The sequence below is a fragment of the Leucopleurus acutus genome (genome assembly GCF_964270905.1).
Source record: "Leucopleurus acutus genome assembly, chromosome: 7".
Classification (NCBI taxonomy): domain Eukaryota; kingdom Metazoa; phylum Chordata; class Mammalia; order Artiodactyla; family Delphinidae; genus Leucopleurus; species Leucopleurus acutus.
In genome coordinates, this window is record NC_139150.1 from 99,787,705 (window position 1) to 99,931,883 (window position 144,179).

The following is a 144,179-nucleotide window of genomic DNA, read 5'->3' on the forward strand; positions in this document are numbered from 1 at the left end:
ACCTAGTGGCCCCAGAGCTGACTTATCAAAGGCCCATTCAGGCCTCAAGAACACCTGCTACTCTTGAGAGCTAAGGGGATCCCATGCTCCTTAGCCTAGAAGGAGAAGCAGGGGGCACCTCACAGCCTTCCCACCCCCCTTAATGTACTATTTCTCCGCATGTGGGTCAAGTCCCACTGCTGACCCTTGGACGGGCATCCAATAGCATTGGCCACACGATGAAAAAGTTCTTTTTCGCTTCTATTTCAAAGACCCTGTTACGGGAAGAATTGTGCCTCCCGAAAAAGATACGCTGAAGTCCCAACCCTCAGGACCTCAGAATGTGGCCTGATTTGGAAATGGGGTTGTGGCAGATGTAGTTAGTTAAGATGAGGTCATACGGAAGTAGGGTGGACCCCGATCCAACATGACTGTTGTCCTTATCAGATGACGGCCGTGGGAGGTCAGAGACCCAGGGAGGAGACCATGTGGCAACAGAGGCAGAGATTGGAGGGATGCGGCTACAGACCAAGGAACGGCAGGGTTTGCCAGCCAACCGCCAGAAGATATAAGAAGCAAGGAAAGGGGCTTCCCTGGTGGCACAGTGGTTGAGTGTCCGCCTGCCGATGCAGGGGACGCGGGTTCGTGTCCCGGTCCGGGAAGATCCCACATGCCGCGGAGCGGCTGGGTCCGTGAGCCATGGCCGCTGAGCCTGCGGGTCCGGAGCCTGTGCTCCGCAGCGGGAGAGGCCACAACAGTGAGAGGTCCGCGTACCGCAAAAAAAAAAAAAAAAAAAAGAAGCAAGGAAGGATTCTCCCCTACAGTTTCAGAGAGAGCACGGCCCTGCCGACATCTTCATTTTGGACTTCTGGTCTCCAGAACTGTAAGATGACAAATTTCTGTTACTTTAAGCCACCCAGTTTGTGGCAGCCCTAGGCAACTAACACAGATCCTGATTACCTAGGAGACAGTCTCATCTGGGGGCTAGCAGGTTTTTAATGCCTTTCCAACACTTGCTAAATTTCCTTTTTACAAAAGGAAAAACAGTCCTCGGGCTAAGAGCTTCTGGCAGGAAAGGCAGCTAACTAAATTTTAATAACCTTGTTTTGATCTCGTTATATTTATTTTGATGATTACCATCTATTCTCTGGCAAGTGATAACTGGTTTTCATTGCACAATAGAAAAACAAAGTTTCATTTTTAAATAAATAAAGTTTAAAAAGAGTTCCTTTAAAGAAAAATAGTTATGTCATATTAATAAAAGTGGAATAAAATTATGGCAGAAGTAGCAAAGGTAGTGATGGTAAGTGAAGACAGTCTCAAGGAAAGCCAGGCCCAGCTATAGCCACTATAGAGCTGCCTGTGATGTCATGAATCATAAATGCAAAATGGATAAAATGAAAATGACAACACATACGATTAGAAAAAATATGACACAGTGAAACTGTTGTCACATTGGTCTTGCTTTTCTATACCTTTTCTCCGTCACACCCCATCCCCACCCACCTTCTTGGCCTTTCCTCCTTCAGGGGCCAGGGCCTACATATGGCCAGGCTCCCTCTTGTCACCAAAGAAGACTGATCTGATAAACTACAGCCCACTGAGCTTGGAGTCAGAGGATGTGGGTGACAGTCACATCGCTGCCACTAACGTGATAAGTGACCTTTGGGCAAATCCTTCAGTCTCCCCAGATTTCAGCTTCCTCTCTACAAGAGAAGATAAAACTATCTTCAGACTCTGAAATCTATGCCTCTGGGATGTTAGTGATTTAATGCATTTCCCTCTTAGGGACTCCTATCTCACTTTAAATTCATAGGAATGATTCCCCACTGGAGGAATTCCAGGTTCAGTGGCACATGAAGGAGAGAGATTTTCAGGGTGGTGATATGGGGCACTTCTAAAATCACACAGCAGGCACCCTCTGTCTCTGCAGGAGCCTGGCCCCAACCCCCAGATGATGTGCCTACCATCAACTCAGACCCCTCCTCCTCTCCCACCAAGCATGCCCCTGCCCCCAGGCTCTCTGCCTTCCACTCTATCAGGAGTCAAAAAGCCAAATGTCCAATAGGGCTGAATACCGCATGTTTAATTTTTAAAAGCAAAATATAGGTATTTATTTATATGCATGTTTGTACAAACACACACACACACACACACACACACACACACACACACACACAGAGAGTTGGGGGCAGGAAAGGGCCAAGGAGAAAAATCAGCTTTGACAACCTAATAAATGTCAATTTCTGAGGGGGGCTGATTTAGAAGATGAATCCTCACAACTTTAATTGGAGACATGATGGTCTCACTTTGCCCAGCAGCTCTGCCTCTCCCCCAGATCCCTCTACAGATAGCAAGGCCCTTGGCTCACTCTAATTGACAAAGAGGCCTCTGTCTGCTAGGATTTGTTTCTGGGATCTCAGAGATACAAGGGGAGGGGTGCTCAACTGCCCCTCTGAGAGGAGAGACAGAAGCAGCATGACATGGGACACAGCAGCCTCGGGATGGTGCCCACACTGTGCTGGCCCTAAATGAGATCCAGTAGAAACAAAGGAGTCCTCCCGCTGGTGATGCTTATCCCCACCTAACAAAAACTCAGGGGGTACCTTTCTGATCCAGCAATGGTGTCCTAATCCAAGGACAGAGGGAGGAGGGACAAAGAGGGCTGAGGGCGGTACTAGGAAGGAGACAAGGAAGCCAAGGGCCTTCTCCCGAGAGGTCGTGTCCCATAGTAGTCGGAAGGACGGCCCAACAGCCAGACTGCCTGGAATCACAGCCCAGCCCCACCACCGCTGCACCCTGGATACAGTGCTTGACTTTTCTGGGCCTCAGTTTCACCATCTGTAAAATGGAGATAATCACAGTACCCACCTCTGCTTCAAGAGGTGGGAGATGACCAGGGAGAAGGTTTAAAGGGCTAACACAGGACTTCCCTGGTGGTCCAGTGGTTAAGACTCCGCGCTTCCAATGCAAATGTTACAAATGTTACAATGTTACAAATGTTACAAATGTTACAAATGACTCCAACCCTTCCAAGGGATGAGGGTTCGATCCCTGGTCGGGGAGCTAAGATCCCACATGCCGCATGGCGCGGCCAAAAAAAAAAAAAAAATGTTAATCGTTAACCCAGGCAGTGCACTCACACCCATGTCCAGCACACGGTAAGAGCTCAACAGAGAGGAGCTTCTCCAGCCCAGCACGCCTCTCTCAGCCAGAGCTTTGGAGCCGGCACTCCTCAGACGACTGTGGAGCCTTGGCACCATCACCCAAATACGCTGCACGTCGTGCACGAGATAGCTCGGCTGTGACTGACAACAGCCAATGCGATCAATCTGGGAGGGAACTGCAGTCCTCACCACCAGTCCCAAGCCCGCCACGCCACACGAACCAACCACTTTCCAGTAAAACAAAGAGGAACACTTTTCTCTCAAGACCCCCCACTCCGGCTGCTCTGCCCTCTCCAGAACCTCCAGCCATGCTCCTTTGGCCACCCCTGCAGACCCCAGTCCTAGCCATGCAATTTAGGTCATTTGTACATTAGTAATAGCCCAAGTAACTAGCACGTGCACAGTGCTTTACAGTTTACAAAGCCACCTTTAATTTGCAGGTACACGTTGTTAACACACTCAAATGGTTCAAAAAATTAAAAATATATATTAAGAGGCAAACAGTGAAGACTCTCCGTTACCCATCTCCTGCCCTTCCAGAACCCAGACTCACCCCCAACACACACACACAGGTGACCACTGTTCTTAGTCTCTCAGAGATCCTTCTAGAATTTCATTACGTGGACACAAGCAAACACTCCTATTTCCTCCTTTTTTAAACACAAAATGTAACATACTGTACATACTGTTCTACATCTTGCTTTTCTTCACTTAACAGTTTGTCTTATTCATGGATACAAAGCTTTTTTCTCTTTCCTCTTCACAGCTGCATAATACTCCATCACATGGGCAAACCATAGTCTCTCAGAGAGATTCCTCCCGATGGACATTTACGTTGTTTCAAATCTTTTCCCATCGCAAACAACACTACAACAAATAGCCATACACATGGACCTGTTGTACTTACACAACTGTAGTTGTGGGATAAATTCCCCAAAGTGGAATTGCTGGCTCAGAAAATATGTGTCTTTACAATGCTGCTAGCTCCTGCCAAACTGACCTCCGTGCAGGTTCCACACACTTCCCTTCCCATGAGAAATACGACAGTGCCTGTTTCCTTACAACTTCACCATTCAGAGTGTGTTATCAAATTTCTGGACCCTTGCCAGTCTGATAGGAAAAATTATTTATTGGTGTAATTTTAATTTACATTTCTCTTATTTTGAGTGAGATCGAACATCACTGTATACGTTTAACAGCCATTTGTATTTCCTTCCCTTAGATGTACTTTGCTACCCATTTATATCCTTTGGTCTTCGCAACACCCCTGTGAGATACAGAGGGCAAGTATTAATAAGATCTATAGTTTTTAAATGATTAAAGCTCAGACTCAAAGCATTTAAGATACTGGCTCAAAGCCACAGGCTGGTGTGTGGCAAAGCCAAACTCCATCCTGCATTTTTCTCTCACCTGCCTTGCATCACCCCCCTGAAACTGGAACAGTGCTGAGATGTGTCACAAGGAAGAGCCAGGGGACAGGAGACCTGGCTTCCCACAGTGGTTTTGAGTTACCAGCTCTGTGCCTTTGGGCCAGAACCTCCACTCTTGGGCGGATTTTCCGTATCTCTAAAACCAAGATTTGAACTAAATCACCAAGGTCTCTTACAGGAAATAATTATAGTGAGGAGCACTCCATGAATCTTTTATTATTATTTGTTTTTGAGCGGAGGAAATAAAACCGTTTTCAAACCTCCCAAGATGAGAACTTTCAAAGCATACCCGATTATGTGAACCTAGTCTAAGTAGAGGTGTCGGGAACGAAGGGGGGCAGGGCGGGGGAGGTGTTGTTGCACTGGAGCTCTGGACTTGGCCAATACTGAGAGCTTATGGTGAGATTTTCGGGAGTTTTGCAGGCCGACTGATGTCAGAGTGATAGCTGAAAGCGGCCAGAGTGGGAATATGTACACCACGGAAATCAGCAAATGTTACAAATGACAGCATCCCCACCTCCTGTCCCCAGAGACGGTTGTTTCTACCACCTGACCTCTGCTGGAGGGTCTGCAGAAAATCACAGGCAAGGAGGAGACTGGGGAGTTGCGTTGAGAAGACTCGCCGGGAGTGTGGAGAGTTCCGGGATTGAGGCGAGCATGCGCAGTACCTGCACGATGCGCAGACAGGCAGCTGGTTCACACGCTCCACGTTACCTCCAGGGCTAAGAGCGTGGACCCTGAGGCAGACGTGGGGGTCAGATTCCTGCTCCCACATGCTAGCTGTGTGACTCTGAGTAACCATTCAGCCTCAGGTTCCTCGTCTGCAATAACCATGGTCCCTACCTCAAGGGGCTTTCTGCAGATGCATGAGTTAATCCACAGGAAGCCTTTAGAACACCTCCTGGCACGATCCTCCTTCAGTGATGGCTACTGTTGCTTTTACTGCAGCTGCAGGGCAAGCGCATCGGAGGAGCATCCTGGGAGGGGAACCTCCCCGTCTGTAACTGTGGGGCCTTGGGACCTCTAGAACATATCTGACATTCCTCCCCTTCTCTAGAGCCAGTGTCCCTTGATCCTGCTGGGTCTAACCGTGATGAACACAGAGGTCAGAGGAACGCCTGCTCTGGGCCTCCTCCCTGCCCCACCCACCAGGCCCAGGATGGCGTCTTCAGGATCCCTTCTTGAGAGGGGGTCCTTTCCGTTCTGAGACAGGACTTCCTTCGCTAATCACACTCATGTCGCTGTCTATCTAGTGACCAAACTCTCCGTCTCTCGGCCTGGAGGGCCCTTTTCACCTCCCCGGTATAGGGTGCTGCTGCTGCATAACCCCCCCCCCCCCCGGGAAGCCTTCCCTGATGCCTCCTTCCTCCTGTCGGGTGCCTGAACTCCAGTGCTATGTCTGTAGCCCCCACCTCACCTCCTGAGCACTTGGCCTTGAGCACCTGCCCCACGAAATTCCTTGAGGTGGGAATTTGTCATTTTCTTCTCTCCCCCATACCTGGCCAAAGGAGACCCTATGGGGGACTGATGGAATGAGGGAGGGAGGCAGGAAGGGACACACCCTCCCCTGCCCCCCACAACACCCTCCCCCCGCATAACACCCTCCCCTCCCCTCCACAACACCCTCCTCTCCCCACACACCATCCTCTCCCCCACACAACACCCTCCCCTCCCCCCACAACACCATCCCAAGCTTTGACTTTCTATTGCAGAGTGACCCTGTTACTCCACACTGCTGCACTGCTCCCTCCAAATCTTGGTGTGAAAAAAGAGAGAAATTGCTCAGATTAGGGCTGGGTAATGAGCCATGCCCGGTGAGCAAACACCATATTCCTCACTAATCTTGGCTGGTCCAGAGCTTGCCAGCTCCACAGGCTCCCTCCTCCTGCCAGCTCAGGGAACCTTTCCAGCTGGTGGTCCGCCAGGGGGCTATCTTCCCAGGGTCCCCTCCACTGGGACCTGAGAGCTCTGTGGCTCTTGGGATATTGGGCAGAGGAGGAAGCAGGCAAGCACAGAGAGCAGGCCCCAGGGCATTTGCGGGCCCCTGAGAGCAACAGCCTCCTTCTAAGTCCCAGAACCTGCAGAGGCCAAGAGGCTAGTCCTTCCCTCACAGCCAAGCCCCCTACGAAGAGGTTTGCACCTCCTCCAGCAATAATCCTCCCCCCTCCCCTGCTTTATTCTTCCCCATAGCACAGACTGCCATCTGACATCCCATAAATTGTATTCATTTTCTTTGGTTTGCTTATTGTCCCCCTTCCCCCCAAAGAATGTAAACTCCACAAGGGCAAATATATTCATCTCTCCGTCACTCTGCATCCCCAGGACCAAGAACACTGGCTCTTCACAGGTGCTTGATACATATTTGGACAAATGGAAAAATACATCTCCCACCCTCAACCCCAACACACACACACTCACCACACACACTGATACCTCTATCCAGACCAAATTTCTGGCTCTCATCTATTTCCTGCTAGAATAATAATGGAAGGTTTCTCTGATAATGAACTTAATGCATGACCACTTTGTAGAGGTTTTTGCATTTTATAAAGGAGGCCTTTAGAAATGATAAAATCTTTCATGAGCAAATGCAATGAAGCCATGATGGGTGAATTATACGGGGGAGATATTTGGGGGACCCCCTTCTGCCCCACTCAGAGTATCTCAAAGCAGATGAGCATATAGGGGAAAGTCGGGCCCCCAAAGCACACAGCCCACAGCTACGCCCCCTCTGAAGCCCACTTCAGCTCCCTCTGATTCCTGAGGAAGATGTATCAGCCATCCTGACCTCTCCCCGTCTTACACTGAGGCTTTATTTTGGCTTTTCCCAGCCTGCCAGGGCCTGGAGTTAGAGTGCAGGGGAGCATGGCTGTCTAGAGCAGCCGTCCCAAACCAGGCCAGGCCCCCTGGCATTTCAGCTAAGTATTACTAGGCCAGGAACCTCAGGTGCGCAGAAGAGCTGGCGGGCTGGCACTGTGGGCACGGCCCCCGAAACAAAGGCCAGGTGATTATGGATGAAGCAGAGAGCCCGCAGAGTGCAGGGGTCAGTGAGTCAATTGAGGAAATCCTCATGTGTGTAAAGCACATGTTTGGGCCCCAGGAAGAGGAACATGCCATGCCCCAGGCCACTGTCACCTGCCCCCAGGGCCCCCATCAGCTCTGATCTGACCAGGGCTAAGGCTGCTTTAGGGGAGCCAACCCAGAGCCTAGCCCGGGAGGACCCCTGAAGGAGTCCTTCAGATTTTCCCTTCATGTAGGAAGATCCCATGCAGCAGGAGTCTGAGCTTTCCCATCCCGGGACCCCAGCCGGCTGAGCCAATCAGATCACCTTTCCTGGGGGCTCTCTGTATGGGGGCCCATCCCAGGTCCAGACCTCCTGGAGGAGTAACTGATGGACTAACCTCCTACAGCCCCACCTTCTGGAGGCAGGAGGAGACCCCGAAGACCAAGCCAGCAGTGATCTAAGGGTGCCCACAGGCACCAGCAATGAAAAGCCTAGGACATTAGAATGTGACAACATCCAGATGCAACAATAGAAGTGCATTCTCTCCACCCCACCTGATCGGCGTTATCTGGGGCACCTTAAACTGCTAGCTCAGGTGGAGACCACAGCCCCACACAGACAGAGCCTAGCCTGGGGTGAGGTCAGCAGGGAGGACTTCTGGGCTGTCCTGGGGTGGGACGTGGGGGTGGGGAAGGGCACTGGGACTCCAGCCAGAACTACCCTCTTCTCTGGAGATGGGGCAGCATATAACAGGTTCCTGGGAACCTAGGCACTCACCGCCAGGGCCCTGAGTGCAGCCCCTTTATCCAGATGGTCTCCATTGATCTGCCGGAGATTTTGCCAACAGTTCAGTTCTCTATCCCAGTTCTTCTTGCAACTCCAATCTTTTCCTCCTCAGGCCATCCATCATCTGTCCACCTGCCTGGGGCAGCAGGAAGGGGCAGCCTCTTAAAGGAGCTGGGCCCAACCCTCAGGTGCCCTGCCAGCTGCCCACAGGTACCAAAGCCTCCCTATGCCCTGGAAGCTGGACACTGGGTCTGGCCATCTGTGCTGCCTCCAGTGAGCTTCAGAGAGAGACTGTGGAGCCGAGATCAGGTGATCCGAGAGTTCTCCACCCCTCATCTCCTCCACAGGGCCACCTTGTGTCCTCTTCCCACTGCTCTTAGTCTGATGCCTCCTGGAAGCTCAGATGACTCCTGAGACACGTGCTGATAAGAATTTAGGCATTTGTCTGCATAGGGGACCCTGGAAGATGATCATGACTCACCATTGAAAAGAAGCACACAATTCCCACTTGGCCCCTGTGATCTTATTTAAGCTGCCCAACAACCCCATGAGGTTAATGGGTATTACTAACCCTATCTTACAGATGAGAAAACCGAGGCCCAGAGAAGTGAAGTGATTTGCCCAACCAGGACCTAGTGCTCTTTCCACTCTGCCACACTGCCTCTTGGAAATCTTCAAGTCACGGAGGACTTTCCTGCAGGGACTGTAGTGAATCGCATCGGCAAGCAGCTGCCAGGCACTGCCACCCCACCACGCCAGGCGCTCTAGCAGGCTACAGAGGGCTTTGTTGAGCCCAACACGGTCATGTAGGAGCCTGGCGACCTTGGGCAAGGCATCAAGTCTCAAGTCTGAACTTCAGTTTTCTCATTTGTAAAATATAAAAAACACCCACTGCCTGGAGAGGAACAGAGAACATGGGATGCTCTGGGTTCTAGGAAGCCATGTGCCCAAGAGAGGGGCCGTGATCACCACACCCCCAGACGCAACCACACCCTCATGCTTGACACAATGTGACAAAGCAGCCTCCACGGCTGACTGACTTCTGTAAACAAAAGCTGCGTCTTCCTCTCATGATTCCCTTTGTGAAGGGAATCAAGAGTACCAGGCCCATCATCAAAAAATCTAGAAACAATAAATGCTGGAGAGGGTGTGGAGAAAAGGGAACACTCTTGCACTGCTGGTGGGAATGTGAATTGGTTCAGCCACTATGGAGAACAGTATGGAGGTTCCTTAAAAAGCTACAAATAGAACTACCATATGACCCAGCAATCCCACTACTGGGCATATACCCAGAGAAAACCGAAATTCAAAAAGAGTCATGTACCAAAATGTTCATTGCAGCTCTATTTACAATAGCCCGGAGATGGAAACAACCTAAGTGCCCATCATCGGATGAATGGATAAAGAAGATGTGGCACATATATACAATGGAATATTACTCAGCCATAAAAAGAAACAAAATTGAGCTATTTGTAATGAGGTGGATAGACCTAGAGTCTGTCATACAGAGTGAAGTAAGTCAGAAAGAAAAAGACAAATACCGTATGCTAACACATATATATGAAATTTAAGGAAAAAAAATGTCATGAAGAACCTAGAGGTAAGGCAGGAATAAAGACGCAGACCTCCTAGAGAACGGACTTGAGGTTAGGGGGAAGAGTGAGCTGTGACAGGGCGAGAGAGAGTCATGGACATATACACACTAACAAACGTAGTAAGGTAGATAGCTAGTTGGAAGCAGCCGCATGGCACAGGGATATTGGCTTGGTGCTTTGTGACAGCCTGGAGGGGTGGGATAGGGAGGGTGGGAGGGAGGGAGACGCAAGAGGGAAGAGATATGGGAACATATGTATATGTATAACTGATTCACTTTGTTATAAAGCAGAAACTAACACACCATTGTAAAGCAATTATACCCCAATAAAGATGTTAAAAAAAAAAAAAAAAAGAGTACCAGGCCCGTGGCTGAGAGAAGCAAGGAAGACGGCTACACAGAGCAGGGAAGGCCTCAGGTCAGGGATGGTTTGGACCTGGAGAAGGGTGTTCCTGGTACCTGAACAAGGGTGAGCCCAGCTTGGGACCACGGGAGGGAGAAGAGGTGGCTGGACTGAGGGACAGCTCTGAGGCCAGCTTCCAAGGAAGGAGAAGCAGGATTTTACAGCCCCTTGCAGGCATCTGCTCATAGAGGACCCCAGTCCATGAAAAGTGCCTCCCGGGTGTTGTTTATGGCTGTCCCCAGGTGCTGGCTCTCTGTCTTCCGTCACTGATACTGCACATATAAGTGATAACATACGGTATTTGTCTTTCTCTGTCTAACTTATTTCACTAAGCCTAGTACCCTCCAGGGCCACCCATGATGTTGTAAATGGCAAAAAAAAAAAAAACCCTTCAGGCACTGAGCCCTTGGATCTGTTAGCAATGCCTGTCAACCTGTAGCAAAGGAAGGAAACTCTCCGTTTCCTTTCCCTTCTCTGTATCAACCTCCACTATAAGAAGGCCCAAGTGTGCAGCCAGTGCTCTAAGTGAAAGCAGGGATGCTGAGAGACAGGTCTTAGAAATAGATACCCAGACATGGCTCCACTGTGGTCTGTGTGAATGGTACCCCCTGCACTTGTGCAGTGCACGGCCTGTGCCACTGTACCTGATGTCCCTGTAGACACTATACACTCCTCAAAGCACCCCATCTCTCTGACAACTTGTGCTTTATTCCTTGGTCAAGCATGTCAGGCTCACGTGAGCCCTCATTATGAATGGTGCCCCCTAGAGGTGTTCATTGCTCAACCTGCACGACCATGCCCAGAGCTCCTGCAATGCCATCTCCTCCTATAGGGTAAGTCCTCTCCCGGAGGCTCCTCTGTCCCTCACAGGATGGGACCCACCCCACCAATTCTCCAGACATTTCTGAATTCCAGCAGTGGGCCCCACTACATGTTTAACTTAAGACTTTGAAACCATATTTTCCACACTTCCTCTTTTGAAAGTCATTTCTGCTTCCTTGCTGTCCTGGCGATTTCCCCAAAACAAAGGATTGTACAGTTAAGGGGAACTTTGACAGTTCTTCTTGAAGAACTGTCAAGAAGTTCTTATCCAGCTCTGTCATTTTGCAGATGGCAGAATAAGCCCAGAGAGGATAAGAGACTTGCCCAGCATACCACAGTCCACAGCCAGTTAATGGCAGAGCAGGGATTAGGGCTCCTAGCTCAGTGCTCTGTCTAGCATCCCTCCTCATGAACAGATGGAGGTTAAGGACACAGAGATGCAGAACAAGCAAAGGTTCCCCAAGCACAGAGGCCTCGACACCACTGGTGGCCTCACTGCCTTCACCACCAAAGAAATCAAAAGGCTTTTTTTATTTTTTCTTTTTTTAAAGGAAGCAGTTCTGTTTTGTCCGCTGGGAGGAAGGATCCTGTGCCGGGCCAGCCAAACCAGAAGGTAGAACCAGGAGAGCTCAAGTTGGTTCTCAGGGTGTGACAAAGCCTGGAGGTTGGAATGTCCCACAGGAAGTTGGCCCAGTCTCTGCCTCAGGCTCAGGCCGGGTTTGGCTGGTCAGTTCTGTCCGCTGGCCCTGCGGGCCCCAGACACTGGCTGCCTGGCTATGAGCACCCATTCTTACCTCCCGCAGGCCCATCACCAGTCTCCCAGACTTTGCCGATGAAAGCCTGCTGAGTGCTGTACGTCCCTACTCAACAGCTGAGCCCATCTTGCCTGGCCGTGCTCCCCTGACCCCCTCAACCCCTGCCCCAGCACCACCTCCCTGCTGTCCAGAGCCAGCCAGGTTCCCACTCCTTCTCAGCCAACAGTCCTGGAGAGAACCAGGGCTTTTCTTACTGGTTCTCAGGAGTAACCCCAGGTTTGGACAAACCAACCTCTCAGGCCTCCCAGCAGCGCGGGAACCTGGCTTCACCAACCACTCTGCTTTCAAAAGCTGCAACTTCTTTTTTTATAAATTTATTTTATTTATTTATTTATTTTCGTTGCGTTGGGTCTGCGTGGCTGCACGCGGGATTTCTTTAGTTGCGTCGAACGGGGGCTACTCTTCGCTGGGTGTGCGGGCTTCTCATTGTGGTGGCTTCTCTTGTTGCAGAGCACAGGCTCTAGGCATGCAGGCTTCAGTAGTTGTGGCACGTGGGCTCAGTAGTTGTGGCTTGCGGGCTCTAGAGCGCAGGCTCAGTAGTTGTGGTTCACGGGCTTAGCTGCTCTGCAGCATGTGGGATCTCCCTGGACCAGGGCTCGAACCCGTGTCCCCTGCATTGGCAGGCAGATTCTTAACAACTGTGCCACGAGGGAAGCCCAAAAGCTGCAACCTCTTGATACTTCTCCTTCCTCTGTGAGCAGGCAGGGTGGTCTTATCCCAGTTGCTCTCCCGGAAGCTGCCCTAGATAACGCCTCCATCCTGACTCCTCCCAACCCACTGGAACCTCTGCTTCCCCACCCAGTCACCATCTCAGTCCTTTCCTTCTCTTATCCACACCTTCCCACCCAACCCAACTTCCTCTCCATCCTCCGTCTTCTCTCCATCAGCCTCTCCCCGCCCTCACCTCATACTCATGGACCAAGTCCTTCCTGTCTATAGATGGAAACAGGAGCCTGGGAGCCAGGAGCTGGCTGTTGTACCCTGCTTTGGAGTTGTCTGGGCAGGAAAGCTGCCCCTGAGGATCAGGGTCAAGGATAACGTGGGTGAGCGAGTTGGGGGTGGGGGGTGGGGGAGGGGTGGAGTATAGTTACTGGAGGAAACTAGAAAGGGAATAGGACCACATAGCATCCCTTCCCATACGGACCAGGGAGGTAACCAGCAGAAAATGAACAGCCTCGGTCTAAGCTACCCTTAATTAACCTGGGCCTCTGGCTCAGGGCATTTGCTTGGGGACTTGCCAGTGGTGACTTTGGAGAAGGGAAGAAAGCTTTGCTCAGAGATAGTGAAGTAGGGGAATCCAGAGTCCCCTCCCCTTTGTCCCTCCCCTATCTACCTAAAAGGCTACAAATGATCTCCCTGTGGATGTCACCAGTGTCAACATCAACGGTTTGTTCCTGCAGATTAAGCACAATGGTAAACAAATTCTAATAAAATGTAAATACATCTGAGAGGGATTAAAAATCAACTTGGCCTCAGTTTCTTTAAGTGGAAGATAAGGACTCCAGGCGAGAGGATTGCTAAGGCCTCTTGCTGGCTCAGACATTCTGCTCCCTGAAGTGTTAGGGTAGAGGGATTTCTCGGCCCCCAGGGCACCCCAGGGCCCCGGCTGTGGAGGAGCAGGGCTGTGACGTGGCATGGAAAGGGGCACAGGAAGACAGGCAGGCATCAACAGGGGGAAACCTGCCAATTCACGGTCCTGTTAAGAGTTTGGTGTGCCAAGAAGTGCATCCCATGCCGAGGGCCTGCCTGCACCTCCTGCACCTACAGGCCTGGCTGCCAGGTTTCCGGCTTCATCAGAGGCGCGGCACCAACCAACCATGCCTCCAGACCCGATCAGGGCCTCTCACCTTCAGCTCTCCTTCCTGCCACCACAGGGACCTCCTGCCTCCAGTCCCAAGACAACTCCTTTCATACTCCCTCTCCCAAGGATTGTTAGTGGTTCCGGGGATGCCCTGCCCCAGGACATTTGCATTTTAAAAGAGACCTGGGGGGGCTTCCCTGGTGGCACGGTGGTTGGGAGTCCACCTGCCGATGCAGGGGACACGGGTTCGTGCCCCGGTCCGGGAGGATCCCGCGTGCCGCGGAGCGGCTGGGCCCGTGGGCCATGGCCGCTAAGCCTGCGCGTCCGGAGCCTGTGCTCCGCAACAGGAGAGGCCACAACAGTGAGAGGCCCGCGTTCCGCCAAAAAAAAAAAAGAGAGACCTGGGGAGTTCCCTGGTGGCCTAGTGGTTAGGATTCTGGGCTTTGGGTCTTTCACTGCCATGTGGCCGGGTTCAATCCCTGGTCAGGGATCTGAGATCCTGCAAGCCACATGGCGTGGCCAAAATAAATAAATTTAAAAATAAAATAAAAATGAAAAATAAAATTTCCATAAAAATAAACAAATAAAAGAGGGCTGCTGGGAGAGGTTGGGTGGGTGGGGGGAAGGTGGGGTTGGACCAAAATGCTGAAGATGGGATTCCTGGAGCCGATGGGGGAAATGTTTCTGGATGTGGAATCCCCACAGGGCTCCACAAATCACCTGTGTCCACCCCACCGCAAGTAAAGTGGGCTTCATTTATTCTTTCCATCCTGAAATAGTTACCCGTGCCTACCTTGTGCCCAGCAGTGCGTTAAGTGCTAGGGGTACAAGGACGAATTAGGTTAAGAACAAATCCCACCCTTAGCACACTCGCAGTCTAGCGGAGGGACGGTAAACCTCCTTCCTGCCCAGCCTCCAGCTGCTGCTGCAGGGCAGCAGCCCCCGGGGGGTATGTGATCGCACCCGTTGGCAGGCCTTGACAACTGGACCCCCATGTGCTCCTATCTGGCAGAAACCTGCCCCCACGCCCAGACGTGCCAGCTGCCAGACCACGAGGGGATGCAGCAGCTCAGATGAAAGGAGGCAATCTCCCCTGTGGCTTCTGCTCTCTGGCCTTTCCTCAGGCCAAAGGCCTTCTAGTCTAGGAAGCAGCTTCCCTCCCAAGCTCTCCCATTTCTGGGCTTGGGAAAGTGCAGGCAAGCCCCACTCTGCCTAGGTGTACAGAGTCTGCCGGCCAGGAGTCACCCAGTCGGGGGCTGAAAGGCCTTTGACGTTGCTCCCTTCCCCTCTCCTCAAATGGTCATCTGGTTTTCTTCCTTCTTATCAGAATCCCAACCAGGTCCTCCCATTTCCACAAAGCCTGAGTTCACCCCAAAGCGAAAGGACTCTGCTTCTCTGGGCCTCTATCCCCTGGCTTATGAGACAGACATCTCTGCCTGCCCACCTGACGGAACCCCTGGGAGGTAAAGGGCAGTCGTGGGTAACACGGAGCTCTGTGGTCCAGGCACCGTTCTAGGAGCTATGCATTCATTCATTCACTCAGTCTTCACAACAAGCCTCTGAGAAACATATTATCTCCATTTTACAGATGTGGAAACAGAGGCACAGAGCAGATACCCAAAGACACACAGCTAGCAAGGAGCAGAGCCAGAATTTGAATGTGTGTGTGCGCCTAACCAACTCTACTCAGCTGCCCCCAGAGCGCTTTATAAGTAAGGGAAAGCTGTACAAATTCAAGAACACTATTATTACCCAAATGCTGTTGCCCCCTCAGGCACACCTCAGGCACCGCCTAGCCCTTTCTGATCAGACACCTGAAAGGACAAGCCTGAGACGGTCCTGGGCTGCAAGTCCCAGAATTACTTAACCCAGCTCTGGGACTCCAGCTCCCCAACAAATCCCTCAGACCCTGGTGCCCCCTTCCTGAACCCACCAGCCACCTCTGGCCCAGGGATCCGGGAGCTGGTGTCAAGAAGAGGGCTCTGTCATAAAAGGAAACGAAATTGAGTTATTTGTAGTGAGGTGGATGGACCTAGAGTCTGTCATACAGAGTGAAGTAAGTCAGAAAGAGAAAAACAAATACCATATGCTAACACACATATATGGAATCTAAGAAAAAAAAAAAAAAGGTCATGAAGAACCTAGGGGTAAGACGGGAATAAAGACACAGACCTACCAGAGCATGGACTTGAGGACATGGGGAGGGGGAAGGGTAAGCTGTGACAAAGTGAGAGAGTGGCATGGACAGATATACACTACCAAACGTAAAATAAATAGCTGGTGGGAAGCAGCCGCATAGCACAGGGAGATCAGCTCGGTGATCTGTGACCACCTAGAGGGGTGGGATAGGGAGGGTGGGAGGGAGGGAGACGCAAGAGGGAAGAGATATGGGAACATGTGTATATGTATAACTGATTCATTTTGTTATAAAGCAGAAACTAACACACCATTGTAAAGCAATTATACTCCAATAAAGATGTTTAAAAAATAATAATAATAAAATAAATACTTGTGATGGAGGGGAAAAAAAAGAAGAGGGCTCTGGAGGTGGGAGGGAGCAAGGAGGAAAGAGGCAGGCCTGGCCAGAGCCTGGAGATAGACGGGCCCTGCTCCACGCTGGCCAGTGTCAGGTGGGCCTGGGAGCTAAGGAGCGAAGCAGGTCAGTGATGTACAGCCCCGCCCGCCAGGGGGAAGCCAACCTGATGCCTAATCAGATCAGACACCCCTTCCCAGACCCCCTCATTCCTCCCCCTCCCCCTCCCAGCTCACTGACCTCCCTGCTCGCTTCCCAGCCGCACCCTCCCTGAGATCTCCAGCTGCTCCTGCTGATTTTATAAAGGGCTCTGGCAGGAGGCGGGCACCTTGGCTAATTGAATCAGCGCCCACGAGGCAGGAGGCAGGAGGCTGGTTAGCATCACGGCCGAAAGGTGGTGGCAGCAACAGCCTATGCGCAGCCATCAGGGAGGAGTCTGAGTGAGCAGAGAGGCCCAGGCAACCTGGGTCGTGGTTTATTCTGAAGCTCCAAGGTGGGAATTCACCAGGGGGCCCTGGCCGCCCCCACCACAGCCTGGGAGCAAGCTTATGGGATGGACCAGGGGCCAAGATGCACACACATGAACATACACACACCCACACCACACCACTGCTATGCTCTGGAAGAAAGAAAATGTTATACGAGGGGAGGCAGAGAGGGAAAAAAAGAAACATGAAGAATGATATAGCATGCTTGTGTGTGTGAACACACAGTTACACCAATCTGTGTACACATCTCTATGCTGGGCACCAGTCATGATGCCATTCTTATCTGCCCTGATGTCACCTCTGCATAATAATTAGCAAATAAAAGCAGTCCCTAAGTGCCCTGGTCACGGCAGAGGATCTCGTGGTATTAAGAGCTGCCAGGTAGCAGACCTGGAGCCAGGAGACCCTTTCTTGGTGGAGCTGTCTCTTGGTCTTACATTGCCCCCTCCCCTTCGAGACCAATCTGCTTTCTCCTGTATGAATTTGCCCCTTGACAGCAGGCTGCCAGAGAAACACCGTAAGAAGGGCTTCATCTCTGTGTTTCTGTTTGCGGAGATTCATGGCTGAGGCTCACGCCTGCATGAATCCATTTCTGTATAGCCACTCGGCACGGCACGCAGGCTCCACGCACATGGGGGGTGGGACTGGCCCAGGGAGGGAACTAAGGAATGATGCACATGTCCGAGGCGACGGTGCCATTGAGGATGGGCTGACCCAGCTCTCTGCAGGAAGACCCGCCCGCCCGCCCGGTCACATCTTCTGAGAGGGACCCTGCGGGCTTGGTCAGCATTCTCAGGACTCTCATGGCCCCTCCCACTTCCCCAAACGCTCCCTTCCCCTGCCCCCACCAGCCCTCCCCACCTTTCCCCAGGGCACCAATCTACCACTTTCCCTTTCGAGCAAAGCTAGCTTCAGGAGGAATAGCTCCGAATTCCTCGGATCCCAGCAGGGAGGAGAGAGGCCAGGAGAGGAGCGATTTTCAGCTGAGGGTCCCACACCTCTCGGAGGCAGGCTCCACAGTCCTCCAAGCGGGATTCTGAGGTTCTGAAGGGACAAGCCCTGAAATGCAGATTCTTCCAATGATCCCGCATTCTTTTGGGCAGTAAATCCTAAAGTTCCCTCCTTCGGGACCAAGCCCCCACGCCTGGCAGCAGCTAAGCCCCCAGTGGCCTTTTCCACAGGCTAACACTGCCCCCTGCTGGGATGCGCTGGGATGTCTGCCTCAAGTGCTCTGAAGGAAATTAGGGGGCATCCCTGCCTAAGAGCTCCCCAACTCCCACCTGGAGAGGGGAACTACTGAACCCCTTAGAGGCATTAGGCCTGCCTGCCTCCAGTGTATTCTAAAGCTGGGATTGGGTGGTGGCAACCGGAACAGTCCTTTGGCACAGACAAGAGTCAGGGCTCCTGGAAGGCTTCTCCCTCTGTCTCCAGCCTGCTCACCCATTGCCTCAAATTCCTTTAATAAGGAGCAAAGGCATGGTGTGACATAATACTCGATCATACCCCACGTGGGAGGCTGGGAAGCCCACAGGTCTCTGTCTTGTTTCCCTCCCCGGCTCCAGAGCCCCTTTCCAGCTGCTGCGGAGACTCCTCTAGCGGGATAGAGTAAGGCCATCTTAGCCTCAGTCAGAAACTAAGCTCACCTTCTTCCCCAGAACCGAATCTCTCCCGAAACCCTATTTCTCTGTGTTCCACATCCAGTGTGAATCTAAGATCTGCAGGCCCTATCTCTACAATGGCATTTGAATCCCCAGTCTTTCTGCATTTCCCCTCCCAATTAAGCTCACTCTGCCCCCAGACCATTTTCCAAGGGTTGTCGGGGTTATTGACCTAACACACAGCTCTACACAATGCCCTGCTCAAAAGCCTTGTCAATAAGATTGGCCATGTGTTGATAATTCTTGAAGCTAACTGATGGGTTCATGGGCATTGATTACACTACTCCTTCCGCTTTTGTGTATGTTTGAAATTTTCCATAATAAAAAAGTTAAAAAAAAAAAAGACTTTGTCATTCCTCCTTCCCCTTTAATTAGGTACAAATTCCTCCACATCACGGTTAGGATCTGCCTTCCCAACTAGATTGTCCCATGTCCCCTCCATTCTTAATGTAGAACTCTTTCCTGAGTGTATACGTACCTCCCCTGACACCTCCATTCACGTTCTTCTACCTGGGATGCTCTTTTCCCATTGCTTCCCACCCTTGAAGGTCCACCTTAAATGCCACCTTCGATATGAAAACTTTCTTGGTCCCCCAACAAACAGCTATGTCCCTTGATCCCCAAGGCCTTGATTCACACCTTGTGGCACTTACGTCCACCTTTTGTGATAGACATGTGTGCCCTCATCTCAGCCTCCTCTAGACTGTAAGTGTCATGAGGCCAGGGCAGGCCTTACACGCAGTGCCCCATAATATTGGCTGAGTTGGCCTGTAGCAGAAACATACTGACATCCCTTTCCATGGAAGCGGGTTTTGATGAGAGGAGACAGCACAGAGCCTGCCTGTGGGGAAATGGGATACAAGGGCCAATGGGGAAGTTCAGAGCAGGAAGGGTTCTCAGTGCCTACATGGAGGAACCCCCTCAGTTTACAGACAAAGAGGGCAAGTCTCAGGAAGGCAAGGGATTGAGTGGGAGTAGTTCCATTTCTAACGCTGAAGAGGCTCAACTCTTGCCTATCTTCCAGTCCAGGTTTACTCACACACACACACACACACACACACACACACAGCTTCCCCGCTATTTTTCTGGTGTTGACCCTACCCCAGCAAAGGGTTACAGATGCTTGAAGATCTTTCCTGGGGCGCCCTGACTTGCACAGACTTCTACCTCTGTGGGTAGATGACGCTTGGGATGGAGCTTAGGCCCAGAGAGGACTTTGCTGCTGGGAGAGGAGGTGTCAGTGGTGGCTGGTTGAAGCATTCACCCCCAGCAGGGCTGTGCCTGTCCCATCCCCGCCTCATACACTCATGCTGCACAGAAATATTTCAGAAACGTTTATGCCACAGAGAAGTCCAAAACCTGCAGGAAGCTGCAGCCATCCTCCAGGCTGCCCGGAGCCACGGCTGTCCCCTAAAGGGGACACCAGCAGGCAGGTGGCCTGCACGAGCCAAGGAGCCAGGGCGACTTGCTGACATCCTTTTGTCCTCTGCCCTAAATCTGGAGGTTCCATTTAGGCCGGTGGGGGGCGGGGGGAAGAGGAAGTGGAAAAGGGGTAGGAGAAGTGTGGGTCTCTTCAGGGTACTCTTCCTGCTTTGGGATGGTGACTCACCCAGCTGGCCCTGGGAGGGACAACTCCTCAGGCCAGACTAAGGCGGCCAAGACTAGGGTTCTGGAAGGAGCGGAGGGAGGTTCCTGGGATGCGATGGCCAGGAGGAGTCGCCGCAGAAGCTAGAAGGGAGGCCCACCTGCCCCACCGCCTTCTCACCAGCCTCTAAGCCCGGCCCAGCAGGCACAGGACCACTTCAGCCCTAGCAGCTGACGGAGTCCGCATCTCCTCCACCCTCCATCACTTTGGGCCTTTCTTAAGTACCATGACATTGTCATACTCAGTCCCCTGTGGCCAGCCAGAGGCAGCAAAGTCCTGTCCCGCTGGGTAGACATGCTGGAGGCCGCTGGGGTCCCTGTCAGCTGCGGCTTGCCCCCTCCAGGCCTCACCCCGGAGCTCCTGTGGGCTGTCATACAGGGACAGGGCGGCCACCCCCTCAGGCTCATCGTATATGTGGTCGTGTCGGGAGGGCGGGTGCTCCTCGATGCTCTCGTACAGAGGGTCGGCCGGGGCGTGGGGAGGGACGGCCAGGATGCCCCTCAAGCTCTTCCGCAGGTTCTGTACCACTGCATCGAAGGGCACTGCGTACTCCCCCTCTGGGCCCCGCTGCAGCCGGGGGGCAGGAACCCTGACGGTGGTGGGCGATAGTGGTGGGAGTGAGTCGTGGGGTCGGGAGTAGGGACTCTCCGGCCGGGGCAGCGCCGCAGGGTTGGGGACTGGCTGGGTCGGGGGCCCAGGAGGGGAGGCGTTCTTCTGGGCAGCGATGGCCTCTTCCAAGGCCAGGAAGATCTCATTGCCTTGCCGGGTTTCAAACTCAAAGTTGCCCTCCCCTGAGAGGCAGCGCCGGCCTGCCTCAAAGGAAAAGGTTGCCTGGGTGGAGAAGAAAGCCGATGACTCGCAGGCCACTGGGCGGGGCTGCTTGCCACTCCCGGACCCAGCTCCCAACCACAAGCCTGTCCCCCCAGCCTCTCCCCAAGCGGCTTCCCCTTCCCTCCCGCCATGCTTTTGCTTACAAGCAAAGCCCTCTCTCATCTTTTCTCCTTCTTCCTCCCATCCATCGAGTATGAAGCTCAATGCAGAGTTCATCCCCCACCACGCCAGCCACTCTCCACCCTCCCACCTCTCCCACCTCTTCCTCTCCTTTCCTTCTCCCCCACCTCGACCACCATTTCTCCCTGCCGTGGTTCTCTCCTCCAGCCCCTGGGCTGTGCTGTTTCTCTTCTGCCGGCCTTTATCTCGTCGTTTCTTCCTCCTCCATTCTCTCTTCCTCTGAGGGCCCCTTCGCCCTCTCCCTGACGCTCTCTTTTCTCTCACCGCTCATCCTTCCTCTCACCTGCCTGCGGCAGCCCCCCCCCCCCCCCCCCTCACCTTGTCCCGCCCAAAGCGCCGCAGGAACCTGTAGGGCCATTCATACAGCTGGGTGCCCAACTGAGGGCCGCCCCACAGCTCCAGGGCACTCTCCCCGGCCCGGAGGGTGTAGGATCCCCAGAGTCGGCACCTCTCACTGGCTTCTGTGGGTCTCACAGTCACAGCAAACTCCTTGCAGGGGGCCCCTGGAGAGAAGAGGGTAGACAAGGAGGCAGTTCATGGGAAGCAGCCGACCTGTCTCAACTCTGCCCTGCTTTACATAGCATGCCGGGTCTCCAGAAAAAGTATTACCCACGGCCCCATGACCCTGCAGCCTGCATCCTGAATGCTGAGCTGCCCTGCGCCAGGTCAGACTCCCTAAAATGCCAGGAACCTCCAGCCCTCCCTCAGGAGGCATCATGCCCTAGCCACACGCACCCCGACCCTGTACCCACATCCTTCCTGCCCCTCTCACCAGAGCCACAGCCTTATCTCCATCTCATCTCTCTCCCCAAGCCAGCTGCCTCCCCATTCCCGACTGTCGCAGCTGGAGATGCAGCTGACCCTGCCCTCCCAGCTCTCAGCCTACCCAGCCCCTGCCCATGCCATCAGGTGCCCTCCGAGAGGTGGAGCCTGGATGTCCCCCCCACCATGTCCACCTGCTCTCCCCACGCGCCCACCCCGAGGGCTAGACAGAGAGCAGGAGGAGCCTTGCCTGGTCAGCAAAAAGCTCCCTTGCCGCAGGACAGCTCAAATCCACAGAAAGAAAACCATTCTTTTCACAGACAATCGCTCGGGTGCCAACAAGGGAGAGTTCAAGAGCCCCACCTTCACCTGGACCCCTCAGCCGGGCCCTTTCCCACCAGCAGGGCCTGCACAAGAGGGAGTGGGCCAAGGGTGCAGGGCTGACATTTCAGGCAGGCCAGCCTCCCCGACCTTGGGCTGTGCCGGAAGCAGCGATGCGGAGAGACTGATAAGGGGGCTGGCCGGGGCCGGGGGCAGCCACAAGGCAGGAAGACTGAGCCGGCAGCCGGCCAGCCCTCACCTCCTCCCCACCACGCCCTGGAGAGAGCACCCGGGGAGCAAAGGCAGGGCCCTCACCTGTGGTCGCACTGCTGTACAATTCATTCTCCTCCATGCGGGGCCGGCCGCCCTTCCCCTTCAGCTCCTTCCTCTGGCCCTGGCGGGGAAGGCCCAAGACTCACCACCATCGCCAATCCCAAGCCCCACCACTGGCCACCGCAAGCTTTCTTTCAAAACACACTCAGCCTACTGCCCTGTCTTTATTCTGAACTGGGATCCCTCACCCCCACCAAGGAACCACCTCCAGCATCCTGACCTTGGCTCTCACGACATCTGCCCACGGCAAGCATCCAGTGCCCCGTGCCCTTTCTACAGCCCTGGGCGACTCACGGGGAAGGCCAGGAGGCAGATGGCCTGTATCCAGTCACCCCGCTCTGCAGTGGGGGCCGCCAGCGCGTACAGGCGCTCCGTAGTCTCCAGGAAGAAGGTGCTGGTATCCCGGGGGCTGCTGACCTCCCCTCCGGCCTCAGCCACCCGCAGGCAGTCACTGAGGCGGATGATCTTCCGGGGGGCCTCTCCCCGGCGAGGCTTCTCCGGGCCCTCCTGGAGCTCCAGCCGGGCCAGGGCGCAGCCCGACCCTCCATACAGCGCCGCCCCGAACCGGCGCCATTTCTGCCCGCAGATGCGTAGCAGGTGGGGAGATGGAGAGATGGTGCCCAGCGGGGAGAGAAGGACCCGGGGGAGACAGAGGTGAAGGTCGGGGGAGACCCAAGGAGGCAGAGAGCCTAACAGAGGCCTTAGGAGTTAGAAAGCATTGGAGATGCACCCCAAGCAACCCAATAAGAGGCCTACAATGACAGCAGAGAAGAAGCCAAAGGCAAGAAAGGCACAGGAGTGAGCCCCGTGGAGGCGACTGCAGGGAGGCCGGGCAGGCCCAACCCAGGGGATCCAAGTCAAGAGGCAGAAAACCTGCGAGTCCCGGAGCCCAGAGGGCTGAGGAGGGCAGCCCAAGGGCCCAGACTGGGGAGCACGCTTCTCATTCTCTGTGAGGCCCCATAGAAGGCCCTGTCCCCCGGAACCTCAGCTGACCCTCCTGAACCTTCCCGCCTCATCCTCTGACAAGTTAGGCCATGAAAGAGACAGAGAGAGGAACCCCGGGGTGTGTCCGCTGAGGGAAGGAAGACGTCCTCATTCAAGGAGGCCAAAGAAGGAAAAGGAGTTTGGGCACAATGGGGCCCTGGCTCCCAGAGACCCCAGTTCAAGTCCAATAGCAGCCAAACGTACCCCACTGGGGCAGGAAAGGAGGAAGGAACCTCCACGGCAGCCCTGAAGTATCCCCTCCACTGTGCCTTCCATTCCCTCCCAAGGTGTCCCGGTGAGAAGACGTCACCACAGAACAAGAAAGGCAAGAAAAGCAGAGTCAGAGCCTCTTTTTTCCCCTCCTCCCGGGGCAACGGCTGTCAGCAAAGAGCACAGTTTGAAGCCAGCTCGCAGAGGCGACAGCTGCTAAGGCAAGAGCCCTCCCAAGCTTGTACTCTGGGCCCAATGTGGTAGATGGCACAGTCTCCACCATCCCATAAGGGTTTGGGAACATTCCGGGCTTCCTCTCCTCCCCGGGGAAGTCTCTAGCAGCCCCCCAGCCCCTCGGCTCAGCCCCAGCCCAGCCGTGCTCTTCCTACCTTCCCAAAAGTCTGCTGCTGCTGAAGGTACAGGAAGCCCTGCTTCACCGCCACATCCTCCATCTTCCCACCATCCTGGGCCCCTGAGCTTCAGCTCTCTGCTTCCACTCCCGCCCTCTTTCTCTCCTCTCTGCTCTATGTTCCCCCTTCTCTCAAGTTCATTTCCTCTCTGCCTAGAGTTCTGCACTATTCTCGTCTGCTCGATGACGACAGGCTGATAAGCCCTGTGGTTTCTTGCTCTGTGTGTATGTGTGTGTGTGTTTTCTTTTTGATGAGTGAGTTTCACGCTCAAGCCTCCTGCATTTTCAGTGAGTAAGAGAGAATTTCCAGAAAGCCAGACTCCAGCGCTTTGGTGAGCAGCAACTCAGGTACAGAGACCCAGAAATGAAATTCGACAGTAAAACCAGTAGCCAAAGGCCCCCCATGCTCAAGCTGGATGCTTAGCGTGACAGAGCTAGGAGAGAACTTAGAAATCAATCAGCCCAAGTCTGTCATTTAAAAATGAGGAGACAGGCTCAGGAAGGTCTGAGGGATGGGTTCAAGGCCACCAAACCAGAACCCAGGTCTCTCAACTCAGTAGGAGCTGAGCCACACTCAACACACACTGGACACATGAGCCTCGCCACTTTCACACACTCCACTGCAACAGTTTCAGTCTGTGGGGAGCAGACTGTCCCCCACAATGACACACACTTACACCACCTCCTTGAGCTTCTAGAAACATGAACATTCCCACACTGAAACATGCTATGCTCCCTGAGCACATCTCAACTGTCGGAGTTCACCTTCTTTCCAGCCTTTGAGAGCTTTATAAAGACACTGGAGTTCCATCTGAAGGTTAGCTTTTTAAGTTACAGTAGCAATTCTTATATTTTAAAAAAAAAAGCTTTACAATTATCAAAAGTGCTTCACAGTTACCAAAGGTTCCAGGCACACACTGTCTCCAGGCACCCTATCTAACCCTGAAAGAAGGAAGGGCAAGTATGAACACACCTGTTTGCAACCCTCCTGAGGTCACAGGGGCAGAGAAGGAAGTACCGGAGCACCTGATCTTTAATTCAACAGTCTTTTTATTGCTGACCCCTAAGTGGGATCCAGACTCCATGCAAGAAGATACATTGCTTTGGGGAAATCTAAGCTCCCCAGAGAATATTTAACTTAGATCCAGATGGTTTAGAGAAGCAATCTGAAGGAGGTATGGTGCAGAAATGTTGGGGGAACCAGAGAACTAGACCAGCACTCTTGGGGTAACCCCATAATGGGCGCCTATGTAACTGAGCCATTTCCTCTACCACAGGGGTTCGGTTGCCTTAGGAAGGAGAGCAGAACAGTACACCGCTCAGACCTTCTGCTGTACATGCCATGTGCTTTACCAAAACAGCTCTAAAAGATAAATGTTATGAGTTCTGGGAGGAGAGGACTGAGTCACGTAAAGCTCACGGCACTCAGCCCAGCTGCCTGGATTTGAACAGGTGAATCCACAGACCAAGGGGGAACCAAGGATGTCGGTGCAGGAAAAGCTCCTTGGGAAGTGGTTAGGAGTATGGAAATGGGTGGCCTATTCCATTTCTCTAGTCCCTTAGGGGAGGCAACATTACCTGGGGGCTGCATGGTGTGTGGTGGACTCAGCATCTCCTTATGGAGTGAGAAAAGAAGAGCTTTTCTTTTTTTTTCTTAGGGCCATCCTGGGGGCTGCCAGAGCAGTGCCTTTCAAACTTCAATGTGCAAATCTTGTTAAGAGTGCAGATTCTGATGCAGTAGGTATGGAGTGAGACCTGAGACGCTGATGCTGCTGGTGGGTGGACCAGACCTGAGTTTGAGGAGCAAGACAACAGATGATGTTCCCCCCACCATGTTCTCTGATCACCTCCCCACGAAGTCGATTGGACACATTCCACTCAGAACCACAGGGGGGCACCCGAGCTTGCCAGATTACTTGGAAACTATTTAAACCTGGAGGCCTGAGCCCCAGGAATTTCAGACACCCCGCATGCCATCCCTTGCCCGTGGGAGCTAGAAAATTTCTCTTCCTGTGGCTGTTGTCTGCAGCAGGAGTGAACTCAGAGCAACACCCACTTTTCCTAGCAGGACTTGTGGGAACCCCACAGAGGAAGTACTAACCCCAGTAACTTTCTGTCTGGCCACAGGCAAATCCTGTGAGCAGGGACCCAGAAGAGATAGCTCCAAGACGCAGCAGAGGGGCAGAGAACCAGAGGCCCTTAGGTTACCCAGGCACCAATGATAGGGAGAGAAAGCAACAAAGAGGAAAGGGTCCCAGTGGTTTATATTGAGGTCTGGGTGGGGGTGGGGTGCCCCTTGGCTCCTCATGGCTCTTACTGGAAAGAAAGGGACACCCCCACACACCTCATTTGTGCCTCAGTATTCGCCACCAGGACGCTTTCCTTTACAAAGGTTTCTCTCAGCAGGAGTTAGGAACCATACAGATCAAGAGATCACAGCTGCAGGAACTTGGCAACTTTTTGTTACTATCCTCACCAGTGATTAGCAACTAAATCTTTAACACAAAAGGGCTTCTGGGCTTGTCTTTGGGGGCAAGAAAGGAAGGAGCAGAAGAGACTGATTCCTTGGACATGTCTGGAGATTAGGCAAACCCCACCCCACCCCGCGAGGATGAACGGGGAGGTGCAGCTACTCAAGGGGCAGCTCTGGACACACAACAGGAAAGAAGGTATAGAATGGGCAAGGAGCTGGGGGGGTCCTGAGAAGGATGGAGGACTGAGCACAGAAAAAACGTGAGCGGGGTTCATGAAAGATTCCATCCCTGCCTTCTCCCACCCCAGTGGCTGCTGATCATGGAGAGGAAGGACCAGTCTCTTGAGTTTCATCCCCAGTCCTCACCCTTTCTCCACTACGTATATCATTATTAACATAATAATAATGTTACTTAACATTGTGATAACACTTCAAACTCTTTATGTTCTCATAAGACCCCAAATGCACCCTAGAATGAGACTGAGATAGGAAGAATTTAATTAACTCAAAAGTTTTTTGGTTTTTGGTTTTTTGTGGTTTTTTTTAGCATCTACTCTGTGCAGAAGTAGGAGAGACAGAGCATAAATAAGACATATATAGAATCCCTGTTTTCATCGTGGTTCTTCTCTAGTTGAAGACTCAGACAATGAAAAGAATAAATATGTAACTAAATAGTTTTGTACAGACAGTGATCAATGCTGTAAGTATGACAGTGAAGGGGTCAGGGGCAACTTTCAATAGAGCCGGTGAGAAAAGCTTCTCTGAGGAGATAACAACTGAACTAAGACATCAGTGATAAGAGGGGACCAGCCACTTAAAGATCTGAGGGGAAAACATTCCAGGCAGAAGTTCCTTCAAGGGCAAAGGCCCAGAGGCAGGTACAGCTGGATGTGAGGAAGTGTAAGAAGGGCAGAATGACCAGAGCATTGTGAGCCAGAGGGGACACGGAGAGAGGGTCCCATCACATGGCCTCTTGGGCTATAGCAAAGATTTGGAATGTACTCTAAATGTAATGGGAGGCCACTTGAGGATTTTTAAGCAGGGCTGCGAACTGATTTATGATTTTAAAAGGATGTTCTGCAGCTATAGGGAAAATGGATTATCATGGGGCAAGACAGGAAGCAGGGAAAGAAAGGACTGCATTATCAGAGCCCAGGATAAATGTGATAGTGGCCTGGATCAGGGTGCCAGCAGTGGTGATGAAGAAGAGTGGCCAGATTTGGGTATGTACCGGATATAGATTCAACAGGACTTGCAATGGATATGGGGGGACTGTTGAAACACTAAGTAATCAGGGCAACTCCTGGGTTTTTAGTTTGAGCAACTGGGTGAATGACGGTATCATTTACTGAGAAAGGGAAGATAGAGGGAGAGAAACAGGTGTGGGGAAGGGTTTTGGTGGGGGGTGGATTTGGGCCTGGCCCACAGGGAGCTGCTATTTCTACGCAATCAAGCAAGTAGGGAATTCGAAGACTGCCACGGCAATCATCACGTCAAGAAGATACCAAGGAAGCACCTGACCCACCACCCCTGCTCTCTACCCTCAGGGAGCTAAGGATTGGACATTGGAAAGTTGTTGAAAAACAAAAACAGAAAAATCCCACATCTCAGGGTCTAGACCTGCCAAAAGCAACAGTCAAACGCTCTGCCTCCAAAGTCTTCTCTGAGTGAATCTAATTGGCGGAGCCGAACTTGCATACAGAACCCTAGCTGCAAGGAAGTCTGGGTAATGTAGTTTTTAGGTGTCCTACCTCTGCAAATCAGGAAGACACACTCGGAGGACGAAGCTTGAAATGAATGCTGAGTACCAGTCCTCTCGATCCACAACAGAAAGTGTGTGTCATTCACTACTATAATCAGTTCCATCGCACGTGGTGGCCCCTAGTCAATACAAACTTCAGACAACCAATACTCTCAGAATCCAGCTAAAATCTAATCTGGGGGCCATGATTGGAAGCCAGAGTGGAATCCAATTGAAAACGGGATCCGGCATTATCTGACACGGATCATTCCTAGTGGGAAAGGCTGGAATTGGCCTCAGCAGGCAGAGCCTTATCTGACCTGACCCAGAGGGATGGCTTCCCCACTCAGACTGAGCCAGGGGTCCTAAAACTCCTTTATCACTCCCCACCACCACCTCCCCCAGCTTCTGACCCCTCTCAGCAGGCAGCCTAGACTGCTGGTTAAGATAACAACCTATTGGGGAAGATCGGAACCGTGCCTTCTGCACGTTTCCAACATCACCACTCTTTGGCGGCTACTTCCATGAATGTTCATCGTGGAGAAAAGGATAGAAATGGAAACAAGGAGATTTGGATTGCTGGTAAAACCCAGGATCAGAGAGCAGTGGTTCCTGTCCACTGGAGCTGAAAGACACAAACAAATTCGGCCACCGTCGGCAGTGTTAAGTAAAGAATAATGTCGGCGCCCCAAGCGGGGGTTTTGGGCGGTGGGCGCACCGGAAGACCCCCCTGGGGGTGTGGTGTTACAGCAGTGGCGCGGCCGCAGAGCGCTAGGGAGCGTCCGGGGGCACGTCGTGAGGACACTCGGGAAGAGAGGAATCCGCCAGGTGCAGGGGTCTGGGCGGGGACAGGTCCTGGCCCCTCGAGGAGCCCTCGCGAAGCCGATGAGCTAAGGCAGCGCCAACTCCCGCTACCGCTCTCGCCCGCCCGCCGGAGCGAAGACGGCCCCTTTAAAATCCATGTAAACAAAGCTTTGTTCCCCCGGCCCCCTCCCCTCGCGCCCCTCGGTCCGCTCCTTCCTCCACCCGCCCGCAGCGTCTCCGGGCCGCTGACGTTGCCGCGCCTTTACGCCGTCCCAACGGCGCTGCGCATTCTCCAACCGCTGCCCCGGCCGCCCGGGCCTACGCAGCCGGGCGGTGCTACGCCGCGAGCACTGCGCGACGAGCCCCCAGCGCGCAGGCGCAGCGGCGACGGCGGCGGCGGCGGCGGCCCGGCCGAGGTGCGCGCTGGGGGGGAGGGGGGCCGGAGAGGAGCATGAATGGAGCAAAATGGCGGATCATGTGCAGGTGAGAGGAGCCGCGGGGGAGGGGGCGGCCGCGGAGAGTGGGGAGTGGGGTCGCACGCGGCCCAAGGGGCTCGGGCCGGCTCGAGGCTCACCGGGCCCGCGCCGCCGCCACTCGGGGCTCCGGAGCCGCCGCCCGTCCCGGAGCTCTGGGGCCTTTCCCGCCTCCTGGGCCGGGGGCCTCCTCCATCCCCTCCCACCCCGTCCCACGCCTCTCGCGCTGGGCTGGAGGTTCAGGGATCGGCGCCCCAGCTGGCACAGCCCACATCGCTTATCAGTGACTGCCCTCCCACTGGAGGGAGGCCTCTTGCAAGTCCTCAGTGCCCCCCAAGACGGGGAGGGGAGGGAGACCCCTTGCCGACTCTGTCCTGAGGGGAACTTCCCCATCACACCCGCCAGCCCTAAACAGATAACAAAAAGAATACCTCGCACTGACAAACCTCGCTCTACCGAGTCTTTCCCGCCGCCTTCCTCTTCACGCCCCCGAGTACAAGAGACCCCCCTCCGGCCTCCTCCCCCCTCCCACGGATGCGTCCTACACTCCCCCACTGCTGGTCGCACAGCCTGCAGGGCCGAGCTCCCCCGTCCTCCAAAATGGGTGCTCAGGCCTGGGCCCGCCCTCCCTCCGGTGCCCCTATCCCCAGTGAAGGAGTTGAGTGCCCACACCTCCTCTGAAACACGGGGTGGAGGGGGTGTGTCTGAAACGAGAGATGCAACGTTGGGTGCAGACGTTGCTCTGGAGGGTCCTGATCGGGCTCCAGGGCTGCCCCAGGCGTGCTTTGGGCCCAGGCCACTTTTCTTCAAAGACACGGCACAGGCCCTAGGAAGGGACAACCCATACCGAACCTAATAGTAGCTGTAGGACTCAGGGTTATTTCTTGCAAACTCGATAAAGTTTTTCCTCTCTGTGCTTTAGATCTGATATTTTTATGACAGTTATTGTTACAAATCTGTTGTCAGAAACCTTTGGATTTTCTAGCAGAGGTTTTGTATTGTGGGAAGTAGAAAGAAAAGAGGATAACAAGTGTCGCCTTATTTTGCATACTGTATAGTTATCATTCCTCGAGTAAAGAGGATGGTCTTATTCCTCACATTATGTCTACAAGGAGGTGGATGGTGTGACTTCTACCAATTTCTTTGGGAGAGAAGGGACTAAATAAATTCTCAGGCCAGGGATCAGTAGAGTAAATCTTAGAAGTGTGAGGTACAAGTTATCAGGACAGAATTATATCAAAAATTGTAATCACAGATGGAAGACCACAGGATTTGTGTTTCAAAGCCAGTATCATGGCCTAATTCAGAAGTAGCAGTAAAACTTGGTACAAGGTGATAGTAATAATAATAGTGAGCACCTTGAGTTTTATAGCAGCCATTTCTAAGAAGCGTGAAGGATTTTTTATGTGTTTTTTTTTTTAATTCTTCCATTCTAAAAGAGTAGATAGGCAAGAACTACTTCTGTCATTTTGAAGAAACAAACCAAAGCACAGAACTTATATGAGATTTGCTTAGGGTAAGGCTAAAGTGGATCAAAGGCTTTTGACTTTGGGTCCCGTGCTCTTATCTATTGGGGGGAAAAAAAGTAGTGTCTGTGAGCATTCCAGAACATGGTTTGAATAGATAGCCTTTCTGAATGATGCTTTGGAAGGCAGAGGAAGTCCGTGTACTTTTATGAATATACATCTGTTTTATCTCTTGCGAAGAAGTTTCTCTTAATGTGATCTCTCCTACCTTTTGAACAAAAAGGTTGTCATTCCTCACCAGAGGAAAGTCAAGATGGGTCAAAGCAGTCTTCATAGCAATTATGTCTCAAAGGAGGGTCTGCCTTATTTTTAGTAAGGGGATTTTTTTCCCCCACCCATCCCCAAATAAAAATCTACCAAAGTAAGAATTTATTAATTTTTCAAAACAAAGAGAACTATGCCAGTCCATTGTTTTATTTGACTTTGGAGAGTTGTAGTATGTTACTCTCTAAATTAGCGGTCTTTATGACAACAGGGTAAGTTTGCGAGAGCTTTTTCTCTTTAAATAGAATGGGGCATATTGCTTTTCTTCGTTAGACCACTAGATTACTTTTAGTATTGGATACTCGGAAAGTTTTAACGTGGTACCTTATTGTAGCAGAAAACCTTCCCAAGAAAAAGATAGATTCTCCCCTGTGTGGAAAGAGTAAATAAATGAAAAGATTAAAGACAAATCTGAAGTGCATTGAGGGGGAATATTTTTCTGAAAACACTATTGGAACATGAAGTTTAAAAAGGAGCCTATCAAAGGTTCAAGACTGATTATTTGAAAGTTTCATAGTAATACTAAATAGTTGACTTATTATGTATCTAGTGCTTGTCTGAACCACCAGGGTGAGCAGTTTTTTTTGTTTTGTTTTTTTTCTATTGACACTAAGCAAGTGTCATATGATTCTCAGGCTGGAGTCCTGAGCATCTCTTCTGATAAGTGTTTAATGGAAGTCACAAAATGGTAGTAATGGGAAAATTGTAATATTGGTGTCACAGTCAAGCCTCTTAAGAAGAGAGACTTGTAAGAAGGAATCTCCTTGTTGTGATGAGTTTCTTATTCTTGGTCTTAGATGACTCTAACACCCACCATAGAGGCAGTGATTAACTGTAAAAAAAAAAAAAATCAAACTCATTTGTGTTTATCTTCATAAAATGAACACTCCTCCTTCCTTTTTTTTTAATATCTAAAGTTAGATAAGATAATGAGGATTCAGTATTTCCACTTGCTGACTACTTATTGTAAGGAAATGAAGATGGCTTAGTGTACAGTGGTAATGAAAAAATTAAGGATCAGATGTTAGCTTTAATAGTGCTAGCTATATTCAGGCTCTTGAGAGGAAAAGGAAAGCGTATATAATAATTGTATATTAAGTATATTTAACATATAATTATATGTAAATATATTAAATGAAGGATAACTCTGGAGTTCGTTGGATTTATTATGTTGTTATGCTGGGCCTTACCCACAGTCTTACAGTATTATTTACTGGGCTCTATATTATGACTGTGTAGTAACAGAAAATACGATTTTCAGATAGTCATATTTGTTTAAATATTGACCACCAGTGTAACTCTAGAGAGTCAAGAAGAATCATTTAAACTGGCAGGTTAAAATTTAACAGAGTGCAAAAGTTTAGCCTGATTAGAGCAAAAGATAGTTGTCTTTTTAGCTTTTAAAAATATGCAAGGAAACATCAGAGGATCTACCCGTGGTTCATTTTGAGAAGAGAATTCTGTACAACTTTCGAACATTTTTAATGGGAAAAAAAGAAAAAACAGTTACTTTTCTAACTTTCTTTCAGTTAAGCTAATACCATAAAGTTTAATGTGTGCAAGGCCCTTTGCTGTGCTGGGCACTGCAAAGGATTCCAGGCTGAGAAAGATACTGGAGCCAGACTGCTGAAGTGTCAAATTCTAATGCTGTGTTGGGCAGGCTTCAGAAGGCAAATGGATACAAGAACTTAATACATTGATTTCAAAGCATGCTACGTTTGTGTTGGATGATATGAAATAGCTACGTCCCCTCACTCACCCCAGCTACCTCTTCTGTGGATTTGTATAAATAATATGTCTGTATTTTAAAAGAACATATTTATATGTACTTGATAATTCTGATTTAGTTTTACTTCCTCTCGTGAGAAAAACCTTCAGAAAAATTAAGGGTTGTATATATGCATGTAGTATCATTCAAACAGTTATGCAATAAAACAAAATATATTACTGTAATGGAATCTCTATTTAGATGGAGCTAGGAGAAAGGAGCATTAAGAAGATCCCTGGTCTGTATCTTACAGATAAATTAACTTCCATTTGATCCAGAAATTGATATTCATAGCCACCAGCTGTATTTTCTTTTTTCTTAGTTGGGTTTTGAAACCAATATTGTACCACAGCCCTTCGAGAAGGGAAAGTTGCCAGTTTAAACCGATAAGCTGATGTCTCTGTAGGTACAACTACTGAGGCCACTTTGCTCACTTTAGTATACTAAGGAAGATAGTATTTAGATGTTGCATCATTTTTTTTTTTTTTTAACACCAAACATATATTATCTCACAGGTATTCTGAGTCAGGAATCCGGGAGTGGCTTAACTAGATGGTTCTAGTTCAGGGTCTTTGATTTGCCCTCAAGCTGTGAGCCAGGCCTGCAGTCCTTCTCAAGGCTTGACTGAGGATGGAGGACCTGTTTCCAAGCTCACCCACATGCTCACTGGCAGGCATCATCAGTTAGTTACTTGCAGGCAGATGGGCTAGGGGCCACAGCGCCTCACTGGCTGTTGTCTGGGGGTTTCAGCTCTTTACCACATGGACCCTTCCTAGAACATAAATTTTAAGAACTTCTGTTTTACATTATGTAATGATGTCTGCTATGTATAAGTGACCCATCTTTGTTACTGTTTTTTTTTTTAACCTCTTACTGAAATATACCTTCGGACAGGTGCAAAACTCGTAACTGTTCAGCTTGATGAATTTTCACAAAGTGAACACTCTTGGGAATTCCTGGTGGTCCAGTGGTTAAGACGCCACACTTTTCCTGCCTAGGGACCAGGTTCGATCCCTGGTCAGGAAACTAAGATCCCACAAATCGCACAGTGCCGCCAAAAAAAAAAAAAAAAAAAAAACACCAAACCAAAGTGAACACTCTTCTAACCAACACCGAAATCCACAATATTTTCAATGCCTCAGAAGTCCCTCTGGTGCCCCCCCCCAACAACTACCCATAGATCCTTCTGCCTGAGGGTAACTATTGTACTATCCTGCCATTTAATTTTTAAGTATGCTTTTAGGAGTCCAGCTGAGGAAGGCCTGTCCATGAGAGCTTAAACTTCAGAGCCAGGGGAGAAGCTGTATAGAGCAGTGGTCCTTCAGCTTTGGGGGGAGTTGGTTTGTTTTTTTATTTTTTTAGAATGTAATGACAGCTGTGTGCTCTCTAAGGAGGGAAAGTATACCTACACAAAGATTTGCATACAGTTTCAGGCCATTCATGAACTTCAGAACTCGAGTTTAAAGATACATTCCTTTTTAGATGAAATGCTTACCACATTTTATTGAGAAACTGATTTACAAGTCTTTTTCTTTTGACCTGTGTGAAAGGCTAGTTCTCGGTCTCACTATGTATTCCTGGAGAGTTACATGCAGGCTGAATTTTTAAATATTGAATTCTTGAGGATGATTAAAAACAATCAATGACTATTAAGCATCTGATGGCCTGTTCTTAGACACATGCAAGAAAGTACAAGATGTAATGCCCTATTTTCGGGGGCGTTGCATGTTAATTGGAGAGATAACGAGCCTGGGTTGAGTTGTGAATTTGCAGTGAGACATTGGTTTTTGTCAGCATGTCTCTGAATGAAGGGACTATTGCTCCCATCACCTTTTTCCTCCATTCCAGTACATCTGAGTTCACGCCCCACACTTATAGTGACTCACTGGGACAGGGAATTCTCAATGGAATGAGATTGGTACCCAGGCGTCATATCAAAATCTTGCGGAAAGGAGGGGAATTGTCAAAAATTGGGTCTTAAGTATATCTGATATTTGCATCCCTCGCTTTTCACTCCTTCATACATGTTTGTGCGCACGCACACGAAAACACACATACACACATGCTCCTACCGTCATAAATGGAAAAGATGTGTTTGAGAGAAGGCAGCATTGGAAACTTCATGCTAGCATTTATTGGACTTTTAGCTGCTTGCCATTTTACATGATCTCATTTAATGCTCACAGCCAGTCTATAAGGTAGGTATCATAGAGATAATAGTAATGGAATGTTCCTTGAAATAGGTTGATGAAAGGACTTTGTGTCTCCAGAAGACCAGAGAACTGTTGGAAGATTTAGGTGACAGTTGTGGTGGCGGTTATTGTACAACTTACTGGTGGGGGACCTTGGTTGGGGGTAGATGAAAGGGTGACAGCAACATTTATGGAACATCTGTTATGTGCCAGCACCATGCTAAGCCCCTTTATTTGTATTATGCCATTTAACTGGGCAATTCATTTAGTCTCCTTGAACCTGGATTAGGTGATCTCTTAAGTCCCTTATACGTCCAGCATTGTGGCTGGCATTTCCAGTTGTCATTCCTTACCGTTCTCTCCCAAGTAAACTACATGTTCTCAATTCATATGTACATTGTCATAAATTTTCCTAAAATATTTATGCTCATACTAGTATTTCCATTTCTTCTATCTTAAATATGCCTTCCTCTACCCCACCTCCCAATTTCTTAACTCTCAGAGGTGGTGTTTTTTGGGGGTGGGGGTACTAATAGTCTGTAGCACATCTCACAAACTGAGCTCTGATATACCCCAAATAATAAGTAAAGAGCCCTCTTAGTTGGACAGTAAGTAGTGAAGGACATTTTCTGTGGGCCAAGAAAGTAACGTTATTAGTCAGATGTTGTTGCTTGTAGACTGAAAAATGATTCTCACTTAAAAGTCCCTGGGTTTAAGCCTCTCTTCGAGAGAAACTAGTTAGATGAAAAGCAGTCAAAATGCTTTCCTATAAATACCTTGGAAAACAATTAGATTAATAGAATATCCCTTGTACTACATCAGGAAGTTGTGATCCTACAGCTCTGGTGGCCTTTTAGAAGTTTTAAGTGTATGAATGTATGTTGGTCACAAAAGCTGATCTCATTTCTATTTTGTATGATAAGAAATTATGGTATTTGAAGTGTGTAGTCTCAGAAAGAATTGAGAGCTATGCTAGACATAATGCCCTAAAATTTGAGTCAAGTTTATTATTAAATGGGGTGTATTTAAGGTCAGAAATGGGAAAAGCAGGGTTTTTTGAAGGATTTTTTCCAAGTGTATTTAGTATTGTTTGCAGAGTTTTGAAAGCTTGTGTCCTAAGTTTGGCAAATCATTTCAAATCTCTTTTTTTTTTTTAACTGAGTCACCTCCACTAACTCCTGAATTTTGGTATTTTATTTCTCTCTTCCAAAAGGACATTGTCTAAAGTCAAGCATGACATTTAATTTGACTCTAGGAACCTGTAACACCATTTGCTCTGAAAAGAATCTGGGAAGCCATATTTGCATTTCACATATCTGTACTCAGTTAAAAAAATAAAACTCCATCCCAGTTTTGCCCAATGTATAGCCATAAATTATTTAAAATATTATTTATTTTGTGTTAGTGGGTGATTTTTTTTTTATCATTAACTTGTCATTGACCCATCTGACAAGTCGCTGTAAGGTCTTGTCAAAAACTAGTCTAGAATTTAAAAGAATGAATAAAACTTGCTAGAAAATGGGACCTTGTTTTCTTTCCTTTTAATATTTTTGAATTGATAACGTCATTCCAGAGTTGAGCAAGTTTCATCAGGCCTTCGTAAGCATATAACAAATGTTTTTAAACAAATTGAATCTGAGCAACAGGTTTGTTGTTGTTTTGTTTTGTTGTTGTTGTTTTTGAATAAGGACAGTATCTCAGAGGCGTTACAAATGAAAGCTTGTTTTAACATAAAGCATTATTTACTAATTCTTGGAATCTTACATTTTAGTCTAACTTAAAATACATGTTCCAAACAGGGAGATCAGAATGTTGTGAACAGGAAAGATTTCAATTCACAGAATTCTTAAAACCTGTCCCTTCAAAGCTCTTTGATATAGGTTACTATTAATGTGCCCTGCAGATCCCATCCGCTGTGATAGTGTGAGACTTCAGAGTAACTTATCTATCCCTCCCTTACCCATCTCCTCAAATTTAAACAGCACTTACAAAAGTGAATATATCAGTTCACAGAGATTGCTGTGAGTAAATCTGATGCCAGTGGAATCAAGACTTTCTTTAAATCACCTTTATGTGTACAGTAAACAGCATCCATTTAAAGTGTACAATTTGACAAATATATGCCTGTGACTGTTTCACCACAATCAAAATACAGAACATTTCCTCCTAACTGCAGTCTACCCCTCCCTGAACCCTCAGCCCCCAGCAATCCTGATCTGCTTTTTGTCATTGAAAATTAGTTTGTATATCCTAGAATTTTATGTAATGAACTTACTATGTACTCTGGTTTTTTACTTGTTTCGCTCAGTGCAGTGATTTGGAGATTCATTCAGGTTGTTGCATAGTATTAGTAGTTGGTTACTTTTTATTGCTGAGTAGTATTCCATGGTATGAAGTACCACCCTTTATGTATCCTTTCACCCCTTGGAGGGGGGGGTTGGTGTCCAGTTTTTAGTCCCTGTGAGCAAAGGGACTATGAGTATTCATATGGAAGTCTTTGTGTAGACACAGATTTTCTTTTCTCTTGAGTTAAGTACTTGGAGTAGGATGACTGGGTCCTATGGTATGGTTAACTTTTTAAAGAAACTGTCAATTTTCCAAAGTGATTGTACCATTTTACTTTCTCACCAGCAGTGTAGAATAGTTACAAGGAATCCATATCTTCACCAGCCTTTGGTATTGCCATTCTTGTGGGACCTTACTGCGGTTTTAGCTGGCATTTCCTTGATGACTAACAGTGTTGACTGTCTCTTCCTGTGCTCACTGACCTTTCTTGTATCTCAGAGGTTCGCGAACCAGGCTGGTGGTTTGGCCCTACAAACTGTTTTTGTATGGCCTAAAAACTAAGAACAGTTTTTACATTTTTAAATGGTTGAAAAAATCTAAAAGAGAATAATATTCCATAACACATGATAATTACATGAAATTCTGATTTTTTTAATTCATAAATAATAGTTGTAATGGAACACAACCATGCGAGCTCCTTTACACATTCATTGTGTATGGCTACTTCTGTGTTACAATGGCAGAGTTGAATAGTTGCAACAGAGACCGTTTGGCCTACTAGCCCACAAAGCCTAAAATATTTTCTATCTGGCCTTCGACAGAAAAAATTTGCAGACTCCTGGGGGTTGTCCCCTCAAATCTATTGCCTGACTTCTGAGTGGGGAGAGGGCTAGCCCAGTATGGTTCTAACCCAAGCCCAATTTGACAGGAACCAGATCAGACTTGATCCATTTTGTTGACTGTGGCATTTATACTGCACTGTCCAAAATGGTAACCAGTAGCCACATTTTGCTATTTTAATTTAAATTAAAAATTAAGTTCTTCACTCACATTTCAAGCGCCCAGTAGTCACATGGTGACTGCCATATTGCACAATGCAGGTATAACATCTTTCCATTATCATGGAAATTTCTTTTGGACAGTGCTACTCTAGAATAATAAAAATTTGCCACAAAACCAGAGATTGGACGCAGAGGTGGAGCATAGGTTATAGAATTGCTTTCCTGTGTGCCTGTAAAAATAAGCTAAATCCTCATTCTCCCAGGTATGTGAATGTAAACGGATATATTAAATAATTTACTTAAGATTACTTACTGTTTATGCTATGAACCTATGATATGTTTGTTCTCTTAGCCAAGGGAGTGAGAGGAAGCAGTCAAATCATAAAAGAAATTCAGAATTCTACTGATAGGAAGTAGTGTTTTAGGGACTTCTAAAAAGTACCCTAAATGTATTCTCCCTCAAAGCACTTTGCAAAAACAAACCTTCTGAAATCCCCGTGTATTTGTAACCATTTTACAGATAAGATGGAGGGAGAATATTGAGGAAGGTATTAAGCCATTACATCACTTATTCAAGGTGCTAAGTCTTGATATAGTAGCAATTCTGGTTCCCTTCAGCTACTAATTTTAAAATATTATTGACCTTAAAGTATCTCATAATTATAGCGTTAGCTTTGAAAATAACCCAGAAATATTCTAAATTAAAATGGTTGAGATGGCCTATTTTAAGGTTGTATTTAAAGGCTTTCCTTCACATCGGTGAAAACTGTTTTTTTTGGTTCGACTCTTGGAGGCAAGCATAACCAATTCTGAATACTGAAGTGATGGGTCAATAAATATATTATCAAATATAGTCACCCTCTTCTTTAGCAAAAAAGATGTAATTATTATAGTAGATGAATTATCTTGTTCTTAACATGAATAGAAGTGTTTATAAGTTTTTGTTGACTGTTCAGTCATGTCAATATGGTACAACCTAGAAATGTTTTGCTGAAGTAAGAAAATAAATACACCAGCTAACAGTAAGAAAGTAGCATGTTGGTATTCTAGTGATGTTCTTGTATGTAGATATAAGGAAATGTATAACGAGTGAGGTACAGCATCAATGCTCAAGGACCTGAATAACTAGAAATGTATACCAACAAGGACTATAGAGTGATATAGGTGATGTGACACATGTATGCATAGAACATAATGAGACATAAATGTTAGTCCTCCTTTGGAGAGCCAGGAAAGGCTTCTTAAAGTAGTAAATGCCTAAGCCAGATCTAAAAAGACATGGTATTCTTTCTCCCAGTTGGTAAGCGTATACCAGGCAGAGAGAATACCATAAGCAAAGCTATATATATGTTCATGGAACATTCCAGGAAAGTGAAAGCAATGAAATATTGCAGCTGTATAGGGAATAAAGCGGAGCAAGGTAAGAAATGAGACTCTAATGGTAGAAGAGAGCAGAACATGAAGACCCTGTTATATCTTAATAAGGAATTTGTACAGTAGATGTGTGGTTGAAGGTTTTTAAGTAGAAGTGACAGAATAATTACATCACTGGGGTGATGGTATAAAAGATTGATTGGATGTAGACAAAGTAGGAGATGAAGCAGTAGTCTGTGCAAGAAATAATTGGGACTTGAACTAACATAATTTAGCTGTAAGGATGGAGAATTAGGAGATTGATGTTAAGGAGGTTATACTATGGGGTTTGGTTAACAGTTGAATGTGTAAAGTGAGAAGGCAGGCTCCCACATTTCTGGGCAGCAAAGTTGAGAGCAAATGAATGAACAGGATGTTGAAAAGATAGTAAGGTCAGTCTTGAATATACAGATTTTGAGGTGCTGGTAAACATTTGAGTGGAGATGTCCAGTAGGCATTTGCTTACTTGTTGTCCACTTGGGTTGGAACTCATGTTTTCATAGTGAAAGTCCATTTCAGTAGCCTTTAGATATTGTAAATATGTAAAATGTTAGCTGCTCACAGTATACACCTATCATATTTCTTATTAAGTCTTACAGCAACTGTAAAACTTGAGTGAAACCCTGATGTTTTATTCTAGTTTGGTTTCTGAAACAGCCTCATATTATGTTACCAGCAGCAGGAGTAAAAGGCTTTTGACAATCAGCAGTGAAATTGGCATGCATGTAATGTGAAAAAGAGGTCATATTCCAAGGAGTTTGAGTAAACCTTACAATGTTGACAACTCTGGCCATCAATATGTCTTAAAGGTTTCTTTATTGTTAAGGCAGTTAAAACTAAATCTGCTTGATCTTGAAGTAAATCTATAGCCCTTGGTCTGTGTTGTCTCCCCATCCCATTTTTATCTTTTGGAAAACCAGATTAGTTTTTCTTTATTCCCCATCGGAACTAGTGTTTGAGGGGTATTCAGAAAAGGCTTCTTTTTTAAAAACTCGTAATTTCTTCTATTAGAGGATTCTCCTAAATCTTCTATTTCACAGCTTGCCTGGTCTTCCTTATTTGGTGACTTGATGAGTTATTGGAAAACATTTTTCATAGATCATATAATAGTGTAAACTTAAAGGCAAATAGATACTTTACAAAACTGTTAAGGGAAAAATTATTTAGAATTCCAGAAAATCAGAAAACTGGCATGTACGGGGTGTGTATGCCAAAACATCTTAGGAAACATTTACTCAAAAACTCTTTTTTACTTTTTTTATCAGAGGGTAAATATGGAACTCTAAATTCTTGCCTCTCTGAATCAGAGTTCAGGGTTCCAAGATTAAGTATTTGTGATTACCTTTATCTTTCTTCCTTTAATATTCTGTTTTGAGCTTCTTATACTTTTTTGTTGAGTCTTCTAAAGGAGTACATACGGTGTTTGGGGTTTTCTCATGGGAAGAGAGATAAGGAGAGTTGAGAAGCTTTCTTCTGAATATTTAGGCCAGTAAAAACTCTCTTTTCCCTTTATCCCTTTATTTCTTACATTTCTTTCATTCTTACTAACAAGCTTTTAAACATTTTTTAACAATAGTTAGACTGCTAGTCAATAGGCCAGAGGAGATGCTGTCTTAATATCTCAGAATATTAAATCTCACTGTGGCTCAGAAATTACAGGCTGTTCATTCTTGATACAAACAGACTGTTCATTCTTGATACCTGTAATACACAAGTATAAAGAAATAACATACAAATGGGAGAATTTAAGGAAAGTCGGCTTATACACATTGTATATTGTGTATTTGATATACCCATTGACTTAGAGAACCAAAGACACTTTTCTGTAGGGCAAGAAAGTATTAATTGGCATGTGATATACTGTACTACTTTACTGCTACAATTATAGGTGTATCTGACATTCTGAGGTATTAGAAAACTATTACAATGTCTCCTTATGATGTTATCATCATTACTGTTGTTTAATGGTTGATGTGCTGTTTTGAAAAATTCCTGTAATTCAAGGATTCAGGATTATATCAATCATGAGTTCCCCAATCACATGTACAGGTTTGTTTAAGATTGGAATACTGCCCTGACCCCTGTGTTTAAATAGACAGCTATTTTAATGATGTACAATAGTAGCTTGCTTCCTATTTAATATTACATTTTATTTAAGAAAGCGTTTTAAAGCCAGTTAACATGCCTCCACCAAGTATACTGGTTTTTTTGGTTTTGGGGGTTGTTTTTTTTTTTTTGCAGTACGTGGGCCTCTCACTGTTGTGGCCTCTCCCGTTGTTACGGAGCACAGGCTCCGGATGCGCAGGCCCAGCAGCCATGGCTCATGGGCCCAGCCGCTCTGCAGCATGTGGGATCTTCCCGGACCGGGGCACGAACCCGTGTGCCCTGCATCAGCAGACGGACTCTCAACCACTGCTCCACCAGGGAAGCCCAAGTATACTGTTTTTGTTTAGCTACAACTGAGTATTTAATGTTTCATTTATGAATGCTATAAATGTATGACATATCCATGGTAATGAGAATGATAGTGTTACCAGGTTAATGAAATGGGATTAGAATCACATAATTTTTAAGCTAAAAAGAATCTTAGAGTGTGATGATAAAATTTTTAAAAATTCATATGCCCTCTTTTTGGAGGATAGCTAGCTGTATATTATTGTTTTTTAGAGATAATGCAAGAATTTTAACTATCCCAACCATTAAAATCTTAATTTTGTTATACAATTAGCAGAATTAAAGAAAAATTACAAGTCATCATGCTTAAAGAAGGTTTATTAGACAAGAATAGGTTTAGACAAGAAAAATTTGTTTTAATTGTGTATTTCATTTCTGTGGGGCAGGCACTGTACTAAATACTAGAGATAAAGCAGTGAAGAAAATAGGCATGGTACTTGCTCAGAGATAGATACTCAGAAATTGTACCAATAAATATATATTTATAGTTTGTGATAAGTGATATGAAGGGAAAAGGTTGTATTGAAATCTTTTGAGAGTGATTTCTTATTTTTATTTTTGGGTGGGCATATTAAGGAAAGGAAGGGGACAGTGTACCAGACAAAAAGAAACGGCATGTTTAAAGGCCCTGAGGTCTGGAAGACCTCCCCTCACAGAACTGGAAGAGATCATCCTGGCTGCAGCTTAGTGAACCAGGAAAGATGACGCTACAGAGATTAGCAATCCCTAGCATATGATGGATTGCTTTTCAGGTATTCAGATCAGATTTTCAGAGATTTAAATGATTTATTAGAATGCTCATTCTATAAATTAAATGAAAAGAGCAAGGAGTGAAACTTTGTGTAGTGTTCCAGTTCTGATTTTTAGTTGCCAGGGTGGAAGTTGTAATGGCAAGAAGGAAGCACACCACAAAGGAGATCGTGATTATCTGTGTGATTTTTTTTTCCTTCCTATGTTTTCAGTTTGGCTATTTATTAGAGTTATGAGAAATGATATGACTAAAATAAGCATATTTGTGTTAGTAAATGGGGACTGTCTTTTGAATAAAATACCTTTTTCCCCAAGATAATTTGTTATCTCTAGAACTATAATAGTTGTATATACATTAAAAGTTGTGTTTTGGTATATCGTGTGTGTGTGTGTGTGTGTGTGTGTGTGTGTGTGTGTGTATGTATGTATATACCTTATTATGTTATACATATATAACCTTGTAACCTTAGTTCCAACTAGCTGGAACATTTATTCTGGTATTCATCAAAAATCAAACTGTTTTCTTCAAGAATATTTAATGCCCTTTGATTAAATCATTCTATTCTGAATATATTGCTATTTACATGAAAAAGTAAAAACTCACATTTTTATTATACTTTTCATTTTATCCATTGAAATTCATTTTGGGGTAGAGATCTAATTTCACTTTTTCCCATGTGGCTTTTCTCAACCTTGTTTATTGTGTAGTCCACTCAGCTTTTCTCCCATGATCTGTATTACCATGACTGTGATACAGGTTTTCTTTTGGTGTTCTGTCTGTTCCATTGATCTGTTTCTCTGTCCCTCTGCCTATACCATACTCTTAATCGATGTAGCTTTATAATAAATTTGGGTCTCTGGTAAGGCAAGTTCTCCCAAACTTGATCTTCTTCAAAATATTCTCCATTATTCTTGGCCCTTTTTCTCTTCCACATGAATTTTAGGATCAGCTGGTCAAATTTATTATATTCAGTTTGGGTTGCTAATATTTTATTTAGGATTTTTGTAACTGTTCATAAATGAAAATTGGCCTATAATTTTCTTTTGTCATACTTTGCTGTCCCATTATCTGGTTTTGGTATCAAGATTATACTAGCCTTAGACTCAGGTGAGGAGCTTTCCTATTTTTCTTTCATCCCTCCCTCCTCCCTCCCTTTCTTTCTTTTGTAGAGCAATTTAAATAAGATTGGTATTAGTACTTAAATGTTTGGTAGCATTTACATAAATGTTTTTTGCAGTGGGGCAGTAGATCTTTTCAGTTAAGTTGTAATTTTCTAAAATTTTTCATTTTATCAAAGTTTTCTAATTAATTCACATAATGTCCATAGAATTGTTATTTTTTTTAATTTCTGTGCTGTCTTTCTAAGTGAATTTCCTTCTTTCTGCTATGTGCATCTTTTAGTAATTATTTCAGCAATTTGAATAAGAAACTCAGTCTGCTTTTGTCTGAAAGTGTTTTTATTTTGCTAACTCACTTTTGAAAGATAGTGTAGCTAGAAATAGAAGTATAGAAATACAATACTGTCACTTTCTCTCACCCATTGAAGAGATTATTCCATTGTCTTCCATCTTTTGTTGTAAGGTATTCTGTCAGTCTCCTTATCGTTTCTTTAGTAAAATTACTGTATGCCTTGGCTGGGATATATAGTCTGGAACAGTCCCAATTTTTTACTCCTATTGTCTTGGGATCCCATCTGGTTTAACATTTGTCTCAGAAAAAAAAAGTGTCCCAGTTTGGAAAATAAATTATGTGCTCACTCTATTTAAGATCTAAGATCTTCTCCTCTTTGTTTTACTGCAAAGTGGGATGGGTTGGTATTTATTGATTCTGTTTGATACATGTTATATTTGTTGAAATTGGGGATTTCTAGTTTTCATCAGTTCAGGAAAATTCTCTGAATATTGCCTTTTGCATTCTCTACCTTCCCTTCTGGAAACCTTTTTAGACATATGTTGGATCTTCTTGTTCTGTCTCCTGTATGTCTTAACCACTCATATTTCATGTCTTTTTTCTTGTCTAGTCTGCATAATTTCCACAGATTTCTCTTTTAGTTCACTAACTCATTCTTCAGCTGTGATTATTCAGCTGTTTAACTCATCTTCTGAACTTTTTGATTTAATTGGCTTATATTTTCCAAAGTTTTATTTCGTATTTATTCAAATCTGCCTCTTCTTTTTTTCAAGTGTCTTGTTCTCTTAAGGTTTTGATTATTTCAACATCTGTACTCATCTCTGTCATGTTATCTTATGTGAATTTCTTACAGGTTTAATTCTTCTGTTGGTCTGCTGATTCTTGCTCTCTTCATGTTTTCAATCTTAGATTATGAGATAAACTGGAATAGAGAGTTGTCTGTGGAAATCTTGTGTGGCCTGGATCAGATGTGCCCTCTAGTGGAGAGGTTTTATATTTAACTCCACCCGTCAAGAAGTACCATTGGCTCAAGGTCAATTTATATGTTACTTTCTTACCTGCGATATCCTGAACCAGAGTTTGACACCAATCCTTGGTTACAGATTCTCAGGAGATTTTTTTCCTTTTACCCGGAGTCCAGATTAAGATAGACACGCTTCCTTATTGTCCCTATACAGTGGGCAGATTTTAAACTTATATTTTATATCTTTTATTTTTTTTAGTCTACCTTCTCTCTGAGATATTTTATTTACTAGTATGAATCAGGAATACTTGGGGACTCATTTCCAACTTGGACCCAATGCAGGCCCAGAGCATCTCTTTTCCTTGCACAGATGTCAAAACGTAAGCCCCTAGATTACCAAGACCGAAAACCAACACCCCACCCTCCATCTGCACCAGGACAGTCACAGGTTATCTTTCATGCTTACTTCTCTGGTTTTTAGTTCTCTCTTAGTTTTTGGCCCTCATTGATTCCCCCTACTCTTTAGTTACCACAGCCACGCATTTAAAATGATTTTTGTCTTATTTAAGTAGCAGCTCTAGATGTTTGTGTCAGGAAGGTTTGAAGCTAACTAGTTGACCATATTGCCGGAACCAGAAGTATGAACCTCATTTACAAAGTATTTTTAGATGCACTATTTCTTTTGATTTCCATATCAAGGTGCAAGCTTCCTCAGGGCAAGCAAAATAATTGGAAATTGAGCTTTTTGCCCAAATCAGTGAGAGCCAGGATTAAAATTCTAGTATTATGCTCCAAGTCTAGGTCTCTTGCCAAAACTCCCTCTTTTCTACTAAATACAGGTAGTAGAAACTCATGTATTTATTGGAATGTATATTTGTTTTTACTAAATAGCTTGGTCTTTTGCTTCTTTAGGATTTAAAAGGAATTTATTTTTTCAGGAAGTATGGTTTAGTGGAAAGAGCATTGGATTTGAAGCAACACCTAAATTTTAATTTATTTAATGGCAGCATAACCTTGGGCAAATAATTTTAATCATCGGGGCTTTAGTTTTCTTACATGTAGGTGTTGTCTGGGGTATTGAGACTTCCTTCTAAATAAATCCGGGGCCCCTCTCGTGCCCCCTGCAGTCCCTATGAAGAGTATGTATGGGCAGGATTTTTCTCTCTCCAGTTTCTGCAAACCCCGGGGACTCAGTCTGCTTTCATTTTTGTTATTTCATTTTCATGTTTCATGTTGCCCCCATCTTTTCTGTCCATTAGGGTTTTCTTTTCCCAAACATTTTTATGGCTTATATCCCCCTGAAACAGTGTCATAGGGCCCTTTTTTCTAACAGTTTTACTCCTAATCACTACTTGAAGACTGACCAAGAGTAACTATAATAACAGTATATATTGAGCTCTTATCATATATCAGGCACTTTGCTAAGTGCTTTTATATATTATCTGACTTAAACCTCACGACACAATCAGGTATATGTTGTTATTTTCATTTTATAGATGAGGAAGCAGGCAGAGAGGTTAAATAACTTGCCCAGTTTCACACACTTAGGTGAAACCCAAATCTGAGTAGGAACCCAGATCTGAACTATTCCAAGTCATAGAATCCTGCAATATACACTGTACAGTAAAGCTCCAAAGGTTACCAAGTTCTAATGGTCATGGTCCATGACCTAATGTTTCTTGATTTCCTTCTGAGGTGGCAGCTGGAGGCATCTCCCCTTCTATTCTGTCCTCTTGAAAGCCAAGCTCGCTAATCTCTTCCCTCTGTTTTCTAACACTACCTTTATTAGAATCACCTGGGACCCCACTTCAACCTGCTGAATCAAAATCTTGATTGTGGCAGTTTAATTTTTTTAATAGCCCCCCCAAGTGATTCTGATTAGCAGTCATTTAGGGATCACTGGTACTTATTTCTTCCCCATGACTTCCCTTTAAGCCCAGAAGATACAATCAACAGAGTAGTTGATTTTTGCCCTTTTGTTTCACAGAGGCTGTTTGAATCTCAGAATCTACAATCCTTCATAACATCCAGGTCACTAGATTTCGGTTCTGTAGAGAATGATTGTGAATGATTCCTGTCCAAACCAACAATACTATAGTGATTGAATCATACATATTCTGTGATAGTCTCAAAAGCTTAATTCCCAAACTTCCATGAATCGTCAGATTTTGTGAGACCACAGTAGCAGCATGTCTTAAGTTATTTCATGGCTCGTTGGTCTGTCACCTGTTCTACACACCCAAAAGGTTTATGTGGCCTTAGAAGTTACGAAGCTTACATATTTCTCTCTTAGAAATTCATGGTATACATTTGCATACTGAAGTACTCTTACAAGTTTTTCAGTTAAAAAATTCTTTTTGTTTTGTTTAACTTGGCAGTTCACAAACTGGAATGTCTTTTATTCGTGTCTTTTATCCGTGTAATTCTGTTAAGTAGCCAGTGTGAAACACTCACTGCTCTGTAGGTAGAATTTTCTGTTTTTCATTCGAAAGGGGGAATAATATCTACTTCATATAGGGTGGTTTTGAGGATGAAATGGGAGTTAATAGGTCAGTGTTGAGCAGTTAACTTGGCTACTTGCTACCTACGTAAGTGCCTTGCTACTATATACCAGCCTCAGCAAAACAGAAAACTTACTCTGTCATCAACCTTTGAGTCACTCTTGATAGACACAGGCTTTGACTAATCAAATCTATGAGTTTCCAGTCATAAAAAAGAATGATATACTGCCATTTGCAGCAACATGGGTGGACCTAGAGAATATTGTGCTTAGAGAAATAAGTCAGACAGAGAAAGACAAATACTATATGATATCACTTATATGTGGAATCTAAAATATAATACAAATGAATGTATATGCAAAACAGAAACAGACTCACGGAAACAAACTTGTGGCTACCAGAGGGGAATGGGGAGGGACAGTTAGGGGTATGGGATGAACAAATACAAACTACTGTATATAAAATAGATAAGCTTAAAAAAATTTTTTTAATAAATAAAATAAAATAGATAAGCAACAAGGGTATACTGTATAGCACAGGGAATTGTAGCCATTATCTTGTAATAACCTGTAATATAATGTAACCTGCAAAAATACTGAATCACTATGCTGTACACCTGAAACTAATACAATATTGTAAATCAACTATACTTCAATTTTTAAAAATCATATTAAAAAAAGAAAAGGAATAATTTTTTAAGAAAAAAATAAAAATTTCTAATTTCACGGTAATGTGAAAAACCAGAAGAATATAAAAAAGAAAAATTTTAGGTCATCCATAGTCCCACAATCTAGATATAAACACTGTTAACATTTTGTTGTATTTTCATCCAGTTTCTGTAATATGTAAAATTGGAATCAATATAGCATTAAAAGTATATTTTCCTATTTAAAAAAAACCAAATCTATGAATTTCAAAATTGGACTGTATTTTTAAATGCCTACACAATAAGGCCTCCAAAAATTTTAAACTTACATATTTTCTGGAATTTTCAATATGACTAGGAAAATTTTAGATTGACATCTATATATAATTATTGGTAGATTATAAATACACAAATTCTTTTTGGTTGAATGAATGAATCTTATTTGGTCTTATTAAATGTACTTCCAAAATACACTTGTCGTTAAACTGTTTGCTTTTTAAAACATCTTGATCTGTTGGCAGAAGTTACTTTTGATCTCTCTGGTACCAAGATTAAACATCTTAGTACTCGTATAATAGGAAAGACTTGTATCTGCTCTTTTGCTGCCTGACTCCTCAGGATCTGAGCTTAGTATACTTTTCAAGCTGTGCTTGTCTAATTCCTTAGCATTCAGAAGTAGCTCTTAGCCGATTCCTTCCTATTCCCATCGCTGTTCCTTTCACTGCAGGGTCCCTATCTGAAACAGCCTACCAGTTGTCAGAACAGCGAAGGTATTCCTTTTTTGAGTTGATTAATTACTAAAAGACTCACTAAAATCACTGGAAGTTATTGACTAGTAACTCTGTTTAATTGTAGCAGATCAAGCAGAAACTGAAGTACCCTGGACCAACACAGAAACCTGCATTTCTGTTTCTCAGTGCCTGACTCTTGGTATCTTTGTTCCTCTTTCTTAAAGCAGTGTGTATTTGTTGAACAACTACTGTGTTCAAATTGGTATTCAGTTTTTGCAAGTATAAATGATATATGGATAAATGAGAATCTTTTTTTTTTTTTTTTTTCGGTATGCGGGCCTCTCACTGTTGTGGCCTCTCCCGTTGTGGAGCACAGGCTCCGGACGCGCAGGCTCAGCAGCCATGGCTCACAGGCCTAGCTGCTCTGCGGCATGTGGGATCTTCCCAGACCGGGGCACGAACTCGTGTCCCCTGCATCGGCAGGCAGACTCTTAACTACTGCGCCACCAGGGAAGCCCGATAAATGAGAATCTTGAAAGGTCTTGGATTAATTTCTAAAGAAGATAGAAAATTTGTATTAAGTTCCCATTTTTATTAAACTGTTTTATTACTAAAGCTTCAGAGAAATAAGGTATGGATAATGTTTATGAGTCTTACATATCAGTTTTTCTAAAACTTTCTTAATATATAGCCATTTTTTCAAAGGCAAATTGTGTCTCACAGATCCCCAGTATTAATTTAGTATATAAATTAATGTATCTGTTTTAACCTGTTTTAATGTAACAAATAGGAATAAACATAAAACTAGACATAAATTTCACAGAGTTATCACTCTTAGGCAACTGTAAACGATTTTACAAATTTAAAACAAACCTTAAGACCAATTACATTCAAATTGGCAACATACATTTACAGTGCTTGGTGATGATGTCTATAATGCCAACTGCTGTGCTCTAACTTCTTTTTTATTGAGGTAAAAATCACATAATAGAAAATCCACCATTTTGAAAATATATAATTCAATGGCTTCCAGTATATTCACAGTGTTGTTCAACCATTAGCACTATCTAATTCCGGAACATTTTCATCACCCCAAAAAGAAACTCTGTACCCATTAAGAAGTTTCTCTAAGTTCTGTTTTGAGTTCAACATGCCGGTACTATTGTGTGCCATTTGATGACCCAGTTCTCCCTCCATTTTTCTGCAGGGGAAACATTCATTCATACTGTAACTTGGCCTTCCCTTGGTAGCATGCATCATTTACATATTAAGCCTACCTCTGCTCTTTTTTTATTAGCCTCAATTATTCAAGTAGAACTGCTTGACCCAAGTATATCCTTAATCAAGTACATGAGCACCAAAATCATGAGGTAGTACTTGATATTAAGGTGGTTAGGCAGATGATCCAAAATGGGCTTATATTATTTTAAAAACAATCTTAAAAGGGAAAGTACGTCACTAAAATTCTCCTAGAGCACTTATGGACAACTGAGACTATATCTGAGGATCCCAAACTGAAGAACACTGGTTTATGTAATCGCTGAGGTCTTGTGTGTACTTAATGAGAATGAGGAGCATGGGCATTTTAAGTCTCTTATTATACTTGAAATTTTTTAAGATAATTGCCCTGCAGTGTGAAAATAATTTTTGGGAAAGTCTTATTCCTGTCTCATTTTGGTGAAAACAAACTTTTTATTTACATAATTTTGCTCACTGGAAACATGAAAAATATTTTCTCCCTTCTGGAAACTTCAAATTGATGATAAAATGAAATTTCATTTTTTGCCCTTTTGATTATTATTTTGTTCCGTATATATTCTTTGTAACTAGATATAGATTTTCCTGTAGAATGTGCACATGATTTTCAAGCAGTAACTTATTTTCAGATTTTAAAATTTGCTTTAGAGAAACTACTTCCAACAATTGAGCCGTATTTTTTATGCAAAAGTTGGGTCAGATTCTTATAAAATAATTGTAGGGGCTTCCCTGGTGGCGCAGTGGTTGAGAGTCCGCCTGCCGATGCAGGGGACACGAGTTCGTGCCCCGGTCTGGGAAGATCCCACATGCCGCGGAGCGGCTGGGCCCGTGAGCCATGGCCGCTGAGCCTGCGCGTCCGGAGCCTGTGCTCCGCAACGGGAGAGGCCACGGCAGTGAGAGGCCCGCGTACCGCAAAAAAATAAAAATAAAAAAATAAATAATTGTAATATGAACTGTCTTTAGATATTTATGAATAATTTTTCAACATTGTATTAGGAAAACAGCATCACCAAAACAGACTTTTTTTTTTAATTTATACTACCCAAAAAGATTAGATTCAGTTTATACCACCCATATCTTTAGTTATTTGTGAATAATTTTTCAACATTGTATCAGGAAAACAGCATCACCAAAGCAGACAACTTTTTTTTTAAACTTATACTACGCAAAAAGATTAAGTGTGACAGAGTAGCAAAATATGAGGCTAAAGAGACCAAATCATGACATGCCTTATGAACTAAGTTAATGAGATTTAACTTTATTCTGAAAACCAAGAAGTCACTGAAGGATTTTTAAAAATATAATTAGCAAACATTTCCTAATCTTTTATATTTTGTCTGAACTTATCTTAGCATTTGTTTTAAGAAAATCATATTTTTAGATGTACCCTGAATTTTGTCATATATTTGAGAAGTAATTAGTTACCAGCCTCTTCCATAACTAAAATGTCTTTGCTAATGGAGGTAGACCTTTTCAGATGTTAAGCTGATCTTTGCACAGCTAAATCTGTAGTTAAATCTAGCCCTTGGTGGCCAGAATGTGCTGTTTGAAAATTTGGCAGAGAAGTTAATCAAATATGTTTAAGTCCATTAATTCTTAATCGTATTTTAAAAGTAATAATAAAAATAATTGGTCATCTTCAGAGGGTGATAGGAAGCCAATTCATTATCTTGAAAACTGGTAAAGGAAAAGAATCAAGTATTACCCCTGCCTTTTCTAAGTGAACGGAGCCAGTAGATAACCAAATAGTAGATGAGGGGTAGAATCGCTTTATAAATGTATTCCAACTAATAAGTGAAAAAGAAATTGTAGAATTAAAGTATCACCATTTTATAATCCCCACTGACAGTGGCAGTAATTATCAGTGGCTCCTAACATCACAAAAGAGAGATCATTAGGCGTTTGTGCCTCCTGTCTTGCCAAAGGGGGACAGAGCCTGAGTCTAATCCGGTCTCTGGATCCATCTGTCAATTTTTCGGAAATACCAAGGAACAGGAACATGCTGAACTGCACCAAGAATATGCAATTGGCAAAACCCAAACCTGGGGAACTCTATAGATTCCTGTTCTATAGAGCAGCTGGGTCCTTCAGTAGACACATTATATGTAAATGAAAGGGAAGCTGGGGAACCCTGTGGATTGAAAGAGACCTAGAAGACACCAATTTTGTTTTTTAATGGGGAGAACTAAACTGTAGTGTCTAGGGAATTAACAAAAAACGGAAAATGGCAAGGGAGTGATTAATGTAAAAGCAGGATAATGGTACATAACAGCAGGAGAAGGAAGGTGTGTTTGGGATGGGGCTTCTGGGGTGGTTGGCAAAGTTCTATTTCTGGACGTGACCGATGTTCACCTTAGAATAGTTTATTAGGTCATCATCGCAATGTTGGAGAAGATGTACAAGTAGCAAATAGTAGTCCTAAGTATTTCTTGGTAAGTAAGATAAACGAGGTAGTTTGTAAGTCCTGCATGAAAGTGGAACAGGGCTTCCCAAAATGATGCTTTCTGTCAACTGCAGGAGCAGTTGTCAGATATTTTGGTCTCAGGACCACTTTACACTAAGATTATTGAGGACTACAAAGAGCTTTCATCTATGTGGTTTATATTTATCAGATTAGAAATTAAAGCAAAATTTTTAGAGTGTGTATTTAATTCATTTAATACAATAATCATAACTTGTAAACATTTTAAATTTTTTATTAAAGTATAATTGACATACATTATATATGGTTTTAAGTGTACAACATAATGATATATTTATATATTGTGAAATGATCACCACAATAAGTCTAGTTAACATCTGTCACCATGTACAAACTGGAAGTTTGTGCCTTTTGACTCCCTTTGCCCATTTCACCCACCCCCAGCCTCTGGCAGCCACCAGTATGTCCTCTGTATCTGTGAGCTTGGCTTTTTTGTTGTTTGTTTCTTTCTTTCTTTCTTTGTTTTAGATTCCACATATAAGTGAGATGATACGGTATTTGTCTTTCTCTATCTGGCTTATTTCACCCAGCATAATGCCCTCAGTGTCCATCCATGTTGTCGCAAATGGCAAGATTTCATTCTTTTTTATAGCTGAGTAGTATTCCTCTGTGTGTGTGTATCATATTTTGTAAATAATGCTGCAGAGAACATGAGGGTGCATATATTTTTTCAATTTAGTGTTTTTGTTTTCTTCGGCTAAATATCCAGAAGTGGAATTGCTGGATCATATGGTAGTTTTATTTTTAATTTTTTAAGGAGCCTCCACACTGTTTTCCATAGTGTTTGTACCAACTTACATTCTTATCAACAGTGAAGAAGGGTTCCCCTTTCTCCTCATCCTCTCCACAACCTCACTTGCTATTTATTTATTTATGTGTTATTTATTTATTTAGATAATAGCCATTCTAACAGGTGTGAGGTGATATCTCATTGTGGTTTTGATTTGCATTTCCCTGATGATTAGTGATGTTGAGCATCTTTTCACGTGTCTGTTGGCCATCTGTATGTCTTCTTTGGGAAAATGTCTATTCAGGTCCTCTACCCATTTTTAAAACGGATTGTTTGGTTTGTTGCTATTGAGTTGTATGAGTTATAAACATTTTTATGAAAAAATGTCCCAAAACACAAAAATTTAGTAAAGTAGCATTGTTCTGTATTTATTTCTAAATCTCTTTAATGCCTTGCTTAATAGAGTACACCCAGATTCTCATATTTACTTCTGCATTCAGTCTGTTACCATACATTGTTTTGGTTGAAATGTATTTAAAAAAAATCCAGCCTCACACAGGTAAGTCGTTGGAAAAGGGAGGAATATTTTAATAACCTTTTCAGATAATTATGGATATTCTTCTTGGATACTTCTTTGACAAGTAGTAGTTTCATGGAGATTAGTTGCAGTATGGAATCTGAAACCGGGTCTGAACTTTCCTTGCTCTGTTATGTGAAAACCCATTGGTATGCAGGAGAAATGTTTTATGCATACTTCCCATTCATCACATAGAATATTTTTTAAAGTGCCCTCAAGGTTGAGATTTCATAAAAATAATAATTTTTCTGTTCCCTCCATCAAGGATGCTCTTAAGTGAAACTGTCTTTTTTTTTTTTCCTCCAATAAGTGTGTGGCAGTGAAGAATATGAATACAATGACTACTAGTACACTCTGATGCCACTGCCTTGGTTTGTACTAAGTTACCAGCAATTTTATCCACCATTGCCTTTGTGCACCATTTGTGCAAATGTCAATACAGTGGAAAAGGTAAATAATGTCCTAGTAGTATTATGAAGATAGCTTGGATCTTATAGACCTCCTGAGAGAGTCTCAGTAACCCCAGAGGTCCATGAATCATAGTGTGAGAAACACTGAACTGGAAAACTTTGTGGATTCTCACTGGCTGTAATATTCAGCACTCGTCTTTGTCATTTTTTGAGAAAGATATGAAAATTTAACTTCTTGTGTTTTCAAGAATTGGCACACAATGTGGCTTTCCTAGGCTTGTCAGTAATTAAGTACTTGATAATTTATGGAAGTTCCTTTTTGGGCATCATCAATTGGATAAAATATTTAGGACTGGAGTGTTAATATGCTACAGTGGTTGACAGTATGTTTCAAAATATTCTATTTCACATCATCTGTAAAATGTATAGGCCCTCATTCTTTGGGTTGCTGTAACTGAATACATTTCTTTCACAAGTGTTTGTTGCTCTGCTGTTTGAAGAAATAAGATTTTAAGGATATAAAAGCAGATTTTAATAGTATCAAAGGGTGAGTAATTTTATTAAACATATACAGTATTCTTTATTTACTTCCCTTGAGGGTAACTAAATACAAAATCCTATTTCTTTCCTACAGTTTTTCCTCCAGTGAGGGTGGGACTAGAGATGAGTTCTCCTTTTCTCCCCAAATATCACACATTTAAAAGGCATTCTGCTATAAAAAGCAATTATTTATTGACAATTTGCTATATGAACAATACTGTTAAATATCGTGGGAAGATAAGTTATAAACTCATTAAACAGTTAATAAATAGGCAGCATATAGTTGAAGTGTAAAAATGTGTGTTGCTGAGTTCAGAGTTGTACTAAAGAAATCAGTATGATCTGAATGTTTAGAATGGCTTCATGAAGGAATTAAGATGAGTCAGTAAGGCTAGTAGAAAAGGGAAATGCTATAGACAGAATATATCTGGATTTCAGCAAAGCACTGGATGAAATCAGGATATCCTCATAGACATTAGGTAATTGGCTGAAATGTAAAATTTAATACAGTCTCAAATATTTGTTGAATAACTAGTTGAATGGCCATACACAAGCATGCTAAACAATGAGTCATTGACAGCTAGGAACAGGGTCTCTGTTATGGCTCAGGGCTCTGACCATGGGCTTATCCTGTTCAGTACTTTTATTAGCAACTTAGATAAGGACATCCATTCAGTATGCATTTATTGAATATCGCCTGTGAGTTATATTCCAACATGCTCTCAGAACTCAAAAATAACAAACATATATCCTATCCTTTAATCTCAACGGGTAATAAAAGAAACGATCATATAAACAAATAGCTGCTGTAATAAAAGTTTAATGGGCTGCTTATATACAGAGTGAACGGGTAAACTGTGTGATAACAGGAGCTCAAAAGATCTCAGTAGACTAGAAGAATTCTCCAGGCGTGACAAGATAAGTTTATATAGATCAATGCATGATCCTACATGTAGGTATAGAAAAGCTACATAGGTATAAAATGGGAGAGATATAGTTTAAACACGTTTGAAGAAAAGAGGACTCCTGAAATTTCTAGCAATGTGGTAGAGTACATTACTTGAAAATTCTTCTGTATAACACCTAGAAATGCTTAGTAAAGTATTAAAGTAATTCCTTTCAAATACGTAGTTGACCTTAGCCCAAAAAAAATTCCTTGGGAGCAAAAATGAGTAGGAAGGGACTTCCCTGGTGGTCCAGTGGTTAGGACCCCGAGCTTCCACTGCAGGGGGCACGGGTTCCATCCCTTGTCAGGGAACTAAGATCCCGCATGCCAAAAAAAAAAACATAAGTAGAAAGATAGAGTTGCATAAGTGGCTCCTGTTGAATTTGAATAAGCATTGACAAGCTTGCAAGAAATAAGGGAAATCTCCAGGTCCTCCACCCCTATCGATTAATTTAAATGAACCCATTCTAACTGGAGTGTGGGGAGTCAGTAGTGAAGCAGAAGTGGCTCTAGGGTCAAATCCCAAAACTAAACACTTGTGCCCACTGTAAAGTAAGGAATCTAAAGCTGAAACTTCCACATTCATCCAGGACCCTAGAAAGCAGTCGGAGTTGTTACCACTCCCTTGCCACTAGCAGAAACAGGAAAACGTAGGTATTCAGGATTTCCACAACTTTATATCAGCCAATTGTGAATTTATATTATCCCCCCACATGGGAAAAGCCCCCATAAGTGAGGTTGAGCAGAAACTGTAAGAGCAGATTTAGATATTACATCCCCTATCATCCCCCCTCACACATACATACCAGATACTTCAGGTATTGGAAAATCATCAAATGCAGAATAAAAAATTAATTAAACTATCTATGAAATGCTTAACAAAATAATGAATTTTTTTAAAGAACAAAACGTGACCATCAAAAGTGATGAGGCACATTTGAAAAAAAGTCAAGTAGAATATAAGTTGAAAATATAATCGTTGAAATTTTAAACCCAGTGAATAGATTAGCATGTTAGACAATGAGGAAGAGTGTTAAAGAACTGGAAGATCTAAAGATGTTGTTCAGAATACAGCACAGGGAAACAAGGACAGGAAAAGTGTGAAATATGAAGGGTCAAGAGACATGGAGGATAGAATATTTAACATACCTAGAAAGAATGAAGGAAAGCCAAATATTTGAAGAATGTTGGCTGAGAATTTTCTGAAACAAGTTAAAGTTGCTTTGCATATAAAACAAGATACATTTTTTAAAATCACACCTACACATATAGTAAAGCTACAAATTCTCAGAAAGAAAACATCACCTACAAAGAAAAATCATGCTGATAGAGACATCTCAACAGCAATCTAGAAGCCAAAACATAGTACAGAGAGAAATCAATATCAGCTTAGAATTGTGTACACAACAAAATAATTTTTCAAGAATGAAGACATTCTTAGTCATTTTTAGATAAAGAAAAGTTGAGTTTACCATCAGCAAATCTTTACTTAAGGAACTTTTAAGAAGCATACACTTAAAGAAGGAAAATACCCTAGAATAAGGGTAGTGAGAAGTAAAGCACAGCCAAGAAGTTGGCAAACATAAGTAAATCTAAACAAACATATGAAATGACAGTAGTGTCTAATTTTTAGGGCTAAAAATACACAACCAGGAAATCAACTATACTCCAATAGAATTAAAAAATAAGAAAAAAATAAAAATATGAAACCAAAGTAATGGACAATAACAGACTAACACAGGAGAGAACTGATCATAGTTTATGTTCTAAGGGCATTGTTTTCTTCAGGATGGGGGACAAAATACTGCTAACTTTGGGCTTTATTAAGAATGTGAGGTTACTAGTATTGGGGTGGGGGTGGGGGGCGGAATTCAAGAATTAGCAAACCAAAAAAAAATTTTTAATCCAAAAAAGATCAAGGAAAGAAAAACAAAGAGAAAAAGAGGACAAACACAGCACAAAGGAAGAGTCCATAGTAATAACATAGAGAAATAAAGCTTGACCACCACCACCCCCAACATAACAAACAAACCATGCAAGATAGTCACGTCCAACTGGCCTTTAGACCTAAAGTTAAAAGTAAAAGAAACCAGGACTTCCCTGGTAGCACAGGGGTTAAGAATCCACCTGCCAAGGCAGGGGACACGGGTTGGAGCCCTGGTCCGGGAAAATGCCACATGCCACGGAGCAACTAAGCCCGTGCGCCACAACTACTGAGCGTGCGCTCTAGAGCCCGCAAGCCACAGCTACTGAGCCCGCGTGCCACAACTACTGAAGCCCGCATGCTTAGAGCCCACGCTTCACAGCAAGAGAAGCCACCACAATGAGAAGCCCGCGCACCACAACGAAGAGTAGCCCCGCTCACCACAACTAGAGAAAGCCCGCATGCAGCAACAAAGACCCAACACAGCCATAAATAAATAAGTAAATGATGCTTGGGTTTTAAAATTTAAAAAGTAAAAGAAACCAACATTTAAAAGATAACATAGGGCTTCCCTGGTGGCGCAGTGGTTGAGAGTCCGCCTGCCGATGCACGGGACACGGGTTCGTGCCCCGGTCCGGGAAGATCCCATATGCCGCGGAGCGGCTGGGCCCGTGAGCCGTGGCCGCTGAGCCTGCGCGTCCGGAGCCTGTGCTCCGCAACGGGAGAGGCCACGGCAGTGAGAGGCCCGCGTACCGCAAAAAAATAAAAAAAAGGACAAGCAAAACACTAATCATAAAGGAAAATAATGATAAATTGTACTGTATTAGAATTAAGAACTGCTCTTCATCAAAAGACATCATTAAGAGTAACAATACAATCTACAAAGTGGGAGGCAAGATTTATACACATAACTGGCAAAAAGTTTAGAGATCAAAATAGTCACTAAATAGCAACAGACCCAGCTCCTAAACTTGTATGCACCTCATGAAATGGCTTCAGAATATATAAAGTAAAACCTGATAAAAGTATAGGGCAAAACCACAAATCCACTATCATAGTTAAAAATCACTCAGTCATTGATTGGACAAGGAGCCAGAAAGAATAAAGCTACAAAATATTTTAACACAAATTACGGGGTGGATCTGATGGACAGCACATTCTTATCAAGCACACATGGGACATCTACAGAAATGAACAAGAAACAAAAAACTAAAGTATCAATAGTAAGCAGATGCTATAAGCACAGAAGAAGAGTGAGTGATGGATCTGAAAGCCAGAGACCAGAAGGTTTGCATTGAGGGGTAATGGCAGGTAGATAGGTGCATTTGAAGTCAGATAGTTTACCAACTTTGTAATATGGATCACCCCAATATGTTGATCTAAAAGTGAAGTCTAACCCTTACTTAGAAGCAGGACACCTAACACCATACACAAAAATAAACTCAAAATGGATTAAAGACCTAAATGTAAGGCCAGACACTATAAAACTCTTAGAGGAAAACAAAACACTCTATGACATAAATCACAGCAAGATCCTTTTTGACCCACCTCCTAGAGTAATGGAAATAAAAACAAAAATAAATGGGACCTAATGAAACTTAACAAGCTTTTGCACAGCAAAGGAAACCATAAACAAGATGATAAGACAGCCCTCAGAATGGGAAAAAATATTTGCAAATGAAGCAACTGACAAAGGATTAATGTCCAAAATTTACAAGCAGCTCATGCAGCCCAATATAAAAAAAAAACCAATCCAAAAATGGTCAGAAGACCTAAATAGACATTTCTCCAAAGAAGATGTACAGATTGCCAACAAACAAATGAAAGGATGCTCAACATCACTAATCATTAGAGAAACGCAAATCAAAACTACAATGAGGGCTTCCCTGGTGGCGCAGTGGTTAAGAACCCACCTGCCAATGCAGGGAACACGGGTTCAAGCCCTGGTCCCGGAAGATCCCACCTGCCACGGAGCAACTAAGCCCGTGTGCCACAACTACTGAGTCTGCGCTCTGGAGCCCGTGAGCCACAACTACTGAAGCCAGCACACCCTAGAGCCCGTGCTCCACAACAGGAGAAGCCACCGCGATGAGAAGCCCACGCACCGCAATTAGAGAAAGCCTGCGTTCAGCAACGAAGACCCAACGCAGCCAAAAATAAATAAATAAAAATAATAAATTAATTTGAAAAAAAAAAAAAGAGGGCTTCCCTGGTGGCGCAGTGGTTGGGAGTCCGCCTGCCGATGCAGGGGACACGGGTTCGTGCCCCGGTCCGGGAAGATCCCACATGCCGCAGAGCAGCTAGGCCTGTGAGCCCTGGCCGCTGAGCCTGTGCGTCCGGAGCCAGTGCTCCGCAACGGGAGAGGCCACAACAGAGAGGCCCGCGTACCGCAAAAAAAAAAAAAAAAAGCAAACATTTTAGGTAGGTAGGTTTGTTTTTGACTTAGTTCACAGCCCTACCCTGAAATATTTCAGAATCCAGTGGGCTGAATGGATCTGAAATTATTTCATTTCCTTAGAAGTAGTTTCTTTAATCTTATTTGTTTCACAGGCTTTTAAGGACATTTTCAAAGAAACACTTGTCCGAAGATTTAATTATCATTAGTACCATTCATCGAAGGAATATATCATGTTCCTAAATTATATGAGCTGATTTTTGTTCTCCTAAAGAGAAGAGTAAATTGTTCTCCCCATCAAATAAGTAAAATTTGTTAGTGAGGTTATGCTGAGGTACATCATGTCTCTCTCTGGGATTATTTCTATTGTTTTCATTTCAGCTGCTGGATTGTCAGTTTATTTCATGTTATCTTGATCAGTTTACAAATGTTGCATGAACTTTCTTTGGCTGAATTCAGTTTGAAGTATCTTGCAATATACCATTGTTAATTTCAAAAAACAGCATTAGAAGGATGAATTAAATGTATTACATATAGTATATACACATTTATCCCTATTTCTTTTTCAGTAGTCTTTCTTTAACTCATAAAATTTACATTTACTTTTTTAAAAATGAGAATAACTTCCAATGGGATTTTAATATTCTGCCTTAAATTTTTATAGAAAATAAGACACGTATTAGTGTATAGCACAGGGATTAACACATAACAGGTACCCAGAAAAATGATAGTCTTTCCCTTTGAGGACTTAATGTATATCGTCTTATTCATAGCGAATCCTTGTTAAGAATCATAAGTAGATGTGCTTACCTCTTTGGTCAACTCCCTCCCTTTCTAAATGTGTTATTTCATTTTTTCACCTCTCTATGAGACCTACCTTAACTACCCTATTGCATGCTGCATCCTGCCCCCATCCCCATATGTACTCTCTTATTCGTCACCTTGTTCTGTTTTTTTCCCGTAGTATTTACCACCTTCTAACATACCTTATAATTCATTCATTCTGTTTATTATGATTTGTCTTCCCTCACTGTAATGTCAGCTCTGAGAGGGCAGGTGTCTTTGTTTTTTCACTGATATGTTTCAAACATTTAGAATGGTGCTCAGATATTTGTTGTAAAATGAATGCCCCTGTTTCCTGTATGATGGAATAGAGACCTTCAAGAGTTAGGGAACTTTCAGTGTCACATAAATAATCTAAAGCAGAGCTGCACATAAAACCACCAACTAAATGTAGATACAGTGAACAGAGTAGAGGTTACCAGAAAGGAGGTCAGGGTGAGGAGGGCAAAATGAGTAAAGGGAATCAACTGTATGGTGATGGGTGGAAACTAAATTTGTGGTGAGCACGCTGTAGGGTATACAGAAGTAGAAATATAATGTATACATGAAACTTACATAATGTTATAACTCAGTGTTACTTCAATAAAAAAATAAATCTTAAAAAACCCAGTTATTCATATCTTTATATACTATTACACACACGCATGCACACCACCAGGTAAAACCATCCTTTCTTTTCATTGTCTGCCATTCTGCCTATTTAGTTAAAACATTGATGCAGCTTGTCAGTATCTGGTCACACTTGGAGAAGCCTGTAACCATATAGGTGTGTTATCAGCTGTTTTGTTATTGAGGGTCTCCAGCTACTGCTAATGTTTTTTCAGAGCCTCATGTTGTCAGCCCAGTATTTTTGGAAAATTACTTTTAAGGTGTATGGTATTTGTGGTACTAGAACTTACATTAAGGTCATATATTCATTATGAGTACAGTTAAATATGAGTCCTGTGGTTATGTTGACTGTGAAAGAGAAGATCCTGTGCTGTTTAAACAGTGGGAATCCCTACTGGGATGATGGAGACATAATAGTTCAAGATAGGAGTGATTATCAATAACCTAACCCAGTCTCAACAAATTTAAATAAAGATCATCCAGTACCATCCCTACATTGTTAGAAAGTTCCTCCTTGGTATTAGCGACCTGTTCAGCAGATGTCTCTTCTCTTCTAGAATATCAAGTGCATTTGGCCTCTTTCTTTCCTAAGAATTTAACTGAGGATGTGAGAGATGGTAAAATACCTGTAGTCATTTCCTACAGGTTTGTGGATGAAGACAGTAGGGCTGTTCAAAAATAGCTTTATTGGTATGTTGCACACACTAGTTTTTTGCTGTTGTAGCACGTTTTGTTAGTTGCATATGTGGCAACAAATCTGCTAAAATTTACTGTAAACTCTGTTCTTCAGGTGGTGGGGTGCTTTTTTTAAAAAATGAAGACAAACGCATGATTAAGCTGAAGAAACCTACAGAGAAGATATTTTCGATTGTCAACGTGCACCAGAATTGTATTCCTGTTTTTGAAGGAGGGCAGAACACCAGAGATACTATATAAAATAGAAGGCTCATAAGGCAAACCAAGTTACATTTTGCTGACCTTTCCCATATAGACATATTTTTGAGTGGTGGGGGATGATTTAGAAGAGTAACAGCAAGTTATTTAAACATGAGCATTACTTTGAAATGACCTTATAAATCTAACTTTGGAAGATTTTTCCTGTATACATCCTCTAGCAGAAGAATATTTTATACCAGATAGATACAGTATGGATTCTAATTTATATCTTCAGAGAACCACTGTCAATTACATCATCTCTGAATGATAGTGTTATAATGCCTATGTATTAAACTAGAGAATTTTAACCGTTTTATTGCCCTGTCAAGTGGACCAGCAGGGTGAAAGCTAGGATATGAAATGGAATGTTTTATTATAGAACATTGGTTAGTAAACTAGACAATATCAAGATAAAATTTGGGGAAGAATAGTAGGAATTTTTATAAATTGACAAATTAGATTTGTTTTTAATAGACTGTATTTTGTAATATACTTTATTTATTTTTTTTTTTTTTTTGCGGTACGCGGGCCTCTCACTCTTGTGGCCTCTCCCGTTGCGGAGCACAGGCTCCGGACGCGCAGGCTCAGCGGCCATGGCTCACAGGCCCAGCCGCTCCGCGGCACGTGGGACCTTCCTGGACCGGGGCACGAACCCGTGTCCCCTGCATTGGCAGGCCGACTCTCAACCACTGTGCCACCAGGGAAGCCCTCACTGTCGTTTTAACTTGCATTTCCCTGATAATGTACAATGTTAAGCATCTTTTCATATGCTTATTTGCCATCTACTTTGGTGAGGTGTCTGTTCAGATCCTTTGCCAGATTTTTAATTGGGTTGTTACTGTGGAGTTTTAAGAGTTCTTTGTATATTTTGGATACCAGTCTTTTCTCAGATATATGTTTTGCAAAGATTGCCTACCAGTTTGGCTGGTCTTTTCATTCTCTTAAGCAAATTAGATTCAGTTTGTAACTGCAATTCCTATCAGCCATGGAAACCGAAAGAACTAGTAACATTAAAAGAAGAGGGGAGGGCCTTCCCTGGTGGTGCAGTGGTTGAGAATCCGCCTGCCAATGCAGGGGACACGGGTTCGAGCCCTGGTCCGGGAAGATCCTACATGCCGCGGAGCAGCTAAGCCCGTGTACCACAGCTACTGAGCCTGTGCTCTAGAGCCCGTGAGCCACAACTACTGAGCCCACGTGCTGCAGCTACTGAAATCCTCACGCCTTAGAGCCTGTGCTCTGCAACAAGAGAAGCCACCACAATGAGAAGCCCACGCACCACAATGAAAAGTAGCCCCCACTCACCACAACTAGAGAAAGCCCATGCACAGCAACAAAGACCCAACGCAGCCAGAAATAAATAAATGTAAAAAAAAAAAAAAAAGAATGGGGGAAACCCTAAGATTCCTGAAGTTGTTTGAATACTCTCCCAGCCAGTTGCATTTATTTGGCTGTGCTATTAATAAAACAAGTATAGTGCTTGAACCTGAAATTCTTTTTATTTAGTCATTGGAAAACATAGTCATGAAGCTTGATGATTGGGGGCATCAGATAATTGATGATTGTGTGCCTGATCACTTTCTTTGCTCTATTATATGTATTTAATGGCACTTCTAATATTTTAATATGATTCTGCATAAAATATCCCCAGTACTCTAAAGTTTGGATCTTGTACCGTATTGATATTTAAGAACATAAAATTGAAATAATAAATACACACTGACCCAACAGTATCCCTCTACAGTGTAGCTTAAATGGTAAAGAACTCAAAGACAAATAGCTCTTGGAAACCAGGACTAAATGAAGTGAAAGACTATACAACTCTCCCATTTTGGTCCCTTTAATACTTAACCAATAAGCCATCACTTTCTGACCTTTAGAAGTCACTTGTTTGACCATACTTGCTATGTGGTAAAGAAAAAAAAAATTACTAAATTTGTAAGGAAAAATATATTATCAGTAGATAGTGTCATTCCAATTTAAATTGTTAGAGATTTGATTTAACACTCTTAACAAGAGTATTGAACTATTACACGATTTTTCTCCCTGCATAGACCTGCTTTTAAAACTGAGGTTTTAGGGAAATGATAATGTAGCAGAAAAGCTTATTTACAAGTATGATTGTTTCAAACTGCAAATTTGGGTTCCCACATGGCTGGGTGTTGGCTTCCTTTTCTGAGGTGATCTACTTGGCCTTCATAATCTACTCTCTTACTCAGCCATTTTCATAGCAAAGTACATTGTTTTGGTCTTTTAATACTGTCAGCATGGCAAAATCAAGTTCCATAAAAGGCATTTGAGAGACAAACAACCTTTTTTATAAAGGAAGTGAAGGTGGCAAAAACCAAGTATGTTCTTTTTTTTTTCTTACTGGAACTCCATTTATAAATCATAGGATGCAGAATTTTTATGCCTGAAGTCTATTACAGCTTTTAAATGCTGTAAGTAACCATACTGTGCAGTATTCATTTCAAAGCTATCTTTTATGTTGCACAACTGCCTTTGTCCTTGGAATGTTAGTTTAAAATGATTTCATAGCTCTATAAAAAAAACTTTCCAAAGTTTAATGGAGAATGCTTACTTTGTCAGTTAAGGGCTTTTCTGTGAGCTAAACTTCAACATGGATTTAGGTGAAATCGTCTTAACATGAGAATTCTGTCCTCAATGGCAGCAGGGATCTTGGTGATGACTTCCTCAGCATGACTTGTCCCTTGAGCCACTTTGCTTGATTAAGGCCTCGTTGCTCTCCATGGGTAGCTCAGTTGTCATCCTAGTCTCTCCCTTCACCATCCTCCCAGAATTCCTTCGATATCACTTTACGGTGTTGGAGTTCCAATTTGCTGCACTCCATGCTTATACCTTTTTATGGTATTACTCTTATTTTGGTGTGATGCACATTCTTTAATAGAAGCATGGGTGATAAATTCTTGTGGCCTTATGTGCCTGAAATAGCTTTGTTCTGCCCTCCCACTTGATTACTTGTTTAACTAGGTAAACATTCTGTGTTGATCATTTCCCTTCAGAATCTTGCAGACATTGTTCTGTTGGCTTGCTGCTGAGTGTTGCTTTTGTGATGCCCAGAGCCATCTGATTCATGATCATTTATGTGTTTACCTGGCTTGGGTTTTGCTTTTGGTTTTGGTTCCCATCACCCATCTCCCCACCCACCTGGGCAGCTTATAGAATCCTCTTTTTGTCCTCAGGTTTCTCAGATTTCACAGCAATGTGCCTTGGGTATGGCTTGATTTTCATTTATTATGCTGGGCTTTGGTAGACCCTTTCCTTGTGGCAACTGATGTTCTTCAGCTCTAGGAAGTTTCCTTGAATTATTTTGTTGCTATTTTCCTCTCCTTCTCTATTCTCTGTTCTCTCTCTCTGGAACTCCGGTTAATTAGATGTTGGACCTCCGGATCCTGGCCTCTGATTTTAATCTTTGCTGTCTTATCTTCCATCTCAGTTCTTTTGCTCTATTTTCTGAGAGACTTTAACTTTATTTTCCAACCCTCTGATGGAATATTTTGTCTCTGTTATTATATTATTAATTTCTAAGATCTCTTTTTTATGTTCCTTGAATGTTTCTTTTTTAGAGCACCCTGTTCTTATTCAACAGTTGCAGTATGTTTTGTCTGTTGGGTGAGCTTAATAATATTTTTGTCTTTTTTACTCCCTGTATCTTTTTTCAAGTTCCCTTCTCCCTGCATGGTTCCTGTTTGTTCCAGGTTGCTTTTTATGTGTTTGTTTTGATTGCTATTGTTAAAAGAGAAACTGAGGCATGTTAAAAATTTTAAGAGCTTACTTGAGCAAAAATGTATTCCAGTCAGGCAGCATCCAATCTAGCATATAGAAAGGTCCGAGGAGCTGTACAAAATAAAAGACTTGAGGTGGGAAAGGAGTGGGAACAAGGGAGTCACACTAAGCAAAACAGCAGGTTAGTTATTGCAGAGTTGCTTTCCTTTAGGGGATGGCAGGGGTCTATCAGGCAGGTTACCTAACTAGTGCTAATCAGGCAATTCCTGATTGACTGGTTTAAGATTCCATTTCTGGGAGAGCCGAAACTATAATTTAGTCTCTTTTTTTGACCAACCGTAAACAATTCCATTTTAGGCCTGTTCTGTTTTTTAACACTGTCTTCCATGTTAAAGGCTTTCGTCAGATTTCTGGTAATCCTTGATTATTTCCTCATAATCAAGATTGATAGACTACAAAGCTGACTGGAAGCTCTAAATGTGGAGGTGAGGCTTGTCTGCTTGAGGCATCACAGTCGGGTAATCCAATTGTGTCATTTGTTGGGTAACCCCATATCAGTGTATCTTTAGGTATTTCCTTTGTGACTAATGAGATTCTCGGGGAAGATTTTCCAAACTCCTGCCGAGGGAGTACAATTTGGACACAGGCATTTCTGGGTGGAAGGAGCCCAGTAAGGGAAGGCTCAGCAGCATTTGATGTGTATGTAGCTGCTAATCGACCTGTAAACTGTCTGGTGCCCATGTCCTCAAAGGTGCTTTTGACTGGCTTGGTGTCCCCCAGTCCAGAGGAAGAGGGGCAGTCATTCAGAGGCATCGAGTAAGGGAAGGTATCTGGGAATCTTAACTTCTCAAAAATACTTTTACCCTGTTCTTCCTTGCTTCGGCCACCCCACTTCACCTTAACATCTGAGCATGGAGTGTAAATCAGATTGGCTTTCAGGTTTCTTTCAGCACTGGCAAGATATTTGGCTTGCTTGAGTCGGTTAAGTCAGTTACTGCTGATTTTTCTATATTCCAAAATTTTGCAGCTGTTGTCCTGTCTCCTGTCATAATCCTTGTGGGATTATGATTTTTTTTTAATCCCTTTAGTGTTGTTTTAGGGAAAGGAACAAGATTAGATATGTTGTCAGTCTGCCATTTTAATCCAGACCCCTTTAGAAGGTTTTTAAGAGTTTATGCAAGACATTTTTATGAAACTTCTACTGTGTGCCAAACACTGAGGCATGCTCTTGTCCTTTCCATGCAGTGTGTGCGTTAGTGCTCATTTACTAAAATCACAGTACCTAAATAGTATAAATGGCCATTTAAACAAACATTTGAGTCATCTGCAAGAGTTTGAGGGTTACGTAGTTACGTAAGTTAATAAATACCTCTCTTTGAACAAATGCCTATAACAATGGTAATATAATTCTGTTTCTATGGGGAAATATGTACTGAATACCACCCAGTACTGGAAATGTGTGGAAATACAACTGATCCTCATTATTTATGGTAGTTTGTTCTATAAAGTCACTGAGAACACTGAATTAGCAAATACTGAACCCTTTCTCCTATAGAATATATAGGGTTAAGTTCCTGCCAACCTCTGGTCACATTTTCATCAGACAACCTATAACCTTGTTTTATTTGTATTTCTGTTTACAGACACCTTTTTAACACACCTGAATGAAGCTTATCTAACACGTTTTTTCACACAGCCTTCTTGAGCTTAGCAGCACTAGACAGCACTGCAGCACTGTGCTTGGGGCCATTTTAAATGGCAAAATTGGCAACAAAAAGCACAAAACCGCAAAAAAACGTGTCATTAAGTAAACTACAAAAAGGACACTTATACTCTCATTGTTTACAGTATGAGAGCTGAAGCAAGAACACAAAGCATTGCCTTGTTCCACCTCAGCTGGGAACATGTGTGTCTGGCCACTCAAAATTTTCACCATTCTGTGCGTGTCTACAAATGTGCACAATTGCTGAGAGTTTTGATTTGGGGATTACAAATAAATTTCAGCAGGTAGGTAAATTTGCAAATAGGGGACCCATAAACAATAAGGGTCAATTGTATAGCCTGTCCCCTAGCCCTGCAGGGAAAGGCATTTATAACCCCTCTAGAAGAAACTGCAGATATTATATGCATTTATGCACGTGCTTAAAAAGCTGCTGTTCTCCAGCTGTTAGTAACCAGTGTATGCCATATGAGCAAGTAATAAACGCAGTAATCAAGTTTGCATAACTTACCTCATTGACTTTTACATTGATTTGTGAAATAGATATTATTTCTACTTAAAAGAAATGAAAACTAGTTTGAAAGATTTGAGGGGAGTGGGGATTTGCCTGACATCTGAGGTCTTAACTCAGATTGTACTGAACCTCCACTCCAAAAGGATCCTTGTTCCTGCTGCTAGGTCACGGGATGTGTGGGAGTGTTCACCTGGTTTATTTTTTGTTGAATTCTCTCTTTTAAAAATATTTGCCTGATTGTTTTCATGATCTTTTTAATTTTAGTATTTGCTTACTTTTAAATCTGATTTACTTGTATAATTAAAAAGTATAGAATTTAGAGGCTTCCCTGGTGGCGCAGTGATTGAGAGTCCGCCTGCCAATGCAGGGGACACGGGTTCGTGCCCCGGTCCGGGAAGATCCCACATGCCGCGGAGCGGCTGGGCCCGTGAGTCATGGCCGCTGAGCCTGCGCGTCCAGAGCCTGTGCTCCGCAACGGGAGAGGCCATAGCTGTGAGAGGCCCACGTACCGCAAAAAAAAAAAAAAAAAAGTATAGAATTTAGAACCGGGAGTATCTTTGTTCAATAACATAATAAAATCCATTTACTTTACCCATGAGAAAACTGAAGCTCCAGGAAATAAACTTGCCCAAAGTCACACCGTTAGTTACTAAGACCAGTATCCACATTGCTTAACTCTCAATCTAATTCTTTTCTCTGCCTAAGCTTTATGTAGCCCCGTGTACTCAAAAGATTGTTTTAACCAAGTTTGACAAAGAGTTAGTACCCAAAGTTAAGTCAAAATCTATTGTAATACGATATGCTCACTACTTTTTAACTTTGACATCCGGGAGTGAACCACTGATATGAGACAAAATTGCATTACAGCAGGTGGAGAAAACTCCGCTGTCTACAGGGGCCAGACGCTTAGGAACTGAGTCAACTAGAGAGAGCCTGCCCCCTGGGAAGCACTGTGCTCTTACCGTCATTTGATTAGTGACACTTGAAAATGCAGGTCCAGTGTAATCAGATCTTCTAATTTTTCATGGAAAGCTAGAAAACCAGATATCACTATGAAATATTGGCAACTATGTCAGACTTTAAAATGACACTGTAAGACGAAAAACAAAAATGTCTGTGGGCCAGTTGGAGGCTACCAGTTTGAAACCTGTACTTTAGAGGATTCAGCTCATACTGCAGCTTTCATTTCTCTGCACCATTAGTGACTATGAGAAGGAACCAAAACTGGGTTCTAGAGACATGTTAAATGGAAACTCTTGAGTTAAATTTATAAGTCAATAAGTCAGGCACAGTTAGTCTGGCTGTTTACCTCATGAAATAAGTTTTTTACATGTGTTTTGGCTGTGTGTTACCCACAGTGCAAACATCATATGTGTTTATTACAAGTTAGGATTGATACATATTTTGAAGTTCAGTGTAGAATTTTGCAGTCTCATATGTTAGCAGACTTGCTGTCCTTATCTAATGCACGCAAGGCTCTGGCACTGCATTATCACCTACTGAAATACGTATTTTATCTAGATTTACGACAGTAGACATTACATAGCATCTGCAGCCAAAAAGCTTCACTCACCCTCTTAGTACCCTCAGAAATAGAATGTCCCCACATGCATCCAAAAATCTTACCTTATTTATTTCCTGAGCAAATAATGGGAGTTACAGTTTTAAAAGCAGGAATTGGTGTAAAACTAAAGCATTCTAAACCTAATGTGCAATTGTCAGTTATTGATGAACTTCTTTTCCATAAGTATCAGAAAGAAATAGATGAGAGTAAATACCTGAAGAATTTGGGGAGAACTGTGTCATTCTTCCATCTTTTTTAAAAACGCATTGAAGTATAACATACTTATAGAAAAATATACAAATTACAAATGTACAACTCAATGAATTTTCTCAAAATGGACGTGCCTCTGTAATCAGCACCCAAATTAAGGAATGACACATTTATCCATATTACTATTGATGGACATTTGGCTTTCACATTTGGGAACTATTACATTTAGTGCTGCCATGAACATTCCTATACAAGTGTTTTGGTAAACTTAGCATGTATCTCTGTTGGGTATATACATAGGAGTGGAATAGCTGGGTCATAGGATATTTATATGTTTAGCTTTAATAGATCCTGCCAGTTTTCCAATGTGTTTGAACCAGTTCCGACTCCACTGGCACTGTGTGACAGTTCCAGCATCCTAACCAGTGCTTGATGTTGGCCTTTTCATTTGAGTCATTCTAATGGATATCTCCTTGTGGTTTGGATTTACATTTCCTGATGATTATCGAGTTGAGCACCTTTCACTTATTGGCCTTTTGGATATTTTCTCGTAAAGTACAGATTCAGGTCTTCTGCACTGGCTTTGTAAACTTTTTTTTTAACTTTTTAAAAATAAATAGTCTGCCTATATAAATATTCTCATTCAAAAATGAGAATATTCCCCCCCCCCCCCGCATTGACTCCACTGCAGTTGTTAACATCTTAGAGATCTGCTGATATATGTATAAAACTAAAATGGCTTTGGCCTACAAGATTGCCTTCTAGGTAATTTTATAAACAAGAAGAAACCTTGCGTGGAATGTTCTTTTCAGGCCATTTAAACTATCAGCATTTATTATTAGTAAGAAAGAACAAAATAAAAGTAGTAATAAACACAGACATAACTTTAAAACTTCAGCCATTAGAATATATTGCCTTTTTGGTTTCATGGATTTGTTTTATGAATTCTGATTGGAAACAATCAGCTGGTAATATTACTAATTAGAGGAGTTAATTTAGAAAAAGAAGGTAGCTTAAATTTTTCCTTTTAAAAAATATTTATCTGTATAATTGTTGGGGTTTTTTTCTGCTTACAAGTAATATCTGGTTGTGGTCAAAATTTTTTAAGTTATGGAAATACATGACAGAAATTAAAAGTCTCCCATAACCTCAGTTCCCAGAGATAATTGTTGCTGTGTTTTCATCCAGATTTTCCTTTATGAATTTGCTAACATATATCACAAATAATATACTCTACATACTGTTTTCCCACTTGCTTTTTTTTAAATTAGAGTATAGTTGATTTACACTGTTGTGTTAGTTCCTGCTATACAGCAAAGTGAATCAGTTATACATATATCCACTCTTTTTTAGATTATTTTCCCATATCGGTCATTACAGAGTACTGAGTAGAGTTCCCTGTGCTATACAGTAGGTCCTTATTAGTTATCTATTTTATATATAATAGTATGTATATGTTGATCCCACTCACTCACTTTTATCCCCTCTGCTTTCCCCCCTGGTAACCATAAGTTTGTTTTTTACATTTGTGACTGTATTTCTGTTTTGTAAATAAGTTCATTTGTACCATTTTTTTAGATTCCACATATAAGCGATATCATATGATATTTGTCTTTCTCTGCTACTCGCTTTTTTATACATAGAAATTTTTTTTTAATTTATTTTTGGCTGTGTTGGGTCTTCGTTGCTGCATGCTGGCTTTCTCTAGTTGCGGCGAGCGGGGGCTACTCTTCATTGCGGTGCGCGGGCTTCTCATCACTGTGGCTTCTCTTGTTGCGGAGCATGGGTTCTAGGCGTGCAGGCTTCAGGAGTTGTGGCACATGGGCTCAATAGTTGTGGCTCGCGGGCTCTCGAGCGCAGGCTCGATAGTTGTGGCGCATGGGCTTTGTTGCTCTGCGGCATGTGGGATCTTCTGGGCCCAGGGCTCGAACCCGTGTCCCCTGCATTGACAGGCGGATGCTTAACCACTACACCCGCCACTTGCTTTTTTAACCTAACAATAGTTGTTGTTACTGGATTTTTAGGAGTTTTGAAAAACATTATCTATGATAATTGGATATTCATTATTGACAATAGGAATGCCTTATTGAATAGATAAAAAATAAAATTTAATTAGTATATCAATTTTATTAGCCTTATACACCTCTTAAATCATTCATTTTCTGGCAGGTTCAGTATGCATCTTTTAATTTACCCAACACAGTTTTTTTCCGAATACACAGAAAAATTCCAACTAAGGAAGATCTAAATTAATAGAGTTTATGAACAGGTTGGAAGTGGCTTGATTTTTCAGCAATTCTTTTTATATTTCAGGCATCCTAATCATGAAAATTCAGCTACCAAATTGATAATTCTGACTACATATTCTTCGTGAGAACTTCTCTGGATTGAACCTGTACTTTTCACTTTGTAATAGGGTGGTGCTTCTGATCATTTCAGGTGGTTTGGGTGGCTGTCAGATCAAGGATGTACTTTGTAGAGAACCTAGTCATCCAAGGGTTATGCTTGTTTCCTAGTTCACTACTCAGCATTATTGGGAATCATCAAATCCTTCCTAAAAGCGAGTATCCTGGTGTCTGTTTGGAAATCTCCAAGTGGATTTTTTTTTTCCACGCAGTGAGGTTAAAAGTGTATACTGTCGGGCTTTTTAAAGCAATATGTGACAAATTAAAATAAATTCCAAGGTATTCTGCTTTCTGGTGTAGTATAACATCTAATGCAGAGGCAAAGTCTTCATTTTCCTGTAACGTACAGGCAACTCTCCGGATAAATCATTAAATTCTGAGGTCTGTAGTCTCAACTGGTTGCACCTTATATTGAAATGAGAATAATTGAGCTGCATTTTCTCTATCCAGGCTTAAAAAACTGTATAAAATAACGTTGTTGCTAAATATTAAGGAAGATATATCCATTTAATACCTTCATGGTAACTATTGTTGGTGAAATCCAGGTGGTTTAGGTTTGGAGGTTTGACTGTCTTGAGTTTCTTGTACTAAAGTAGTGCTTTGCTAGTTGAAGATCACTTTCCAGTTTTGTTAAGTATTTCACCCAGACATGCTTTTATGTTCCAGTGGGACCAGATGGACATTTCTCTGTGGATTATCAATTTGGCAGCCTCAGGAATAGAAAATAGACATTCTTCTCTGGAGGCTCTTCTGTGACTGAACCGGCATCATGTAATAGATGTCCTTATTAAGAACTGGTTGAATGGAAGAAGGGACTGCGTCAAAGGGGAAACACGGTGGTGTGTTGGCTGCTAAATGTGAAATAACTAGTTTCAATGGCTAATTAAACATTGTAGGATAAATTGTTTTATTCTGGGTCCCCAAAAGTGATTCAAAGTAATCTATTAGATTTGTTTTCGAAACATTAGGATCCAAGAGAACAGAAATGTAAATGTCTCATTCCCCTCTCCTTCAATGCGTAGTACTGGCAACCCAAATAAAATGACTTGGTTTTTAGATGTTTTCACTAATTGTTTGGGAAAGCAAGATTGTTTCCCATTTGTTCTTCTGGAAACAAAGAACTAGAGCTTCGGTTCTTCAAACTGTTTGTGTAAATGGTCAAATTACTCTTTTGTTTTTTAAACGATCTTGTTTCCTAAGCTGAGAACTCATTAACAGACTTACCCGGCAGTATGTTTTTGTCTGCTAAATTAAAGCAAATCAAAACAAAGCAACAACCAAAAAGCCCACCATAACCTGCATGTAGTTTTTTAGCAGTAAGGAACTACCGGTGACAGATGCTTAGCCATCGTCTTGTGAACAACTTTGTTGTAGTAAACGAAAACAAGAGTTGCACTGGGGGAGCTACCAGAACTGATTGATCAGACTTCAAGAAGAGTCCATACCTGAAGCAGCCGGACTCTTTAGGGAGTGTCTGTTGAGGATATTGGGAAGCTCGTAGTGCATGGTAGCTGTGGAGGTTAGGAGGCTGCTGCTGCTCCCTGACACCTAATACCAGATTGTATAACTATCTTTCAGTTTCAGTTAGGGTATCTTTCTATTGATGTCTTCTGTATTACCTATTTTGAAAATAATTTGTCCCCTTTTAAGTTAGTCATTTCATGGGGGCGGGGAGGGGGGAACCAGCCTGCTGGGTTGAAACAAAAACGTTGTGAAAGAGATTTAATCCCTTGCTTAGGAATGTGGGGATTTATAATTAAACTGATTCATTGGATGTTTGGCCAGTACTGGCAGGCGTAACACTGACTTTCACATGTGTTTTATGGAATAAATGTAGTTAATTAGCCTTATTATCTATCCCTTGTATTTATATACTATATGAAAAAATCAGCTATTGCTTATAGAACTTTCATTACTTGAGATCTGGCTTTGCAAGTACAGTTTTCTCTGTGCTTTTGAATTGAGGAGGGTATTAAGGGGCACCTCTGGAAGTCAGAGAGGAACAGATTAAACAGGAGCCTAATCAGAGTCCCAGGATGTTTTGAAGGGTGGTTTGTTTATCTTGTTTTGGAGTGCAGGTGGTTGGTTTGTAGAGGGCTCCCTGGAGTGAGACTGGTGATCTCCGTGGGTCAGTATTTGTCTTTCTTGTTTTCTTTAGGTTAATGTTTGAAATTTATTAATCAGATTGAATAAAATAGGTATCCTGCCCTAAGGGCTTTACTGCTTAGTAGAAAAGCTGTGATTTATAAAGTCACAGCATAATGAAATAAAGTGATAATGAAAAGCCTTGGGCAGACTGTGTAATGTATTTTAGGCTATTTACACAGGTTGGTTTGTCTAATTATTATTTTGTTGTTGTTGTTCTTGTCAGAATTGTCTTTTCTAATAGTAGGATCCATCAAACTATTTAAACCAGATCTTGCTCGCTACTGTAGAAAATACGCTCAGAATTTCTTCGTAACGTCCAAACTGGTCCTTTGAAAACTAGCAGATGTTTGCCCTTCTCTCCAGTCAGTGAAAGGTGACAGTTACTTGAACTCTTACACATTCCTTTCCTCTTTGCTTTTGAACACATTAAGTGGAAGTGGATTTGCATCCCTTTGGGGTTTTGACCAAAGCACGTACCCATCTCCTTCCTGCCTCCCTGGAACTGGTTCAAGATTTGGAAAGAAGGGTTTGTTTGAGGGCGTTTCCCATGTCTTATCTCTGAGCACATGCTAGGGTTGAATTTATTTTGACCCTGCGTTTTAAATTTGGATCCAAAGCAAGAGTTTAAAGTGCAACAGAAGAGAGTCCGCTGAACTTTAGACATGAGGGATCCGGGGAGGAAGGTACGTACTTGCATTTGGAAGCCTTCTCATAGAGGTTGGCCATCTTTGTGCATACACATAATTGTAAACTGATGACTACTAGGCAAAGTATGTAAAGATCTGTGTGATGCTTACATTGGGTGTTTATGTGCTTAATTTTACAGTGATGACTCTAGTATTCATAATCTTGAAATTGATGGCGGAGCAAGTAAATTCTGAATTTTTATTTGAAAACCTTTTGGAAAAGCTTAGGATAGGTATTTGCAAGGAAAAAAATATGTCATTTGTGATTGACCTTTAAGGGAATGACTGAAAAAGTATCTAGATATTTTAGGCATTCTATCATTTTGTCTTCTAAAGCATCAAATAAAGAAGGCTATAAATGGTTATTATTAAAGGTCACCCAGATTCTCCTCCATGTTGAGAAGCAAGTCTCTCTTCATTGATTATTATTTAGCTTTATCCAGTAATTTCGAGCACAAGTATAGTATAGATACTTGTATCTATAGTAGGCTCGACTGATTTCTTTTTTGACTGATCTTTTCCAGAGCCTGGCCCAACTAGAGAATCTGTGCAAACAGCTGTATGAAACAACAGATACAACCACTCGACTCCAGGCAGAGAAAGCCTTGGTTGAATTCACCAACAGCCCTGATTGCCTGAGCAAGTGCCAGCTACTCCTCGAAAGAGGAAGTGTACGTAAGATTTGAAAAATCCTAAAGGGTAACAGCTTCAGGAAAATATATTCTGGTTCTGAGTTTAGGGGTGGATTGGGATAACTTCTGTTCCTTGATTTTTCTAAGTACCTCTGCCTTCTTAATTTCACTTTAAAAACGTACCACACCTGCCAGGTTGGCAAAAAAGGCCTTACAGACTCATCAGGGAAAATCTCATTGAGGAAAAAAAAAAAAATGTCATTGAGCGTATATTTTTGTCCTGTAATTTTTCGTCTTGAATCAAATTTCTGGGACTCCTTTTCTGTTTTTTACACTTAAGTACCACTTCGTATCCTTTACAAAGAAGACAGGGCTGTATATAATTGACATTTCTTATCCACAAAGTTCATGTCACCTTGTAAGATCCCTAGTCTTCTCTGTTTTTCCTCCCCTGTACCACAGCTGCTTCTTGTCTTAGAAGTGTAGGGGAAGAAATTACCTCGACAATGAAAATTACAGGAAGTTACAGTTTTTAAAACGGAATTAGAACCTCTTCCAGCTTAAAAATGGCATGCAATGATCAATAATGCTCTTAATGAGATATGATTTGATTAAGTTAATATTTTTGGCAAGATGGAGGTCTTGGGAAGGGTCAGCATCCAACCAGGGTATCATGAAAGGGCCTCAAGAGAGTTAGAATCCCAGCTAGACCGGGAGCCAGCAGAGTAGACTAGAAGGAAGTGTGAAAAGTAGGAAAGCAGTTCATTTGTTGAGAGTGTAGAAGTCTAGATGACTTCATTTTTGAATTTGGTTAGTAGTGTTACAGAATTTATTCAGTAAACTGAACAAATTATAGTTGGCTAAATAATATCCTTTAGTAGCTGAGGGAGCTAACTCTTTTCCCAAGTTTACAAGATTAACAGTCATGGTCAGAGATTGTGTAGGGCTCTGTTCTATTTTCAGATTTTTTTGTATTTCCTTTCAGTCCCTTGGTTCTAGGATTGATCCACTTAGATTTGTACTGTGGGAGATGCACAGCTAGCTCTCATTTGACTCCCACTGGAGCCCCACAGTGTCATTTGTGACACCGTTAACTCCAGTTCCTCATGTTGTCAGTCAACAGGCTGGAATAAAACAGGGTTGGTGCAATACTAAAAACACTTAATTATAGTGGGTTCTTCCTTTTTAATCTCTGTTGACTTCTTAGTGACTTAGCAGATTTATTGGAATTATATGCAGAAACCATTTACATGTTATATAGTGTATAGATACACACTATGTTCTATAGTTATAGTAGCCTCTCTTGCATTATTAGTGATTTGACACACCTGCTTTAGTCAGTTTAAACCATGTTCAAGGGTGTTGAATAAAAATCACATGTCAAAGTCACTTTTATAGATTTTTTCCATAAACTTAAGTTATTTTTATAACTGATGCGATGATGTAATGCGTATGGATAGCCTACTGTCTTAAGGACTTATAGTTTTATGGGAAATTATGTTTGACCCTTGATTAAATTATTTTGATGATTCTGAGTCTGTCCCTGTTATGTGACAGTATATAATATAGCCACATGGGGGAATCTGAATTTGCACACGGCTCCTCCTTATACATTATGATCAGATAGAATACTCTGATTCTCCATAAGGTTAAAATTCATTAAAATCCACACTTGAGAATGATAATGCTATTCCATTGCTTAGGCATAATTCTTCTTTCTCATAAATAATTGTTATGAATTTACTACTAAAACCAGCATATACATTCCCCAAAGCTGTAGCTGATTGGTAGTTGTGCTGATGGGAAGATAGAATTGGGGGATTAACTACCCAGCATAATGTGGTGGTTCCTTCTAAAACTACTTCTTCTTGTCTTCTTTTTTTTTTTCCCCCTCTTTCTAATGCCATACTATAGGAATATTATGAGGTGGAACTTTTTGAAACATCATTATAACAAGGCTGTTGGAGGGAGAAGATCGCTTGATTTAAATGAAAGAAGAGATTTAGCTTCTTTTCTGAAAAGAGCCCGTCTAACTTCTGCCCCCTCAAAGTGATACAGATACCTGTATTAGATTCAGTTTGATCAGCCATTCACTTTATCCTGCCCTTTGTTCATGACTGAAATCAGCTTAATGAGCACATATGCTTTGTGGGGCTCATTTTTCCTTAGTATGTGACCCTTTAAAATCCTGAGGATTAAGTACAGCAAAACCGATTAATTTTCTTGAATTTGAGAACAGATCTCCAAGTTAAAAACTTTATGACTGACTAACTCAATAAAATTGAATTCTAAGTCCTTTCCCCCCTCTTTTCACAGTCATCTTACTCCCAGTTACTGGCAGCTACATGCCTTACAAAGCTTGTATCGCGCACAAATAACCCTCTACCATTGGAACAACGAATAGATATTCGTAAGTAGAGAGTTGTCTTTTTTCTCTTAAAGAAATTAGTTTAGTGGTGTTCTGGTAATAGTTACATTTATGTTGCTTGTCTGATAATGTTCTGAAATTGCTAAGCATACAGAATATCTAGAATCCAGTTTCTTTCCAGAATTTGGGCTTAAAAGTGAAGAGGACCCAATATAATTGCTTCTAGATAAAGCCTGCATTATCCCTTCAGTTTTCAGAAGGTTTCTTTCATTCAGTCTTTACTGTCGCTAATAACTAAGAAAAACATTGTTATGGATTTTGAATTCTGTGCAGACCATGCTATTTAACCATCGAGGGATAGATTCAAGGCTGCCTTACCTCAGATTCTTCATTGTGACACGTTGTATATTCTGAGTTGGAAAGCCTACGAATCTTAAATTCCAAGTCCCATTTCTCAGTAGTGTGAATAATTAGGGAAGTTTAGGGTAAGTAGTTTAAATTTACCACTTCTTAGACATTTAAAGATGTACACCCTTCCCTGGCAGAGCCTTCTACGACATAGATTACTTTTGTTTTATAGGGAACTATGTGCTCAACTACCTTGCCACTCGGCCAAAGTTGGCTACTTTCGTGACACAAGCACTTATTCAGTTATATGCCAGAATCACAAAACTGGGCTGGTTTGACTGTCAGAAGGATGACTATGTCTTCAGAAATGCAATCACAGATGTCACAAGGTTTTTACAGGTATGATTTATGTATTTCATGGAATAAAAATGGGTGAAGCAATATATGCTTACTTATATATTGATCTGTAAGTGGAATTACTTGGTATATATTCTTCTTTGTCTTTTTAACTCTTCATGTGTCTCGGCTTTACATGTTTAGATGTCAGTACAAAACCTGCTTCATTCTTTCTAATGCTTACATACCATTCCAGTTTAAAATACCATAATTCATTTAACTTATAGGTGGGCATTTAGTTAGTATCTATATCTTGACTTAAATAAATACTTCAGTGAATATCCTAGTGTGCGTGTGTGTGTATATATATATCTTTTTATACTTTGAGTTAAGTGTGTTTATAGTGTGAATTCCCAGCCTTTGAATTATTCAATCAGAGGGATGTGTGTATTTTGGGTTTGCAAGGATATTTCCAAATTACCCTCAAAAAAAAGTTGTTCCCTGCACAATTAAAAGAATGCCTATTTCCCTGTACCTCCACCCTGTGACCTCAGCTTTTTTATTTTTCCAGTTTGGTAGGTAGAAAGAATTGGTAGCTCAGCATTTGAGTTACAAATGAGACAGAACAAATTTTCATATGCTGATTTACTGCTTATTTTTGTTTTTCTGTGAACTTCCTGTTTATATCTTACGTAATTTTTTATTGGGTTCTTTGTCCTTTTTTGTATACAGTCTCTTTGTGAATTGTCGTACACGTTTATCATTTATCTTAAATGTGATTTGCTGGTTTCTCTTTCTGTGATATGTATGGTGTGATACTTAAGGGTATTTTTTAAATACATAGGGTTTCAATTTTGATGAAGTCAGATTTAGCAGTCTTCTTTTATGGCAGGTTAGACTTTATGCCCTGCAAAGCAGCAGTTTTAAACTACAGTTTCTTGCTACATTGTCTAGGCAGTTTTAATAGCAGCACGGGACTCTGTTATTTCAAAAGTATGACTGCATTCCAAATGCTGAAATCAAGCTGCACAGGCCAACTCTTTCTGCCTTTTTTTTTTTTTTACCAGGATAGTGTTGAATACTGCATCATTGGTGTCACAATTTTATCTCAGCTAACCAATGAAATTAATCAAGTAAGTGCTACAGCCTTCCTCATTGAAGTAAGTGCCATATTTTTTCTTAGTATTGGTGTTTTCTGCTGTGTGTGGGATGATCTTTTTTGGCAGTTGTGTGCTTTTGCGGTAAGTGATTAATGCCCTTTTGAAACAAAATAGTTCCATTGGGTTTCCCTCTGTAAGTGCAGTCTACCTCACTCTTAATATCCAGATCCCCTTCTGTCTCCAGAATATTTTTTCCTCTCATCTCAGCTTTCCTCAGTGGTATTAATGTTCATTGTTAGAGATGAGAGCAATGGTCCTAAGTCAGAAATTAGGAAACCAGCATCATTGGTGTGCCCCTTCTGCTGTATAAATTAATGTGTTTGTAAAGATTCCAAAATCAGTTCTCATGTGCTATTATTAAAGATTTTGCTGATAATCTTTTCAGAATGCACGAAACGTTCTGCTAAATGCCAGGTAATTTTTTTAAATAGTCATTGACGTCACAGATAACTACAGAGGAAACACCAGTGGCTTTCTTTTGCTCTGGCTATTATTTTTAGTCATTTACTTCTGTATCCAGCTAAAATGTTATAATTATTGAACAGGCCAGAATTAATATTAATTGTAACATCTCACCCTTCAGTTGTCAGCTATTAATTACATTGGCATCATTGTTGCTACTGCTCATATTTATGCAGACATTTCTATTAACCCTGAGAAATTTTAACTGTGAGTTGGTACTATTTTAAATGCACTAGCTTATAGTCTGTTAAAATCTGGAGTCCATATTGTGTTCTCTGTCACATGCAATCCCCATTGCGGTTGGTAATTATCGAAATAATAGCTCACACTTTTGAGTGATTTCTATGTGACAGGCACTGTTGAAAGCACTTTACTTATATTAATTTTATTCTCACAATAGTCCTGTGAGATAGGGACTCTGGTTATCCCATTTCCTAGATAAGGAAACTGAGGCTCATAAAGGTTGGATAATTTGCCTACAGTGTCACAGTTACCTGGCAACAGTATATGAATTCAAACCATATAGGCTTATTGCAGAGCCTGTGCTCTTAGCAACTAACGTATTATTTACCCACTATTACCCCTGTAGTAAGACAGCATGCGTTAACTAAGTACAGAGATTGTGGGGTTAATGCTCTCCCCTTTGAAGCTTGGTTCCAGAAAATCCATCAGTGTTGGTATTTTTAAAATCTTCGAAATTTTGTCTTTTTTAAGAAAATAATAGAAATGTGTGTGACATACTTAAGATGAAATTATTCTCTGTATTATGATCAGTATAACAGATTATATATAGCATCTGGTATATAATCTAGCATCACCTTTTTATCCAAGACATTTATGATAACACAGTGACACTGAAGCTAAAATTGGAACACTTTGAACCTCTATGTAACTTAGTTTTCTGTTGACTTTTTTTTTTTTTTTGGTTGTCATTTAAATCAGAAAGCATATTTCTGTTACCATTCCTATTTGAACTTAGAAATAAAATTAAGGGGGCATTCCATAACTTGGTTGTCTATCAGAAATCTTGCTGCATTTTTTCTTTAATGTGCCAGAAGCAAAATGAGCTCCCTCCTGGTTGAACTGAACAGTATATAGAAGAGATTTAAGCTTACAGTAAATGGTTGGACTGAAATTACTCTAGGCAACCTTGAAATTCCTTTATTGCACTCATTGAGTACCTACTATGTGTCAGAAATAGAGGGCATACTAAAGAAGTAAAAGACTTAATCCTTGACCACAAAAACCTTTAAAATATGAAGAAGAGACAAGAACAGAGGAGTGAATGAGAGACGAATACAACCACTTAAGTACTCACTTCTGTGGTATAGACTACATGTTGAAATAGGTTAGAGAAGGAAGAGAGTATTACAGGCTATCGTCTGTCTTAAGTTCATGGCTGTTAGTCAATGACTGTTTTAGAAATTTTGTAGTAACTTCAGCCCTGACTGGATTGTTTACCAAAACCCAAGCCTTGCTACTGTCTGGTTTTGAGACTAAGCCACAATACAAGATGATAGAAATTATTAGCAATGTCTTCCAACAGTTTGTTAAATTTTACCTCCCTGAGTGCAGAGGAAATTAAAATTTTGCAGTGGAGATACTCACCTCTCCTTCTGTCTTCCCTCTGTATGCAGTAGAGACATGATATCCTGGCTAGCTGTTATTAGCAGCTTACTGTCATCTGCATTCTCTCACTAAATATGGTCTAACAGTAACTTAAATGCTTAAAATGTATTTTGTTATTTATGTCGGTCTTATTGAAAATCCTTCTAGTTTACTTGAAGTCTACATGAAAATTCTTTTCTTTGCAACTAATTCTAAAACTTGTGTTGGTTTGTTTTTCTGCACAGGCAGACACCACCCATCCTTTAACCAAGCACAGAAAAATAGCCTCTTCTTTCCGAGATTCATCGTTATTTGATATCTTCACTCTTTCCTGCAATCTGCTAAAACAGGTGAGATTGTATGCTGGGACCTGATTCACAGATACTTTTGAAAGGATGAGAATAAGTGGGGACTTGTTATGACCCCATGAGAGTTTATGCATCTCTTTAATCATCGTCATGTCTCACGTAATACATATGTCCGAGCTGTTGAAGAAACTTACCAAACTGAAAGAAAGAACTGTGATTTCCCTATTTCACATCTATTCCCCTAGGTAAAGAGCAGTATGTGAACACTTATCCCATGCTCCTATTTTAAAGGAACTAGTTTACCACAAAGTTTGAGGTTTTTCTTGTTTGCTTTTTTTATATCCACATAAGACCTTCCTGTGTGGAGTAAAAGCATCCTCACTTTATGGTGTTTGGATTCTCAGTGCTTTGAAAGCAGTCTCAGACTACATTGTTAGCATACTAAAACAAGCTGGCTTCCCTGTCCCCTGCTGAGTTACAGGCAGCAAATAAACAAGCAACATCTGTAAGGAAAAGTAGATTTTGAATTTTTAACATCCACTTAGACTTCATAACCTGAAGGGGTAGACAGTATCACAGAAGGAAATTACCAGTTTTAAAATAGCAAGTTGGTATTTCATTTATTGATAGACTTGAACTGAGGAAGAAATGTTAACTTGTGAGTTCTACACATGTATAACCATGTTTGGATGCTTTGTCGCTCTAGAAAGCCAAATGGAATTAGCCTCTGGCTTCGTGTTCGTTTGGGGGTTTTTTGTTTGTTTGTTTTCTTGTTCTTGTTCTCATTTTCCAGTGTGTCTCAATTGTAGTATTAGAAGCAGGTTTGGATTTTTTTTTTGTCCCAGTTAATGATGTCCATCTTTTCCTTCAGTTACCTAGTTTTACTTCAGAATTCCCAAAAAATTCTCAGTTTGGGCAAGCTGCCTCGCAAAAGCTGTTGTAGCTCACAAGCTGCCTCGCAAAAGCTGTTTCTAGAAGGAAAAAGCTTTTGGGAAAACTGAGCCTTGAAACCTCCTCTAATACTGATTCTGTCAAAAACAATGAGCCAGCCAGTCACTGAGGTCACAGCTGGTAGAAATTTGAATCTCATAGTCACCGTAGCTCTGGACCACTATTGAGCTATAGGCCGGTACACCGCTGATGAATAAATAAAATTCAGTGGTGATTTTGTTTTGATTGTGGTTTGAAAGATTTTTGTTGATGCTGGCTATGGTAATGTTAAAAAAAGGAAGGAAGATAGGGCAGGGTGTAAAATTTACTAGAACTCCCTCCAGAGTTTAGTCCCAGCCCTGTCTAGAAATAATAAGGATCTAAAATTCAAATAAAGTAACCAAACATCCCATATTGCTTCAGAATTCACTGTGGCCACGATGCCTACAGCATATAAAGAGCAAGTGTCAAAGGGGGAATTTCTTTAAATACCAGCTTCATGTTTTTATAGTAAATATGTTTTAATAGTAAATAAGGAGCTAGGAGTTTCATAGTGATGGAAGGACTTTGAAGGTGATGGAAGTGCAGCATCTTTTGGGAGAGAAACGTCACTTGACTGTGTTGGAATACCGCCCTCCTTTTCTGGCTTAGCAGCCTCCTCGTAAGTAAGTCTGGTAGCAAGCTTGGAAGAGAGGAGTGATTGTTTGGGGCTCATTATGTGGTCATTTTTACAGGCTTCTGGAAAGAATCTGAACTTGAATGATGAAAGTCAGCATGGCTTGCTGATGCAACTGCTCAAACTCACTCATAACTGCCTAAACTTTGATTTCATTGGCACTTCTACTGATGAGTCCTCAGATGACCTGTGCACGGTACAGATTCCCACCAGCTGGCGATCAGGTAATACAGTTGCGCCCTCTGAAACAGGTGGCCTCTCCACTCTACCTGGAGTCTGCAGGGTGGTCTCAGGAACCCCTGGCAAATCCCCTGCTTGCTCTTAGAGAAAACTTAGGATGTCAGTATGGGTCTTTTTAAAGTCAGAGAGAGGCTGTTGGAGGATCCTCCAGCCGGGGAGAACTCTTTAATTACTGGGTTCCTGGCGGATGTGAGTTTGACCTTGTGTTAATCACCTAGAGACTTCTGATATCTTACTCATTTGAGGGAATTTCTAACTTTAAAAACAAAATCAAATAAAAGAACTTGTGCTTATGCTTGGTATTGTATTCCTAAGGATAAAAATTCTTGCTATGAACAGAGTTCTGATTGTCTTAAGTTGTTTGAGAATCAGAAGAATGAATCCATTTCTTAGAGGAGCTAAAAACAGTGCTTTAAAAAAAAAAAAAAACAGAAAACAAAAAGCCCCTATTAGCTTATCACTTTCAAATGAAATAAACATTCTGTAAGATAAGAAAGCAGGAAGAGGTGTGGAGTCCTGCGCTTGGCGAAGCCGTGGGGTCGGGGGGCGGGGAGGGGGGAGAGGCGCTGACGTACAGGTAACTGCTCCCCTGCCCGGCGTGCGGTGCCCCCTGTCCGCTCCCGCTTCTGTTGCTTCACAGCAAGCACATGGGAAATACGGGCAAGGCGAGCTCCAGTCCCCCGCCCGCGCACCTGCCAGGTCTCCGCGTGAGTCTCTGGCGTCCTGCCCCAGCCGGGCCAGCTCGGGACGCCCCGTGGATCCGGGGGCTCTTAGGGGCCTTGCGAACCCGGCGGGCCGAGGCCATCTTCCCCTGGACCCGGCCGTTCCTGTTGGCTGCAGGCGCAGACCGCGAGCTCGAGGACGCTGGTGTCCAGTTTCCCTTGACCTTGAGGACCCGGGAAGGTCGTATGAGCCATGGCTATGACTAGCGTCAGATTGCCCAGCAGCGCTTTAAGAAAGCCAGATGCCTGGATTGGGCTCTGCAGAGCGCTACAAGGGACACCTTCACATAAACACTGTGCTTCCTGGAATCGATACTTATATTTGTCTAGTACCAAGTTAAATGCTTCAAATTATAAAACATTTTTCCATAACATTTTCTCACTGAGACTCTCAGGGCTTTTAATATCTCAAGAATATATTTTCCATAAGACTCAAAAGTAATGTAAGCTCTAAAAAATCCACTAAAGAGACTGCAAAAAGTGGAAGATGAAGGGGACTCTGATGAAGAGAGTGAGCATCATGAGATGAGTGAGCAAGAAGAGGAGCCAGAGGACGACGCCAGTGCGGTCAGAGAGCATAGGGACCTGGGCAAAGTAGTGCAGGCTTTCCGATATGATGTTACCCTGAAGACGGGCCTGGATATCGGGAGAAACAAAGTGGAAGATGCATTCTACAAAGGTGAACTCAGGCTGAACGGGGAAAAATTATGGAAGAAAAGCAGAACGGTGAAAGTGGGAGATACATTGGATCTTCTAATTGGAGAGGATAGAGAAGCAGAAACAGAGACAGTGATGAGGATTCTCCTGGAAAAAGTGTTTGAAGACCAGCAGTGAGAAATACAGAGTGGTGTTACGGCGGTGGCAAAAGTTAAAATTGCCTAAAAAAAGTACGCTCAAATAAATGGATTGCTTTTTAGCGCTAAAGCTGCTTTCTAGTGGTGGGGGAAGGGGCCAGGTTAAAAAGAGGACGTTTTTATTAAAATAAGGTTCTCCTACCAAAAAAAAAAGAGCAAGCAAGCAGGAAGATATGCTCCCCGATGTGTAGCACCAGAGTGTGCCAGCTGCATTGTGCAGACATACTCAGTAAAGTGCTCTTTTGTCTTTCAGCGTTCTTAGATTCTTCAACTCTGCAACTGTTTTTTGACCTGTATCATTCCATCCCTCCTTCATTTTCACCTCTGGTGAGTCAGGACCACAATTTCTATTTCTAGAACGTAGCAATGGTGAATGAGCCTTATGTTCATTTTGTTGTACAAAATCATAGAAGTAAAGCATAGAAATACTAGGGTTAGTTATCTAGGCTTTTGAGATAAAGCTTGTCACCTAAAGGTTCTCACAGTAAAGTCTTAATTCCTTCTAAATTGTTCCTGGGAATTCCTTGGCGGTCCAGTGGTTAGGAATTCACGCTTTCACTGCAGGGACCCAGGTTCAGTCCCTGGTTGGGGAACTAAGATCCCACAAGCCGCACAGTGCGGCCAAAAATAATTGTTCCTGTCATTAATGACAGATTGCTGCAGATGTCAAGCTCTTTTGGTCTCCCTTTGTATCTGACTTTATACTACACCTCAAATTGACACAGGCTAGAATGTGGGGAATTCACCTTATATTGTCTATTTGAAGATTGTCAAGACTTAAGAAAATTTCTGAAAATCCCTCAAGCATATGTTACATAAGTGCTAAATGGAAGCTGTATTGGGAAGGCATATTTGCATACTTATCCTGAATAACATTTGAAACCTCTTGGGAATGCTGCATTTCTCCTTTAAAGCAATAATTAACCTCCTCAAATCTCAAAATTCATTCAGGTCCTAAAAGGCGCTGGTCTGATATTTCAGATTGTTGGTATAAAATACCATTGTACAAAACATGCAAAGAAAATACAGTAAAGTAAATGGGTGTTTTGCATAGTTTTTCTGCAGTAGACTACTTTCCTGGTAGTAGTACTTTTCCAAATTAATGTGGACCTTCACTTTAGCAGAAACATGAGTTCGTGTTTTTTGTATCGTTAAGTTTACTTCAGGAAAAGGTAACACTTAAGAAGGGTAATTAATGAAAGGACTGTTTGTAAAGGGGTGGGCAAAATTAAGGGAATCCAACAAGGGGTGGTGATGTACACCCCCTGGGGCTAGCAATAGTGGGGAGCCTCAAGGGGCAAGGGAAAGAAACCCTGGAGAGAGCTGAAGCTGTGACTTAGGGGAGGGCTGTTCACCAGAGGTAGAGAAACTCTGCCAACCATGGCCCAGCTGGGGATGAGGAGGGGGCTCCTCTTTCTTCCTGCCCTTGATCTCCTGCTGGTACTTTCCAGTGGTTGAAGCCAATGAGAAGCAAGAAGGCAAGGGAACTTGGCTGTTGTTAGTCAACAGAGGTCAGCCTCCCAGGGAGCAGAGCAGGGAGGAGAAGGGCAGAAAATAGATCTGGAGGGGCAAACAGAATATAAATATCTAGCACAGTGGGGAAAGGGGAAAATGTTTTCATTATAAAATCTGTTTTCTTTAGGGCACAGATTGACTTGGTTATTTCATTATAGCACTACAGAGCAAAGGCTGATTAGCCAAAAGGCCTTAATAAAACAGAAAAAAAACTAAATCTAAAGCATTATTTAAACTATGAATTGCTTGGTATTTTCAAGCTTTAAATATATATCTTAAACACAAATCAAAGAAGCCATCAGGGTGGTCAAAGAATAAAACGTAGATGAATTTCCAAACTATGGATTTAACTAGTTGTTACAATCAACCTGGATCTGATGCTCTTTTTATTTTTCTTTTAATAAAGCTGTTTCAGATATCCTAAGCTACATCCCCCTTGATCGTCTTTTTATATCATTATAATGGTAGCAGGGGTTGAAAGAACAGCATTAGTGCCATATGTAAAGAAGAATATTTACAGCAGGGGAAAGGGTAATGAAAATAGCTATACAATCTTTTTGATCATTTGTGTTTGGGTTGTGCCCTGCTTTAGGTATTATCCTGTTTAGTACAGATTGCCTCAGTTAGAAGATCCCTGTTTAACAATGCAGAGAGGGCCAAGTTTCTCTCTCACCTTGTTGATGGTGTTAAACGAATACTGGAAAACCCACAGGTAAGATTTTTGAGAATGTATTTTTATTTGTGTGTGTATATGTGTGTATGATTAGTATATGCCTATCTGTTATGGCTCCAAAGAAAAATCAATCTAGAGGTCACACTTAGCAGAAATCATAGAAAACAGTTCAGTCTGTTTAAATCTTCAGAAGATTTAAGTGAATGTATATTTGTAGATTTAAATAATACTTACCCAGAAGAGGAGCTTGTATCCTCTAGCTTCAGGAATGTAGGAATTGTGGGAAGGGATCCCCTTTGGTGGTGGTTGTTGTTCATTTTTATTGGAGTATAGTTGATTTACAATGTTGTATTAGTTTCAGGTGTACAGCAAAGTGAATCAGTTATACATATACATATATCCACTCTTTTTTTAGATTCTTTTCCCACATAGTCCGTTACGAGGTATTGAGTAGAGTTCCCTGTGCTATACAGCAAGTTCTTATTACCTATTTTATATATAGTAGTGTGTATATATCAATCCCAGTCTCCCAATTTATCCCTCCCCCTCTTATCCCCTGGTAACCATAAGTTTGTTTTCTACATCCGTGACTTTACTTCTGTTTTGTAAGTAAGTTCATTTGTACCCTTTTTTTTAGATTCCACATGTAAGCGATATCATACGATATTTGTCTTTCTTTTTCTGACTTACTTCATTCAGTATGACAATCTCTAGGTCCACCCATGTTGCTGCAAATGGCATTATTTTAGGGAAGGGATCACTTTGAAGGAAAACAAGGACAGAGCTAGTCATTTTTCCCAAAGAAATTAAGAATCTAAAATTTGTTTTTTGTTTTCATTTCCATTTTTTTGAATGTACATTATTTACCTAAGTGTATAAGGCTACATTTAGGTGGGAGGGGAGTTATTTCTCGTTCAAATATTTATTCCATAACTCAGTTGCCCTTTTTGTCTTTTTCAGTCCCAGAGACTCAGCTAACACCTCCTTTTTTTAAGTATTTCTTCTTCACACTAGAAAATATCATAAAAACAGTTCACTTTTAAATATACTCTGTTCTCTCCCTCTTTTTAAAAATTCATTTATTCTATCAACAAATTGTATGGAGCCGCCTACCATGTGCCAGGGACTCAGTGGTAGCAAAACAAAACCTGCCCCCTTCTCTAATAGAGGAGGACATATGTAAGGAAACAAGTATGCTGGTGTAGTATGCAAACAGATGAAAAGTGTTTGATATAAGTATATAATAAAATACATAAACACACTAATATAGGAGTATGTTTATTGTAGCAAAGATGATATAATATATGAAATATTTGTGTAACTTTGCTACTGTAGTTTAGTTGTGCTTAATGACAGATTTGACAGATGTGAAAATAAAAATCTCATTACTTTTCATTTGATTGGTGGGAAGCAAACAGACCAGTCACATCTTAGATCGTGCCCGTTTTCTGCCATTAATCAACTTTACAGCCCTGGGCAAGTAGTGTTGTCCTCCTGGGCTTCTGTTTCAGACTTTTCCAATTGAGGCTAATAACCCCATCTCACAGGATGATTATTATGGACAGATGAGATAATAGATGTAATAATCCCTTTTAAAAGTGACTTTTTAAAAAAATGCTTTTAAACATTATACAAATGTGTCATTCTGAATGATGACCTGCAGCAGATTCCCCCCTCTCCTCATGCCATCCCAGATGTCATTCGGGAAGAAGTATAATGAACCACATTTTACATTTTATTTTCCTCCCTGTGCTGTCACCAGAGTTTATCAGACCCAAACAATTACCATGAGTTTTGCAGACTACTGGCCCGATTGAAGAGTAACTATCAACTGGGAGAACTAGTAAAGGTGGAAAACTACCCTGAGGTCATCCGATTGATAGCTAACTTCACAGTGACCAGCCTACAGGTTTGTCTTTAATTGCTTGTCCCTTTCTTCCTGAACATTGGAACCTCTTCTCTTACTCACTGGTTTTATTTAACCTTGTAAGAATTTTTTTTTCCCTTGGCAGAAGTGAATGTAAGTATAGGGCAACCCTGCACAGAGTGCTTACTATTGCAGCCTACTCATTCACATTACAAAAGTTCAAGGAGTGTGGTTAGAGGAGCATGAGGGAACTGCAAGAGTAATATTTAGATTCAAGACTGGGAGAATTCCCTTGTAGTCCCCCAAAAAAGGCAAGATTGGAACAGGGAGCTGGGCAGAAGAGTGAAGAGAGACTCAGCGCCCTCTCTTTAGTCATGTGTAGGCAGTGGTTCTCACAGGCGATGGCTTGCATCAAAATCATCTGGGGAGCTTGATGAGAAATGCAGGTGCTTGGGTCCTACCCCCATAATTTCTGGCTCACTAGGTCCAGGGTGGAGCCTTGGCGTCTCTGTTGCTAACAAGCTCTCCACGAGATGCTCGTGCTACTGATGTTTGAGAGCCAGTTACTCAGCCAGCTCAGAACAGCTCTTGTCACTGGATGTTTAATCTCTGAAATACCACTAAACACATTAGACTAGTTGCCATGCACAGAACAAAGCCCATCAAAGTTTATCCTCATTCTCTCGCTCTCTTTTTTTTTTTTTTAAGAAAACTCTTTATCCTTTGTGTCAGATGGCATGGGACTAATGTATTATGTACAAAAATGAGAACTATGCCTCCTATTCTCTTGGTTTTCCTCAGCATTGGGAATTTGCCCCAAATAGCGTGCACTATCTCCTGAGCCTGTGGCAGCGGCTGGCAGCCTCCGTGCCATACGTGAAAGCCACAGAGCCCCACATGCTGGAGACTTACACTCCTGAGGTCACCAAAGCCTACATCACATCCCGTTTGGAATCTGTGCACATCATACTGAGGTAAGGAAACTGGGCCAGCCTCCCTCTTTCCCCACAGGTATCCTGGCATCCGACTTGCCAGAGATCAGACACCCAGTTGGCAAAAGCGTACTTGATATGAGTCATATCAGAGCTAACACCATAATGGGCATTTTTTTCACGTTAGCACAATAGCTGAGGAGAGCATAAAGTCCAAAAGAAGAGTCTTTCTCTTTAATATCCTATTCATGTCCCTTCTTCACCAACCATAGCAGTATCTTTGAATACAAAGTATATCAGTATAATGTTTGTCCTTGCCAGTGATTTCCTTTAAACATGAGAGAAGCATTTATAAGCTATAGATGACAACAATTATGATGTGTAAAATATAGGTGCTTAATGTGAACTTCTAAAGAAATAAGTAGATAAATAAGCTACACAATCCAGAGCTTACTAGAAGATGTAAGAATTCCAGGCAGCCGATCACTGACTGCATTATACTGACACATGGTTTCTATCTTCCTTGACTACTAACTGGACCAGAAATCTATAGTATAAAGAAATGTCAGACCCTTTAGAAATGACCTATGTAAAATGGAGTTATTCTAGGGACTTCCCTGGCAGGGAATGGTTTAAGACTCTGAGCTTCCTGCGGGGGGCATGGGTTCGATCCCTGGTCAGGGAACTGAGATCCCACCTGCTGCATGGCGTGGCCAAAAAAAAAAAAGAATGAGGCTATTCTTTGTGTAGGGACTTATCTTGTATACTTTTTTCATTGGCTATTTCTCAGGGGAATTTACTTGGACTCTGAAGGTTTGGGGTGTTTTGGGTTTTTTTTAACTCAGATTCTTAATTTGCTCAGAATCAAATACTTTTTTTTTTTTTTTTTTTTTTGCGGTACGTGGGCCTCTCACTGTTGTGGCCTCTCCCGTTGCGGAGCACAGGCTCTGGACGCGCAGGCTCAGCGGCCATGGCTCACGGGCCCAGCCGCTCCGCGGCATGTGGGATCTTCCCGGACCGGGGCACGAACCCGTGTCCCCTGCATTGGCAGGTGGACTCTCAACCACTGCGCCACCAGGGAAGCCCCAAGTACATTTAATTGTCATAAGAATTATAGTCTCAACTGTTTATGACTCGAGTCATTTCAAAATCCGAGTATTTGTGAAGCCCGTTGGAAAGCACTGTTCTGTTAGCTTCATAGTTTCTATTCCTGAGGACTCAGCTAGTTTCAGCAAGGCCATGCTGGGGAGGGTTACATGTATGGGCTCTGGGCCCACATAGCCGGTTAATAGCTGTGTACTCTTGGGCACAGTTGTAATGAGGATTAAATTACTGTGTCCCGGCCTCGTGTGTGGGTCATGGTAAACGCACAGCTCTGAACTGCTTGCTGCCGTGGTGGTGCTGCTGCTGGGCTGTCATACGATGATGTAACAGTACATGGTGAACTTATGGTAAGACTTTCAAGTCTGGGAACCAGTGGATAAGGCAAGACCTGGTATAGAGCCACAGTGCCTCATCTGCATTTCTGAAATTTAAGATGTGAAAATTAATTTTTCTCATAAGTTTGGCACAAAACTCATTTGGTGGCAAAACTTGACATGTGCTGATATGAGACCATTTATAGTCTTTTTTTTTTTTTGCGGTACGCGGGCCTCTCACTGTTGTGGCCTCTCCCGTTGCGGAGCACAGGCTCCGGACACGCAGGCTCAGCGGCCATGGCTCACGGGCGCAGCCGCTCCGCGGCATGTGGGATCTTCCCGGACCGGGGCACGAACCCGCGTCCCCTGCATCGGCAGGCGGACTCTCAACCACTGCACCACCAGGGAAGCCCTATAGTCATTTTTTTTTAATTCTACTTCGTTTGACTATTCATAATATTTATACATTTTGCTACAGGAATATTGTATTTGACATGCCACAGCCCAGGGAGGGTTCGTACTACATGGTAGAAGCATCATAGTGCCTCCCTAAAATCTGAAGATTTCTGAATTCCAAAACACTTGTGGTCACAGTGGCCTCACACAAGGGACAGGTTACTTGTAGTCACAAAGTTTACTTAGTCAGGAACAAACAAGAGGCTGAGAACCAAGAGCTTTTAGGGGTGAGAAGCATAGGACTGAGAGGATCATGGCAGACAAATGTTAAGCGACTGGGAATTGGAAGACTGGACACCAATGGGCAGAGCATACCTACAGGAGACTGATGCTAGGTTGAGACACCTTCCTTCCTTGGTAAAAAGTGGGGTTGGGATCTGGGCCTCTACAACGGCACGGGGTGGATAAATGGAGAAGGAGAACTGCTGCGACAGAGAAATCAGTAGGCATATTTTAAGAGAGCACCTTCCTTCTTCCCTTGGGAGTAGAGATGGACTGGAAGATCCCCTGGAGGATACAGGTCTGGTCCAGCAGCAGTTGGACCAGCTGTCTACAATCGGGCGCTGTGAATATGAGAAGACGTGTGCACTCCTCGTGCAGTTGTTTGACCAGTCTGCCCAGTCCTATCAGGAGCTGCTCCAGAGTGCCAGCGCCAGCCCCATGGACATTGCAGTGCAGGAGGGTGAGTGGACAGTGGACTGGGCCTGGCAGAAGGTGCTGTCAGCACGCTTTCGCTCGTTGCTACCTCTCTTTCACCCTTCCCCCCAGAATTCTTCCATCATCAGTTAGCTCCATACACACAAAAGAATATTTGATAATAAATGCCACAGGGAACTAGGGAGGAGCACCTGAAATCATACCTGCAGCGGGTATGTTTAACTTTAAGAAAGTACTGCACTGTAAAAATAACGACCCTGTCTGATAGGGGAGCCTTGGTCATCTAATGAATTTCGCCCTTGGCATCACCCTTACCGGAGCAGAGGAGTAGCTATTCTCTGGAAGAAAAGTTAAACTTTATGACTTTTTCAGTTTCTTGAGATTAAGGAAGCTCATAGTAAGAAATGAACCTCACAGTGTGGAATTTCTTCATGAAATGATCACTGGTGGTGACACTAATGGGTCTTCTTCCTGTTGCAGGAAGGCTGACGTGGCTGGTTTATATCATTGGTGCAGTGATTGGTGGCCGGGTCTCTTTTGCCAGCACTGATGAGCAAGATGCTATGGACGGTGAGCTTGTCTGTCGGTAAGTGCTCCCATGGAGGCTTCCTATTTCACTGCTATGACCCTCCCACCCCCTTTTGGGTCGTGAGACCAGGGAACTTGACATGCTTCTGTTAGTGCATTTCTCCCCATTTATAGAATATAAATATAATCTAAGCTGATTGACCATGAAGAACTGTTACAAGTTCAAATTCAAACCTTTTATTAAGTACAGCAACAACCATGCCTGCAGTCCTTACTAAAAAACCATCTGCAGTAATTCAGCAAAGGAAATGATGGATATAGAATTAAGCATATTGGATACAGAGTGGAGAGAGTAGCTTTTAGTTCTGTTTAAGTGCAGCATCTCAGAGTTAATGAAATGTGGACTGCTTTTGCCTTACCAGAGTAAGTCTAATAGGAAGCTGTGGGTCTTCAACTATCCCCAAAAATGGAATTACAGAATTTCTACAGCCTTTCAAATCTCTTGACCATACACTTTCCCTCATACAGGATCTCAAGTTACTTCGTGTCTGTGATTCTAATCTTACTAAAAACCTGTAAATGAGCATTTAGTGATTTCTGAAACTTTACTTAACATAGAAATAAAAAGGCAGGACTTTTTAATAGCCTGCAGAGGTTCTCAAACCTTTTCTTCAGGACTCTTTACCTTCTTAAAAAGTATGGAGGCCCTCAAAGAGCTTCTGTTTATGTAAGCTGTATCTATCGATACTTATTGTATTAGAAAGTAAAACTGAGAAGTTTTTAAAATATTTATGAATTTGTTTAAAAATAACAATAAGCCCATTTCATGTCAACATATGTTTTTTCGTTGTCGTCTTATTTTTTGTTGTTGTTGTTTGTTTTTTTTGTGTGTGTTACGCGGGCCTCTCACTGTTGTGGCCTCTTCCGTTGCGGAGCACAGGCTCTGGACGCGCAGGCTCAGCGGCCATGGCTCACGGGCCCAGCCGCTCCACGGCATGTGGGATCTTCCTGGACTGGGGCACGAACCCATGTCCCCTGCATCGGCAGGCAGACTCTCAACCACTATGCCACCAGGGAAGCCCCATAATGTTGTTTTTAATAACTATTTTTTCAGAAGAAGTGAATGAGAAAACTGGCTTTGTTTTAATGTCTGGCATAGTAGAAGTCAGCTGGATTCTCCTTTCTGCTTCTGCATTCAGTCTGTTGTGATATCACATGTCTTACAGCCTCTGGAAAACCTCACTGCAGCCCTCATGTGAGAATGCGAGTGAAAGGGCAAATAATGTTTTAGTATTTTTATGAAAGTGGTTTTGTTACCTTGCAGAGAACTGCTACCCTGAAGGGTTCTAAACTTTCAGATGCTCTCCTTAGAGATAAACACATTTTAACATGATGCCTTAGAATTTATTGGTCCCCAGACATTTCAATCCATAATTTTTATTCTTATTCTGAAAATCCCCATTGGTCTCTTTCCACCCCCACTTTATCTGTCAGATGCCTATCTGCCCTTAGGTGCCTTAATCCTGACTAAAGTCTCCACGGCATATCACACTGGCATTTTTTGAAGAGCTGATCAAAGATTTAATAAAGATGAAATCAATACCTTTCTGATTCTGTAGCCTGCTGTGATACTGTGTGTCATAATATAGATTGAGTTTAGACAGTGTCTCATATACTGGTTCTCAACTTGAGTGTTCCAACACGATGAATGAGTCCAATTCGCTCATGATGTCACAAATAGTTTGTTACCTATTTTCACTATCAAAATGCCAAGTGACTCACTTGTAATCGCATCATTCTTATTCATCCCAGCATTCCAGTATGCTTTCTTTTGAGGGGATGGGTGCAGGGAAGAGGGATGAAGTCACAGGTAGCATATCTGCTCTTGGTCCCTGGAAGTGTTACCTGCCTGTGAACATCGTCCTTCATGTGTCTCCTTTCCTTTTATGGCTCCATGAGAAAAAAGATTGAGAGCCACTGGTATTTAGTCCAATTGACCTCATTTTATAAATGAGGAAGTGGGGCTCAGAAAATAAATTGCTTTACCCAGGGTCTCACAGAAGTTTCAAGGATGACCATAACCCTGGTACTAGTGTTTTTTCCACTATTTTTAAGCAATTATGAGTTCTGCTTCCATCTACAGTCTCGGGCGACTGGAAGTTTTAAACATGTAACCGGTCCTTCATACTCCTCGGCTGAGGTTCCTGTAGGTCAGAAATGGAGAATTTTGTTCCCTCAGTGGAGCTTAGAGCCTGCAGAGAATGCCTTTCCAATAGGATGGGTGAGGAGAGGGGACGTGTGCCTACTTCAGGGGAGGTTGGTTTTCTGCAGTGACCAGGATATCCTGCTGTTGAGAGAATCATTGCTCTTCCACCTCTAGGGTGCTCCAGCTGATGAACCTAACAGACTCTCGCTTGGCTCAGGCGGGTAACGAGAAACTAGAATTGGCCATGCTGAGCTTTTTTGAACAGTTTCGTAAGATCTACATTGGGGACCAGGTGCAGAAATCCTCTAAGGTAACAGACTCTCAGTTGGCTCCATTTAGTTCTCACTTCTGGTTGTGGCATTTCTGATTAAGAGAAATGACAGAGAGCAGTTTAGATACAATCTCCAGATTTCATGTATCAGGATATACCAAATAGCTCCTCTCGGTCTGTAGAATTTGGGGAGACTCATCAAAAAATTGGGTCCATTTTTCTAGTACTTCATGTGCTTAATAAATGACCAGTCAAAACATCTGTTGGTCTCCCCCAAATTGGCAATTCTCAGTCTCTGTACATGAGTTGATGTTCAGAACAACAAAAGGTTTTGACAGTCTTTTTGTAATTTCAGGGTTGAAGATAACTCAGCATCTATCCAGTATTTAGTAATACTTAGAAACTAGCTCATTCCTTCAGTAAAGACTTCCCCAGCATTGTTGTCCATTTTCTTCTTATATCTTAGGCTCCTGAATGAGGACAAAACAATACTGGGATATGATTTTTCTAATCCATATTTTCTGGTTACTTTCTCTTCCCTAAACACACCACCAGCTGTACCGCCGACTCTCAGAAGTTCTGGGCTTGAATGACGAGACCATGGTCCTAAGCATCTTCATAGGGAAAATGTAAGTGTTTTGGCTTGCCATCAGCAAGAGTCCCTTGCAATCCTGTTGCAACTGTAAAATGTGATCTTGGCATTGTGCTGCCAGTGCCTTGGTATTCCAGCATTGATCGTTTGCGTCAGAAAATTGTGCATTTGAGTGTGTGACAAGCTGTGCTTAGAGATATGGCCCGGCCCCAGAGCATTCCAGGCTTGTACAGGCAAGGATTTCATTTTGTTCACACGGAATCTCATCTACAGCCTCTGGAATCACAGGTGAAGCCCTGCCATGGCATTAGCAAAACAGACCTTCCTCCCCAGCGATTGGTGCTCAGCTCCTCACCAGATCACCCTCCTGCCAGGATGCCCAGAGTGGGCTTTCACTTTCTGGCACTGATTTCCACTAGGTGTGCCCCCAGGAGCAGAGCCCCACTCTAAAACAAGGCTTACTCCTCTCAAGAAGCATAACACCCTTCGAGGGTCTTGAATCTCCAAAATCTAGTGCTATTGTTTGGATTGTCATCAAAGTTGGAGCTCCTGATTGGCCCTTTTTTGTTTTTTGTTTGTTTGTTTGTTTGTTTTTTAAGTTATGCCCCTTTGTTTACATTTCCCCCTTTTTAGGAGCTCAATTTATCAAAGCACACATTAGGAGCCAAATAAATATATTACCCAGGGCTGTGTGCAATGTGACGTTTTGCCTCCTTCCAACCATCCCAATCCTAAACACTCGTATCCATGAGCTGGTTAATCATTTAAGATGAAAAAAGCAAAGGGGGTCTAAAGGACTCTGCCAGCCAAGAACCCAGAAGCAAGGGCTACTAGAATTCTGCAGCTGACAGTGGATGGTGCAGGTGCAGAATTGCATACGTCTGCATGTTATCACTGCCGCAGAAATCTCTTACCCTTGCTGCAGAAATCAGCCCTGGAGTGCCCCAGAATTCCAAGGGCCTGGGTATGGGCCAGTGTAGCTTTGGAACCAAGTAGTGAAGATTATCTGAAGGATAATTTTTCTAGTCAACCAAATGTAAGTACGGAGATTTTATACCCATTTTTTGTGGTTGTGATGTCTGTGAAGTGGTGATGCAGATGTGTGGTGACTCTTGATGGATGATTTTCTTCTTCTCCCAACTCTCAAAGATGCCAGGCGTATCAAAAGTGTCTCCTGCTTTTTTTTTCTTTTTGTCCTCCAGCATCACCAACCTGAAGTACTGGGGCCGTTGTGAACCAATCACCTCCAAGACACTACAGCTTCTCAATGACCTCTCCATTGGATATCCTTTTCTAAGCTGGCTTCTGGGCGAAACAGGAACTGTGGAGTGCCACAGTCTTAGAGATCATGGCCTCCTCCATTTCTCTTTTAATTTAGCTGTATGTGTACTTAAGTATCTTCCATTCTCATAGGAACCAAAGACAATACCCAAACAGAATCCAGGAATAATTCCAGACCCTAAAAAATGAGCCAACCGACAAGCTAATAGTCTACCACAGATTTATTCCTGTCTATCTCTAAGATCCAGAAATACCCAACAGGTCTGTCTGATAGGTACACACTCTTTGTAAACAAGGTTTTAAGCATAGGTGGCAGCAAAGTCCATCTGAATTTTTCTATCAGCTTATAGGTAGAAGCTGCCTGATTACAAACTTTGCAGTAAAAGTAGCCACTACACTTCCTCTTGACTTGGACTCAGTCTGCTGTAAAGGTTGAATTGCTCTAAGACAGCCTTTCACAACCAGGGGTCTGCAAGAGAAGTAAACCCTATAAAAATGATCTGAGTGACTTTTTTCTCAGTTCTCCCAAAGATCGTACATAGCTAGTCTCATTCTAAATGCATAGGAGAGAGGTTAATTCACCACACAGTGGATGCCTGACGTGGGCTTTAGGGCTTAATTCTCTCTTAGAAGCCCCATTGAGATAAGCTACTCTAGGATATCATGATTCTTGGGGGAAACTGCTGAGTTTCATCTCTTTCCTTACAGATAGGACTTTGGTATGGGTATTCTCTCACTAATCAGTTAAATTCTGCTTAAAAGAGAACACCTGTTTTTCCCATTTGGCAGTGTCATACTCAAATGGTTAAGAAAAATAAGATAGCTGGGTATGGAACTCATAGTACTCACCTAGAAAGTGCGCATCCTGCATTAAAGATTCTTAGTTTGCATCACACTTTCCTTGACCCTCTTCCTTTGTCTTTACATACAGTAGTGTAAGGAAACTAGTGAAGCTGAGTGCGGTACAGTTCATGCTGAACAATCACACGGTGAGTGGTTGAGCCCCTCGTCCTGGTTCTGCTCTGCAGCCACACACACACACTCTCTCAGCAAACAAGGGAGATGTTTAAGTTGAGCTCCTCGGCGCTGCTGCCGCCAAAGGCTGTGCCCTGACTCCTGTCACACTGCCAGGTTACACTTACTGTCGTGAGAGCTGCTGTTTGGGATCCAGATAACCTAAGTTATGGTGAAGTCACCGACTGTTACTCATATGGAGATAAGTTAGTTCTAGGTAACAATAACAATAGTTTTTTTAAAAAAATTTTAATACCCCTTACACCCTTAAGGAATGATAATAGAGCCATTAGCTTGAAAGGGCTCAGTAATTCTGGCTTGCATTCTACCTCTGACCCATGTTTTTATCTTTTTAACTTGTTTTCTTTTTTTCAATAGAGCGAGCACTTTTCATTTTTGGGTATTAACAATCAGTCCAACCTGACAGACATGCGGTGTCGAACTACCTTCTACACAGCACTTGGGCGTCTCCTCATGGTGGATTTAGGTACTGCAATAAGTCCTAGAGGCTCATGAAGTAATCCGGCATGGTTCTAAATTTTCACTTGAGGCTAGAAAACTAGATGTGGGGGAGGTCTTTTTTGTTGTTTCAACAGTAACAAAACTAGCTGAAATAACAGTCTGATTTCACCAAGAACAGATCATGCTATCATGGTCCCTGTAACTGGAAGAGAAAAACAGTATGAGTCTGAAGTTTTCATTTGATGTGCAGTGGTTCTAAAATTCTATTCATAATTCTCATCTATAAAATAAGGGAATTGAGAATTCCTAAATGCATCTCGTTAGCCAGATAATCCCCTCCTCCCACACTGAGGTGCAACCCACCTGAGCCAGCCAGCACTCCTCAGTACCCACTTCACTGGCACATGTGAACCAGGAGAGCTTAAGCACCTTTCTGGCTCTGGTTGTGATATTAGCAGTTTGGGCTCAACTTATAAACTGAAGCTTAATAGTATCATAATTTTTTAGCTATTTAAATTTAATCCTACTAAAATTACATTATAAAACCTTCTATATTTACGAACGATTACTTAAAAAAACAAAAAGAAAGGTATAAAAAGAAGGGCCTCTCCACAAGCGCCTGATTCAAGTTCAAGTCTCATCTAGTTCTCATACCCCAGCCTCAGTCCTTTCTCAACTGACTATAGTTCTCAATTAAGGAAACATAAGCAACATAGTACGTTGTACACATCAGAATCTCCGATATTGAATCTCAGTATTGAAAAAATTGGGGCATCCCCAGACTAGATGATTTCTGCCGTGACGATTTTTCTAGTTTAAAAATTATTTCTATATATACATTTTATTCTGAAATTGCTACCAGTACCTATTGGGATTATCAAGGGACCCCCTCTGAATTATCCTTGGGTCTGCTCATCTGTCATACCATCTTATTTTCCATGCATACACAGCCTTGCATTTTTTTCTATTGGGGTCACACCCCGGCTTGTTTTCCTTGCAGGAGAGGATGAAGATCAGTATGAGCAGTTCATGCTGCCGCTCACAGCAGCGTTTGAGGCTGTGGCCCAGATGTTTAGTACTAATAGTTTCAACGAGCAAGAGGCAAAGGTGAGTCCTTCACCCACTGATTGATCAGCTTCTGGTTGAGGGCAGTCAGTCCCTGAGCGACTAGATTGGGTAGCACTGCAGAGAATAGTGCTTATCCATAAATTTTCCACTAATTTAGCTTTTTACTCAATCTCTTGGACTCCAAGGATTTTGAAATAGAAGAACCAGCGTAAGTTTATAAACTCTATTTTTATGTTAAAGTGTGTTCTTAAACAGCCCTTAGGATTTTTTATCTAAGTTTTTAAATGTATTAGCATCAAGTTATTTTATATGTTTTCTCATTGCCTTTTTAATCTCTGTTGTATATTTAGTTATGCCCCCTTTTCATTTTCAATACTGCTTATTAGTGCTTTCTCTCTTTTTTCTAGACGTCTTGCCAGAGATTTGTTACTTTTTGCTTTGTTTTAGCTCCATTTTATCTGTGTTTTGTATTTCATTCATTTCTACTCTTTATCTTCATACTTTTTCCTTGGTGTTATTCTGTGGTTGTAACTTCTTAACTTTTCAGCCCTTCTTTCCTAATGTAATCATTTAAAACTGTAAATATCCCTCTAGGTATATTATTCCACAAGTGTTTTTTGGTTTTGGTTTTGGTTTTTTTAATTGGCATAAAACTTACTGTCTTAGCCATTTTTAAGTGAATGGTTTAGTAGCATTAAGTATATTCATATTGTTGTGGAACAGGTCTCCAGAATCCACAGGTTTTGGTATGTAACATTTTCCATTAGCATTCAGTTCTCTGTATTTTCTAATTTCCATTAAGATTTCTTCTTTGACCCACGAGTCATTTAGAAGGGTTTGTGAATTTCCATACAAATGGAACTTTAAAGTTACATTTAGTTACTGATTTCTGGCTGTCAGAATGGTCATTTCTTGGTTTTTTGCTTTCCTCATCTTTTTACTTCACGCACACCTGCTCTCTTTACCTATAGATCTCTGTACCAAAACCAGAAAACACTAGACTATTAATATTTGTAGGACTTTTTTGCAGTGTTCATAATGACACTGATACTGAATTTTAGACCCGCCAAATAGCTCAGGGGTATTGCCCCCCAAAATGCCAGACTTTACCTGACATTCTAAAATTCTCCTTTTTCATCTTTAGAAAGCCCCTTAGTTTTCTCTCTCCAGATTAGCAGGGAAGTCAGAGAGCAACACCATTTGCCCAACTCGCTCCTCTTTACTTCAGCGTTCTGGGGTCTGAGATGGGTACCATTCAAAGCTAAGGTTAATGTGGAACAGATCAATAACAGGATAGAGTATCAACCACTGTCAAGGATAAATGAGGGATATCAGTGAATATCAGCCCTTTCCCCCATCAAAAAACAAGTAAAATTAATGAAAGAACCACCTTGGCCATGAACTACAACCATCACCATATCTCTGTCGTGCCTCATATAACAAATCTTTTAGATTGCCCATGTCTTAGACTTAAAATTGAGCTTATGGTATCTGTTCAGGAATAGACTGTTAGCAGAAGTGCAGACATTTTTGATAAATGAGTCAGGATACCCAACTGTGCCTACTGACGACTGTTAGCTTTTGAAAGCGCTTTTATTGCTGTTCAGAGCCCGCTAGTAAAAGCTCTACTGAGAAAGAGAGCACTGGATTTGGAGTCTTGGTGTTGTAAGTCCTAATCCTGGCCCTCTTGCCACCTGCCAGCACAACTATGGGCAAATTATTTGACCTCATTGGGTCTCACTCTTTCTGTAAAAGTATAGTATTAGTACTTTTATAGGTCCAAGATCCGGCACATCAGTCTAATTTCCAGACACCCCAACCAAAGGGCAGATACCTGTAGACTCTTGTCTTGCTTCTGGCGGAGTCTACATTTGCATTCCTGTGGCACTGGCACCTTTGTAATTAGATGTGGACCAGACCTTTAGGAATATGCCTCTTCTCCCTCTTCTTGTATGTACTTTTTTGCCTTTTTTTTCCCTTATTCTTCTTGAATAAGCTTTTTTGCTTTTCTACTTTTTACATATGATTTATCACATTAATGTCTTAAAATTTTATCAGCCTCTATTTTTGCCATGATGGGCCAGGAACCATCCCTTTCTCTTGGAATAAAAAGCTTCCAAAACTAATTTTCCAAGTGAAGAGATTCCATTCTAGTATGGAAGAGATCGATTGAGAATATTTGGGAAGGAGTATTTGTTGAATGATGGGAGGAAGAATTTGATTACAGATATGTGAAATCCCCATCAGGTGGTTACAGGTTTGGTTTTTCTTGTATCTTAACATATTTTTGCCTTCTACTACAGCGAACTCTAGTTGGCCTAGTAAGAGACCTGAGAGGGATAGCTTTCGCCTTCAATGCCAAGACCAGCTTCATGATGCTGTTTGAATGGATGTATCCTAACTCAAACTAGGAGCGTACCACAGCAAGCCTTGACTGGAGTGTGAATGGGTGATGAAGTCATCAGGGAAGGTGGGGGGAAGGAGTTGTGAGGCAAAAGAAGGTGAAGAGTTACCCAGAAGGCCTGCCATATGTCTTGTAAGCTGTCATTCCACACTGGTCCAATAATATGATGCCTGCTTTGGTCACTGAGATTGGGAAATGAGTGAGGTGGCTTCTCAGTTTCTCTTTTGGGTCCCAGTTATATACATGCCTGTGGAATTGTTGCATGGGAATTTTGCTACACTTAGAAAAGAGAGACATTACAGTCTACTAAAAAAAGACAGCTGTACTAGGAATTAGAAAGTCTGACCTTACTAACTTCATAACCTTGAACAAATCACTTCAAATCTAAGTGCCTCTGTCTCTCGGATAGTTAGGTAAAGGAACTAGCTGCTTCCCTGTCACAATACAGAAGTGGTAAGAGGACAGAACAATATGAAATACATTGTGCTCCTCAGAAGAAAGGCATTATGTAAATTACAATGTGTCATTAGATGCCTATTACAAGTTAAAGGACACACATCGCTCTAGCACCTTCTGGTTAGAAAGACTCTTAAGATTAGCAAGGAAGAGACGGGAAATTAGAGAACTATAATTTGGCAGACTGTGCTTGACCAGTGCTGAGAAATTATTGTAAGTTCTGTACCTTTCTGGATTCAGAATTCTTCCTTAGCTTTTCATTTACAGCTACCCATCCTACATGCCAATTCTCCAGCGGGCAATTGAGCTATGGTACCATGATCCAGCCTGTACCACACCTGTGCTCAAGCTAATGGCTGAATTGGTTCATAATAGGTAAGCAGGGAGATTTTCAAAGGGTACAGCTGCCCTTTTATCTGAGAGATCCCTAAGATAATTTGCTTTATCTAGTGTTTTCAGCAGATTGTGGAAGATATTAAGATTCACTGCTGTCAAAATTTGAAAACCTCTAAAAGATTATAGTGTATGTTTTTATTTGTTTGAAAGAAGGGTGTCCCCAACCACACAATGCCATAGCTGCATGCAGGAAATAAGTCACTTTAAAAAGAGTCTCAAGGGGCCTCCCTGGTGGCGCAGTGGTTGAGAGTCTGCCTGCCGATGCAGGGGACACGGGTTCATGCCCTGGTCCGGGAAGATCCCACATGCCGCAGAGCGGCTGGGCCCGTGAGCCATGGCCGCTGACCCTGTGCTCCGCAACGGGAGAGGCCGCAACAGTGAGAGGCCCGCGTACTGCAAAAAAAAAAAAAAAAAAAAAAAGTCTCAAGATAGCCACTCTTAAGGGAAGTGAATTTGGCGACCAAAATTCTGATTTCCCTGCCCACATGTATAAAAGTTAACATTTAGTGATGGTGCCACGTCCATCACATTCTATAGTTCACATTTCATAGAGACTATTGAGAGGGATGCAGACATGTTAGAACACTCAATACTCTTTCTGCAGAAAGGGATTTGTTAGGCAGATTACAGCTGGATTTATTTTAAAAGTGAGAAAGATTTCCAAAATACCACATTTTAGATTTGCCCAGCAACTTAGGGATGGAAAGGAAAGAAAACTCTAGCACCTTGACTTCACTAGGATTTCAGGTCTGTATCTGCCTCTTAAGGCACCCTGAGAATTAATAATTTTTAAAGCTGTCTTAGTGAAGAAGTGGGTAATATTCATAGAAGCTATAGCCTCCCATGAGGCTTATAGTTAAGACTTATTCATTTATACAATAGACATTTAAGAACATCTACTCTTTGCCACTTAGGCACTTTCATATCGATTGTGCCAGACAAAACCTCTGCCCACTTAGATGTTGCATTCTGGGGGGATGACAGTAAAAAAAAGTGTGGAAGATAATTTCAGACAGTGGTACATGCTATGAAAAGTTAAATAAGGTAATAAAACAGAAGGGAATTGGAAGGAGAGAAGGCCTCTCAGAGAAGGTAATATGAATGAGCAGAAAGATTCTGGTATCCCTGCAAGGATAAGGGGGAAGAGCATTCTAAACAGAAAACAAGTGCAGAGGTCCCAAGATGGGATGAACTTGCTGGGACTTGAGACAGCAGAATGCCACTGGCTGGAGCCTGGTGAAGGAGGGGAGGTCACGGTAGGCGACGAGTCAGACAGATCGTGTGGTGACTTAGTACAGCAGTAGTGAAGAATGGCGTGTACTCATTACACGGGAAGCTACTGGAATATATTAAGCAGGAATTAAAATGGTATCATTGACATTATTTCAAGGTCTCATTCTGGCTACATGTGGAGAATGAGACTACAGGGGCAGGAGTGGAAGCAGAAGGACCACACAGGAGACGGGTGGGTTCAGGGCATATTGTAGAGCTGGATCTTGATGGATTCTGTGTAGGGAGGGGAGGAAGAAAGAATCAAGAGGACTTCTGGGTTTGAGACCTTAGCAGCCATGAGGTCCGTGACGCTCATTAAGCAGGAGAACAAACCAAGGAGGAGGAGCTCTGGTCTAGGGCACAGTCAGGAACCCGAAACTCAGGTTGTTGACATCGTCTGCCCTCCTGACCTCACTCCCCTTGTAACATTCTCAGTTCCTTTACAGCTTTTCCTCTTCTAAAGTGGACACGATGCTCGTAGCCCTCCTTCAGTTGCTACTGAAGCTGTAAAGGTGAATGTAGATTAAAGTCTGAAGGGCTGTGAGTTAGTACGACCAAGAAGTGACTGTGATAAAAGCTAAACTTTAAGCACATTGAGAATTTTAAGAGAATAATTTTATCTACTGCCTCATTTTCTTTGTTTCTTTTAAACGTTTTCAGCTTGAGCAGCAGAACTTGAATCTAGTATGTTGGTCTTCAAGATACAAGCTACATCACTGTTATCTTGGGTTAACTTGGTTATTTCACATTAGGATAAGTAATCTGCATGTCTCCGTGCAAAAAGTATCACCTAACGTACTCGGGGGAGAGCCTGAAGTAGCCTAGTCTTCCAGCAACATACCTCTGACTTTGTCTCCTCTGTGTTCTCTGCTCAGATCCCAGCGACTCCAGTTTGATGTCTCTTCCCCCAATGGCATCTTACTCTTCAGAGAAACCAGCAAGATGATAACAATGTATGGTAAGTGCTTAAGAGGAGCAGAACCCTGGAAGTGAGTTCCAGCTCAGTCACCACTCTGCAGTGTGGGTCTCATACGCTCGTGTCACAGCGCCAGCTGGTGCCAAGAGGATTGAGGCAGTATGTGAACTGTCAGTTACCACGTGATTGAGTAAATATGTATCTTGTCTACTCAGGCAATCGCATCCTGACACTAGGAGAGGTCCCGAAGGATCAGGTCTATGCACTGAAGCTCAAGGGTATCTCCATCTGCTTCTCCATGCTGAAGGCTGCTCTCAGTGGGAGTTACGTCAATTTTGGAGTCTTCCGTCTCTATGGGGATGACGCCCTGGACAATGCTCTACAGACCTTCATCAAGCTGCTTCTCTCTATTCCCCACAGCGACCTCCTGGTAAGCCCTAAGCGTCGTTGACAGGATCCGAGCCCTACGTCATGTCAGTCTTTTTTTTTTTTTTTCTGCTGAGACCATGATTGAATGTTTCTCTGAAGAACTAGAAGCTGGCTCCACCTAGGTCTTCTGTCTTCCCGTCTGAAGGGAGCTAAGCTATTTTATTGAAGATCTTGCTCCACACATGCTGAGGTACACAGCAGCTAAGCCGATTTTCGTCCTCCTTCTCCCACAGGATTACCCCAAGCTCAGCCAGTCTTACTATTCACTACTGGAAGTCCTGACCCAGGACCACATGAACTTTATTGCAAGCCTGGAACCTCATGTCATCATGTATATTCTCTCTTCCATTTCTGAAGGACTTACTGCACTTGGTAAGCACCTGGGTGGGCGGGCGGGTGAGTTGGTTGGTTGGTTTTTACCACTTAGCTGAACAGAAGGGAGAGTCTTGCCCCAGCATCCAAAAGGATTACTGCTTTGGGGAGCGCATCCTAACAACAGAGTGTGTAATTCATGGGTACGTTCTCAGGGAGCAAATACTTAGTGATGCCCTCCTGTGGACCAGGCACTGTGCTTGGCACTAAGGGTACAGTAATCTGTCCTGTCCTTTAGGAGTTTTTTATCTGGTAGATGAAATAGACATGTAAACAGACAACTGCCTGTTTACCACCCTTACCTGTGTACACACAGCAGTAGGGTAAGTACGGAGTGCTGTGGGAGGGCTCGGAAGAATACCTAAACTCCTGGCTTTGAGGAGGTAGGGTCCTGCAAGGCTGGCTGAAAGAGTTGGCATCAAAGCGTAAACCTAACAGGTGAACCGGCCTTATCAGATTAGTGGAGGAAGAAGCTTCCTAGCAGCAGGAACTGCAAGTACTAGCACCTGTTGGCAAAAAAACCCCAGGAAATCCAGATGGCTGGCACACTCGTGCAGAAGAGAAGAGGGGGAATGAAGTGAAGCCGGAGGGAGAGAGAGAAGCAGGGGCAAATCTGGAGATCACAAAGACTGCCCTTAAGCCATATCAGTATGTTTGGGTTCTATCCTTGGGGCAGTGGAAGGTTTTGCACAGCTAGCTCCATAAGTCTTTTCATCCTGTTCTACCTGGTTCTTGTCAACCATTTTGTTACCAAGCTGCATTCCAGCAGTCTTAGTCAGTGTGTATGTGTTCAGAGAATACAGTACATTTTTATCTTAGGCTGAGCAAAACATAAATAGGAAGATTAAGTCAACTGCAAAATAATCACAAAATATTGCAAATGCACAGAGAATGACTTTGGATTGTCTGCTGTGGTGATAGCCACACCTCTGCTCTGGGCCACTTCTTTGATACGCACTTACCTCCAGCAGGGGGCGTTGCCGTATCTAGAACAGTCCAGCCAGGGTATCAGACCCTGCTTTGGAAGGCTGTTTTTTAGCTTCTTGAAAATAGGGGGACCTCTGTATGAACGGAAGCAGCATGCTTTACTCTTTTAGGCCTGTGGCCTGTGCCTCACCTAGTCAGCTCTGTCTGCAGGCTGTGCTGCAGTGTCCCCTTAATAAAATGAATAGACAAGTCTGCAGCTTCCCACCGCACACTCCCCCGGAGATGCTATAGATAAACAAATATTACAGCGCCCCACTCTAACAAACTGTAGGTGTTGATAGGCTGTATTAGTTTAGTGACAGTCACCCAGGTAACTCAGAATATAGGCTCACACATCAGACTTGGATTCTAATCACAGCTCTTCCAGTGACTAGCAGTGTGACCTGGAGGCAAGTCACATAACCTCTCCAAACTTCAGTTTACTCATTGGTAAAATGGAACACCTACCTCCTGGAGTTCTCAAGAGGATGAAATAGAGATGATAGCCTGTAAAGTCCTTAGCACAATGTCTGGCACAATAAAAATACTTGCTATATTGTAAGCTATTTGGTATTTTTTATGAAGCATAAGACATAAATCCACATCATATTGAGTCAATAATTTCAATATTGTTTATACTATTATCTATTGTGACAGGCTCATTTTCAAACTTAGAATTGGACCTTGCTGTATGATGAGGGTGAGAGGTTAATAGGCAGCACCCCAAGCCGTGGTCTTGGCTGCACTGACCACAGTTCCCAGTCTGACTGGGGACCTCTGTGGGATCTCAGCTAAGGGCAACTTATGTTCACCCGAGTCACCATGAGCAGCTTAGTATCCCTGTGCTATTCCACCCCTCCCCCTCTTTCTTCCAGACACCATGGTATGCACAGGCTGCTGCTCCTGCCTGGACCACATTGTGACATACCTCTTCAAGCAGCTTTCACGTAGCACCAAGAAGAGGACAACGCCCCTGAACCAGGAGAGTGACCGCTTTCTGCATATCATGCAGCAGCATCCAGAGATGATCCAGCAGGTAAGGAGTATGAGGGCTAGGAGGCAGTGTGGGTGTCCCACGGTGGGAGAACCTCTCTGTGAGAGAGGAGAGGCCAAGCGAGATTAACCAGATTAACCTGGTTAATGCTGCCAAGGTGAATTTTACACCTTAAAATTGCAGTGGATTTTCAGTTACCTGAGTAATCACTGGATATGGATATAGAAAATCTGAAAAAATCAAATTCTGAATTGTTCTCCGAGTGTCACACTAACCCCCATGCCTTGGGCCTGTCCCATGAGCACTATCCTCCTTCCGTGACAGTGACTTTGCTCATCCATTGCTATAAATGGAGCATGAGTTAGCAGTATCCAGCTGTAAAACTTGTACTGCCACTTGCAAAACAGAAACAAGAGTGCAGGACAGGGAATTTCCTGGCGGTCCAGTGGTTAGGAGTCCAAGCTTTAACTGCCAAGGGCATGGGCTCGTTCCCTGGTTGGGGAACTAAGATCCCCGCAGTCCTCATGGCACAGCCAAAAATAGATTATACCACCTTTGCTTTCAATTTAAAAAAAAAAAAGAGGGGGGCTTCCCTGGTGGTGCAGTGTTTGAGAGTCCGCCTGCTGATGCAGGGGACACGGGTTCGTGCCCCGGTCCGGGAAGATCCCACATGCCGCAGAGCGGCTGGGCCCGTGAGCCATGGTCGCTGAGCCTGCGCGTCCGGAACCTGTACTCCACAACGGGAGAGGCCACAACAGTGAGAGGCCCGCGTACTGCAAAAAAAAAAAAAAGTGCAGGACAAAAAGAGATAACTGACCATGTGGAGATCAAACCATATGCTGACCATAATTTTATTTGTATGCAACATCTTTTCAAAAATAAGATTTGCAGGAATATACCAGATAAAAATACATAAGGAAAAAGAATCAATGGAAGTAGACTTTTAGCCAATAATATTTTAACCAGTCTCATCTTTGTCTACGTTGTTCTCTAAAGGAGTAGTGAACATCCCCAAAATGTTATAAAGCTCTCTCTTCTGAGAAAAGATCCTGGGAGCTATAGTGCAAGGTGATTTTGCCTATTATAATCATTTACTTGACCCATCCCATTACCCACAAAACTCTAGGTTAACTGGAAAGGCCCATTTTTAATTGAATTTTCAAACCAATTTAAAGAACAAGAAAGGAAATATCTTAGAAACAAAACTTACCTTGTAGTAGAAGATTTAAATGAAGCTTCATGAAATATTCGTCTGGTTTACTCTAGATAGAAAAGACCTTCAACCTAATAAACACCTCTGTTTGGAATCTGTAATTCTATCTGAGTAGCCACACACTAGGTCACTGCCTCAGATTCTCCATTTCCAGATGCTGTCAACGGTGCTCAACATCATCATCTTCGAAGACTGTAGGAACCAGTGGTCTATGTCCCGACCCCTACTCGGCTTGATACTACTTAATGAAAAGGTAAGAGAACAGCTCCCTGGTGTCCAGGGCACTGAGAAACACTTACAGCAACACCCTACGGTGGTGAAAGAGGGAAAGTGGCCCATTCTCTGAGCACGTCCTATTCATGCTCTGAAAGGCATATAATCACTTAACGGTTAGAAGTCAGCACCTGTGGCAGTTCAGACAAAAGGGAAAGGATGAGGAAGTGTGACAAGGAGAGAAGATACCTAGAGATCAGAGCACCTAAGGCCTAAGTTCTAGTTCCAGCTCTGCCATAAACAGACATAAATAAGTCTAGAGATTCCTATAAAAGAAGAATCTGGATCAGATGACCCTCACAGCATTTACAAATTTAAAATTCTAGATTTTTAAGTAAGATAAAGATATATTATCCTACAGGTGCTTGCTTGAACTTTAAGAAAAACCAAGTATCCAATTTTAATAGATATTCCATTTCTTGGAGGAGAACACTCCTTCCACTCTGCAGATGATGGAGGGCTAGTCAGCCTTTCCCCATCTTCTCTCCTTACTGCCCCCCCCACTTTGCCCTACAGTATTTTTCTGACCTAAGGAACAGTATCGTGAACAGCCAGCCACCAGAGAAGCAGCAGGCTATGCATCTGTGTTTCGAAAACCTGATGGAAGGCATTGAGCGAAATCTTCTAACGAAAAACAGAGACAGGTGAGTGTAGAAGGCTCTGGCAAGAAACCCTAGGCAAGTGTTACTTTTCAAATCATTGAAATGAGGGAGACTCCTTAAAAGTCTTTTAGAGGCCGTCTAAAGCAGTGCTGCCCAATAGAAAAGCAAGCCACAAAAGTAATTTTAAATTTTCTAGTTGCCACAACTAAAAAGGGTAAAAAGAAACAGACAACATTCATTTTAATATATTTTATTTAACCCATGTATCCAAAATAATGTGTCCATGTGTAATCAGTATTTTTAAATTGAGAATTTTAAGATTCTTTTTGTTGTACTAAATCTTCAAGATCCTGTGTATTTTACACTTAACAGGGCATCTCAATTCATATGCTACCTTTTTTTTTTTTTTTTCTTTTGCGGTACGCGGGCCTCTCACTGTTGTGGCCTCTCCCGTTGCGGAGCACAGGCTCCGGACGCGCCGGCTCAGCGGCCATGGCTCACGGGCCCAGCCGCTCCGCGGCATGTGGGATCCTCCTGGACCGGGGCATGAACCCGCGTCCCTTCCATCGGCAGGCGGACTCTCAACCACTGCACCACCAGGGAAGCCCCATATGCTACATTTTCATCGGAAATACTTGATTTATATTTAGATTTCATAAAACTTACAGTTGCAATTAGATTCCCATACTCAGGTTGTTCCAAACATACTTAGAAGTTGTCCAATAACTGAATTGAACGTCAGGTTTTTCTAAATTGATTTTTAAATTTTCTTTAATTTTAATTAATTTAAAATATGGCATTTTAATTAAGGTGCGATTGGGGAACTGAATTTTAAATTTCTTTTAATTGGATTCAGTTCCTCAGTTGCCCTGAGCACAGTTCAGGTGGTCTACAGCCACGTGTGGCTAATGGCTGCCATACTGGATAGCACAGGTCTCTTGGCATTAAGAAATGAGACAGCTTCATCCTCTCCCAGCTCTCACTTCGTGAGGGTTACTTCCCGTCTCTGTCAGTGAGATTCCTTTTGTGCTGCCGTGAACCCAAGGTGATCCTCAGAGCCCCAGATTTGACCAGATCTCGAGGCCTGCCATGAAGTTGTCAGGTAGAAAGGGGTGCAAAACTAGCCCAAACTTTCCCTTAAAGTCTTAAGACTGAGATTAACTGACCTTAGAAACAACCGATTCATACGTTCTGCCTCTCAGTAGCCACTTGTCTGCTAGAAACATTTTAGGCAAAGATCTTTCCCTTCCACCCTGCTCCCCCAACCTACATGCATCCTCTCTGTAGGTTCACCCAGAATCTGTCAGCATTCCGTCGAGAAGTCAACGACTCGATGAAGAATTCCACTTACGGCGTGAATAGCAATGATATGATGAGCTGACACCTCCTTGGACTCTACCTGTACAGAGCAGCGTCCCTTTGGTCTGGCCCAGAGGGGCGAACAATTACAATGGAGAGGGCCTGGCTGATCCCGGCCCCCTCCTCCAGGGGTGTGGGGAAAATGGCAAAGGTCAACTAGCTTCTTCCCCAGGGAATAGGGGTGTGAGTGCACTCACTAGGGGGGGCAGGGCGCTGCTGGTTCCTGGGGGATTGGGTGGGAAGGGTGGTGGGAGGAGATAGAGACACAAATGTGTGAGACTCCAGCCCCCTCCTCCTGGGGCCGCCCACGGGGAAAGAACCCCAGTGTCCTGTCACAACCTGCCTTGTATAAACATGTACATTTTTTCATAACATTTTGAACAAGGTTTATATTGACTCAAGTTTAAAAACAAAGTGTGACTGAAAAATTTTTACAGAGTCTAGTGCACCAATGCTGATGTGAGGGGTTATGTATGCGAGTGAGGAAAAAATGTGTATTCTGGTGGCCTGAAGCTTTACTGGACGAGGATGTGTGAACGTGCAGAGATATATTTAGTGACACAGTGTAGAGAGGCAAAAAAGAAAAAAAAGAAAAAAAAAAGTAAAAATTCCAAATGTATATTTTTTCTTATTACCCTTTCCTTGCCCCCCAAATTATCACTTCCTGTTACTGTATCACCCTTGTTATTAGGAACTCTAAGCCATGCGGAGCACCATCCCTCCCCCTTCAACCTAGATGCTGCCCTAAGTCCCTTGGCCTCTTGCGGTGACAGACAACTCCAGCTAAAAGTGTTTGGTGTTCTTAGCTTCATCCTCTTTCCCACTTTGCTTATCCCCCATCCTCAGACATATGCCTCTTGCTTTTAAAAGCCAGATGTAACTCTATGATTTAGGGTTCTCAGTCTCTGTAAAAGTGGAGACCAGAGAGAAGGAATTAAGCCAGTTGCTCTCCTGTTGAGCAATCTGGATGAGTCCACCAGAGGCCCAGTCGTGTGTGGCCAATAACGTTTAGTCTTCCCCAGCCCTCGAGGCAGTGTGTGTGGATGTGTGCGTGTGGATATTTATATATGTACCCTGCACTCGTGAATGTATGAACTGGAGGAAGTTACTACAGCGGAGGGGTTCTTAATAACAAGGTCTACCTAGCATGAAGTATTTAACATTCTCCCACCCCTTTAAAAATATACATTTTTATAAAATGAAAACCATAATAAATGTTTTGAATATTAAAAAAAATTAACCTACGGAGGAAAATTAATGGAGAAAGCTATTTGCCTTGTACTTTTTCCACAATTGTTGCTGCTAGTTGTACGCATCTCTAGTTCAGCTCTTGCCCATGGGACACTCATCAATTAGGTTTTTTTTTTATTTCTCTCCTCTACCCCCAGAAACAAGCCTGTTAATTTTTTTTTCCTTCTCCTCTGGCGACTGTGTGGTGAATCCTTTCTTGCGTGATCAGGTTGCGGATAGACTTGTAAGGGTGTTTGCTGCATACAGTGTAAGCATTGTGACCGCCAATAAACTTCAATGGTTTCTACTGACCTGGTTTCAGCAATCAAGTCTAGTGTGTCTGCAGGGACATGTCTCACTCTGAACTCATGAAGATGTTTGGAACATGCATTCCTAAAAGCCAGTGGGTGACAGGCATCCCTCAACCTTGTGAAATTAGCTTCTCATTGGACTAAGTCTGACTCAATGTCATTTAAAAATAGGATTCATTTAGTTGATACATATCTGTATATAAAAAATGTGCTGGGTCCACAGTTACAAAAGTGAAGCCACTTTACGAGCTTCCAGGTGGTAACCAAGAAAGAATAACTGCAGAAATCCCAGTTTAGTTAATGTTCTGACATATGCTCCTTAATGTGGGCTGGGTTTCACTCATTAGACCCCGACAAGTTCAAGGATAAGTCTTATCCCCCAAAATACTTGGCAGACCTCATGAGCCAGAACTGTCAAATGAAGAACACTACCAGGAACAGGGACTGTTCCTCATCCCCCATGCTATGTAGTGCCTAGGTGTTAAAGAATTTAGTTGCCAGGAACATTGAAAAGTATTAAGGTTCTGCGATACCTACCTGTACCTTAATGCAGAGTTGTATTCAATAATCACAGACTCTAGAGAGCCACTCTTGTCCACTAGACATACTGCTACCTTTGTCTGCTGTTTCGGTCTCTGGCCCAAAGTTATATCACAGGCCCCCCCCCCCCCCGCCAAAAAAATGTATTCTAATAGCTGGAAGGCAAATAGAATTGATTCATCTTAGCCAAGTCTATCTCTAAACCGAATAGAAAATGGTCAGGCTGCATTAATATGTAGAACACACCAGTCACATATTCCAGTGACCTGGAATTCTAATTCTGCAGTAAATAAGACAAAAAAATAACTTTCTCACGGGTACTTGAAGAAGAAACCGTCTCCCCCAACTATCCCGAGCTGCTGATTGACCAGCAAAACCCCATACCCCTCCCTTTCCTTCCCCAAAAACAATTTCAGAAGAAACTCACCAGAGCTGGTGTCTCCTCAGTGCAGCCCTCAGCACAGTCCAGTCATGACTAACTGCCATGGGTAAAATCTTCCCCAACCACATCAAACTTTTTAAACAGTGAAGCTGCTCCTTTCTTAATTGACAGTTATAAGAGGGTTACCCAGAAAACAGCCTTTCTTTCTGATCAGTTATCAGCAATTTCACGTGACTCAACCTAGTAAATGTGCAAGCCAGTTATCTTTAAACCTTGGTTTCCTCAAGACATCTTGTGGAGGTTTTATTCCGTTGAAGCATGAGTTCATTACCTTCTAGGCTATCCTGGGCATCAAGTCAAGTGTCTTTTGACAGTGTTTCCTGACACAAACTGTACATTGGCAAAACACCTAAAGTCTTGACTGCGGATTATTAAACTGTGTTATGTATGTATGTATATATTGGTTTGCTGGCTCTGCCGACAAATAGGGTTATTTATTCCCACTAAAGTATAAATCAGACAAAGGATGAAGGATGAAATTTTAGGTTTTCAGATTTTAAGAAGCAAGGACTTTCAGCCAAGTATCATTTTTCTAATGACAAAAGACAACCTACTAAGAAATAATAGCTTTGTATTCTGCAAACACAAACTTATTCTTCAGAACTTGTTTTCTTCCCCCCAAGTGGAAAAATATTCTAATACCTTATGAAGTTTCAACCAAGTTGAAAAACAGACCACTTTTCAAAATATCCATGGTCATGGGGTAAGATGAATTAACTCCAGAGAGCCCAAACACCTCTCTCTATCCTATCTACCACCAGCCAACCCTCCCGCCACCCAAGATTTTCAGCTAGATCTACAAACGTTAAGTTGCCATGTGCAGCTACCCAAGTGCCAAAGCAGAAAAGGAAAGCAAAGATAATTACAGGGAAACTGCAAAAGCCATAACTGATTAACAGGGCCTGGGAAAATGTAAATGACTGTAACTACTTTAAAGTCCTAGTTCTTTAAATATTTTTAAAGTAAACTTGAAAGGATAAAAATGTACTCACCAGCCATAATTAATACAACAACCGATTAGGTGGTAAATAACGTCTAAGAGGATTCTTGCCTCCGTAGCATGTCTCCTGGGTCCATCACATCTACTTTGGGTTTCTTAGATACCCTGGAATTCACTGGTCAGCCACTTTTGTGTATTTCAGGTCAATGGGTCACTAAACAAATCAGCTGCCAGACAGTGGGACATCAAATGATCAGAATGGAGGATGAAATCAAGCTTGCAATATTATGCCTCCTTCCCCAGAAAACCCTTATGGTTCTCAGGACTGCCTGACTGCTGCTGTCTGTTCATTCATCAGCATCCACTATAAGCCAAATATCTTTTTGAGGGTCAGCAACAGAAAAGGAAACTAAACAGAAAAGCAAAGAACATCATTTGCAAAAGGCAAATTCATTGCCACTCTTGTGTGTAAGATCCCCAACAGTACAAACTGATTCCAAAACAGTGTAGTGAACAATACTTATACAAGCACCGTACACAGTTATACTTTAAATTCTGCTTGACAATCATGAAGACAGACAACTCATAATAAATACTAAGCATAACAGCATCACCTGTATGGCCCAAACCTTCCCATTACTGGGTTACAAAAGAATGAAGAGTGACAAGTGGGGAATCTCCTAACCCCTGCTACTGGATAACAAATTAATCAAGTCCATGCATATCTGGATTCAAGGTCTGGAGGACAACCAAACCCAGGATAAAAACTGATTAACTGGACAATGGATTTGGCCTTATGTAAAGCTCGGAGGGGCCACTCTTCCCGCGTCTGATAGTAGTGAAAGGGTGGGCAAAGGTAAGAGCAGTACCTTTGAAGCCAGAACCCACACCATACCTCCTCAGCTCTTAAAGACTGATGACACTGCAGTGAGAGTAAGGCCTCCTCAAGGCTGAATTAGTTCACCTGGAAAATTAGTGGCAATGAAATCACTTTTCAGTTTAAGTATATAACAGGCCATCATCATTTCTATTTACCAGGAAACCAGTTCCCGACCCTTTAACATCTTGCAGTCTGGGACATGTCACAAAGCAAACAAGTCATAAACTACCAGCCGAGGAGCTGGGTGCAGGAAAATGCTTCCACCCAACTAGGCCGCGGCCGCTGCCTTATCTTCCTCCACATCCTACCTCGTGCCTTTAACCCCGTCTGCAGGGCCCTCTCCTCTCGGTCTAAACTTTCTTGCCCTTTGCTCACCTTTACAAACCCAAAGTAGAGTCCCACTTCCTCTGTGAAGTCTCCCCCTACTGTCCCTAAGTCTCACGGCTTTATCTGAGATATTGCTAACCCCACTCCCTCCTCGTCCCAGCAACCAAAACGTGCTCCTCAGGAGCCGGGGCCACACGGAAAAGATCATCATGAGTGAAAGGATGTGTATCTGGGGCGTGGGAGAGTCTGCAGAAGATGGGAAGTGGGAGTTGGAGAGTAACCGCACCTTCATTTGGGTGAAGCCCCTGCAGAGCGAGCCCTGGGCTGCCTGCGTTGAGCGGGTTAAATTCACATCGTTACCACAGGCCTCTACCAAACGGAAAAGAGCAGAAGCCTCTGACACCAGCCGCACGCGCTGCGAAGGAAAGAGAAAGAACTCACCCCCAACCCGGCACAACTTCCGAACAAGCCTCCGCGCCCCGGAGGCGTTTCGGGGCGTTCCTTCCGTCCCCGCCGCGCCTGCGCACTCTCCCCAGGCGCGTCCTCTCCGCGTCGACGCTCACCCCACTTCCGCCGCTGTGCGCAGGCGCAGTCATGACTCCTTAAGGCTGGTGTCCTCTTTGGTTGCCGGGGCGTTCTTCTTGGGCAAGGCCAGAGTTGGGCCGTGTGCCCGGTGGGGGTATCCACGGTGATAGTCACAGAGGCGCTGTTCAAGGACTTGATCCCTGGATGGGAAGAACTCAGTGGAGTGGGCAAACAAGCTGAAAAGGTTGATCATTGCGCGCTCTGTTTGCTCTGGGATAACTGAGGAGCCACCAAGAGGAGCATTAACGCAGGAACGAGCTAATCGGAAGAAAACAGGGAAGAACACTCAAGCAGCGCAAAAACCCTGAGGCATGAAACATCTTGTACCTTTTTAGGAGCTGCAAAAACAGTATGACTGGAGGGAGAGTGCAGTCCTCTACGTGTCTGGATGAAGGGTGGGGCACAAGAGGTTGGGATTTGATCCTAAAAGCCATTAAGTTTGAAAGCAGCCTAGTGACCAATCTGTAACTCACCAACTAGTGAGTAATAAAGATTTGAACCAAGACGAGGGCTGTGGAGAGAGCTGGGAAATACTGGGGTCAAGGGGTGGAATCAACAGGACTTTGGGAGAGTACAGGAAAGTGGATTGTAGTATGATTCAATTGTAGTATGCTTCTGCTTTTGCAAGCAGAGCACCTGGAATTCAACAAAAAAATCAGAAAATAGAAGAGGGAACACTCCCAATCATTTTATGAAACAAGCACTCCCTCATACCAAAACCAAAGACATTATAGAAGAAAAAAGAAAACTTCAGGCTGATATCCTCATGAACGTGAATGCAAAAATACTTAACAAAATATAAACAAATCAAATCCAGGAATATATAAAAAAGCATAATACATCGTGACCAAGTGAGATTGGTCCTAGAAATGCCAGGTTGGTTTAAAACATTCAAAAAATCAGTAACTAATTCATATAAACAAAGGCAAAAAAGCTGGTCCTCTCGATAGATAAAAAGCATATGGCAAAATTCAATACTCATTCATAATAAAAAAAAATTCTCAGCAAACTAGGATTAGAAAGAAACATTCTTAAGAAGACATCCATGAAAAACCTACCACCAACAACATACTTGAAGGCGAAAGACTGAATGTTTCCCCTAAGATGGAAAACAAGGAAAGGATGCCCACTGTTACCACTTCTATTCAACATTGTACCTGAGGTCCTAACTAGAGCAAATAGGCACAAAAATAAATAAATATACAAATAAAAGGCACACAGATCAAAAAGGAAGAAGTAAAACTGTCTTTATTCACAGATGTTGTGATTTGGGGTACAAAAAAGCTACTGGAACTAATAAATGAATTTAGCAAAATCAGAATACAAGGTCAGTATATGAAAGCCAACTATTTCTATATACTAAAAACAAATTATTAGGACATGAAATTTTGAAGTATATACTATTTGGTATAGCATCTGAAAACATGAAATACATAGGAATAAATTTAATAAGAGGTGTGCTGGATCTGAACACTAAAATCTGTAAAACATCGCTGAGAAAATTAAAGATCTAAATAAATGAAGAGATTACAACGTGTTCATGCATTGGATGTCTCAAAATCGAGATGACAATTCTCCCAAAATTGAACTATGCATGCAACAGGATCCCAATAAAATCCCAGAAGGCTTTTTTTTTTTTTTTAGAAACTGGCAAGCTGATTCTAAAATTTATAAGAAAATGCAAAGACTCTGGAAGAGCCAAAACAGTTTTGAAATAGAAGAACAGAGTTGAAGGACTCAACTGCCTGATTTCAAGATTTACTATAACGCTACAGTAGTCAAGAGAGTGTGGTATCAGCACTAGGGTAGACAGACCAATGTAACAATAAAATCCAGAAATAGACCAACATATATGGTTAATTGTTTTTTGACAAAAATGCCAAGGTAGTTCAATAGAGAAAGAGTCTTTTCCAAAAATGGTGCTAGAGGAATTAGATAACCACTTAGGAGGAAAAAAAGGAAACTTGACCCTTACCAAACACTATGCACAAAAATTAACTTCAAATGGATCACAGTTGTAAAAGTAAAAGCTAAAACTACAAGGCTTCTAGAAGGAAACAGGAAAATTTTTAATGGGTTAAGCAAAGATTTCTTAAAATACCAAAAGCATAAGGCATAAAAGAAAGAAATATTTGACTTCATCAAATTTTTAAATTTCTGCTCTCCAAATGATACCATTTTTTTAAATGAAAAGACAAGCCATAGATGGGAGTGAAAAATCTTTGGAATACGTATACCTGACACAGAACAGGCATCCAAATATATATATAGAACCACAATTCAATAAGAATAACTCAATTTCAAAATGAACAAAATATTTGAACAGGTATTTTTGCAAAAGAAGATACACAAATGACCAATAAACATTTGAAAAAATACTCAACATCATTTGTCATCAAAAAAAGATAAATAAAAACCACATGTCACTATATACATCCACTAGAATGGCTAAAATTAAGAAGACTGACAATGCCAAGTGCTGACAAAGATGTAAAGCAACTGGAATTTTCATACATTTCAGGTAGAAATGCAAACTGGTACAGGATTTTTTTTAATAGTTTTACAGTTTCACATAAAGTTTAATGCACACCAAATGATCCAGCAATTCCACTCCTAGGTATTTATCCTAGAAAAACTAAAACATATATCCATGCAAAGACTTGCTCTCAAATGTTCATAGCATTTTTATTCATAATAGTCCACAACTGGAAACTACCCAAAATATCCATCAACAGGTGTTATCAGTCAGGGATGTAGCACAAGGAATTGGCTAATGCAATCATAAGAGGTGGCTAGGCAAGTCTGAGATCGGTAGGACAGGTTGTCAGGAAGAGCAGGCTGGAAGCTCTCTGGCAGGTGCTGAAGCTGCAGACCACGCGCAAAACATCTTCAGGGAAACTTCAGTTCTGCTCTTAAGGCCTTTCAACTGATTGGATCAGACCCACCCATGGTACTGAAGGTAATCTTTCCATAAAGGCAACTGATTGTAGATGTTAATCGCATCCACAAAATACCTTCAGTAGCAACTGCCAAGCAGAAGGTGTCAGCCACACCCTCAGTGTGATTGAATAACTGGGTGCAATAGCCTAGCCAAGCTGACACATAAAACTGACTAGCAGGGCTTCCCTGGTGGCGCAGTGGTTGAGAGTCCGTTTGCCATTGCAGGGGACACGGGTTCGTGCCCCGGTCCGGGAGGATCCCACATGCCGCGGAGCGGCTGGGCCCGTGAGCCATGGCCGCTGAGCCTGCGCGTCTGGAGCCTGTGCTCCGCAACGGGAGAGGCCACAACAGTGAGAGGCCCGCGTACCAAAAAAAAAAAAAAAAAAAAAAAAAAAAAACTGACTAGCAGGTATCTGGATATACAAGTGTGGAGCACTACTCAACGATACACAGAAACAAACTACTGATACCACAACTATGGAGAAATGAATCTCAAACACATTCTGCTCAGCAAAAGAGGGCAGACCAAAAGACCCTGTATGATTCTACTTATACGAACTTCTAGGACAGTCTACTAATCTACAGTGTCAGAAAACAGGTAAGTGTCTGATGCCAAGTAGACAGTAAGGGGAGGATATTCACTGCAAAGGGAAACGAGAAAATTTGGGGGCGTAACAGAAATTGTAACTTGGCTGTGGTGATGGCCACATGGTGTATACATCTGTCAAAATTCAAATTATACACTTTAAACTGGTACATTTTTGTATATGAATTATTGCTCAAGAAAGCTGGTATTTTAAAAAGAAAAAAAAAAAAAACTGATTCCTGCACAGCAGAAGCTCCAATCAGGGTTGCAGAAAGATAAATCCAGTTCCTCCAGCACAATTTTTGGAAAAGACTATCCTTTCCCTTGACACCTTGGTTGAAAATCAGTGAACTTTATATGCAGGTGAGAAGTTTCCAGGATGCGAATGATGGATATGAATGCAATGAGAGAGATTCCTGGTTATTTCTGTCTCCCAAACAGAGGTGTTACTTGAGGGCGGTGGTCAGCTGAAAAGCTTCCTCCTCTTCACTACCCCCCACCCAAACAAACATTTAAGGGCATCACTGTGCTGTGTGAACTGCTGTTTGTGAAATGACGCCTTCGTAAGGTCACTCGCAGTGCCCCGTGGTGTATTCCACCCCTTCCTAGCCTTGGGAGAAGTCATCCTTCTGGAAACAGGGCTCTTCCTCTCCGAGGACCACAGCCCTGACGGTCAGGCCCTCTGGGCCTGGCAAGAGGCCCACACTCTCTAAGTGTAGGGAAAGGACACGAAGAAAGACGATGAGCACGAAGGGCCGACAAGGCTGCGCTTCCTACCTGGTAGCAAAGCATCCACGCTGGGCGCTGGGCGGGCTCCGGCAGCAGACCTCAGTCAGTCCCTATTGGTCAGGACCGTGGTTCTCACGGTGCGGTCCTGGACCAGCAGCGTCCGCCTCACCTGGGCACCTGTTAGAAATGCTAATTTTCTGGGTCACACCCAGACCTCCCCGTGGGAAACGATGGAGGTGGGTGAGGCCTAGCGCTTTGTGTTTTAACGAGCTCTCCAGGTGCTTCTGAGGAGCGAAGAGGAGGAAAGAGTGGAAGAACGGAATGGGGCTGATGAGACATCTCCCGTTGCCCCTTCCCAGGCTTCATAACCGCCCGCTGTGGGCGGCCGGCCCTCAGGTGAGGCCAGGATGAGGCCGGAGGGAGGGAGCCCAAGAGGGAAGCGATCCGAGGAGGAGCCTATGGCGTGAGCCTCGCACGCGGAGTAGCGACGGTGAGGTGGAGGAGGGGTTGCGAGAGGGCCGGGGCCCGGGGTCGAGTGGACATGAGACCGGGCACCGAGCCGCCTTGCCCGCGGCTGACCGGCGCTGCACCCCTGGGGTGCTGGGAGGGCCGGCGGGGCAGCCGGGCGCCTCGCTCACCTCTCCCGCTCTGGGCGATCTAAGCACCGTCCTTTGGCGGAGCGCTCCGCCGGGGTGTCCCCAGCTCGGGTGTGTGCTGCCTTGTCGGCCGAGGGTTGTAACGCGCCCTTCCTCGCAGCTGCTCGGCCCCCGCCCCGCATCATGAATCGCAGCCGTACTAGCAGCACCTCCGAAAAGGCGACACTGGCCTTGCTCTGGGGTGAGTGAGGCTCCAGGCTGTTCTCGGAGCACCTGGGGGGCTGGGGGTACGTCACCGGGAGCAGGGGGTGCGGCTAGGGCTGGAGGCAGAGAGGCGCGTCTCCCCGGAGCCTGCCCGCCCCACGCCACGCCTTCCGCCCTCCGTCTCCCTTCGCAGGCTGTGAGCTGAGCCAGGAGAAGCCGACTTGGACCTTCAGACCCCAGAAGGTGGGGAAGCAGAACTGTATGCTGCTGCTTAGTACGGTGGGTACCCCCCAGCCCCAAGGAGGGGAGGAAGGACGGAGCAGGGAGGGACTTGGACAGCCACAGAGGAGCAGGTGGGATTGTCCCGTGCCCGCAGCTGGAACAGGGTTTGCCTCCTCCGCCCTCTGGGTGAAGAGGAGCCCTGCTCGTTTTCCACCCCTCTCAGATTTGCCTGGGGGAGAAAGCCAAAGAGGAGATGAACCTTGTGGAGATCCTGCCCCCAGCAAGCCAGGACGACAGAAGGAGGAAGCCCATCACCCTGGCCTCTCTTCGGGCCTCCGTCCTCCCCATGGTGAGCCTTTCCCTGCGGGCCTAGGACACCCTGGCTCCAGCCCTAGGAGGCCCTGCTCAGACCACACCCGCTGCGTGGGAACGGACCCAAAGGTGGGGTACAGGCTCCTGTACAAGTACAACCAGTGCTAGAGAGGCATATAGCCCAGGACTAAAAGCTTGGACCCAGGAGGCAGGGAGCCCCATTTCCATCCTAGTCCACAATTTTTTTTTTTTGGTGGGCCGGGGGTGGGGTGGCCGGCTGAGTCCTAACCACTGGACCGCCAGGGAACTCCCTCCTAGTCGACTCTTTACCAGCCGTGTGACTTTGGGCAAGTTAAATAACCTCTCTCCAAATCACATTTTTCAACTGTTTACTGCTGGAGACCAGTGTTGATGATTTACATACTGCCTGTGTATCCAGATTGTGTATCCTGAAAGACTCACTCTAATAATTTATTTTGAGTTTTCTATGCAGATCTTCTTTGTGAGTAGTGGCAGTCTTTGTGTTGTTTTTTGTTGTTGTTGTGGTTTCTTTTAAATCCAGGTACACTGGCTAGGACCTCCAGTATAATATTGGATAAAACGATAATGGTAGATGTCCTTGTTTCATTCCTGATTTATTTATTTTTGGCTGCGTTGGGTCTTCGTTGCTGCTTGCGGGCTCTCTCTAGTTGCGGCGAGCGGGGGCTACTCTTCGTTGCAGTGCAAGGGCTTCTCATTACAGTGGCTTCTCTTGCTGCGAAGCCTGTCCTCTAGGCACACGGGCTTCAGTAGTTGTGGCACACAGGCTCAGTAATTGTGGCTCGTGGGCTCTAGAGCGCAGGTTCAGTAGTTGCAGCACGCGGGCTTAGTTGCTCTGCGGCATGTGGGATCTTCCCTGACTAGGGCTCAAACCCATGTCCCCTGCATTGGCAGGCAGATTCGTAACCACTGCGCCACCAGGGAAGTCCCCCCCCCCCCATACCCGATTTTTTTTAAAAGGAATGCTTCTAATGTTTCTCCATTAAGTATGAAGTGTTTGGTAGATACCCTTTGTCAGGTTAAGGAAATCTCCGTCTAATCCTACTCTACTTTGAAAAATTGAATTTTCTTCTTTTTAATCATGATTATCAAATTGGTTATCAAATGCTTTCCTATTCATATTATCAGGGGCTCTCTCTTCTTTAATCTGTTAATGTGGTAAGTTATACTAATAGAATAATATTCAATCAACTTTGCATTCCTGAGATAAACATTACTGATTGTATTATAAACTTCTAGATTTGCTTTGTTAATAAGACTTTTTTTTAAAACTTGTATACTCATAAGTGAGGTTGGCCTATAAATTCCACATCTTATTTGGATGTCAAGGCATATTAGCTTCATGAACCGAGGCATGGCGTGTTCCCTCCTTCCATGCAGCAGAACAGTGAATATGAGACCAGGATTATCTGCCCTTAAAGACCTGGGAGGCTGATCTGTAAAACTGCCCTCAAACCTATTTTTTTTTCTCTATCTATGAGATCTCCCTAAATCTCATCCATTCCCATAGTTTTAAAGACCACCTATACAAATGAAGACTCTGACATTTATTCTGTAAACCCAGCCTCTCTGTTGTGCTCCAGATCCTCTGTCCAACTCAAAACACTTAACAGATATCTAATAGATATTCCAAACTTAGCATGTCTAAATCCAAATTCTTGATTTCTATCTATAATCTCTTCCCCCATCCCCAGACCTGATCCTCTCCCAGTAAATAGCTATTCCTCCAATTAGCCAGGATAAAACCCTCTTTCTCTAACACCCCATATCTGACCCACCGGCAAATCCTGTTGGCTCTACCTTCATCTAACCACATCTCACCACCTCCCTGCTACACTCTGGTCCAGGTGACCATCACCTCTTGCTCAGGCTTATTGCAGGGCCTCCTAAGAGATATACCTGCCTTCATCGTTGGTCCCCTTTAGTCAATTTCATGTCCCCCCATGCCAGGGACACACTTGCCCCCGACTTCAATCTGGTCTTTGTTCAAATGTCATCTCATTGAAGGGTCTTCCCTGGCCACAAACAGCACCCCCATTTCTACCCCACCCATGATCACTTTTTCCTCCATAGGACCCATTACTGACATGAGGTTTCATTTGTGCATTGTCTGTTCCCCCCAACCAGGATATAGACTCCAAGAGAGCAAGGATTTTGCCTGCATTATCCATACAGCCCCTATACTAGTGTCTGGTATGTTGTAGGAACTCAATATATAATGAATGAGTGAGTAAATAAGTGAATGAACTGTGTGGGACTGGTTTGATTTTTAAACTATTGTGATTTATTTAATAGGTTTAGATCTTCTCAGATGTTTCTATTTCTTTGAGTCAGTTCTTTTATTAGCTGTATTGAGATATAATTTATATACAGTTAGATTCACTAGTGTTAAGTGTGCAGCTCGATGCATTTGACAAATTGTGCAATAGCCACCAACATCAAGGTAGAGAATTTCCACCGCCCTGCCCCCAGTTCCTCATGCCTCATGCAGTCTGTTCCTTCCACCTACCACTGCCTCTGGCAACCATTGATCTACTTTCTGTCACTATGGTTTTGCCTTTTCTATAATTTCATTTAAATGGAACCATACAATATGTAGTCTCTTGTGCTGGCTTTTTTCACTTAGCACAATGCTTTTGAGATTTATCCCCGTTGTTGATAAAACAGTAATATGCTCATTTTTTATATCTGAGTAATATGCCACTCTACAATTTATATAAAATTTGTTCGTTCACCTGTTAATGGACATATGGACATTTTGGGTAGTTTCCAGTTTTTGGACTATTGTCAATCAAGCTGCTAGGAATGTTTGAGTGTATTTGTACAGACGTGTTTTCATTTCTCTTAGGTAAATACCTAGGAGTGATATTGCTGGATCACATAGGAAGCATATGTTAAACTTTATACAAAACTGCTAAACTATTTTCCAAATTGCTGTACTATTCTGCATTTCTACCAGCAATCTATGAGAATTCCAGTTGGTCCACATCCTCACCAACACTTCGCATTGTCAGTCTTCTTAATTTTAGCCAATCTAGTACATATACAGTGGCACCTCATTGTGGTTTTTATTTTTCCTTGAGGGTTGGTGATATTAAACATCTTCTTATTTGGGTTTTGGTCTTTTGTGTATCTTCTTCTGCAAAATACCTGTTTAGATGTTTTGCCCATTTTTTTTTTTTTTTGCGGTACGCGGGCCTCTAACTGTTGTGGCCTCTCCCATTATGGAGCACAGGCTCCGGATGCACAGGCTCAGCGTCCATGGCTCACGGGCGTACTCGCTCCGCGGCATGTGGGATCTTCCCGGACCCGGGCACGAACCCGTGTCCCCTGCATCGGCAGGCGGACTCTCAACCACTGCGCCACCAGGGAAGCCCTGCCCATTTTTAAATAATTGAGTTATTCTTATTGACTTGTAGGAGTTTTTTAAAATATATTTTGGATATAAGTCCTTTATTACAAATATTTTCTCCTAATGTGTGGCTTGCCTTTTCATTTTTGTAATAATGTTTTTTGAAGAGCACAAGTTTTTAATTTTGATAAAGTTCAACTTAACATTTTTTTCTCTTATGGTTCATCCTTTTGGTGTCCGAAGAAATCATTGCTTAAACTAAGGTCACAAAGGTTTCCTTTTATGTTTTCTTCTAGAAATGCTATTGTTTTAGCTCTTATATTTAAGTCTATGATCCGTTTCAAGATAAGTTTCTTGTATGGTATGAAGTGAGGATAGAAGGACATTTTTTTCCAAATTGATATCCAATGCTCCAGTATTGAAAAGACTGCTCTTTCACTGACACAATTACCTTGGCATTTGCCAAAAATTGGTTGACCATATGTGTATGCATATATGTCTATACACTATTCTGTTTCATTGATTTATGTTTACCCTCATTCCATACCAAACTAATTTGATTATTGTGCTTTTATAGTAAGTCTTAAAATTAGATCGTGTGAGTCCTCCAATTTTGTTATTCTTTTCCAAAACTGGGTTGACAAGTCTAGGTCCTTAGCATTTCCATATAAGTTTCAGAATCAGGTTTCTTTAAAAATAAGTCTGATGGGGGCTTCCCTGGTGGCGCAGTTGTTGAGAGTCCGCCTGCCGATACAGGGGACGTGGGTTCGTGCCCTGGTCCGGGAAGATCCCACATGCCGCGGAGCGGCTGGGCCCGCGAGCCGTGGCCGCTGAGCCTGCGCGTCCGGAGCCTGTGCTCCGCAACGGGAGAGACCACAACAGTGAGAGGCCCACGTACCGTAAAAAAATAAAAAATAAAAAAAATAAGTCTGATGGGATTTTGATTGAGATTGTATTGAATCTATAGATTACTTTGGGGGGAATTGCCATCTTGACAATTTTGAGTCATCGATAATTGAACGTGATATGTTTCTCCATTTGTTTACATCTTTAGCCTTTCCCAGGAATGTTTTGTAATTTTCAGGGTCCTGGTCCCCTACGTACTTTGTAAAGTTTACCCCCACATATTTCATGATATGGGGTGCTATTAAAAATGAGATTAGCATATTTATTGGAAGAAAATTCACATACCATAAGCTTCACTCATTAGAGTATATAATTCAGTGATTTTTAGTAAATTCAGAGTTGTGCAACAATCACAATCTAGGTTTAGAACACTTTCATCAACCCAAAAAGGAACTCCATACCTACCAGTGGTCACTTCCCATTTCCCACATTCACTTACCCCCAGCCTTAGGCAACCACTAATTTACTTTATGTCTATAGATTTGCCTATTCTGGCAAATCATATAAATGGAATCATAAACTGTATGGTCTTTTGTGACCGCTTTATTTCACTTAGTATAATGTTTTTAAGGTTTATCCATGTTGTTGCATGTATCAGTACTTGACTCCTTTTTATTGCCAAATAATATTCCATTGTATTGATATATAACATTTTGTTTATCTGTTCAGTTGGTGGACATTTGGGTTGTTTCTACCACTTGGCTATTAGGAATGCTGTTATTAACATTAATGTACAAATTTTTGTATGAACATAAGTTTTTTTTAACATTTTATTTATTTATTTATTTCTGGCTGTGTTGGGTCTTCGTTGCTGCATGCAGACTTTCTCTAGTTGCGGCAAGCGGGGGCTACTCTTCGTTGCAGTGCTCGGGCTTCTCATTGCGGTGGCTTCTCTTGTTGTGGAGCATGGGCTCTAGGCATGTGGGCTTCAGTAGTTGTGGCTCGTGGGCTCTAGAACACAGGCTCAGTAGCTGTGGCTCATGGGCTTAGTCGCTCTGCAGTATGTGGGATCTTCCCAGACCAGGGCTTGAACCCATGTCCCCTGCATTGGCAGGCGGATTCTTAACCACTGCGCCACCAGAGAAGTCCTGAACATAAGTTTTTATTTCTCTTGAGCATATACCTGGAAGTGCAATTGCTGGGTCATATGGTAGCTTCATATATATAACATTTTGAGGAACTGCCATATTGTTTTCCAAAGTGGTCACACCATTTTACAATCTCACCAGCAATGTTCGGGTATTCCAATCTCTCCACATCCTCACCAACACTTGTTTTTGTCTTTGGTTTTGATTAGTCATGTTAGTGGGTATGAAGTGGTAGCTCACTGTGGTTTTGATTTGCGTTTCTCTAATGACTAATGATGTTGAGCATCTCTTTATGTGCTTATTGGCTATTTGTATATCTTTTTTGGAGAATTTTCTTTCTTTCTTTTTGTTTTTTCTTTTTTGGCTGTGGCTTGTGGGATCTTAGTTCTCTGACCAGGGATTGAACCCACACCCTTGGCAATGAAAGCATGGAGTTCTAACCACGGGACTGCCAGGGAATTCCTGGAGAATTTTCTGTTCAAATCTTTATTAATTTTGTAAAACTGTGTTTGAGTTTAATGTATTTTAATATTTGTCTTTTTACTATTGACTTGTATGAGTTCTTTTTTTTTTTTTTTTTTGCGGTACACGGGCTTCTCACTGCTGTGGTCCCTCCCGTTGCGGAGCACAGGCTCCGGACGCGCAGGCTCAGCAGCCATGGCTCACGGGCCCAGCCGCTCCACGGCATGTGGGATCTTCCCGGACCGGGGCACGAACCCGTGTCCCCTGCATCGGCAGGCGGACTCTCAACCACTGCACCACCAGGGAAACCCGAGTTCTTTATTTTACATACAAGCCTCTTATCAGCTTATTTGCAAATAGTTACCCCCCTTTCCCTGGGTTGTCTTTTTACTTTCTTGATGATATCATTTGCAGCACAAAGTTTTTTGTTTTCATATAGTCCAGTTTATATGTGTTTTCTTTTGTTGCTTCTGCTTCTGATGTTGAATCTTAGAAACAATTGCCTAACACAAGGTCATGAAGATTTACTCCTGTGTTTTCTCCTACGAGTTTTAAAGTTTTAGTTCTTATATATAAGTCTATGGGCCATTTTCAGTTAATTTTTTTATATGGGATAAGGTACAGAAATGCTATTTAAAATTTTTATTTTATCATTATTCAGTACTAGTATATAGTTATATAATTGGTTTTTGTATTATCTAACCTTGCTAAATTTGCATATTAGTCCTAGCAGCTTTCCATTGATTCCACAGAATTTGCTATGTATTTATTCATGTCATCTGTGAATAAAGTTAGTTTAACATCTTAATTTTCTATCTGTATGCCTTGCGTTTCTTCTTCTTGTCTTACTTCACTGATTAGGACATCAAGTACAATGTTGAGTAAAAGTTGTAAGAGCAGGACTATCCTTGCCTTTTACCGGAGGGAAAGTATTTAGTCTTTTACCATTAAGACAGACGAAGGATTTTGGTAGATACCCTATATTAAGTTTGAGGATGTTCCCTTCTATTCCTAGTTTGCTGAGATATTTTATCATGAGTGGGTGTTGAATTTTGTCAAAGAATTCTTTTCTGCATGTAGTGAGGTGATTTTTTTCTCCTTTATTTTGTTATGTGGCAAATTACATTCATTGATTTTTTTCAAATTTTAAACCCACTGTGCATTCTTGGTATAAGCCCCATTCAATCATAATGTATTACCTTTTTATATATTGCTGGATTCCATTTGCTACTATTTTATTAAGGATATTTTTGTCTATGTTATAAGCAACATTGGTCTATGGTTTTCTTGTCATGTTTTTGTCTGATTTTAGCATAAGGTAATTCTGGGCCTCATAAAATGAAAAGGAAGATGTTCTCTTCTATTTTCTGGAAGAATTCATGTAAATTTGTTTTGTTTTTTCTTTTTCTTAAATGTTTTGGTAGAATTCACCTGTGAAGCAATCTGGTTAACTACAAGTTAAATTTATTTAATGGATATAAGACTATTTGGTTTATTTTGTTTAGAGAGCTTTATGTTTGTGTTTTTCAAGGAATTTTTCTGTTTCATCTAAATAGTCAACTTTTCTGGCATAAAGTTGTTCATATTATTCCCTAATCCTTTTCTGTATTATCTGTATTAAAGTTTGCTCTTTTGTTCCTGATGTTGGTAATTTGTGTCTTCTCTCCTTTTTACCAGGTCCAGTCTGGCTAGAGGTTTAACGGTTGTATCAGTCTTTCTCAGGAACCAAGTTTTGGTTTCATCAGTCTTTCTCTATTGTTTTTCCACTTTTGTATTTAATTGAGCTGTTCTTTATTCCTCTCTTCTGTTTATTTTGGTTTCAGTCTGATCTTTTTCTGGTTTCTTAAGGCATAATCTTATATTATTGATTTTTTAGACCTTTTTCAGATATAAGCATTTCATGCTATGATTTCCTTCTAAGCATCTTTCTAGCTTCATGCCACAAATTTTGATAAGTACTATATTCATTTTCATTCAGTTCAAATTATTTTCTGGTTTTATTCTTCAGTCCCTGCGGTACTTAGAAGTATGTTTGCTTTTTAATTTCCAAATAGAGATTTTCTAATTCTTTCTTTAATTGATTTCTATTTTAATTTCATTATGGTCTGAAAATATGCTTTATATGATTTCAGTCTAAACAGTGTTGTGACTTGCTTTATGGCCCATAATATGTTCTATCTTGGTGACTCATTCATTCATACTTGAAGAATGTGTGTTCTCCCATGGTTGGGTGTATTGCTCTATAAATGTCAGTTGTATCAAGTTGGTTGATGGTTTTGTTCGAGTCTTCCATATCCTGACTCATTTTCTGTCCACTTGATCTATTAGTTACTGAAAGAGGAATGCTGAAGACCCCAACAATAATTATGTCTTTGTCTATTTCTCTTTTTAATTATCAGTTTTTGCCCCATGTATTTTAAAACTCTTTTATTAGGTGCATCCTAATAAATCCTGCATGTCTAGGATTGTTATATCCTTTTGGTTAATTGATTCCTTTATCATTATGAAATGCTCCTCTTTATCCCTGATAAATATTCTGAAGTCTACTTGGTCTGACTAATATAGTCAATCTAACTCTCTTTTTTTTTTTAATTTGTTTATTTTATTTATTTATTTTTGGCTGTGTTGGGTCTTCGGTGCTGCGCTCAGGCTTCCTCTAGTTGCAGCAAGCAGGGGCTGCTCTTCATTGCAGCGCACGGACTTCTCATTGCAGTGGCTTCTCTCGTTGTGGAGCACAGGCTCTAGGCACGCGGGCTTCAGTAGTTGTGGCTCACGGGCTCTAGAGCACAGGCTCAGTAGTTGTGGTGCACGGTCTTAGTTGCTCCGTGGCATGTGGGATCTTCCTGGACCAGGAATCGAACCCGTGTCCCCTTCATTGGCAGGTGGATTCTCAACTACTGCGCCACCAGGGAAGCCCCAATCTAGCTCTCTTTTGATTAGTGTTTGTGTTGTATATTTTTCCTATTCTTTTATTTTGTTATTTTACTTTAACCTCTGTATCTTTATGTATAAATTGGGTTTCTTTTAGATAACACCTAATTGAGTTTTACTTTTTTATCCACTTGCTATCTCTGCCTTTTAATTAGAGCACTTAGACAGTTAATATTTAACCAAATTATCAACAAGGTTGAGTTTAAATCTATCATCTTGCTATTAGTTTTCCCATTTGTCCCATCTGTGCTCCTTTCTTCCTCTTTTCTGGCTTTTTGGATTAACTAAGTGGTTTTTTTGGTTACATTTTCATCCTCAATATTGGCTTCTTAGGTATACCTCATCTCTTTGGTTTTTTTCTTAATCATTGCTCTAGAGTTTACAGTATGCATTTTTAACTTACAACAGTCTATAGTGAAATAATATTATACCATTTCATGTACAATATAAGAATCTTAACTACAGCACACTTCATTTACCACTTCCCATCCTTTGTGCTATTGTTGTAATGACTTTTGTTTCTACATATGCTATAAATCCTACTCTACATTGTTGTTATTTTTTTCTTTAAACAGTCTATATTTTAAAGAGATTAGAACTTAGAATAAACCATTTTCATATTTACCATTTCTGGTACTTTTCACTCCTTTGTGTAGATTCAATTTCCATTTGGTGTCATATTCCTTCTGTGTGAAGGATTTAAACATTTTTTGTAATGCAGATCTGCTTATGATGAATTCTTTAAGCTTTTGTATGCCTGGAAAGTCCTTACTTCATTTCAGTTTTGAAAGGTATTTTCACTGGGTAAAGAACTCTAGATTGACTTTTTTTCCTTCCAACACTGAAAAAAATTTCTCCATTGTCTTCTAGCTTGCATTATTTGGAGAAATCTTCTCACATCCTTGTCTTCATTCCCCTGTATGTGATGTCTTTTTCCCTCTGGCAGCTCTTAAGATTTTCTCCTTGTAACTAGTTTTGAGCAATTTGATTATAAAATGCACTGGGGTTCACTGCACTTCTTAGATCTGTGGATTTACCATTTTTGTCAAATTTGGAAATTTTGGGCCATTATTCCTTCAATCATTTTTTTCTGTTCCCCCTTCTCTCTCATCTCCATTGAGGAATCCAATTACATGTATACTTGGCTCCTTAAAGTTGTCCCACAGTTCATTATGCTCTTTTCGTTTTGTTAAAGTATTTTTCCTCCGTGTATTCATTTTGGATAGTCTTTATTTACTCAGTTTCATTATTCTTTTCTTCTGCAGTATCTAATTTGCTGTTAATCTCATCAGTATGTTTTCATCTTAGATATTGTCGTTTTCACCTCTACAAATTTCAAGTCTTCCGTGTCTCATTTTCGATCTTTCATGAACATATGGACTATAGTTTTAATGTTCTTTTCTGCTAATTCTCATTTATGTCATTTCTGTTTCAGTTTTTATTGAATTTTTCCCCTCTTCATTATGAGTTGTAGCTTCCTTGTTCTTTGTATGTCTGGTAATTATTTTTTAATAAACTTATTTATTTTTGGCTGCGTTGGGTCTTCATTGCTGTGTGCAGGCTTTCTCTAGTTGCAGCAAGCAGGGGCTACTCTTCGTTGCGGTGAGCGGGCTCCTCATTGTGGTGGCTTCTCTTGTTGTGGAGCATGGGCTCTAGGCGCACAGGCTTTAGTAGTTGTGGCACACAGACTCAGTAGTTGTGGGCTCTAGAGTGCAGGCTCAGTAGTTGTGGCACACGGGCTTAGTTGCTCCATGACTTGTGGGATCTTCCCAGACCAGGGATCAAGCCCACGTCCCCTGCATTGGCAGGCAGATTCTTAACCACTGTGCCACCAGGGAAGTCCTGTCTGGTAATTTTTGAGTGGATGCTAGACATGAATTTTACTATTTGGATGCTGGATATTTTTACAGTTTTATAAGTATTCTTGAATTTTGTTCTGGGATGCAGTGAAGTTACTTAAATACCATTTGATCCTTTTGTGTCTTGTTTTTAAGCTTTGTTAGGGATTTAAGCTGAATTTAGGCTAATTTTGCCCCACTACTGTAGCAAGACCCTTCTTAGTACTCCAGTAGATGCCCCATAGATTATGAGATTTTCCACTCTGTGAGCTCCAGACACCTTTATGATGATTCTTTCTCCAGCCTCAGGTAGTTTCCTTGCATGGATGTTCCAATTACTACTTAACTGCCTACTCAAGGGGGCCTTCTACAGATCTCTGGAGTGCTGTCTTTGCAGCTTTTTCCTCTCTTATGAACTCTAGGTGCCTTGGCTTCTCTGGGTTCCAGTTCTATTTCCTAAACTCAGAGAGACCACTAGGTTTTGTCTGGGTTCCCCCTCCCTGCACTGTCCAGGAAGTAAGCTTGGGCAACCATAAGGCTCATCTCATCTCTGTCCCATCTCTCAGAGATCACTGTTCTTCCTTGACTTGTATCCAGTGTCTTGAGGGCTGTTGTTTCCTACACAGGCATACCTGGTTTTATGGTACTTCACAGATATTGTGGGAGTTTTGTTTTTTTGTTCATTTGTTTTTGTTTTTTACAAATGAAGGTTTGTAGCAGCCCTGCACTGTCAGATGATGAATAGCATTTTTAGCAATAAAGTATTTTTAAATTAAGGCACGTACATTTTTTAGACATAATGCTGTTGTACACTTAATAGAATACAGTATAGTGTAATTATATGCACTAGGAAACCAAAAATTTCATGTGACTCACTTTATTGTGATAATCACTTTATTGCAGTAGTCTGGAGCTAAGCCTGCAATATCTTTGAGGTATGCCTGTATTACAGTTTTTTAGGTGTGTCAAGCTGGAGAGTAAATTCAGTCCCTGTTACTTACTTGGCTTGGCCTGAACCAAACATCTCCTGAGTCAATTATGATTATTTATATTTTTCTAGATATTGTTCATGCTATTTGCTAATAATATTTTTCATCATGACTATATCTGTTATTATATTCCTCTTTTTAAAATTCCCAGTAGTGTTTATCATCTTTCCTTTTTTCCCTTCATTTCAATCACTGGATATTAGTCTTTTTCTTTTTTTTCAAAGAAAAAGCTTTTGATTTTGTTGATGTTTTCTATTGTTTCCTTATTTTTTATTTTATTAATTTCTCTGGTTATCTGACTTTCTGCTTTCTTTGTTCCTTTTTCTTACTTCCTTAGTTAGATATTTAGCCCATTCATGTTCTAGCTTATTTTTTCCAAGTAAGTTCTATTTATTTATTTTGAATACTACACATTTCCCTCTGAAGATGTTTTTAACTGCATCCCTTAATTTGTGATTTGTGGTATTTTCACTTTATCTTAGTTTAAATATTTTCTAATTTCCATTATGATTTCTTATTTGATGAATATTTACTTCAAATTTTTTAATTCCCAAAGGTATGGGTGGGTTGAGTCATCACCCTTTTTCTTAGTGTAATTGCATCCGAAAATATGGTGTGTGTGTGTGTGTGTGTGTGTGTGTGTGTGTGTGTATAGAGAGAGAGAAAGACCATATCAATTCTTTGGTTATTTGTTGAGACTCAATTTGTGGCTTACTACATGGTAGTATTATAGGATTCTATGTGTGTCCATTAAATCAGGTGTATTAATTGTGTTCAAACCTATATATATTTTGTCTCCTGATGTATCAATTGGCAAAAGAAATGTGTTAAAATTTCCTGTTATGATTGTGGATCTTCGGATTCTTCTTATAATTTTGTTTACTTTATATATGTTTAATTTTTTAATTGAAAATCGTTTCAGATAATTGTAGATTCACATGCAGCTGTAAGAAATAAAACTGAGAGATCCCTGTATGTTTTGCCCAGTTTTCTCCAACGGTAACATTGTGCAAAACTGTAATATAATATCAAAACCAGGATATTGACATTGATACAATGCAGGGATCTATTTATACAATTTTATCACCTAAGTTCCTATATCCACCACCACAGCCAAGACACTGAACAGTTCCAACACCCCAGGCATCCCTCATGTTGCCCTTTTTAACCACACTTACCTCCCTCCTGCTCCCTCACCTCCCCCTAACCCCTGGCAACCACCAATCTGTCCTCCATTTCTAAAATTTGGTCATTGAAATAGAATCAGACATATGTAACTTTGGGGGAACTGGCTTTTTTTTCTCAGCATAATTCCCTGGAGATCTGTTCATTTTACTGCTGACTGGTATTCCATGGTATAGTTGTACCACAGTTCAACAATTCATCTGTGGAAAAACTGGTCTGATTCCCATCTGGGGCTCTTACAAATAAAGCTGATATGAACATTTGTGTATAGGTTTTTGCGTAAGCTAAGTTTTCATTTCTCCTGGGTTGAATGTCCAGGAGTGCAGTTGCTGGGCCATATGAGGGTGGTTACACATTTAGTTTCTTAAACTGCCAGACTGTTTTCTAAAGTGGCTGTACCATTTTGCATTTCTATCAGCAATGCATAAGTGATCAAGTTTCTTTGCATCCTCATCGACATTTCATGTTGTCACTATCTCTTTTATTTTAGCCATTCTAATGTGTGTGTAGTGATGTCTCATTGTGCTTTTAGTTTGCATTTTCCTGATGGCTAATGATGTTGAACATCTTTTCATGCGGTTTTTGCCATATGTATGTTCAGTTAAGTGTTCATGTCTTTTGCTCATTTTCTAATTGTTTTGTTACTGTTGAATTTTGTTAATTTTTTATATATTCTAGACACTAGTCCTTTGTCAAATATATGGCTTGCAAATATTTTCTCCCCAGTTTATAACTTGTCTTTTCATCCTCTTCACATGAGCTTTTATGAACAAACGTTTTTAATTTTGATGAGGTCTACTGTATTCTTCCTTTTATGACATTTGATGTTGTCTAAGAACACATTGCCTAGTCTGAGATCATGAAGGTTTTCTACGTTTTTTGTCCAAAAGGCATATAGTTTTATGTTTTACACTTAAGTCCATGATCCATTTTGAGTTCACTGTTGTATAAGCTATGAGGTTTAGGTGAAGGTTCATTTCTTTGCCTATGGACGTCCAATTGCTCCAGCTCCATTTGTTGAAAAAGCTTCCTCCATTTAATTGAGTTTGCACCTTTGTCAAAAATCAGTTGCAGGTATTTGTGTGTGTCTATTTCTAGGTCTTCTGTCAATCTATGTGTCTATCCCTCTAATATCACACTGTCTTGATTACTGTGGCTATAGTTTATGTATGTTCAGACCATGTTGTTGATGCATATAATTTACAGGTTTAGCTTTCTTGTAGAATTTTTACTTTCCTTGTATAATTGTAAATATCTTCCTTGTCTAAATTTTTTCATTATGTGGTGACCTTCTTTATCCCTAAAATACTTATTGAATTAAAGCTTATATCGTCTGATATTAATTTGTTTCCCAGATGTCCCTCAATCTCCATTATTCCTTTATTCTTTAGTAATGGATTCATGACTTTTAGCTGGTCACAAGGCTACTGAGAATAAAAACTATATTCCCTCTAAGTTTGGCATAACCATGAAGTTCTGGCCAATGCGATGTAAGCAGAAGTGGGATCTACAACATCTGAAAAATGTCCTTAAAGAGAGATCATGTGACCACTTTTTTGTCCCTTCCTGGAGTGTAGATGTGATGACTAGAACAAGAGCAGCCATCCTGGGCGAGGTGGGAGCCGTGTATTGAGAATGGTAGAGCAACACGGTACAAAGAGCCTGGATCCCTGGTGACTGAGGAGTGGTGTACTCATAGCTTATGTATGGACTTAGTTTATGTGACAAAGAAGTGAGCGTAAGCCTGTGTAAGCCACTGTTACGGAGTTTTCTGTCACTTATTACCAAACCTAATCGTAACAAACACTACTAGCTTCATTTTTTAGGGACTTTATTTTTTAAGATCAGTTTTAGGTTTACAGTAAAATCGAGAGGAAGTTACAGAGATTTCCTGTATACCACCTACCCCTACACATACATAGCCTCCCCCATTATCAACATCACTCACCAGAAAGTACAACTAGCTTCATTTTCATTTTAGTCATGTGTGGCTGCCGTAACAGAGACCCAACTATAGGGGCTTTCTGTATTGCATAGAAGTCCAGAGATGGGCAGTCCAGAGCTGATGAGATGACTCCATGGTCACCAAAGACCAAGTCTCCTCGTATCTTTCTCCTGTCTTTAGTGCAGACCTACCATCCTCAAAATCACCTTACAGTCTAGGAAGGCTGCTGCAGCTCCAGCCCTCACTTCTACAATTAATGTAATAGGAAAGAAGCAGCAAGGGAAGACCACAGGGACTTCTCTCAGTTCTCTGTCCACCTTTTAAGGAGTCTTCCCACAAGTACCACCTTCCAAATTCTGCTTATAGCTCATTGATCCAGAAATTAGTAACATAGTCACAACTGCAAAGGAAACTGAAGAATGCAGTTTTTGGCTGGGTATATTTCAGTAATATCAGGGTGCTGTTATTATGGAAGGAAAGAATGGCTGTTGGATAAGCAACTGGAAGCCTCTGCTGCACCTGGTATGTATATTTCCATCTCTTTACTCCAGCATTTCTCCGTCCTTATAAGGTTTCTTATAAGCAGTATGTAGCTAGACCTTGTTTTAATCTATCCAGCCAGTATAGTCTGTTTATATTGATTGTGACTTGCTAATATACTTGGATTTACTTGTAGCATGTAGTTTGTGCTTCTATTTTCCTTGCCTTTTAAATTTTTTTGTTTCTTTTTTCTAGTTTTCCTGTCTTTTATTAGATTGATTGAAGTTTCTTTTCCCCTTTTCTCTTCTACTGGTTTAGAAGCTATAGAATCTCATTCTAATCTTTATTTGTTCTCCTTAATTTTTTAACAGTCATGCATGATCCAAGTCGAAAATTAATGTTTTCTTCCTCCCAAACCAGGGGATTCTAATTACTTTCATTTTAACATACATATTGTCATCATGTAGCATTTTAGCTCCAACGTGTTTTAAACCAGCTCAACACTAGTCATGACTAGTGTTGTTTTATTTTACGGCAATGTTTCCTTAGGTATTTATTTATTTATTTATTTATTTATACCAATTTTTTTTCTCATCACTGCTTCTTGCACCTACTTCTCAATTTAATTGCCATCTTTTTGAACATCCTTTTGTAGACCTGGGAGTAGTAAACTTACTTGGGCTTTGCTCAGAAATACCTTTCTTTTACCCTCATTCCTTCATGATAGTTTGGCTGTGTATATACTTCTAGGTAAGAGGTCTGATTCCTGACCTCTTTCTGATTCCTGATGTTGCTGTTGAAATCCTCAGTCTGCTTGGTTATTGTTCCTTTTTTGGAAATCTGGCCTCTTCGGTTGATTTTAAGCTCATCTCTTTGTTCTCATCTGTCATTTCACCATAGTATGTTCAGGTGTGGATTTATTTTTATTTATCTTTTCAGGGATGAGGTTTCCTGCATATGAGGATCTGTCTTGGATCATTTCTGGAGAACTCTTGGTCATTATCACTTGGAACACTGACTCCATTCTCTCCAGTCCCTACCTCTGATTGGATGCATGTTGGACCTTCTCACCTGTCCTCCACGTCCAGCTTCTCTCTCATATTTTGTTCATTTCTCTCTGTGCTTCATACTGGGTAATTTCTTCCCAGCACTTCTCCAATTTACTGATTCTTCCTTCAGCTGCTTCACTCTGCTTTTTAACCATTTGTTCACTTTACTTCAATGCTAATGTTTTTGATGTCTAGAAGCTGCTTTTGTCTTTTTATTTTATTTATTTTTTTTGCAGTACACGGGCCTCTCACTGTTGTGGCCTCTCCCGTTGCGGAGCACAGGCTCCGAACACGCAGGCTCAGTGGCCATGGCTCACGGGCCCAGCCTCTCCGCGGCATGTGGGATCTTCCCGGACTGGGGCACGAACCCGTGTCCCCTGCATCGGCAGGCGGACTCTCAACCACTGCGCCACCAGGGAAGCCCTCTTTTTATTTTTTGTAATATCTTGTTCTTATTATTTTGATTCCTACTCTTATATTTATTTGATCTTCATCACACATTTCATGTGGTTTAGGTTGTTATTCTCTTATCTCAGGTTCCTGGTTGTACGTTTTGTTTTGTTCTGCTGCCAGACTCTAGCAGGGTTGTTTCAAACCCCTTCCAGTTTGGTTTGGTTCTGTTTTGTGAAAGAATTCTGTGTGAAAAGAATTCAGAGTGTCCCTAGAGACTGGTATTGTGTTTGCACCTGCCATTTGCCACAGGAAGATCGCAAGCCTGGGATTTTATACAGATCTCTTGGCTTGGCAGTGCCCACCGAGTAAATTCAGATTTGCTCTAAGTGAGAGGTACAACCACAGCTGTTAGCTTCTCACAGGAGACTCTGTTATCCCACCCCCAGGTTCTTGTTTCCCTCCTTTGATGGTGGGTCCTTTCTAGTTAGATGGCTTAGGGTCCTTCAGTCCCTTCTCCTCAACCCTCACCATGGGGCTTTTTACTGAGATGTAGCCCTTTGAAGGTCCCCTCCCCAAGGGTTTGTCTCCTGTCCACATGAGTGTCACAACGCAAAGTCCTTGCTGTTTTCAAGGACATCCTCCCTTCAGCTGTGGCATCAGCCTCTGCACAGGCTGCTCTTCTTTCTGATGCACAGGGACACTTCTTTCTGTCTTACCATTCAACCAAGCAGTAAAAACATTGAATTACGTTTTATCCAGCATTTCTAGGTGTTTGTGATCAGTTTTCACTTATCTGCTTCCTCTCTGAGCCAGAAACTCTAAGTTAATCTCTCTAAGCCTCAGTTTCCTCCTCTGTAAAATAACAACACCTCCTTTGTGGGCTTCTTGTGAAGATTTAAATGAGATAAAGCAGGTAAAATGTGTAGCATGGGGCCTGGCACATGGTAAGAACTCAAGAAATTTAAGTATCATCATTGTTACTCTAGAAAATTTGCAAAGTTTGGAAAAGTGTAAAGAAAATAAATGTGGTACCGTCCACTGAAAATTATGGTTAGCACTGTAATATATTTCTAACCTTTATTCCTATGAATATTCACACATTACTTACAAGATGATAGGAAGACTGTAATACAACTTTGCATCTGCTTTTCTCATTTGATCAATGCCTTAGTCAGCTTGGGCTGACATAACAAAATACCATGGAGTGAGTGGTTTAAACAACAGACATTTCTTCCTCACAGTTCTGGAGGCTAGAAGTCTGAGATCAGGGTGCCAGCACGGTCGGGTTTTGGTAAGGGCCCTCTTCCTGGCTTGCAGATGGCTACCTTCTTTTTGTGTCCTCACATGGCCTAGAGAGAAAGCAAACTGTCTGGTCTCGTCTTCTAAGGGCACTAATCCCATCACAAGGTCCCCACCCTCATGACCTCAACTAACCCTAGTTACGGTCCCAAAGGCTCCATCCCCAGATACCAGCACATTGGAGGTTAGGGGCTTCAATGTAAGAATTTGAGGGGACACAGTTCAGTCCATAGCTATCAGACTATTTAACAGCTGCACCTCAGCTTGGAAGACCGTCTGTGATCTTGGCAGGAATGAGATTATCAGATCCATGTTCTTCTCCAACAGAGTCCACCTCAGCAGGAAGGTCCAGGGGGCTGAGAGTGCAGAGAGGTCCAGGGAAGCCCTGAAGCATGTGTGATTGAGGGGAGGGAATAAACTGAGTATTTCTGCCTGAGGCCAGCCCCCATCCCCCACCCCCAGCCAGGTACCAGGCCCGAGTGGCCTGTCCTCTCTACTCCTGCCCCTACCCTCTACCCCCTACCCCTGCAGGTTGTCCTGGCGGGATTGGAGCTTTCTCCTCCTGTCACGTTCCAGCTCCGGGCTGGCTCTGGACCCGTGTTCCTCTGTGGCCAGGAATGTTATGGTAAGTCCAAGCTTGGACCCGAGAAAGGTCTGCCGGTACAGTGCTCAGCACAGGGCCAAGGACATAATAGGTACTCAAACACTTGAGGGATTCTTGAATTATTGGAGAAGATCCCCAAAGGCAACAGAATCACCAGCAGCCTGGACCAGGAGGCCATGGGCACGCCTCCTAGCCCCAGTTCTCCTTTACCTCTCCGCCACTTCCTCTGTGGGCTGCAGCCCTCCAGCCATAACACGGGGCTGGGGTTCTACTTGGTTCCATCTTCAAGTGTATTCCTCCTAGTTGTGAGGAATAAATGGCATATTCAGAAAAAGCACTTAACATAACGCCTGGTACCAGAGCACACTCAAAACATTACCTGCTGTGAAGTGTGTAGCTGTAGCAGTAACATGGACCCTGGCAGTTCGCTGTGCTTTTGACTCTGTTGACAGACCTTTAACTGCCTTCTTCTCTGTCCAGTGGTGCCTCTTCCATCAGGGTTCTCTCCTGCTCCAAACCCCGGGCGGGTTCCACCTGCCTCAGGATGAGGCCTGAGTTCCTCCGCTGCTGTGTCCCCACCCTCTCCCTCCTTCCCCTCACACTCTCCTTCCCAGTGTGCCTCCCCCTCCGGCCCGGCCAGAGCTGCAGCTTACCACTTCCCCTGCCCTCCTGCCGTGGCCTCAGCCCTCACTGCCCTCCCCACCCCGCCAGCCGCACTTTGGGCAGGTAGATCTGGGAAGGGGAGCCTGGCAGAGACCTTCGGGCTCAGAGGCCCTGCCTTCCTCCCACACCATCGCTGACACTTCAGACCAATCCTGGGAGGAAGAGGAGGGGGAGGAGGAGGAAGAAGAGGAGGAGGAAGAAGAGGAGGAAGAGGAAGAAGATGATGACGACGAAGACACAGATGTATCCCTGGAGAAGGAGACCCCTGTCAAACAAGTCAAGAGGCTGGCGCCCCAGAAGCACACAAGCATTGCCAAGGTGAGGGAGGGACACCCACCCCCCCAACAAAGGCTCCTCAGAAACCTGGACCAGGCCTCCCCAGTTGAGTGCGCTGAGGCCCGGGGCAACACCTGCCAGGTGCCCGGCGGGAGTCTGCTCTGCCCCTGGGCCTTGCCAGAACTCCCAATAATACTTGTGTTTGGTTTCCAGAAAAAAAAGGTGGAAAAAGAGGAGGTGGCAGTGAGGTAACTCTTTCCATCTATTAAATGAGCCAAAATCTTTTAGTTGAGGTACATCGTGCTTGAAAGAGGATGATGCACGTGTGTGTGCAGGTGTGTGGTACACGGAGACACAGGTGCACAGGTGTGCTGCCACTGTCGGTTGGCACAGTCTTTCTGAAAAGC

At 42.6% G+C, this 144,179-nt stretch overlaps 3 protein-coding genes and 1 pseudogene across 6 annotated transcripts; 3 read left to right on the forward strand and 1 right to left on the reverse strand.

Annotated features, from left to right (window-relative positions):
- Positions 1 to 20,326: 20,326 nt before the first annotated feature.
- On the reverse strand, positions 20,327 to 24,215 carry DOK2 (docking protein 2; the record flags this gene model as incomplete). Of its 2 annotated transcripts, XM_082842313.1 has the most annotated exons (5): positions 20,327 to 20,956; positions 21,455 to 21,639; positions 22,535 to 22,613; positions 22,847 to 23,128; positions 24,136 to 24,215. In XM_082842313.1, the coding sequence occupies 5 exons, from the start codon at positions 24,196 to 24,198 to the stop codon at positions 20,327 to 20,329; spliced, it is 1,239 nt and encodes a 412-aa protein (XP_082698439.1). The 2 variants fall into 2 exon arrangements, with proteins under 2 accessions (XP_082698439.1, XP_082698440.1); XM_082842314.1 differs by lacking the exon at positions 22,847 to 23,128 and having other exon boundaries at positions 24,136 to 24,198.
- A 5,398-nt stretch (positions 24,216 to 29,613) lies between these two features.
- On the forward strand, positions 29,614 to 113,605 carry XPO7 (exportin 7). Of its 2 annotated transcripts, none has more exons than XM_082842986.1 (28): positions 29,614 to 29,656; positions 76,718 to 76,864; positions 79,142 to 79,235; positions 79,774 to 79,940; positions 80,945 to 81,010; positions 83,353 to 83,457; positions 85,080 to 85,245; positions 87,091 to 87,164; positions 88,945 to 89,064; positions 90,788 to 90,934; positions 91,694 to 91,866; positions 94,187 to 94,380; positions 94,836 to 94,941; positions 97,264 to 97,399; positions 97,916 to 97,989; positions 99,155 to 99,235; positions 100,159 to 100,222; positions 100,626 to 100,734; positions 101,710 to 101,816; positions 104,081 to 104,169; positions 104,905 to 105,012; positions 107,181 to 107,263; positions 107,437 to 107,651; positions 107,884 to 108,022; positions 109,864 to 110,024; positions 111,350 to 111,448; positions 111,985 to 112,112; positions 113,358 to 113,605. In XM_082842986.1, exons 1-28 carry the CDS (start codon positions 29,639 to 29,641, stop codon positions 113,449 to 113,451), a joined length of 3,264 nt encoding a protein of 1,087 aa, XP_082699112.1. In that variant the 5' UTR covers positions 29,614 to 29,638; the 3' UTR covers positions 113,452 to 113,605. The 2 variants fall into 2 exon arrangements, with proteins under 2 accessions (XP_082699112.1, XP_082699111.1); XM_082842985.1 differs by lacking the exon at positions 29,614 to 29,656 and adding an exon at positions 75,998 to 76,190.
- On the forward strand, positions 85,912 to 87,084 carry LOC309964204 (mitochondrial transcription rescue factor 1-like; annotated as a pseudogene). Its single transcript has one exon. The product of its transcript is annotated as a mitochondrial transcription rescue factor 1-like (transcript).
- Positions 113,606 to 123,702: 10,097 nt separating the features above from the next.
- NPM2 (nucleophosmin/nucleoplasmin 2) lies at positions 123,703 to 144,024 on the forward strand (the record flags this gene model as incomplete). The annotated part of the gene is made up of 6 exons (XM_082842468.1): positions 123,703 to 123,776; positions 123,933 to 124,018; positions 124,185 to 124,310; positions 142,761 to 142,854; positions 143,642 to 143,814; positions 143,986 to 144,024. The coding sequence occupies exons 1-6, from the start codon at positions 123,719 to 123,721 to the stop codon at positions 144,022 to 144,024; spliced, it is 576 nt and encodes a 191-aa protein (XP_082698594.1). The 5' UTR covers positions 123,703 to 123,718.
- Positions 144,025 to 144,179: the final 155 nt, after the last annotated feature.

Coding starts and splice junctions, on each gene's coding strand:
- XPO7 (XM_082842985.1), top strand. CDS start 76,170: ATGAGGGATCCGGGGAGGAAG. Junction 76,865..79,141: donor TACTCCTCGAAAGAGGAAGT/GTACGTAAGATT, acceptor CTCTTTTCACAG/TCATCTTACTCCCAGTTACT. Junction 105,013..107,180: donor GCTGAATTGGTTCATAATAG/GTAAGCAGGGAG, acceptor TTCTCTGCTCAG/ATCCCAGCGACTCCAGTTTG.